The sequence below is a fragment of the Ctenopharyngodon idella genome, chromosome 17, assembly GCF_019924925.1.
Source record: "Ctenopharyngodon idella isolate HZGC_01 chromosome 17, HZGC01, whole genome shotgun sequence".
Lineage (NCBI taxonomy): Eukaryota > Metazoa > Chordata > Actinopteri > Cypriniformes > Xenocyprididae > Ctenopharyngodon > Ctenopharyngodon idella.
The window spans coordinates 29,344,175-29,486,041 of record NC_067236.1 but is presented as its reverse complement, the minus strand read 5'-3'; the positions used below and the strand labels follow the sequence as shown (position 1 = coordinate 29,486,041).

Genomic DNA, 141,867 nt, shown 5'->3' with positions numbered 1-141,867 from the left:
AAAATTGCATGTATCTTGATTATATCTATTTAAATGCATTTATGCTTAGATTTATGTATTATTTTTCCATATATTTGGATTACACAGTTTTAACAACTGATGCATATTTGTCAGTCATACATAAACTGAAAAAAAAATCTTGGCAGTTTATGAACTGGATGGATGGATGGGAAGGATGGATGGATGGATGGGAAGGATGGATGGATGGATGGATAGATGGATGGATGGGAAGGATGGATATGTGGGTGGGAGGATGGGTTGTTGGTTGAATGTGTGGAGATGATGGATGGATGGATGAAGTTGGATAGGTGGGTGGGAGGGATGGATGGGTTGATGGATAGGTGCATGGGAGGATGGGTTGATGGTTGAATGTGTGGAGATGGATGGATAGGTGGGATGGATGGATGGATGGATGGATGTGTGGAGATGGATGGATGGATGGATGGGTAGGTGGATGAAGTTGGGTGGATGGATAGATCTGTGGATGGATGGATGGATGGATGGATAGGTGGGTGGGTAGGTGGGTAAGTGGGTGGGAGGATGGATGGATGGATCGATCAAATGATGGATAGGTGGGAGAGAGGATGGATGGGTAGATTGATGGATAGGTAGGTAGGTGGGTTGGATGGAATGATGGATAGGTGGGAGAGAGAATGGGTGGGTGGATCAATCACTATACAGACTCTGTATGCAACAAATCCAAAATTGGTGTTTGCTCACATTGGTTTACATTTTCATTACATCCAAGTTTGTGCAATTCAAATACATAAATCTCACATTTAAGCCAAAATATTCTTTGAGGATGGATGGATAAATGGCTGGGTAAATGGATGGATGTATGGATATACATTTTCATTGCATCCAAGTCCTGCAGACTCTAACTTTAGTCTGTAAGTTTCTAGAATAAGAGTAGTCGTGAACAGATGCATGCTGTGTGGGTGACTCATCACATTCTGAAGCGTGTAGGTTGTGTGGCAAACTTAATGGCAGATGCCTTTGAATTTTCACAGAGCGTGAGTCACTATGTGGTTGAGTTTACGAGCGCTCCATCTTAACACCCTTCCATGCTGCTGCCGCCACACACACACACACACACACACACACAAACATACAAATGCTCTTTTGCTGAACATAAAGGGAGAAAGGATGAGCTGAATGGAAGCGGGAAGTGTCAGAACGCCTACTATAATTGCATGTCTGGGAGGAAGAACATTGCCTGGCGAGATCCAAAAGTCAGTCATAACTGGTTTTTACCAGTCTGCGGTTATTCTGTGTTTTATCAATGTTAAAGGTCAAAGAGCTGTATTCATACTAGGACACCCCTACACTGTTTGAATGCCAGTATTTAAATTGTGTGCACTTTATGGCCAACAAATGATGTTTTACCAACTAGACAAGAACCAAATCTGTTACAATTGCATATTGAAAAATCTGTGTGACATACAACCATGATATTTTAACAGTATGTAAATGGTGCACTGCACAGTGTGCAGATGTTTACTGCAATCTGTGTGGTATACAGCAAATACTGCCTAATATTTTAGAAGTACAACGTGAAGTGGTAGATACTATGCAGCAATTAAGATTGTGTTCAACATTGTCGCATGACCTCGTTATGTGCATACTTAATTTGTGGATTTGTGGTCTAGTTGTCATCTCAAACAAAAAAAATAAAAAAATTGGTTGTTTTGTATTTGTAATCCAATTTTGTGTCAAAATATCTCAATTTTGGTAGCCTAATTTAATAAGTCAAGAAAAAACTGTCAAATATCACAAATGATATTACTTGCAGTTCAGTCGTCAAACTGGGAATAATGGACTGTCAGGTCGAGCACATTGCATAATGAAAGAAAGTATCCAGTGCAGTGTACACTGTTGTTGTTGTGGCAAATTCGATGTCTCTGTGTCCCTTCAGTTCTGGTTTCAAAGAAAAACTCTGTCTCGAAGTTCCAGGTCCCAGGAGTTTAACTTTATTGACAAGCAACAAAGTGAGATGCCAGCTCCACATCTGAATCTCGCTAGCCAGGGCAGTTTTTATACATTTTTCTTATCTGTTACAGTGTGGGATCCACCCCTACAGTTGTTTTCCATGATCTCATTTACAGGTGCTCTCCTCCCTTTCTCTTCTTGGAGTCTCCCAAGTACTCCCCAACATTTTTACCACAGTCACTTCACCAGTTAAACTGCAGTTGTTGCTTATTTAAGAGATCATTTTCTTAGTAAGGGTGGCCGACTGCCAACTACTGTACATCTTTTGACTTAATCTCTCATGGGCCTTCTGCCAATTGATGGTCAACCCTTTTCCCATGGGCTAAATGAAACATTGTATCAAACCAGTCAATACTCCTCGGAGGCAAGAAGCCTTCACATGACACCCTTAACAATGGGCTTATTAATTTCACAGCCACCTGTTGTCTGGTGGAAAATTACCAACAAAATATGCTTAGTGGCCAAGTTAACTTCTCAAACACATCTGACCCTTATAGTCACATAGGCCAAGAGGCCTCAAAACACTTCTAGCTTTTATAGTAAGCAAACTAATTTTACAATTGTTTTCTATAGGATGGATAAAATACTCCATCATTGTATACTGCATATTTTGGGGAATATAGGCTTACGGTGCAATATGTAAAAATGTTGTCCGCTAGAGGCCTATTCAAAACAAAGGCGTAGCTTGATGACGCCAAGTCTGAGCGCGGAATCTTGGGACATGTGGTCTTCAACTCAACGGCCGGTGGAAAAGAATTGGGATAGGACTCGGGAAGAAATCATGTTCATGGATGTGATTATTAACGTTACTGTAGTATGAAGCAGAGCAGGACCGAATGTTGTGGGAGCTGAACGAGGCCGCTGGAGCGATTGCGTAACACACGCCTCGCGAGCAGCGGAACTTTTATTATGCCACAGTCGCCGGCGCTGCTTCCGCTTTTCCGGTCATGAGTATGAGGTAATGCAGCTCTGTTTATCATCTGATTATGCTATGTTAGCTACGTCACAAAATAGTGTTTTTCTCTAAGGCATGGTAAAGCATGGTACTCGCAAAAAATCAAGAAAATTAGATTTAAACAATAAGACTAAACGTGTTGAGCTATATAACAACAATTAGTTTTCTGTCTATAAATATATCAAAACAGTTGTTGCCTTGTCTATTAAAAAGTGTAATATATTAAAGCGTCTTTGGTGTTTCCATGGTTTCTACAAAATAAAACCGGAAACCGAGGGTAACGCGGGTATGACGCAATTGACAGGCGACTCCTCACACGTCCCGGAGCCTTGGTTAAAACTGCAATTTTCTCACGATTTACAAATAGTTGGAAACATCTGGGATATTGTAAGTACTCAAGTGAACAAAATATATAACACTGGCCTAGTGGTTTTTGGATATTTTACTGCAAAAATATTACATATTGCACCTTTAGTCATCCATGTTAAGAAATGTTAAGCAAGTACTACCCTTAACAGTATAAGTTAGGTACTCTTCTGTTCCAAAATTAGGTATTATTTGATCTGCTTGAATTAAAGTCACCATGAAATCAAAATTGACAACATTTTTATGACATTTTATGGAATATTGAAGTATTTTTTTTTTTATAAATGATTTGTCCGTGCACAAAATTTATTTTTAAACTTCATGAGCCTTCATAATATTTAATCAAAATAACTTCCTCTCCCTCTTGCAGTGATATCTTCTCTCTTTTTTGATGACTTGTTTATTTGCGTGAGGGCGGGGCAACCTGTCACTCACATGAGATCGACCAATAGCAAACCACAACTATCCAACGATCTAATCAATTCCCCGTGGACAAAATCAAGTGCCGCCCTACATTTTTTCTTGTTTTCTTGCATGTAATTATGCATAATTTCTAGTTATTACTACAGTAACTACATGTAACATGACACTGTAAAATAAAGTGTTATTTATTAAACATATAAAATTTATCGTGTGCTGCTTCACAAACATTTTTAAGAAATAATAGATGCTGTACAGCATACACAATGCAGCATGCAATAAGCAATATTCTAGTATTCAAATTTGAACATTGCTGTTGTTTTTATCTGTTTATGTGATGTCATCTTTTGTTCTTTATTTACTGCTAGTAATCATCATGTTTAAGCATGTAGATTGGTTTAACCGTAAGCCCAGGCCAGAGAGACACTGACGACCCGAGTTAAAAGCTATGAGTCATGCAGCACGCGACCATTAGAGTGATGTCATGTCCTGAGTTTAGAGCCTGCAGATACAGTATGACCTACTCTCCCACAACACGCTCTCCAGAGCGCTTCACACCTTAGAATACACTATCAGGTCATATAAAGCTTTTGACTCAAACAAATGATGCCTATTGGATTGTAATGTTTGACGTCGATATTGCCCTTGAAACCTATTGCCTACCTATTGTATAAAATGTCAACATTTAAGACATGTTGATGCAACATAAATCAACCTGACATGAAAACAGCCTAGTTCAGCTACAAACCTACATTATGTTGTTGACCTTAATATATGCCATTGTGGACAGTTTTGAAACCAAAATACAAGATCACTGCCAGGACAAAAACAAGCATTTTATGCATTTTTGACTCAAAACAAAGCATGACTATGAATTATTCACTGTTTCGCACTGTATTATTCAGGAGGGGTGTGTCAGAATGAGCTCATCACAATATGTTCTAATAAAATTCAACTGGCATACCGTAATGTACCTCTTAAGCAAAGTGTGTCCATCAATCATTCTGCCACAAGTATCACAAGCCATTAGACTGATGTGTTACTGATGTAAGAATATTTCCCACTAAGCTGAAGCTGTCCTTTACTGTGTATTTTGTATGAGGAACAATATGTACAAAACTAGTTTGTAAAATGACAACACATTATACCTTAAAAGGAAAAGGCTTAATGTAGTTTATATGCATATATGTGATCAAAAATACAGAAAAATCAGTAGTATTGTGAAATAATATTACAATTTAATATAACTGTTGTCTATTTGAATATTCACAGATCAGGCATAACATTATGACCACTGACAGGTGAAGTGAATAAGACTGATTATCTCTTCATCACGGCACCTGTTAGTGAGTGCAGCAAGTGAACATTTTGTACTCAAAGTTGATGTGTTAGAAGCAGGAAAAATGGGCAAGCGTAAGGATTTGAGCGAGTTTGACAAGGGCCAAATTGTGATGGCTAGACGACTGGGTCAGAGCATCTCCAAAACTGCAGCTCTTGTGGGGTGTTCCCGGTCTGCAGTGGTCAGTATCTATCAAAAGTGGTCCAAGAAAGGAACAGAGGTGAACCGGCGACAGAGTCATGTGCGGCCAAGGATCACTGATGCACATGGGGAGCGAAGGCTGGACCGTGTGGTCCGATCCAACAGATGAGCTACTGTAGCTCAGATTGCTCAAGAAGTTAATGCTGGTTCTGATAGAAAGGTGTCAGAATACACAGTGCATCACAGTTTGTTGCGTATGGAGCTGCATAGCCGAAGACCAGTCAGGGTGCCCATGCTGACCCCTGTCCACCACCGAAAGCGCCAACAACAGTGGGCACGTGAGCATCAGAACTGGACCATGGAGCAATGGAAGAAGGTGGCCTGGTTTGGTGAATCATGTTTTCTTTTACATCACGTGGATGGCCGGGTGCGTGTGCGTCGCTTACTTGGGGAACACTTGGCACCAGGATGCACTATAGGAAGAAGGCAAGCCAGTGGAGGCAGTATGATGCTTTGGTCAATGTTCTGCTGGGGAACCTTGGGTCCTGCCATCCATGTGGATGTTACTTTGACATGTACCACCTACCTAAGCATTGTTGCAGACCATGTACACCCTTTAATGGAAACAGCCTCTTTCAGCAGGATAATGCACCCTGCCACAAAGCAAAAATGGTTCAGGAATGGTTTGAGGAGCACAACAATGAGTTTGAGGTGTTGACTTGGCCTCCAAATTCCCCAGATCTCAATCCAATCGAGCATCTGTGGGATGTGCTGAACAAACAAGTTTAATCCATGGAGGTTCCACCTCGCAACTTACAGGACTTTAAGGATCTGCTGCTAACATCTTGGTGCCAGATACCACAGCACACCTTCAGGGGTCTAGTGGAGTCCATGCCTCGATGGGTCAGGGCTGTTTTGGCAGCGAAAGTGTGACCAACACAACATTAGGAAGGTGGTCATAATGTTATGCCTGATCGGTGTATTTTAAATGTAATTTATTACCGTGCTGTGATTTAAAGCTGAAATCATCACTGCAGTCTTTAGTGTCACATGATCCTTCAGAAATCATTCTAATATGCTGATTTGCTGCTCAAGAAACATTTTATACTTTTACCTATTGAAAGCAGTTTTGTTGCTTTATACTGAAACCATGACAGCATTGAAATAGAAATCTTTTGTAACATTATAAACATCTTTACTGCCACTTTTGATCAAATAATTGTGTCCTTGCTGAATGAAAGTATTAATTTCTTTTTTTTTAAAAAGTATTGTGTGTGTATAGCGTATATGTGTGCAGCCTTAGAACACATTTTCTTTAAAAAAAAAATATATAAAAATCTATTCATGTTTTGCAAAAACAAAATATGGAAATCATCAGTACAGTTTGTGCTTGTATGCATGATTAGCTTCATCATCATCATCATCATCATTGCCTGTCAGGTCAGATGCGAACTGGAAACTGCATCATTCTGACTAGAGAATCCAGCACACCGCTCCTGATTGGCTGGAAATGACATCATAGCAGGGTTACCAGTGATGATCAGGCTTTCCTTGCAGTCGCATTGTTTTCCTTCACTACACCCCCCCCCCACCTTTCTCTTTTCAGTCTGCTCTGCAAAGGATTTCAGTGCACCTTTTGCGAACAACTCCCATTATACACACGCTGTATTTAACCATTATACATTCTGCCAGTCATTTCTCTGTTAATCAGTTTCAGGACCTCGTTTGCTGCATTTTTTGCTCTGTTGCCATGTGAAAACCCTTGCATGCAGGCACAAGACTCTCCACCTATAGCAGACAGCTGGATGACATCATCGCTAGAGTGTGAGCGCTGCCGTCTCCCCTCCCCCTGCATGCGGCCTCCTCCGGTGATCACATCCAGCATACCAAACCCAACGCTCCCCTCCAGTTTGTATGGGTGGGTGATCCTTTCTCGCACAAATTATGTGCTTATGTATCATTTACTTGTGTTATTAACTACGAATATGCAATCTTTTCTTTTGCATTAACCCGAGTTTCTTTGATAAGACATTAAATATTGTTTGAAGGTGTATAACAGGTAATTTCATTTCATTTGTTAGGGTAAGTGCCTGACGTCAGTGTTCTTAGAGAGTTGCAGTACTACTGGGAAATAAAGTAGGTACAGTGTGTTCTGTTCCACCATATCCAACATCCATATCAAAACCGCTGGGAGTATTTCCACCTCACATGAGAGACCTCAGAACTGCAAACAGGTTCAGATAAGCACCTTATATGGATGCTGAAACCATCAAAGTTCATCCTGCACATCCTGTTCCAGGATCATTAAATCCATCTAGAAACCATTCGTTTGTGACATTAGAGATGTGATGTGCGTTAAAAGCAGGTTCGTTCTACAGAATGAACGCAATGTGCTACAAACTATCTTTAAAATTCCAATAATTGATTTGGCACAGGACCAGAGCAACAGATGGACCATTGACAGACTGTTCAAACAGGCCCGCTCTGCCCGCATCCAGACGAACATGTTGGCAAGGTTACACTGTCATAGTCATCAGCAAGACTCCAGCCATGAGTGAGTGAGTGAGAAGATGACACATAAATCCCTGTCCTCCTCCGTTTTTAGAAATGACATTTCGAACAGCTCCCAAAACCAGACAGAACTGGTTTAGCACACGATGCAGTGCACGTAATTCAATTCCAAACTGAAATGAAGTAATGCGTCCTGATATTTGCTCACAAAGCACATTTTTGAAATATAATATGCTCCAATAGCCAATTTTCCATAACAAAAAACAATACTATATTATCAGTTTCCTTATTAAATACTACTAATATTACTCAATAGTGCTTCTTCTGCATAAAGCTGCAGAATAATATGCCCTTCTCTGAAATCATAACCAGTTTTCAACAAAGAGTTAACCACCCCCTATCTGCACTCCCAGCCATTCCAGCCCATCAGGAGCCTGCATCCCTCTCGACCAATCACAGCGCTTGAAGGTGATGTCATGCTTTATCTAGCAGAGGTGGTGCTGATGCTGCCAGGTTGAGCATCCAAACAGCAGCAGACTGTCAGACTGAACACGAGGAAAAGACTCTGACAGAAGACCACAGCACACTGTCGGTGAGTTAAGGTGAAATTGTATATCATAACCGGTTATTTATTGGATTATGCTTTTGCAGGACACTGCTGATCTGTTGGACTAATGCGATTTGAAGTTTTATTAACTAGGGAAAGTTCAGTTTTGTTCTGTATTAAGTAGTCCGGCGTTCCTTAGATTATGTTGCACTGCAGATTTGCATGCTTGCAAGATTTAGATTTGAGATACCTCATGCAGCCAGGCTTATATGGAAATGCATATGTATTTTTTGCAACTGTTTAGAGTCTTATTACCACAATTTAGAAAGCAGTTGTGCTTAAAATCATGTTAATGCAAGGTGCTTTGCATAGTGCAATGTGAAAAATAGGAGAGGAGTGGAAGAAAGTGCATCGCTTATTTTAAAAAGGGCAAAGTGTGCATTGGAGGTCCTGCAGTGAGCGTGCTAGTCTGCGCTGTGGGTGTTACTGAGAGGTGAGATTATATGTTGGTGTGCAAAAGGCCACGGCCCCTTCATAAAGCGGCACAACCTCTGCTTTCAAAACACCAAGCTATTATTTTAATCAGAAAGCAGTGGGAGGTTAAGAAAATGACTTGCATCATGAGCTGCAAACAAATGCATGATGCTTAAAAGACAATGCTCTTGGGTTATGTTCCAAAGCATGTATTATTTATTATATCAGCTGTGTTGCTGCATTAATAAAACAGGAGCTGATTTTTGCTTTGTGCATCCCTCATGAGTGGGAAAAGGATGCACATTCTCAAAAAAGAGTCAACATTTTCGGCCTTTATGCTGGGAATGGACCCATAAAAGAGTTGAGATGCTTTATAGAATAAGCCCATGCATTGAAAATGTCACGAAGTTTCAAAGGTGTTAGCGGGTGCAGCGATCGTGAGCGTGGGAAATGTGGGGGCACAGCGAGGACAGAGGCAGGACGAAGGCGCGTAGGCTGAGAGATGATCATCAACCCTAAACAAACCAGATTCATTCATGCTCTCTTTTGTGAACGATTGCTATCAAGTACTTTGTTTTGTGGATTTGAAGAGATTTATCCATAGTATGCATACTACTACATGCTTAGATGTAGCTGTGTGATACTCTTACACTGCAAACAAGGCGTTTACTTGAGAAGCCAAATTGTGTAAGAGAATACATCTTGATTATTATTATTATTTTCAAAAACTAAAACTTGATGCAAAATGCTTAATCTGATGGAATTTTGCCTTTATTTTTAATTTATTGTTTTATGATTTATTTATTTAGTATAAATTGTTAATTTGGAGTTGATCATAATCTACATTTCCTTGTGATGCTAAACCTTGTGGGGCCTTTAGAGGACAAAGACATCCGCGAGAATGGATTGACTGGTTTCTGATTACATCATCGTTTCTCTCTCCTGTAGGATCAGCTGAGTTTGAAACGCCTCAGAGGACTCAGAAGAAGGAAAGATGACTCTTGCAGGTACGTGTACGTCCAGCTGCTCGTTCACATGTGAACTCGTAAGTGTTAAATCGAACAGAAGGAATGATGTGTGAGCACATGGCATCAGTGGCATTAGCTCAAAATAAGTGTCTTTTTTTCTCTTGCAGCATACAGAGAGAAGATGAAGGAGCTCCCTCTAGTGTCGTTCTTCTGCTCCTGCATCCTACCAGAGCCTCGGGAAAAGCCCACCAAGAAAACACAAGGTACCTTAAAGGCTTCCATAAAAGTCTCAGATCTAAAATCTTTGTTTATGTCTGTTCTCCATCATGATTTTAAGTTTATTTGATCTAATTTTTTCAAAATGAATTATTGTGGATCTTTTGTTTTAGATGTTGTGGACCTCAACCTGTGCATCATTAAAGATATGGAGGTGATCGAGCTAAACAAGCGGTCATCGGGCCAGGCCTTTGAGGTCATCCTCAGACCGCCGTCTTTTGATGGTCAGAGGGAATTTCATCCCACTTTCCCACCTCGCAGGGACCCTTCGCTGGAAGAGATCCAGAAGAAACTGGATGCTGCTGAGGAGAGAAGAAAGGTGAGGAATACATCATGATGGAAGATAATTAACATGTGTGATTATTATAGCTTTCACTTGCATATCTATAACGGAGATATGATTTTGCTTACCATAAATGCATCAATTTTAACTTTACATTCAATAAATGTAAGACAACTTCAGATAGATATTTCAAAGCTGGATATGCTCAGTGTTTTAGTATTATTCATATACTATTATAGTTTTTATTTATCAGCTTTACTTTATATTTTCAGTTTTCATTTTAGTTTTTGTTTAGTTTAAGTAATTTTGATTAACTTAATTTTGTCCTTTTTATTTATTGGTGTGTTTTTTAAATTTTTATAGCTTTAATGAATTTTTTATTTAATTTTAGTACTTCAACTTCAATTTATTTCAGTCTGTTGCCAAGGCCAGTTTGTTATGTAATATTTTATTTGATTTCAGGTTTGTTTCATATACAGAAAATTATTTTAACAACACTAGATATGTTTTTAGTTGAGTCTCATATTGAGTTAGAATCTTATGCGTTATCTCCACAGTGTCAGGAAGCTGAACTTCTGAAGCACTTGGCTGAGAAGAGAGAACATGAACGAGAAGTGGCCCAGAAAGCCATAGAGGAACACAACAACTTCATCAAGATGGCCAAAGAAAAACTGGAGCAAAGAATGGAGATTAACAAAGAGAACAGGGAGGCCCACATCGCTGCCATGCTGGAACGTCTTCAGGAGAAGGTACGGTGACATCCTAACCCAGTTTCATTTTTAAAGGTACACCACTAGTGGCACAAAAAGGAATTGCAATCTGTTTGTTTGAGTGGCTTAAAGGGATTTGAAAATTACCCAATGATTTACTCACCCTCAAGCCATCCTCGGTGTATATGCATATCTTCTTTCAGACAAACACAATCGGAGTTATATTAAAAAATATCCTGGCTCTTCCAAGCTTTATAATGGTAATTTTGAAGCCCAAAAAAATGCATCCATCCATCATAAAAGTAATCCATACGGTTTCAGGGGGTTAATAAAGACCTTCTGAAGCAAAGCAATAGGTTTTCGTAAGAAAAATATCCATATTTAAAACTTTATTAACTATAATAATCAACTTCGGACAAACATCCATACGCAAATCGACTTCTGACCTCTGACGCAACCTCTCGCGGTTCAAACAAATAGGGCTGTGCAACAAACTCAAGCTCCTTTTCTCTTATATCGAAATCCTCCGGCATTTTTATTGAAAAATTCACATTTTAGACTTCTAATTCGTGACTGTGTTTTGTTTATCTTCTGCTCTTCTGTGTTCGTCATTACGTCCTGCGTCGTGTCAGAGGTTATGGTTGTTTACCAGAAGCTGGTTATTATAGTTGTAAATATGGATATTTTTCTTAAAAAAACCAATTGCTTCGCTTTAGAAGGCCTTTATTAACCCTCTGGAGCCGTGTAGATTACTTTTATGATGGATAGATGCACTTTTTTGGGCTTCAAAAATGTGAGTGCCATTCACTACCATTATAAAGCTTGAAAGAGCCAGGATATTTTTTTTTTTTTTTAAATAACTCTGATTGTGTTTGTGTGAGAGAAGATAGTCATATATACCTAGAATGGCTTGAGGGTGAGTAAATCATGGGATAATTTTCATTTTTGGGTGAACTATCTCTTTAATATACAGGTAGTAATATAAGCTCAATCGATGGTGTGAGTTTAAGGCATGACTATCTGAATGTTTTGGAAATAGGCATTATTTTTGCAATTCTGTTTGGTGCCACTAGGAAGATCTTTTTAAAGCTTGGACACTTTAGGGTTGAGATTGAGCTATTATTTAATAGTTTTTCTTCCTTTTGTCTTGTATTTTTCCAGGACAAGCATGCTGAGGAGGTGAGGAAAAACAAGGAACACATGGAACTGGACTGGCAGTAGAATCAAGAGCAATTCTTGTCCAAATTTTTCAAAAGCAAACAATAAAATAAGGCCTAGCAGGTCCTAGTCATGCGAAGAAAGGCTGTGCTTTGGAATTGGCAACGATTTGAAGGCCTATCTTGCGATATTTGCAGCGAAAGATACTATATTCTTGTGTTTGCTGCAGTACAAAACGCAGTGTATTGTGGATGTGGAATTGGGCATCATTTGGAAAATGACAAAAAGTTGTTTTGTTGATTTGTTAGCCGCCAAACTATGTAAAATGCATGCATCATCTGTTTCTTTAGTAATAGCTTAGCATGAACTGATAGGATAAAGATAATGAACAACGAGGCAGATGGAAACTACAGAGTAACCAAGATGTGTATTTGTGTTGTTCTGCTGTGAATTAGCTGTTTGTAACATTATTTGTGTATTCAAAGAGGTGTTGTGTACTTAGTACTGTAGTTCTGCTTTGTATTTATGTGTCTTAGTAGAAGAATCACAAAAAAAAACAGTAGAATATTTGTTAGTTACCTGACAACATATAGTGTATTAAATGTGGCCAAAATCAACGTTTTAATGTGTTTGCATGCTGTGAATCTCTTGATAAAACTTGTGAAAAGCCATTTGGTGTGTGAATGTGTGGTCTTTGTCCTGATATTAATTGCTATATCTCTGAACTTTATGTTCCAGGTGCCTTGAGATCTTCCCACAACACACGCTGATCATATGGGAGAACATTCACCAAAGGACTGACTATCACGCTGAGCTTATTAGCTTGGATCATATGAGATTATGACTCTGAAACCCGATTATGATATCATTATATCATTGTAAGGTACGATGGCCATGTTGTCAGATGAACGGAACTGGCTGGCCAGCAAAGATTGTGAAGGAATCTTTAATACCTTAATCTGAGAAAAACAGAGATGTGTTTGTCTCTGTGACGAGCTTGTATGCCAATAGTGCCAAAAATGAGTGAATGTGAGTGGTAACTTTGTTTGTTTATGAATATTTGAGTGACGTTTGGACGGTTTCATGTACTTTGCCCATGTGGATGCAGTCAGTTTGTCTTCTGTCCTGTCTTTAAGGCTCTATTTTTGGTAAACTGCTCAAGCTTTTGCCGCTGTACATATGTTCACTTGCCTCATGATCAGCTGGTGTCTGATTTGGCTATATAAGTCTGTACAGAAATTGTGATATATTTTAGAGGCAGAGCGAATTAAAGGACTGCTGGTATAGTTTTGTCCTTGTGACTTCCTTGTTTTAGATTTTGAATTTTTTAAAATGCTTCCAAAAAAAGAAAAAGACCATCAGAACAATCGTTGTAATATTTTTTTCTCATTTATTGCAACCTTAAAACACATTTGGATCAATAAATAAATAATTAATACAGATTATTTTAATTAAAAAAAAAAAAAAAAAAAAAAAAACAGTGAAAATAAATAACCTACATTTACAAACACATATTTAATGACATTAATAAATTAGATTATTAGACAGGTGATGATGAATCCGATTCTTCAGAAATGTTTTAATATCAAAATAAAGCAAAAAAAAAATCAAATAAATCTCAAATATATAAATCCAAAAATACAGTTGAAATAAATAAATATCCTACATTTGCGAACACGTACATATGTGATTATATAAATAAATTATAAAGTCTTAAGTCTTAAGCCTTAAGTTTTAGAATAGTAATACTGTCACATCAGTAGATCTGTAACTCCATTAGATTCCTCGTTTTAAACGTGTTCTACATATGGACGAATGCAGGTGCATCCCACTGCGATGGTTTTGTACTCAATTCTAAAGGAATAGTTGTGCTTTTCTCCTCGAATTCTCCTCAAGACCATGATTTGGGTGTAAATAGGTTGGGACAGGTAATCCTCACTGCCATCGATCAAACATCCAGTCAGCGAACACTTCGCCTCTGCGATGCTAGAAGGGTACAGGTTCTCGTCATGCGTAAACCTATGAAACAAAATGAATCATGTGCAATTTTAGGTTAGCGGGTTGAAACAGTCTCATTCTAATTCTAAAAACAACAAAGAAGCTCTTAAAAATAAAGTTTCCAAAAGGGTGAGGGCCATTTTGGGTTCCCCAAAGAAGCTTTCAATGAAGAGCTCTTAGAAGAACCATTTTTTTAGTGTGAAGATCATTTTAATAATCTGAAAAAACTTTTATATATATATATATATATATATATATATAAAGAAGAACATTTTCTGCAATGGAAAGGTTCCATGGTTCTTCATGGAACGAATGATTCCAATTTTTATGGGTATATAGGACAAGGTCTTACGTGTAGGTCCATGGAGAGATGGAGTCGTTGTTTAATGGACGGATCGGTTTGGCCGCCTTAAACTCAGAATCCAAGATCAACCGGTATGATGAAGATGGATCCGATTCATCTGATGACCTGTGGTGGCCGCTTCCTTTCTTCGGAAGATGCTTCGAAGGTGCCCCCTCAGCTCCAAATGATATTAAAACGAGCCCCATCATACAAGCCACCTGTGAAACACAAACACCGTCATTTCATACTCATTTTTGTGACTTCAGCAACAAAAATCGCCAGTATAGATAGCAGGTCATCTTCTAACATTTCAGCAATACTCACCACGAGGACCTGGATGTTTAACGCTGATGACATTGTTGCATTCATTTGTCTCAAGGTTTTGACTTTATCTTTTCAGATGTCTTCTGTCAGTCCTATGCCTAGCTGTTCTACATTTGCAGTGGTAAGTGCAGTTTATATAGAGAGGCCTGTTCGTGCATTCGCAGTGGTGTAGGTGCGTTTCCTGTGATGAATTTTAGCCTTTGATGGTATTTTATGTCGTCATATTCAATGTGTCAGCAAAAATGCTTTTCGGTATTGAGTATATCACAGTATATGCTTTGTGTTTTAAACAATATGATGTACCTATAGACTTCACAATTTTATCCAAAAGCATACAGTGTTCTGTTTCATTCTAAGATGCGATATAAGCATTTTCTTCTGGAAATCACCTTTCTGAGGCTTGTTTTTTTGTTTTTTTCTGGACCCAAAGTGAATTTTAGTAGATGTATGAAGTCATTGATGTCATAGCAGAACTATTGATATGTTCCACTAACGTTTGGACCCCATTGACATTCATTGTATTTAAGAAAAAAATCTTATTCCACAAAAAAAAAAAAAAAGTCATACATGTTTTAAATATGAAAAATGCTGTAAATATAAAAAATGCTGTATTTTCTTTCATTACATAAGATAACAATATATGTACCTCCAAACAAATGCAAATTCAAGAGATTTCCTCAGATCTAACGTCAATCTTCTGAGCCATTTTTCCAATAAATTTTCACCAACTGGTGAATTTTAGTGGATTTATGGAGTCACCGATGTCAGAACTATGGACACGTTCCATCCATATCTAATGCAATGGAATTCATACATATCTGAAGTGTCTAGACGCATTTGTGGCCACATATTGTTTACTGCACCTTAGCAACCAAGTTACTAACATAACCTACTTTCTTTGACAGACGTCTCACATTTATTCAGATCAAAAGGTATATATTAGTATGCTGAATTAAAGTCTTGCTGAATATGATTCTGACCACTGTATTTCAGCCCCCACATTGTCTTTTGTTAATGCTAGTGACCTCGATTGACATAGTTTGCAGAAAGTCATTTAGACATGAAGACTTCCGCCCCATTGTGTGTAAAGGTTTGCATCTCACCGATGCACAATTTCCCACCGGTGCTGGTTTACGACTGCGTCAGATGCGGTACAGTTGTGGTCTGACCCTCTCCTACTCTGAAATTTCTAAGGATTGAAATGGAAAAGGCAGGGCCACATGTGACTCAGAATTGATGCAGATGCAATTGACAGTAATACAATAAACGTAATCCCCCGAAACAGTTTGACAGCGTTAAGTCTATGCATTTCAAAAATGTTCTTCTTGTGAGCATAGATAATAAATATTGTTTGTAGTTTATAATCCTTTATGATTTTAAAGGGTTAGTTCACCCAAAAATGAAAATTCTGTCATTAATTACTCACCCTCATGTCGTTCCATCTTCAGAACACAAATTAAGATATTTTTCATAAAATCTGATGGCTCAGTGAGACCTTCATTGCCAGCAAGATAATTAACACTTTCAATGCCCAGAAAGCTACTAAAGACATATTTAAAACAGTTTGTGTGACTACAGTGGTTCTACCTTAATGTTATGAAGTGATGAGAATAAAAAATAAATAAATTATTCAACAATATCTAGTGATGGGCGATATCAAAACACTGCTTCATGAAGCTTCAAAGCTTTACTAATCTTTTGTTTCAAATCAGTGGTTCAGAGCGTGTATCAAACTGCCAAAGTCACATGATTTCAGTAAGCGAGGCTTCGTTACGTCATAAGTGTTTCGAAATTTCAATGGTTCACCACTGGGGGGCGTTACTTTGGTAGTTTGGTACACGCTCCGAACCACTGATTCGAAACAAAAGATTAGTAAAGCTTCGAAGCTTCATGAAGCAGTGTTTTGAAATCGCCCATCACTAGATATTGTTGAATAAAGTTTTTGTTTTTTGTTTTTTGGAGCACAAAGAGTATTCTCGTCGCTTCATAACATTAAGGTTGAACCACTGTAGACACATGAACTGTTTTAAATATGTCTTTAGTAGCTTTCTGGGCATTGAAAGTGTTAATTATCTTGCTGGCAATGCAGATTTTATCAAAAATATCTTAATTTGTGTTCTGAAGATGAACGAAGGTCTTACGGGTGTAGAACGACATGAGGGTGAGTAATTAATGACAGAATTTTCATTTTTGGGTGAACTAACCCTTTAAAATACTTAACTTAAAGGAAAAATTCAGTCATGATGTTTGAAAACTGTATGAATTTATTTCAAACGGGAACGCAAGAAGATATTTTGAAAAATGTTAAGGTCCAAACAATATTGTTCCACAAAAGAAAAAAGGTCATACTGGTTTGAAACAACATGAAAAAAAATTCATTTTTGGATGAACTATCCCTTTAAAAAATATTTCTGTATGTTCATAAACCATAAAGGACCGTTGGATATGTGACGCAGGCCTCTGACCTACTTCTTGGAGTTTCAAAATGTCTAGGAATCTCTTACTTTCATACTCATGAAAAGGATTTCAGTTACTTAACGTCCATGAATTGGGGTTTTAGTAGTGACCCACAAAAGACCACAAATTTGGAGACTCTTCAAAAGAGCTGAATCACTAACCCCGGTTTCCACGCAACATATTGGTTACTACATTTTCACAGTTTCATCACTTGTGAGATTATTTCAACATTCCTACTCTGATTTTTTTTTTTTTTTTACTATGGAAGGCATTTCTATTTAATTTCTATTAGTATTCATATTATTAATAACCTTTTACATGTTTGAGTCACTATTAGTTATGATGAATATTACACTGCAAAAAAAAAAAAAAGATTTACAAATATCTAAAAGTTCTTAAAGGGTTAGTTCACCCAAAAATTAAAATTTTGTCATTAATTACTCACCCTCATGTCGTTCCACACCCGTAAGACCTTCGTTCATCTTTGGAACACAAATTAAGATATTTTTGATAAAATCTGATGGCTCAGTGAGGCTTGCATTGCCAGCAAGATCATTTCCTTTTCAATGCCCTGAAAGCTACTAAAGACATATTTAAAACAGTTCATGTGAGTACAGTGGTTCAACCTTAATATTATAAAGTGACGAGAATACTTTTTGTGTGGCAAAAAAACTAAATAATGACTTTATTCAACAATATCTAGTGATTTTAAAACACTGCTTCATGAAGCTTCAAAGCTTTACAAATCTTTTGTTTCGAATCAGTAGTTGTACATGTCAACTTATTCTACCAACCCTAACCCTACCCCTACCCATCTACTAATAGCCTAGACTAGTTAGTTGACATGTAGGTGCAACAGAATGTCTAAAGGGGACCATCAAAATAAAGTGTAACCTTTTTCTTTCTTCTGCTAAACAAAGAAGAAGATATTTGACTTCCATAGTAATTTAAGTCAATGACTACCATCAACTGTTTGGTTACCCATATTCTTCTTCAAAATATCTTATTTTGTGTTCAGCAGATGAAAGAAATTTATACAGGTTTGGAACAACTCGAGGGTGAGTAAATGATGACAGAATTTTCATTTTGGCTGAACTATCCCTTTAAATCAAGATTCATTTACTTGAGAAGCAAAATGATTTTGGATATTAAGTCTTGTTTAATGAAAGATTGATCAAAATTAAGTGAGTTTATGTTTAAAACAAGTTAAAGTTTTTAACATACACTCAGATCAAATGATTAATCACAAAAAGTGTGAATTAATTATATATTTTCTTGGTCATTATTACACTTAAATGTAAAAAAATGTATTTCTTTCACTTGAACAGTGATTAAGTTCAACTAAATTGCATAAACAGGCTCTTTTTTTTTTTTTTTTTTCAAGAGCAATTTGTTATATTCTCATTTGTCGTCATGGTGGTTACGCTCATTTATTTTTTCCCCAAAATCAAATGATGATGAAATCAAATAATATATTTTATTGTGGTGAAATTACACAATCCTGGGCCAAGTGATACTGTCATAAAAGATCTTCATTACAGGATGCTATATTTTCCTTTCATCTAAATCAAAATGGCAAAATGAGGTCAGTGATTTGCTGAGTAGCTTCCGTTCGCTGTGCGAATGGTATGTCATCAGTCAGTTTGAAAGTAAGTCAAAAAGAAACCTACACAGAGAGGGTTCCCGCACTGGGAGCCGCCACATCAAAGAAGATGGCATAACTGTGACATAACTCTGGGTTTAGCCACAGGGCACACATGATAAAACGGTCCATTAATGGACAACACATACCAACTAGTTGGAAATTTTGCCAAACGTTGCTTTATCATTAGGGCCCGAGCACCGATGGTGTGAGGACCCTATTGTGAATGTTCGGCCTATTATTCTTTTTCTCCAAAATGAATCGCATTTTTGAGGGCCTAAACATGCTCGAAAACTCATGAAACTTTGCACACGTGCCGAAGTGGTAAAAATTTACATCTGATATGGGTTTCAGAATTAGGTGTGGCAAAATGGCTCGATAGCGCCAATTCAATTAAGCGCCCTTCGTGCTACATTTCACGTACAAGTATGAAATTTGGTAGACGTAACAGCCAAATACCTACAAAAAAGTCCCTGGGAGCAAAATCTGAAAACACAGCAGGAAGTGAGATATTTTGAATTTTCTCTGCAACATTTTTTGCAGTTTTTGCAATTTCCAGACGTTGTACTTTAACGAACTCCTCCTAGAGATTTTATCAGATCAAGGTCATATTTGGTCAGTCTAATCTAAAGGCCTTTGTGACGTTAAATTGCGAAGATCTTGAGTTTTCGCTGAAGGGCGTGTCCGTTGTGGCCAGAAAAATTTCGATGTTTCGCCATGAAAGAGGAAGCTGGAAGAAAGAGGAAGCTGTTGTAACTCAGGCATGCAATGTCCAATCTGTCCGAAACTTCACATTTTACTAGAGTCCTGGCCTGAAGACATCTACATGCAAATATTCAGTTAGTCATAGCGCCACCTGCTGGCAACAGGAAATGGCATGTTTTACACTGTAATTCACTCCCAGAAACACATGTAAATATGCCATGAAGTACCAAACATGCTAGAAACACTTAGCTAAGTGCTAATGTGTGCGATTAACACCACAAAACAGGAAGTTGTTGTAACTAATGCATACAATGTCCAATCTGCTCTAAACTTCACATGTTTGAGGAGAGTTCTGCCCTGAGCACATCTACATGACAGTATTCAGTTATAGTAATAGCACCACCCACTGGCAACAGGAAGTGTTGTGTTTAACACTGTGATGCACTATTAGCAACATACTAAAATATGCAACTGAGCGCTAAACATGCTACAAACATTCTAAAACATGCTAGCAACACTTAGCTGGGTGCTAAAGCATGCTATTATCATCATGAAACAGGAAGTTGCTGTAACTCAAGCATACAATGTCCAATCTGCCTCTTAGAGTCCTGTCCTGAAGACGTCGGCACACAAATATTCAGTTAGTCATAGCGCCACCTGCTGGAAACAGGAAATGGCATGTTTTACATTGTAATTCACTCCCAGAAACACATTTAAATACGCCACGAAGTACCAAACATGCTTGAAACACTTGGCTAAGTGCTAATGTGTGCGATTAACACCACAAAACAGGAAGTTGTTGTAACTAAGGCATACAATGTCCAATCTGCTCTAAACTTCACATGTTTGAGGAGAGTTCTGCCCTGAGCACATCTACATGACAGTATTCAGTTATAGTAATAGCACCACCCACTGGCAACAAGAACTGATGTGTTTAACACTGTGATGCACTACTAGCAACATACTAAAATATGCAACTGAGCGCTAAACATGCTACAAATATTCTAAAACATGCTAGCAACACTTAGCTGAGTGCTAAAGCATGCTATTATCATCATGAAACAGGAAGTTGCTGTAACTCAAACATACAATGTCCAATCTACCTCTTAGAGTCCTGTCCTGAAGACACTGACATGCAAATATTCGGTTAGTCATAGCGCCACCTGCTGGCAACAGGAAATGGCATTTTTTACACTGTAATTCACTCCCAGAAACACATTTAAATACGCCATGAAGTACCAAACATGCTAGAAACACTTGGCTAAGTGCTAATGTGTGCGATTAACACCACAAAACAGGAAGTTGTTGTAACTCAGGCATACAATGTCCAATCTGCTCTAAACTTCACATGTTTGAGGAGAGTCCTGCCCTGAGCACATCTACATGACAGTATTCAGTTATAGTAATAGCACCACCCACTGGCAACAAGAAGTGATGTGTTTAACACTGTGATGCACTATTAGCAACATACTAAAATATGCAACTGAGCGCTAAACATGCTACAAACATTCTAAAACATGCTAGCAACACTTAGCTGAGTGCTAAAGCATGCTATTATCATCATGAAACAGGAAGTTGCTGTAACTCAAGCATACAATGTCCAATCTGCCTCTTAGAGTCCTGTCCTGAAGACGTCGGCACACAAATATTCAGTTAGTCATAGCGCCACCTGCTGGAAACAGGAAATGGCATGTTTTACATTGTAATTCACTCCCAGAAACACATTTAAATACGCCACGAAGTACCAAACATGCTTGAAACACTTGGCTAAGTGCTAATGTGTGCGATTAACACCACAAAACAGGAAGTTGTTGTAACTCAGGCATACAATGTCCAATCTGCTCCAAACTTCACATGTTTGAGGAGAGTTCTGCCCTGAGCACGTCTATATGACAGTATTCAGTTATAGTAATAGCACCACCCACTGGCAACAAGAACTGATGTGTTTAACACTGTGATGCACTACTAGCAACATACTAAAATATGCAACTGAGCGCTAAACATGCTACAAACATTCTAAAACATGCTAGCAACACTTAGCTGAGTGCTAAAGCATGCTATTATCATCATGAAACAGGAAGTTGCTGTAACTCAAACATACAATGTCCAATCTACCTCTTAGAGTCCTGTCCTGAAGACATTGACACGCAAATATTCAGTTAGTCATAGCGCCACCTGCTGGCAACAGGAAATGGCATTTTTTACACTGTAATTCACTCCCAGAAACACATTTAAATACCCCATGAAGAACCAAACATGCTAGAAACACTTGGCTAAGTGCTAATGTGTGCGATTAACACCACAAAACAGGAAGTTGTTGTAACTCAGGCATACAATGTCCAATCTGCTCTAAACTTCACATGTTTGAAGTGAGTCCTGCCCTGAGCTCGTCTATATGACAGTATTCAGTTATAGTAATAGCACCACCCACTGGCAACAAGAAGTGATGTGTTTAACACTGTGATGCACCACTAGCAACATACTAAAATATGCAACTGAGCGCTAAACATGCTACAAACATTCTAAAACATGCTAGCAACACTTAGCTGAGTGCTAAAGCATGCTATTATCATCATGAAACAGGAAGTTGTTGCAACTCAAGCATACAATGTCCAATCTGCCTCAAACTTCACATGTTTTATAAGTGCCCTGGCCTGAAGACATCTACATGCCAAAATTTAGTTATAGAGCCACCAGCCAGTAGCAGGAAGTGTGGCAAATACAAAAGACTGTCGTAGTCCTCCTATATTTATATACTTAAATGCATATTGCCCACAGTGCTCTGTTTTCCTAAAGCCACCAGGTGGCGGTGGTATAGGTGCGAGGGCCCTTTCATCGCTGCTTGCAGCTTTAATTGTTGTTTGTTTTCGATTGGTTGCTTAATTATCGTAAAAAGATTTGTTTTGTTTTTTTGTCTTCTATAAATGTTTTTAAGACATACTTTTCCAAATAAACTTATTATACATAATAAAATGATAGATAATAAAAGAAAAAGAAAGAATAAAGTGAATTCAGAATACTGACCAAAAAAGGAGCTGTGTTTGCAACCAGATGTAAACGGTTATGTGGGTGGTGAAAATAGGGCGTGTAATTTGCACTGTAGATGCTGTTTCTCTCACCACACAGACACTGTATCAGTGAAAGCAATCTATCAAGAACACTTCTCACTTTGATGCTGGGATGATCTCCCGTACATAAGTATACCAGCCACCACAGCATCTATGTAAGAATGAGTGTGATGTAACAATTTGCCTGAACGCTTTCGGTACAACGGAATTTCCCGAAAGACTCTTGAGATGGCTAATGGCTTAATGATGATCCATCACTATAGATAATCAACTTTCGTTATTGATATTTGACATGTAATTGATAAATAGTGCACTGCTTCATTTTTTTCTGCTTATTCATACAATTACAAATGTTTGTTTAAGTTACAAAGAATGTACAGTTAGCCTGGCACATTCATTCATGCATCGGTCTGTACATTGTTCAAACAGGTACTGATCTGAATCAAATGAGAGTAATGTAAAGTGAGTAAAAGTAATTATTTACATGTAACATTAAATTTACAGCCTACAATTATATTGTAGGCCCCCCCCCACCCCCCCCCCCCCCATAAAAGGTTTCATTTTGTAGACAGCAAAAACCAAAATAGACATGTCAGTAAAACTAAGATGTCAACCGATAAGGTCTCTCTAGCACAGTTGGTTCACAAAGGCAGTCTTAGAAGACCACTTTCTGTGGTTAAGCTGTCTTGCATCAATACATTAAAGCAGGAAATGCGTGTTCATTGAAAAAAAATAATCTATATATGGTAACATTTTTGTTACAAATATGAAAGTCTGTCTGGTAAAGGATTATCTGACAGAAACTGGACTTTTCATTCATATATCCATCAAGAATAATTGTCATTCATCCAAAAGAAAGCCTTCATAACAATGATTTTTTCATTAAATTGTACAACACATTATACACTCATGTTTTTTTTAGAACTCTAGAGTTCGTGACTCAATTTTAAAAATGCTTTATGCCAAAAAAGTTCTATATCAGAAGAAATGTCTTAAATGATTGCATGACTATTATTAATTAAAACTAAATCCATAAAATTATCCCATGATGGGAACCCATGAAGGTTCTTATAATAGAACCTTTTAAGGTTCTATTATATAGAATCTTTTGTTTTAGTACCATTTTGAATGAAAAACTTCACAGATAAAAACATTCATTCTACATTCAAGAGTATTGAACTGATAAAAAAGTGGCCATCACACACTGTAAAAAATTATTTTCATGATTTGTTATCACAACATTTTTTCTTTTGTCAAATCAACTTAGATAATGTGGTTCAGGTAACATAATATTTTGAGTTTCTCTTGATTAAACCAATCCCTTTCATTGTATTAACTCCAATTTTTAATTTCAATGAATTCAAAATTTTAAGGCAACCAGGTAACTTATCTTTTTGAGTTAAACCAACAGTTCTTTTTTACAGTGCAAGCAAAACATTTTTCCCATGAACTCTGCAAGGTGTTTAATAAAAATTTCCCAATAATTCGCCATGCGTAAAACGTAGATTAGATACGACCAAATAGGGTTTCCGAAACATGACTAAAAAGAATAGAATCCAAAATCTTGATAACTCACCCCAAAAGCCTGATTTTTATGATTCATCATTTTTTTCCAACCAAAATTCGGTGAAATGGATCTGCAACCTTGCCAACATAAACTGATCTTTAGTCCGTAGGCCAGATTACTGGCAATGAGTGGCAAGATAGGTCTAAACAAAGCACCCCTCACCTATCAATTGATCTGATGAACGAATTCAGGTCAGAGGTAGGCCTTATTATCTATGCAATCACGATCAAGCATTGCATAAATAGATGAGATGAACTAGAAACATTTTCACTGCAGAAGACAATAAGAAGAAGACATTAAAGATGTTTCTGGGCTTCTTCAACGCTAAATACATGGTGAGACGAAACAAGCATAGATATTTAGAGTAACTCTATTAGCTAGCCTAATGCTAACACTATTAGCTTGATTACATTGTTTGCCTCACTAAAGATTCATCTTAAAACTTTTTAGATTAAGTTAAATGTAATATGTTGTGACAAAAAGAGGCCTAAACTCAGAAATGGTTTGAGCCTTTTCCAAATTGTCATGGATGAATTTGAATGAAATGTAATAGATAATGATCTTTCTCTCAGGTTTTACTCTGTGCACTGGCAAGCCTCACGTTTGCCAAACAAAGGGAGAAACATATGTGCGACACTGGTTTGATGATCTCCGATGACTTCTATGGCTCTCATTCAGAGGACATGGAGGGAAATGGCAACATCCACACCCGCTCACTCTCTGCATGGACCTGGATGTGAGTTGCGAAGTGACAGAAACAAATGATACTTTCAAAAAATTCATAAGTAAATCAAAAAGGACAAAGATTTGATGTAACAGAATGATGTACATCTCCATTTACCCTGTTGAGAAAACCGCTAAAACCAGCATAAACTGTTTGACTGGTCGTAGCTGGTTTAAGCTGGATGTAGCTGGGATAAGTTGGTCGAGCTTGTCTCCCAGCCTGGCCTAGCTGGTGTTCAATTGATTTTGTCTGGTTGGTCAACTGGTCTCCCAGCCTGACCATCTAAAGAAGTGGTCAAACCTCTCTAAAACTAGCCTGCTAAATCAGCTATGACCAGGCTAGAAGAAATTAGCTGTTTGTTTGCTTTTCTAGTGGGGTAATGTTTAATGTCAATAAAAATAATTAGCAATTTATAGCATACACAAAGTTTGATAATGCATCAGGAATTTATTTCCATGTTTGGGAGGTTAATGTTTAGCTAGCTCTCATAGCAACTATGCTACATAAAATGAAATCATTTTAAGGTACAGCAGGCCATGTGATGTCAACATGAAACATCGAGTAAAGCAGGTCTTGGTTAGGTCTGTGGGTTTTGTCTCAGTGAAATAACCACCTTGTTTTCTCTGTTTTTAGACCAAAGATTTCACACGACAGAATACCACAGGTCATCTATGAAGCACAGTGCAAATCAGAATATTGCACCCTTCCTACTGGTGTGGATGAGAGACTGAACTCTCTACCCATATATCAGGACATCCTGGTTCTGAAACAGGATTCAAAGGACAAGAAGTGCTTCAGGACAACTTTTGAGAGAGTAATAGTGGGCTGTACATGTGTCTGGGCCAAAACTTCCTAAAATGACTAGCATGTTTCCATGTTAGAATGAACGTATTTATTTGTTCCAATGAAGCCGAGACATTTTAACAGATTTTAATTTATTTTGTATACAATACAGTTCCTGAATTTTTTTTTTAATATATATATATATATATATATATATATATATATATATATATATATGTTTTTTTTTTTTTTTGTTTGTTTTTATTATATATATATATATAAAATTTACATGTATTCATTTAACACTTATGTGACATATTTATGTAGAAATCTTTTTGAGTACTAATACAATATTTAAACACATTGATAGTTGTTGTATGTATTTGACTAATCAGCAATTAAACATATGAATCATAAAATATCAATCTATCACTGATCCTTATTTGTGTACCCTTCGTAACTAAACCGTGTGTAATGTCTGTAGAAAGCAGGCGAGGCGCGGATCTAAACGCAGGGTTTTTAAATAAAGAAACAATACAAAAAAGAAGCAACACAGAGAACAAGGAACAAAAGCACACAAGAAACAAAGATCATCACCTTCAACAACTGACAGAAAACAAGTGAAACACAAGGGCTATATATACACAGGGGCAAACAAGGTAACGCGGTAACGAGATACACCTGGGGAGACTAATCAACATGAAAAACTACAATCATGGCACTAGGACTGGAAATACAACAAAAGTCCATACAAGACATGGGGAATATTTGACACCGATACCTTGAGGTAGATAACAGTTAACTTTTTTCTTAAAAATGTTTGGATCGTATTTAGTTTTGCAGGGGGTGGGAGTCTGAATTAAAGACATTTAAATAAAAACCATGTTGGCTTCTGCAATGTACCTTTAAATATAGTAATCGCATATAGTAATTGCAAATAATACACAGACTGCAATACACCATTACTGTCTCTCAATTCAAGCACTTCAGGGCAACTTTTGAGAGCGTTACAGTGAGCTGTACGTGTACGGGCCGAAACCTTGTATGTTTGACTTGTATGTTTCTATGTTAGAATAAACGTATTTATTTTTTCCAGTAAAGCTGAGACTTGAGCATTTTAATGGAGTACTTCATGAATGTATATTGTAATTTCATGAATTTAGTTTCCAGAATTAACTTTTTATTAAATATTTACATGTATTAAACACTTTAATAAGTATTAATAAAATATTTGAACACTTTTTTGATAGTTTAATTTGATCAATTAACAATAAACTTTTTGAATTAAAAAACACTGATCACTAACCCTTATTTGTAGACGTTCCAAACCAATGTCTTGAGGTAGTTTTGGATAGTATTTAGTTTAAAAATCATAAATTAAAGACATGTACAGCAGGCCTCTACTGTACTCTGCTTTCATCAAATATAGTAATTGCAAATTGTACACAGACTGTAATATAACTGCAGTCAGGAAAAAAAAAAGTGCAAACACTACCTTCAGGGATACAACAGCTTGTCACTGGGGCAATGGCTTTAAAAAACAACTTTGTACCTTTTCTGTCTTAGGAATATGTACCCTTAAAGGGATAGTTCACCCAAAAATGAAAATTTTGTCATCATTTACTCACCCTCACGTTGTTCCAACCAAACCTGTATGAGTTTCTTTCTTCTGTTGAACACAAAAGAAGATATTTTAAAGAATGTTGGTAACCAGACAGTTGACAGTAGCCATTGACTTCCATAGTATTTTCTTTCCTAAGTCAATGGGTGCCGTCATGTTACCAACATTCTTTAAAATATCTTCTTTTGTGTTCAGCAGAAGAAAGAAATTCATACAGGTTTGGAACAACTTGAGGGTGAGTAAATCATGACAAAAATTTAATTTTAGGGTGAACTATCCCTTTTTTAAAGTGGAAATGAAGCAGTCAGTCAAGTTAACATTAGTAAATTGATTTCCACTATATAGGCCTAATCAAAAATTATATAAAACACAATGTTTTGATATAGCTTTCTTTAGCAAAGGCGCGCCATCTTGCAGTCATTTTCTTTTAAATAGTTACATTTACCGTGTTTATTATATTTTGATTAGAGTGGAAATCCATTTACTAAATAATGCTTACTGACTGCTTTATTTCTACTTTAAGGTAGCCTATGCTACTGATTAGAGGTAAATAAGGTAAAGTAAGGTGCTGCCCTAGGGACAAGCTGTTCTATCTGTAAAGGTATTTGAATAATTTATGTAGCTCATTAATTTCTAGTAAGAAGAGAAAAGCTAGTCATTATATAATAAGGAAATTAATTAGCAACATTTGCATCTTTTGCACATAGGTTTAAATGTCAGGACATGGATGTGGTCTCTGGCCCTCTAACACTGCACATCCTTTACAAACATTCACCATGGTTTCCATAATGTCTGGCATAGACAGTTATTGTTTAATCTCGCCACTGTTGACATGCAAAAAGAACAAAAAATGAGAGTGATTCTGAATGCATTTTTTGTTTTGTTTTTTCCCTTGTGAGACCTATTAGATATTTTTATGACTGATTAGCTAACATAAAAATAAAACTAGCATAAAAAGTAGCTAGTCAGACAGTCTGACCAAATGCCATAATAATTATTACAGTAGAATCAATAGGCTACATGTTTGTTATGCGTGCTGCTATTAGATGTGTATAATGGGTGATATTATACATTTAGACATTTAGGTTGTGATATCGAGTTTAGATATCATCATAGTGACTAAAAATGGTTGAGGTCGTTTCACAGCCAAGCCACTAAGTGGCGATATACAGAATATGAAACGGAAGATAAATTGTCTATGACCGCCATCCAGCGGGCGGAGGTGCAATTACACGCTGCAGCTTTAAACTGTCTGTCTCTACATAAACAAACATCAATCTAGGAATGGACAAAGTTCTATGGATAACCATTTGATCACCACCTTAGATTACTATCTAACATTATTTTATTACTTTTTTACACATTTTTAAGCGCTTAATGAAGGTTCTTTAGCTCTAGCCAACGGGATTCTGTAAACTTTTCCTGCTGTACACATTGTCAAACTGTGGATTTACAGATAGCCAGTCGAGCTAGCTGGCTAAAGGCAAGTGTTGCTCTGAAATAATATGCAGTATTAAGCCGAATGTTTTACAACTGTCAACTGCGCTTTTCAGTCGTGTATGTTCAGATTTTCGACAGCTCGTTGTTTATTAGACTTTGCGCTAAAGTGCTGCAAGATTATATTTTGTTTTCTGTGTCATGTGTTTGTTTAGCTCAGATATTACGTAAATGTAATCTGGATTCCATATTTACCATGCTTTTACTATGGTAACCATTAGTAAACAATGAGATTTTATCTGAAATGTTGATGTAGGTTCTTACTAAATAATTAGTGAATGAAAGAGTAATCTAATAATAATATAATACAGTAATACAAACTTTGGCGTTGGTTTTCAAAGGTTTAAAGTGTGTTTAGGCTGGTATTTTACATAACACATTCTGTTGTATTTTATTGAAACCATAATTGTATTGATCTAACCATGGTAATAGTTAAATTATGCTTACTATGTAAAACCGTACTTCATAAAGAATATACACTACCAGTCAAAAGTTTGGAAACTTTACTATTTTTAATGTTTTTGAATGAAGACTCTTATGCTCATTAAGGCTGCATTTATTTCATAATAAATACAGAAAAAAACAATAATATTGTGAAATATTATTACAATTTAAAATTATGGTTTTCTATTTTAATATACTTTAAAATATAATTTATTTCTGTGATGCAAAGCTGAATTTTCAGCATCATTACTCCAGTCTTCAGTGTCACATGATCCTTCAGAAATCATTCTAATATGTTGATTTGATACTCAGTTATTATCAATGTTGAAAACAGTTGTGTTGCTTAATATTTTTTTGGAACCTGCGATACTTTTTTCAGGATTCATTGATGAATAAAAGGTTAAAAAGAACAGCATTTATTCAAAATATAAATCTTTTCTAACAATATAAATATTTACTATCACTTTTTATCAATTTAACACATCCGTGCTGAATAAAAGTATTAATTTCTTTCAAAAAAAAAGAAAGAAAAAAAAAATGACTGACCCCAAACTTTTGAACAGTAGTGTATATTGTTACAAAAGATTCCTATTTTAAATAAATGCTGATATTTTTTAACTTTTTATTCATCAAAGAATCCTGAAAAAGTATCACAGGTTATAAAATAATATTAAGCAGCACAACTGTTTCCAACATTGATAATAAATCAGCATATTACAATGATTTCTGAAGGATCATGTGACACTGAAGACTGGAGTAATGATGCTGAAAATTCAGCTTTGCATCACAGAAATAAATTATTTTTTAAAGTATATTAAAATAGAAAACCATAATTTTAAATTGTAATAATATTTCACAATATTATTGTTTTTTTCTGTATCTATTATAAAATAAATGCAGCCTTAATGAGCATAAGAGACTTCGTTCAAAAACATTAAAAATAGTAATGTTTCCAACTTTTGACTGGTAGTGTAACATACAAATGCTTTTATTGCTATATTTTAGTCTTCCAGTGGATTTCCTGAAAAATAAATTCCACAGCATCTGCAACATCCAGATCCTGTAAATGGGGAACAGTGCACTCAAAGCTCATTTGGAAACATCTCAGAAGACGGGAGTCTTTCAGCTGACCGGAAAGGGTTTGACAGAGGTACTAATAGGCTTGTCGTAATCATATTCCCCGCTCAGATGCACTTAGCAGCAGTGACGTCCTCATGGATTATTGACAGCTCATGTGTCTTTGTTTATATAGTTCCCAGAAGATCTGCAGAAACTCACCGCAAACCTGCGGACAGTTGATCTGTCCAACAACAAAATCGAGGTGCTTCCAGCATTCATAGGAGGCTTCCAGCAACTCAAGAGTCTTACCATAAGCAGCAATAAACTGAGTAAGTGTTGACAAATAGCTAAATATGGCCATCATGAAGATAAACTCAACATTCTGTTCTTTGAAAACAGTTTTATATAAGTCATTTTTACTCTTTTGACTGTTAGAATTAACTTCTTCTGTATATAAATTACATCTGTTGTCATTGGCTAATGTGAAATGAGTATTCACCTGTCAAACTGATGAATATTTAATAGGCTTGATAGTGGTATGGTACAGTGACAATTTCTAAATAGACCATTTTTGGGTAGTTGATACCTAACATGTCTGTAAACATTTTTCTTAATAAATTAAATTACATTTTATTGCAAATTCTTGATATGCATGTACAGTAGTGGCAAAAAGAAATATCTGACCTAGTAAAATCAACATCACACTTTATTTAAATATTATTCATAGTGTTATTAGTGTTATTCATTAGTGTTATTCATAGTACTGACTTCGATACCAAGTTGGTGAAGAAATTTTAAAAATGTGACGCTTTGAGTAAACACCTCTGATTGGCCATTGTGTTCACACGCTCAACATAAGATGTGTGATTGGCTACAATGATCAACGCTTCAAATCATGTTGTAAATACATCTTCACAGAGCGCTTACACAGATACACATAGGAGCGTTTGAATGCAGGCGTCTATCAACGGACCGGTCCCCTGATAGATGCCTGCTTTCAAACGCTCACGCTTTCAAATTGAAACACTTCCGTGTGCTTTCAGATGCTCCCATGCGTTGATCATTGTAGCCAATCACAGACATCTGATGAGTGTGTGAACACAATGGCCAATCAGAGGTGTTTATGAATCCGCTCAACAGCGCTCAAAGCGTCACATTTTCAAAATTTCAGTATCGACTTGGTATCAAAGTCGGTACTTTTGACAACACTTTCAAAATGTATTCAAAATTTGTTAATGATTTTGTAAGCATTTTGCATAGTTGTGCTTGGAATCAATTGTTTTATTTGTGATATTGCAATGAAACATGCCAAATTTTGTGGACATAATTTACTTTGATTAACATTAATGACAGACAGCAGCGGGTTTATTAGGCTGCTGTCACTTTAAGACCTGCCGCACATGACATGGATCTGACGCGCATCATATTTTCCCACAACTCTTTACATTGACTTAAACCTTTTTTTTAACTAATTTAAGACATGAAAGAGAGCTCAATTCAGTATTCGAAAGCTTTCTGGGCACTCGATTCGGACGTTTGCGCACCGAAACGAATTGAGTTCCCTTTCGCATCTTCTTGCACTTGAATATTTAAATTGGCTAGGCTTAAACTTTAGTGAACATCAACTCTCCTGAGTGTCATTCACGTTTGTTCACGTTCTCCCTACATTGCATTGTTAGCGTTCATAAAAATGTTACCGGCCAACTGGTGATTGACACCATTTCATAAACACGTCTACGCCGATTTTTACTCGCATTTGGTGCTTGGCAAGTGTTAATTTTAGATCCTGTATCTAGATAAAACTTAGATTAAACTCATATTATTGCAAAAGAGCCTATTTTCTATCATATAAACCCTTAAGCACTTCATTAATGTGTGAACTGTATCGTATACAGCCAGTCTACCAAATGATATCGGGAAACTCAAGAAGCTGGAGACTCTTATTTTAAATGGGAACCAGCTAAAACAACTTCCTGTGTCAGTGGGACAGCTGAAGTCCTTGCGTACCTTGAGCCTGTCTGGGAATCACTTCAAGGAGTTTCCCACTGGACTCAGCAGCCTTCGCCAGCTCGATGTTCTGGACCTGTCTAAGAATCAGATCCATGTGGTTCCTGCAGAGGTGGCCGAACTGCAAGCCATTGAAATCAACCTCAATCAGAACCAGGTGAGTTTTTAGTTCATTGCGTTCAGGAAATGTCATGATATAGAGGTGTCGGGGTGACTTTCTGTGCTATGTTTGTTCTGTTTCAGATTTCAACCCTGGCTCCAGAGGTGTCTCGTGCTCCCAGACTGAAGGTCTTACGGCTGGAGGAGAACTGTCTGGAGCTCACCTCTATCCCGATCTCCATCCTCACAGAGTCCCAGGTGTCCCTGCTGTCTGTGGAGGGCAACCTGTTTGAAGTGAAAAAAATGCGTGACCTAGAAGGATATGATAAAGTAAGTTTGTGTCAGTTTAGGCTACTCTTATACACTCTTAAAAATAAATGTTCTTTAATGGCATCTCTGGTTTCATGAAGAATCTTTAGCATCCATGGACACTTTCCATTCCACAAAAGGTTCTTTATAGTGGAAAGAGTTTCTTTAGATTATTAAAATATTTTACACTGAGAAAAATTGAAAGTACTGTTCACTGAAAGGTTCTCTGGGGAACCAAGAAGGGTTCTTCTATGGCATTCCTACGTAAACCCCATTTTGGAACTTTTATTTTTTATAGCTTTAAACCGTATTTCTTTTATAAGAAGGCACAATGGAAAAAAATATTTTTGTTATATTCCAGGTCCAATGTTTACTGTCAGCTTAGTTTTGTGCGTCTCATCCTCTATAATAGTTTTAGACCAGTTTTGTTTTACATTCAAACAAACTGTGGTATTTTCCATCTTGGAAAATACCACAGTTTAAGTTTAAATGTAAAACAAAACTGGTATAAAACTAAGTATTTATTTTTGAAACAGTCAAATCCCACACAATCTAACCCATCATTTCAGCAAGGAGTAATAGGAAAGCCCAAGAAGAATTCTTGCTCTGAATTGAACCATTCAGTGCATTTAAATTCACACTTGACATAATACAACTTGCCTCTAAGACACCTGGGATTAAAAAAAGAAAGAAAAACCCTCAAATATAATTTTCTACAAAAATAATTTAGTATTAAACTAAGAGCAATTTAATGAAGAATTGTAAGTAATTTTCAAGACAAATTAGTGTTTACACTACAGATGTGATGTGGTTATGTTTGAGTGATTAAATCTCAAAGCATTTTGGACCCAGTTTAAACCTCTAGTTAGTTCTAGTCCACTTGTGATTGGTTCACCCAAAACAGATCTTACTTCCAGGCTAAACGGGGCCAAGTGGCTATAAAAAAAATTAACACTTTACAATCAGTTCTCAACACTCTCAAGAAGTTCTTAAGCATTTATTAATCTTTGTTAACGAATTGTTCATGTTAGTTCACAAGTGTATTAACAAATGTTCACAAATACAACTTAAAAATGTATTAGTAAATGTTGGAATTGACTAAGATTAATAAATGCTGTAGAAGTGTTGTTCATTGTTAGTTCATGTTAACTAATATAGTTAACTAAAGTTAAACCTTATTGTAAAGCATTACCAAAAAATCTAACTTAGTTTGATCAGTTATTTGCTTCACTTCACATCTTATAACCAGCTAAATCTGTTTATATCTACTGTTCAAATCTATTTATTTTCATTGGCACAGCATTGAGAGATTGAAGTTTGATTTTGATTTCGACATTAAAGTGTTTATTACAATCATGTTATAAGTAGTGGTTTAATTTGCAAAAACAACGTCCTATAACTATAGTCTTAAAGGTGCAGTAAGTGATTTCTGAGAAACAGTAGCTTCGTTTACATGGACACCTTTTGTTTCAGTTGGAATTAATTAATTCCGATTGATGAATCGGAACGTAATGTTTACATGAACGCTAAATAAAGTGATCGGGTTGATGTGCGCGTTTTTTGTGTCACAAGCTTCAAATTGGAATTGATTTTTGATATAGAGTTTCCCGCTGTTTTTGCATACTATTCTCTTACATTGCTTCTTTTCTTTGTTTTAAAAAGCAGACATAATATGTATCTATGTATGCATATGTATGCACATCTATAATATGCACATGAATTGTTGTGCTTATATTTATCAAGCAGTAAAAACTCTGCGAATTCTCGTAAAAAATAAAGTGAAGATGATGAATGAATGAATGACAAAGAAGAACAAAATATGAACATACAGTGCACAAGAGTTTATACAAGCAAAAGTTTTGTTAGTCGCCAGCAGCCACCAGCTCCAGACAATCAATCACACTCAAAACTGTCCTGTTACTATAGCTAACATTACAACAACATCTTTGTTCTGTGAAACTTGGCAAAATCAATGTTACTCATGTATGGAGCAGAAACAACAAAGTCTACGTCCATTTTCAGGGTCTTAATTTTCTTGCGTAATCATAACCCTTTTTTTCTCAGTAACATTCCTCTGACCTTTTCACATTTATAATGTCTCTCAGCCAGGGACATCACTAGGCCCATTTTAAGAGGGCTTTAGCCCCCCTAAATTTTCACCCAGCCCCCCTAAAAATTGGCTATTAACTCTGTAATATGTACACTAATTCATGATTGCCTCAGTCCCATTTAAAACTCATATGAAACCGGCGGCAGGCTTCGGATACTCCCTCTAGTCTGCGTTATTCAGCGTGTTCTTCAATCTGTAGCAGCACAGCGCCAACAGCAGACAATGTTTATGCATTTATTGATAGATTATGACATGGATTCCCAAAGTGTGGTACGCGCACCCCCAGGGGTACGCGAGAGGAAAAATATAATGGCGGTCTGTTTTTTTAAGTGGGATTTTTCCATACAATTAAAAAAAACATGAACAGTAAACATTTCCTTTGTAATCGCTTTTATTTTAAATAAAAAATTATAATTTATTAGTTTTTGATAGAAACGTAGAAGAAGACAGCTGCTGTCTTCTTCTACGCACTGCTCTTCTTTTATGCACTGCAGGCTAGGCTATATGCGTGCCAACTCGTTTCATTCATTCCATATATATATTATAAATATGCTTAACTGGCTGAAATCAGGGAAACTGTCAAGTGGGACGTCTTATCTATTTCGGAGCTTATTCTCTTTAATGTTGTGGATCGTTTGTAACTTCATTGCAATTTAATTAAATGTACTGTCATTCTAATTTCCATAACCGTTGTGTTATGATGATGATGATGATGCTAGCTCCACGGTCATTTAATATGTTTCTTTTACGCGGCTGAAAATAACCGTGCTTTCTGTTACTGAGCCTGTGTCTGTCACTCGTCCTCTTAAAAGTGAAAGCTTGTGCGTAGCTTTGTTGCATTATATTGAAACTTTGTTGATGTTGTTATTGTCATGCGTGTTCTGATTATTTGCGCATGATTAAACATGAGTCTTTATATGGCGATAAAACAAAGCTTTGTTGCGTTTTTTTTTAAGTGGGGATTGGGGGTGCGCCTACCCGGTTGGGACATAGAAGGGGGTGCGCAGGAAAAAAAGTTTGGGAACCGCTGGATTATGATATCTGCATCTGTGTAGTTCTGTCATAAATGCATTTTACATAATATGATGCGGGAGCAGTTCAAGACAGTTTCCCATCCACTGTAAAATCTGGGCTTATTTATTTATTTTATGAAATTCCTTACATCTAAATGGCATGAGACTTTGTGACTTTTCTTACTCTTGCTATGCTTCATACTTCAGTGCAATAAAATTGCTAAAATTAGTTATAATATTGATTTTATAATAAATCCAAAAGCAAAACATGTGAAAAGAACTATAAAAGGGAGTGGAAATGGCAAATGCGCTAATGAGTGGTCCTCTGCAGCCATCTACTGGTTATATTGGTAATTTCATGTCATTTTCATGTTGAAAGTGTTTGTTTTCCACCATGTGACAGAAATCCTCCACTAAAGCATGGCACATTTTCCATGTGATCGCCATAAATGAAAATGAAAAAATGTAGATCTTCTTTAAAGTTAGAGTAAAAAAAAATAAAATAATAGTGTTTAAAACATTACATGTGTTGGGAAAAAATGTTTTCCCAACATTACATGTGTTGGGAAAAAATATTGCCAATCTTGACAATTACAGTAATATAAAGTCTAAATTCTTAATGAATATTCGCTGGTTATTTAAAATGATTAGAAATTAATTCAGTATTCTTGGATTGACTTGGTAGGTAGTGTAGAACCTACTGTATTGTTCATGCCTACCCTAGTATACAAACAATATATTAAATTATTATTTTTTTAATCATACCCTCATTGGGGGCTGGAAATCCTAGAATCACCCCTGCTCTCAGCTGTCTCTCTTTCTACAGTCTTTCTCTTTAAAACTCCCTCTTGCTGACTCTCTCTCCACCACCGTCATGAGTGGACACGCCCCCTACTGCTGATTGGCTACAAGTGTGTTGTGATGCTCGGTCTGATCCTCTTTCAACAGCCTTTCTCATAAATCACTTACTGCACCTTTAAGACAACAATATGAAGCATGTTCTTAATAACGATCTAGATTAAGAAAGCCATTTGAAATGTTTTTTTTTTCTTACATGGTCATATAATGACTTTTATCTTTGCTTTGCTCAGTACATGGAACGTTTCACTGCAACCAAGAAGAAATTTGCGTGATCAATCAGAGGCTTCCTGCACGTGTCCTCTGCGCTGGGCTTAGCATGGAGAGGTTTCAGCTTTGACCGCACATATAAATGGCAAGACGGCAATGGAAGAAAGGTCAGGACTTCTTCACAGAGACGGCCTGCTGCTCATCACCGTTACAGTACAGAGAGCACATGTATGAATTACTCTATGAACCGTGCATCACTCTTTCTTTTGCAAAGATTTTATAAACGGAAACATAATGCTGACTGCTTTATGAGGACATTTACAGTGGAGAATGATTAATTGTAAATTTTGAGGGCACTAATGCCACGTTTGTTTTAACTAACATATTGTACATCCTGTACCCTTTTGCAATGTATGCTATTGCCCAGCATTTATTGATCCATTTATTCTAATGCTTTACAGTTAGAAAGTATTTCTAACAATTAAATAGACTTTTCTATCTCTTATAGGATTTAGTTTCCATCTCATATTTTTGTCATTATTTGATTAAACACATTTATTTGAGCTTTATTATATAATCTGTTGTGTAACAGTATTTCGGTTGAACTGTGATCTCAAAACTTCCGTTAAAGAATATTTACTGTGATATTTATGAAGTAGCCATTTTTTCTGACATCAAAGGCTGCAGATGAGTCTTAATGTTGATCAAAGAAATTAATGCCAGTGGATATTTATATTTATGTTAAGACAACACAATGTTCAGTTTGTATTTACTTTTACACATTTATACATTCTGCATGTTTTCTTTTCCGAAAAGTGCATAACCCGGAAAGCATTTTAGTGAAGGATTATGCATTTCCATGCCGTTTTTGAGATGGCAAATCTAATTCTATTTGTGTCTACGTGTTTATCTATAACTTACACACTTGAATGTCAACTGTAGTCCTCTGTTTAACTTTAAGTGTTTCTGAATATATGCACATTAATGGAAATGTGTTAATTACAAACATCTAAAGATGTAATTTCGCAATCGGAATTATAACAAAAAGCCAAAAGCAGTCATGAGTGGCTTTTACTTTCATTTCTTCTCAATGTACTGTCACCTAAATTATTTTTACTCTACAGCATTTAGCCACAAAACAAAGCTCACATTGTATTAAAATGACAATGTCATGCAATTGTCAAGCAATTTACACCTGAATGTCCCCTCAGGATGAATAAAATACATCTATCTACCTGTACAGTATTTATACTTGTGATTACTGACACACCAAGACTGTACCAACTTGCAGTTTTGTGTTTATAGTGCTCAAAAACAGCTCAGGACATATTATTGATTCAAATGATTTGCTTTGAGACTAATAATGTTACTCCATTGGTCCATTTATAAAGTAGACAGCTGTCGAAGGGAATAAAGGGCTTCTTTCAAATAATTCTTACATTTTAAACTAATGCTTGTACAGTAGTGGCCAAAAGTGGTGTCTGGCCTAGGAAAATTGACACGGGGTTTCTGCAGGTTTTAAGAAGGTAAGTTTAAGACCAAGTAAAGAAAATGTAAAGAATAAATTGAAGGGAGCCCAAAATGTCAGTATGTTCTCTAAATGTAAATGTCTAGGGAGAAATGCAATGAGTTGTTTTAGCAACACTTAAAAATACAGTTGAAAATACAGTAAGAAGTTTAATTCGCTCTGCTTCCAAACACTAGAATATGGAAATAAATTTTATTGTAAAAGTGATGTTCTTCCTCAGCATTTTTGTCCTGTTTTCCAGGGGAATTATCATTAACACTTTACAATAAGGTTCATTAGTTAAACATTAGTTAATGTATTAACTAACATGAACTAACCATGAGCAATACATTTGTTACAGTATTTTTTAGTAATCTTTGTTAACACTAGTTAATGAAAATACAGTTGTTCATTGTTTGTTCATGTTAATTCACAGTGCATTAACTAATAATTAACAAAACTAATTAACAAATACAACTCTTGATTTTAATAATGTATTAGTAAATGTTGAAATTAAACATTAACAAAGATTAATAAATGCTTCAGAAGTGCAGTTCTTTATTAGTTAATGTTAACTAATTTGTTAATGTAGTTAACCTTATTGTAAAGTGTTACTGAATTATCTAACAATTTTTAAATCAAAATATTTACTTGAGATGCAAAATGACACAAAATATGAAAAAAACAAAAAACAAATATCTGCCAATGGGCTGAGAAAAATCAACTTAATTCAAAGGGTTCATAACCCATTGACAGATATTTGTTCTTGTTTTAAGCATAAACTTAAAGGGTTAGTTCACCCAAAAATGAAAATTCTGTCATTAATTACTCACCCTCATGCCGTTTCACACCTGTAAGACCTTCGTTCATCTTCGGAACACAAATTAAGATATTTTTGTTGAAATCCGATGGCTCAGTGAGGCCTGCATAGCCAGCAATGACATTTCCTCTCTCAAGATCCATTAATGTACTAAAAACATATTTAAATCAGTTCATGTGAGTACAGTGGTTGAATATTAATATTATAAAGCGATGAGAAAAAAATAATGACTTATATAGCGATGGCCGATTTCAAAACACTGCGTCAGGAAGCTTGGAGCGTTATGAATCAGCGTTTCGGAGCGCCAAAGTCACGTGATTTCAGCAGTTTGGCGGTTTGACACGCGATCCGAATCATGATTCGGATTTCAACAAAAATATCTTAATTTGTGTTCTGAAGATGAACGAAGGTCTTACGGGTGTGGAACGGCATGAGGGTGAGTAATTAATGACATTATTTTCATTATTGGGTGAACTAACCCTTTAATTTTGTTCCATATTTCAAGACTTGCATTATGTATGGTTTTATGAAATTAAGACTTTCTGCACTGATTTAAGACCTTTTTTATGACCCACAGAATTTTCACCCTTTATTCAAATATTATAAAAAATATATATTAAAATTTTGTAAGCATGTTGCGTAGTTGTGCTTGGAGGCAATTGTTTTATTTTTGATAACACGGTGAAACATGACAAATTGTCCAGACATAATTTGCAAAATCAAGAGAGAACCAACGAAATATCAATCACTAATTGTGTTTTATTTAATGTATGCTTTTTCCTGTGAGCTTTTTGTTTTTCTATGCATTTTTTGTTGCATATAGTAAAATAAAACCTGTAGCTGTAGTTTGCCTTTTTTTTGCCAAATAATTTTGTCAGATAAATAGCATAACCAAGTTTAGTGTTTTGTTATTACTACATATTTAAAATATATATTTTCCTCATATTTTTAAGGTTTAATCAAACTTGTAGGGTCAATAAAAACCAATATCCCCTCCGGACATCACTTTTGGCCACTACAGTATATGAAGTAAAATATGATTGAAGTTTTCGTTTTCTCTTCTTCATGTGGTGTTGAAGTAATGCTCTGGCAAACAAGTAAAAATAGTAAATAGTATGACTCCAGTTACTAAATCAGTACTGCAAAGATTATACAACTTTCCATTGCAGAATTACTCCCTCTTTTTTAACCCGATATTTCTTGTAATTTTGTCTTTCATTAAGGACAACAAATCTCTGTGATATTGAAATGTTGTATTTGAAAGTTTGTTCAATGTAAATTCTTAAGAAACTGAAAAAATACATTCAGAATTTTCAAAAATATGGGTAAAACAAGAAATAAAAACAACAGACACAGTACAAGAACAAAACCAAAGGGTGGTGATATAACCCCACATGAAAGAAACACTGAACCAATGACCAGAACTGAAATGCACATTACAATGAATTATGTAATGTATTCACAGAGTATTCATGGCTTGTTAGACTGTAAATAGAGCAGCATCAGATCACATCTTCTTAGAACCCAATGAACAGTAAACAGCTGTTTAAAGGCCTGAGACTCTGAGAAGCTGTGATTACGTCTTGTTTATTCACTCCTAAAAATACTTTGTAATATCTGTATTTCATGTGAGATGTCACACATGCAAGAGCGTTTCATTACACTGAAAAGCCACCAAGGATGGCAAATACAAATTGTGGAATGTCATTTGTATCTGAACACAGTGATGAGGCAGAAATGTAAAAAAGTAGGAGGCCATTTGGTTGCTAGACACGGCATTACAAATTACTACACACAGGAACTGGGTTCAAACGCCATTAATTGAGCAGAATTTAAGTGGAAAAATGAGCCCAGTCGTCAAAGGTAGTAACTTCGACTGTAATTAAATTACATTGTTGACCATGTCCAGCATAATAATCTTACAAATGGCATTGCATTGAATATACAATAAAATAACATCAGCTTTCCCCACATTTCAAATGACATACAATACACCAATGTATCTGTTTTTAAACATCAAAAAGGGTATTTAAATCACGATATACTGTACATAAAATGGCACTATTAAACATTTCAGACTGCCACACTGACATCTGATCAAATCTCAGGTAGATCAGGCATGTTTTATGGTGTATTTGCCTTTCTGAAGCTGTGAGATGTAGAGTTTTGACTTGCTCCCATCGACTCGTTTAAACCAGACTTCATCATGATTGATTGTAGTTATTATAGCACTGTTTGAAAGAGAAAAATAACTGACAAAAGTGCTGCAGAATAATCAATATGAGCTTGGCAATTCAGTGTGTCTGGGTAAGGAACCCTCACCTCGTAGGATACTCGTCTTTCTTGTCAATACATATGGCTTGCCCACGGCTGTACCATTCCCCGTCGTAAAACAAGCGTCCATCCTCCGAGCGGGCATTGTGCTGGTGTTTGTCACTCTTTGAAGAGACTAGAACAAATTATGCAAAGTTCTACTGTTACTAATATAACACAAATCAACTTAAAAAGATGACAATAGGCACCTGTAGTACAAACCAAAACAACTGCACTAACCATACTGTGTCTATATTTAAATGCCATTGGTTAACAAGTTACCATTTAATGAAATTATTATGCACCACTCCAGGAAGTTGCCCAGAGCAAACAAGACTAAGTACATTGTTCAAGGTCACTATAGTAAAAGGAAAATTCTAGAATAGTTTCCCCTGATTTAGATTAAATCTGTAACATTTCTGCCAAACCCATTACAGAAGGTAGTCTAGGAGTTAAAGATATGAAACATTGAAGGTTATAATCACTCAAGATGTGATACATAATTACATACACTACACTTCAAAACTTTGAGGTTAGTGAGATTTTTTTTTTTTTTGAAAGAAATTAATACTTTTATTCAGCAAGGACACATTAAATTGACCAATCAAAGAATTCTGGATCCTGTTTCCACAAAAATATCAAGCACCAACATTGATAATAATAAGAAATGTTTCTTGAGCAGCAAATCAGCATGTTAGAATGATTTCTGAAGGATCATGTGACACTGAAGACTGGAGTAATGATGCTGAAAATTCAGCTTTGCATCACAGGAATAAATTACATCTTAAAGTATATTCAAATAGAAAACAGTTCTTTTAAATTGTAATAATATTTCACAGTAATACTGTATTTTTGATTAAAAAAAAATCTTGCTAACCCCAAAACTTTTGAACAGTATATTTTTTATTTATTTATTTTTCACTATAATTATGAATATTAAATATATTAATAATAAATATGATCTTACCATCAGTCTTTACTCTGTGAGGTCCTAATGTTGCCATGGCCTAAAAGATAGTAACATGATACACTACCGGTCAAAAGTTTGGAAACATTACTATTTTTAATGTTTTGAACGAAGTCTCTTATGCTCATTAAGGCTGCATTTATTTCATAATAAATACAGAAAAAACAATAATATTGTGAAATATTATTAGTTTACAATTATGGTTTTCTATGTTATTATACTTTAAAATATAATTTATTTCTGTGATGCAAAGCTGAATTTTCAGCATCATTACTCCAGTCTTCAGTGTCACATGATCCTTCAGAAATCATTCTAATATGTTGATTTGATACTCAGTTATTATCAATGTTGAAAACAGTTGTGTTGCTTAATATTTTTTTGGAACCTGTGATACTTTTTTCAGGATTCATTGATGAATAAAAGGTTAAAAAGAACAGCATTTATTTAAAATATAAATCTTTTCTAACAATATAAATCTTTACTATCACTTTTTATCAATTTAACATCCCTGTTGAATAAAAGTATTAATTTCTTTCAAAAAAAAAAGAAAGAAAAAAATTACTGACCCCAAACTTTTGAATAGTAGTGTATATTGTTACAAAAGATTTCCATTTTAAATAAATGCTGATATTTTTTAACTTTTTATTCATCAATGAATCCTGAAAAAGTATCACAGGTTATAAAATAATATTAAGCAGCACAACTGTTTCCAACATTGATAATAAATCAGCATATTACAATGATTTCTGAAGGACACTGAAGACTGGATTAATGATGCTGACAATTCAGCTTTGCATCACAGAAATAAATTATATTTTAAAGTATATTAAAATAGAAAACCATAATTTTAAATTGTAATAATATTTCACAATATTATTGTTTTTTCTGTATTTATTATGAAATAAATGCAGCCTTAATGAGCATAAGAGACTTCGTTCAAAAACATTAAAAATAGTAATGTTTCCAAACTTTTTTTATTGTATCACTTACAATATAATAAAAATCTCTTCACATAAAGAGAGTAGTTTTTGACAGTCTAACCTTTCTAATAGCAGTCCAGTCCTCCAGTATATCCAGGTCTTGCAGCATGTAAACTATATATGGGCGTGAACATGTTAAGAAACTCACAAATCATACTGTTATTCAAGCAAATTCTAGATAGATAGATTGTAGTTATATACAGCAGGATGAAGTAAAGGATATCTGACACAACAACAGGCTTTTTCTTTTTGTCTGGACTGAAGGGATCTTTCTTTTTGTTTTTTCTTGATTGTAACTCGTCATTCCAGAGCTCTGTAGGGGATATATGACAAAGATAGCATAAATAACAACAAAAGCACAAAAATTATTTGTGACCATACTAATAATTCCAGTACCTGAGGTAATATCTATACTATGGCGGTCTTCCTCCAAACGTCTGATCTTCTCCTCCAGTTCACTCTGAACCGTATCAAATAATAAGAGTTTCTCACTCTAGAAGAAATAAAATGAACCAAATTAGTTAGATTTAAAGTCACAATGAAACACAATCTGACCATTTTTTTTTTTTGGAATATCGCTGTATTTATTACAAATGATTTATCCATGCACATCATTATTTTTTGAAAATGTATGTGCCCTCATAATCATTAATCAAAACAACTTTCCCTCTCTCGCAGTGACATCTCTTCTCTGATGATGTGTTTATTGGCGAGCGGGCGGGGCAACCTGTCACTCACATGAGATCGACCAATAGCAAACCACAATCATCCAACCAATTTCCCCATGGACAAAATCAAGTCCCACCCTAATTTTTTTTTCTTATTCGAGAAGCCGTTTCACTTGGATATACGTCACAATAGGGAAGAAAACACTATCGCAACTTCTGTTTCATGCTGACTTTAATTCTGAAAGTTTAAATAGATGCATGCTTCAAATGTGGCAACTGGCTTTTAGAGATATTACAACAGCTTCAAGATATATAAACACTTCAGCATGGCTCTGTTATGGCTCGGCAAGACATTTCAAACATGCACCACTGTTTAGGTAATAGTGGATTAAATCTATAAATCTCACCTCCCAGTGCTGGAGCGCTGCTTGGGTTTCACAGTCGTATTTATTCTTCACTGACTCCAAGCACAACTCTCTGTAGATACCTATGCATAAATGTATTATTTAAATCAATGAGATAATGCACTTTGTTACCTAATAAAAATCACTCAAATGCACTATTTCAAAGAACAATAAACCCATGTTCGGTTTGGACATCAGACTGACCTGCAACTTTAGTTCTAACTTGCATATTCTCTTGAAGAGTTGCAAGAGGTTCCAGGTACTCAGGGGCCTTTCCAGACATCACTTCCTGGAGTTTGGCATCAACTTGACTTAGTCTCTCTTTATATAACCTAATAAAAGCATACAAACTTCGTGACCAGTGTGGAAAAGTGGAAAATGCACATGTAAATTGAACTTGCACAGATTAAATTCAAACAAGAAGATTGTACATACTGGTCTTTGAGGTCAGTGAATTGTTTTTCTAGATTGGTCATTTCGTCAATGCATTCCATCCTTCTCCTTTCACAGTCCTCATCGTCCATTTCTGAAATTGAACAGATTGTTTCTTTCTTTATTTATTTATTTAAAGAAAATTAGAAGTAACTGAATCAGGTGCAGTACGTGAAGTGTCAACTGACTTGCAGGCACTGTCAAACAGGGACCAGAAACTCTTGAATACAAGAATACATAGGCTATATAAAATATTGTTTAGATAGATAGATAGAGAAAACGTGTGATGCGCACCTGAACTTTCTCCATCCTCAGAGACAGAAGAGCTCTCTGTATCCTCATCTTCTGAACTGCTCCCCTCTTGCTCACCGAAATCCACCTCCATCTCTTCATGGTTGCTCTCCTTCTTTTCTCTCGAGTGCACTGGCATCCTGTCTCTTATTAAACTAAGATTACCGAAAAATCTGTGAACCACTTCTCACCTTTCAGCCAATCCTTTTTGTGAGCAGATGTGTTTGTTAGCTTGATGTTATTGCTAAAAACAAAACAGATACATAAACATCTAGATGTATCATGCTAACAGTTTACGTTTAAATCCTGCAAATGACTAGTAGCTGTCTTTAAGTCTGGATTTGATAAAACCAAAACGAGGAACTTTTGCTTATTAAGTCGCTTTAGCTGTTTTAATATTTTTGTAAACCACAAAAAAAATCTCTGTTTTTCTTCATTAAGCCATGCAACCCTGTGAAAAGCTGGGACGGTGGCGCGGAATGTGCGCTGTTGTGGCGCTCTGGGGTTTGTAGTTTTTATGGTGACACGAGTCCCTCCGGGTTTTGTTGTTCTGAGCGGACTGAAGAACTACAGTTCCCCGCCGTCACTCGTGCTGTGGAGAGCATGTTTACGAATATAAAAACAGGCTGTATAAATCAATGGACGACTGGATGAAATGATTGTGTTATTTTCAGTGGTTTAGGAAGTAAACGTCTAAATACTAATTTATTATTTTTTGATTTATTTTGAAGTAGAGTTAATATTCATCCAGTTTCATCTTCAATCAAAAAATAATACTCAAACCAAGCATTAAAATATTAAAAATTGATTAAAATATTTCAGAGACCTCTTTCTTACATTTTTCCCATTTTTTTTTCTTTTTATTTATTTATTCTTAAAGGAATATGGCACAAAAATAAAGGATATAATATAAGAAGAAAACATACATTATTTTAGAAATACAATTTAAAAAATAAATAAATAAATAAACAAAACTAGTTTTGTTATACTAAACAATGAAGTCTGAAGTTTTATTATGTTTATTTTTTGTGTTACTAGTAGGCCTACAGAACAAACAGAACAAGGGGAAACAACATACAACAAATATTTACTACTGTACTACCTTACATTTATTTACTTATTGAAGTGGATGATTGAAAAAATATTTCAAAACTCATAAATCTGGAACTTAGGAGTGAAGTGTAGACTTCTGCTTATGAATCAACACAAACAAAAAGATGTTGAATTCATTACCTATTTCATAAAATATTGTCTTTCGTTGTAAATTATCATTTATATTCACAATGATAAATACTACTGTCCAAAAACTTTAACAACATTATAATAATAATAATAAAAAAAAGTTGTTTTGAATGTTTTTTTTTTGTTGTTGTTGTTGTTTCAGTCAACCTATTTGTCACGTTTTTCCTGAGGATAAACCAGTTGTTTTTGTTTGTTTGTTTGTTTGTTTGTTTGTTTTCAGTTTTGAATTGTACAAATTGATATAATTTAATTTTAGCAAGTAGAAATTGACCCTTCATTGACTCACAAAGGCAAGACATATAATGAAACATAGATGAAACTAAAATAGCGTAAAAATATAAACACATAAAACCTTTCATTAAAGAAAACAAGAATACAAATATATATAAACAGACCTCGTTAATAACAGTTTAGAAATGTCTTACACTTTTTATCATCAAATATTAAGTGCAATTATCTATTTTTATATAAATTATCCCAAAACATTGTTTATGAATGTAAAATATTTCGCTTGTCCGGTGGATTCTGGATATGTGATTGTGCCTCGGATGACGTCTGAGCGTTGAATGACTCTGGCATCGATGAAGGTGTTTTTCATGTCGCGTCCTCCGCCATGTTTTCAGATCTTCAGAGAGGTGTGTAGTTCACAAGACACACACACAGAGGAGGGCTGGCTGCTCTTTTCTTTTGTCTGACCTCCTCTGCAAAAATGCACGCCTTACCACTAATTCCTCACGTTTCCTTACAACCTATAACTGCTTTCGAGCCATAAATTTGGCAACCCCTTCTATGTATGAGGGAATTAACGGAAGATTATCATTAGCTCTTCAAAACATCTCGGAATGTTCTCTAAAAAACCTCATGGGGATGTCAGGAAATCGACACAGAAAGTCTTGGACCCCAAGAAAGACGTGCTGACAAGATTGAAACATCTTCGAATCGTTATTGGTGAGAAATAAAATTATTTGTATTCATTTTATGAACCTAATGTTGCCTTGCAGGGAGCTAACATGCTATGTAGAGAGGGGAATGAAGGCATCATCAGCAATCATATGGCGTTTGTTTACCTGTATTTTTGTGCTTTGAAACCTTTGACAGTAACTGACAAGCTTGCATTTAGAAGTTTGGTCTGATATACAATGATTTTATAGGGTCTTGTGTCTTTCTCTTTTATGGTTGAGTGTTTTTGTGGGTTTTGTTTTGATATGACACTTGCATTGGTTCCACTGGAACCTCTTTAGATGTCAGTGAATCTGAGGATGAATAAATGTTGTGTTTGCACATTTAGACTGTTAGATTAAGTTCAATTGGTTATTCTGTCTGCAAGTGATTAAATGATCAACATTAGGTTTATTAACCTGTGTATTTATGTGTGTATATTCTTTTACCTTTTTTACATATACATATAATTGAATTGATCACATGGCTCACACAATGAAAGAATGTTTAGAAGAGCATGAAAATTTTAGTGAGAACCATCATACTCATATACTCCATTATTCTCTTTTGAACTCGTGCCAAACATGTGCAATTTGCTTAAATGAAGTAAGAAATATTCAGAGATCTGAACTTGTTTTTTTGAGAGAGAGAGAAAAAAATCGCACTGTCAAATTCATGGCCTTTCATATATAATGCAATAAAAGGAAAAAGATTCCTCTTGGGCAGTTCATGTTTTGGGTGGGGGACAGCAAAGATTTGCTTCTTTAGTACTGGGTGGGACATCACCGAATAACAGAAATAAACCAGCACTTCCTTTGGGATTAGTCAAGGAAGTCAGAGAAGGAATCCATCTCAGGCCAGTTCCCTCAGATTCCTGAGTTGTTTAGTTGTACTGACTTCCTGAATGTTGGACATGTGGATCGTTTGTGTAACATCACAGATTTTTGAGTAATGTAGTGTCTGTGGTTAAAGCGTCCTGTTAGAGATGTTGACCTGCCTTGGAGTAGTTGCTGTCCAATCACGACCCTGTTCCTGAATTGCTCTAGGTGGAGTTATCTGGCTTCCTGGTGCCATTGTGTTATGCTGATGATTGTTTTTGAAACTGTGAACGTGATTTTGCTATGAATGGCGAGGAAACTGCCTCCATTACAGCAAAAAAGGATTGTTAAAATGTCATTGTGACGGTGACTGTTTCATATAACTCCATATTCTATGTTTTAAAGGGGTCCTTGATTATGATTTCACTTTTTTTAACTTTAGTTAGTGTGTAATGTTGCTGTTTGAGCATAAACAACATCTGCAAAGTTACGATGCTCAAGGTTCAATGCAAAGAGAGATATTTTCTTTTACAGAAATTGCTTTTTAAAGGGATAGTTCACCCAAAAATGAAAATTTGATGTTTATCTGCTTACCCCCAGGGCATCCAAAATGTAAGTGACTTTGTTTCTTCAGTAGAACTCAAATGATGGTTTTTAACTCCAACCGTCGTGGTCTGTCAGTCAAATAATGCGTGTAAATGGGAACTCCATCTATAAGAGTCAAATAAACACGACAGACAAATCCAAATTAAACCCTGCGGCTCGTGATGACACATTGATGTCCTAAGACACGAAACGATCGGTTTGTGCGAGAAACCGAACAGTATTTATGTAATTTTTTACCTCTAAAACACCACTATGTCCAACTCCGTTCAGCATCCGGTTAGTGAGGTAAAAAAAAAGCGCTCTGATGACGGAACTGATGTCTCGCGCTGTGCTTCAATGAGTGCGAGACATCACTTCCGTTGTCAGAGCGCGTTCAGACCTCACCAACCGGATGCTGAAAGCAGTTGGATATAGTGGTGACCGCAACGGTTGGAGTTAAAAATCATCATTTGTGTTCTACTGAAGAAACAAAGTCACCTACATCTTGGATGCCCTGGGGGTAAGCAGATAAACATCAAATTTTCATTTTTGGGTGAACTATCCCTTTAAGGACTACAACAAATGGCTGGTAGGGACTACAACGAGCTTCTTCTCGGGTTAGTGACATCACTAACCCTAAAATTTACATAAACCCTGCCCTCGAGAACATGCAACAAAGGGGGCGAGGCCATGTTGAGCTGCTTTAAAGAAGAGGAAGAGTTGTACTAGAGTGTTGTTGCCATGCCGTCATTTTACGCCGAACTGCTTCACAAATGAACGCTGGATTTGCACAAAAGATAAACATGACGGCACATGCTAGTCAATGAGTTGAATCAACTCCACAGCAACTACATAAATCTATCCACTAACCATTTCATTCTATAAGTTGTAACTTCTTCTTGAGTTTCTCCATCAGTGTCTGACTCCGGTTTGAACAATGTAAGGCTGAACACCATTACTGACAATCCTCATTTTGGCTGCGTGAGATTCTCCAGCTTTGTTGTCGTTGAGCAATCGAAGCACGAGCTGTTAAAGCTCCGCCCGCTTTTGGAAAGCAGGCTGGGAGCAGAAGCTCATTTGCATTTAAAGGGACACACACAAAAACGGTGTGTTTTTGCTCACGCCCAAATAGCGTCAAATTTGACAAGCTATAATAAATGATCTGTGGGGTATTTTGAGCTGAAACTTCACAGACACATTCTGGGGACACCAGAGACTTATATTACATCTTGTGAAAAGGGGCATAATAGGTGCCCTTTAATGTTATTCTAAATTTTTGAATGGTAGTGTACCTGCACAAAGCAGTGAAGTGAATCAGTAAAAAGATTGCATACAAAAGTAGGCTATATCACAGTTTTGAATGCACTTAACATAAAGAATTGCAAAATATCATGGTTTCATGACCAAATTATTGATTTAATGTTGTATCACCAGGTCAATGCATATTATACAGCAATGAAGTGAAGTTTCCCTAAGTGATAAGCTCAACATTCACATATTAAACATTATTCACATGTCCACTTATTATGGCCTAGATCAGACCTTGTGCACAACAGCTTTTGTGCATTTGTGGACCTGAGGAAGTAAAGTAGCCTAAATAAACGGATGGGTGTGTTTGCAGAGAAACTGCTCTGATAGGAAGCACACAGTACTGTTTGAGATTTTGTTTGGTTTTTGTTACTTGTTATTCGAATGCATCTGCGACTGTTTGAAATAAACTTCTGATGTGAATATAAGAAATATTTATTTCAAAACTGTAGTCTGCTTAAGTCCTGTCTTTCCGTGCGCTAGATCAATTGCCATCTTTAGCATGCTGAGCTTGAGTATTGCTGATGTGATCAACAGTCATATTTTATATGAAGTCAATGGGCTCTTAACAGATTGCAGCACACTCTTGTAACTGCCTGAGATCTTAAGGTTGATTGATTGTCAATATTGAAATGACTACACCACTACTACTATTGCACATATTAGGTATTTGTACAAATTAAACCTTTAATACCAAAGTATCAAACTTTGACATGTAAGTTGTCCTCCACTATTTGTACTATGAATGGTATTTCATTGAGAAGAGGTACTTTTCTAAGTGATTGAAATTATGATTTTGCAAAAAAAAAAAAAAAATCCCATAGACTTACATTCTTTTGACTTTGGCCAGAAAGTGGCCATCTATCAACTACTCAGAATACCTTAGCAAACACATCCTGACAACCACCCACAACATCCTAGCATCAAAAGCATCAAAATCTTAGTTTGTTCTGGTTTTTAAGATGCATTATACATTGTGCATTCTTTGAGAATGACCGTTTGGGAGCGTCTGTGTTGTCATTCTTTCCATGGAGTTCAGTAGAGCTGCAAGAGTAATCATTAAAAGATCACAATCTCGATTCAAACACTCACGCAATCTTCCTAAATGGCAACGATTCAGCCTATCAAGTCTATTTGTTCAATATTATTAAAACTTTGAAAAGTGGTCACAGTGTACGATCAACATTAAGATATATATATATGAAACAGTCTTTTCAGCCACACAGTATCATTATTTCTATCACAGAAGTACTGGGATAAGTTTATAGTTCACATATAAACACTGGCGTCTATGGTTGCAATCAAAATAGAGGAAATCACCTTTTGAAAGTAACTTTGTATCAATTACATCGTTACGCCAGTAGGTGGCGACAAGTGACTGTTAAAAAAATGTATTTATTGAATCATTCATTCAAGAGATCAGTTCGAAACTGCTGGTTAATCCAGTAGTAAAAACAAAAATTGCCTTTATGAGTAGGGATGCATTGAAATGAAAACTTTGGGCCGAAACCGAAAATTCTGGATGCACTTGGCCAAAAACCGAAACTGAAAATTACTTTAAAAAAATATATATATATATTAATTTCTTATTTTAAATTCGGTTTTTTGTATAATTGTATTATTATTAGACTTGTTAACTAAATTCAATAATTTTACTGAATCTGAATTCAAAAAATACAAATAACCACACTTTACTAAAGTTAATACTAATACTAAAGTAACAAAAATTGGACGGAAAATAGGCCTGTATTAAAATGTTACATATCAATATATTAATATCAATATATTATTCTTCATTCAGTTCTATGCATTAGAATCAGATTTAACAGATTTATTTTTGACCAATTATCAAAATAAAATATAATCCTACAAAGCTATTATTATCAGAGCATGTGAGCAGATAGCACGCAGTGGATCAGTGAATGAGAGGGTAGCGTCATTTTACCAGTGTTGCCCAGTGCTGCTCTACCACACCATGTTACAGTACAGTTTGCAAACAGAATCAAACAAGTCCAGAGAAATTTCATGTCTGCATGTTATTTGAGCAGACTTTGCTTTTCCGGTGAGGGTGAGTGGTACATGAGTGGAGCGTTTGGGCCATGCGCACGTATATGGAGCGGAGCCGAGAGCGCAGCACACGCACAGAGCGGAACATTGAGCAGTCGTTTTTAAAACTGTGGCAGCAATTAAACATATTGTTAGAACCCTTTAGTAAATATCATGTTAATTTGTTTAGTTGTCTATTCAGAATCGTGGGAGAATAGTGATATCTATTTTAAACAAAAAAATCATGATTCTCAATTCGTGCAGCTCTAGTGTTCCGTTTATCTTTAAAGATGAGGGGCATTATCTTTGAGTGATTCTAAAACACCGTCAGGCACTTGGGGTCTCGGCTGTGTTCTATTTTAGATCACAAATATTTCCAACAGCCAGTGTAGCACCATCCGTTGGTCTGTTCTCTCTCATGTACTGTAGTTTCAGCCAAAATTCCCCTCTGTCTGTCTGTTCTCAAAGCTTTTTGATATACACCACAGTCTGTAAAAGTTGGACTCTGGCTCACTGCTGCACTGCTAGACTTTGTCAGTTTGAATTTGGGATGGGCATTTTGAGGAATTTTGTACCCTAACACTAAGGTTGTCAGACTTTCAGTAGCTAATTTCACTGTTTCCACAAAAGATAAGCAGCACCCTTGTCAATAACAACAATAATAATAATGCCAAATCAGCTTATTAAAATGATATCTAAATGATCATGTGACACTGAAGACTGGAATAATGATGCTGAAAATTTAGCTTTACTGTCACAGGAATTAATTACATTTTAAAATATATTAGAATTTAAAACGGTTATTTTAAATTTTAGTCATATTTCACAATATTACTGTTTTACTGTAGTTTTGATTAAGTAAAGGCAGCCTTGGTGAGCATACAAGAATTCTTAACTACCCCAAACTTTTGAGCAGTAGTGTATGTGAAATTTATAATTTGTTTTATTCATATGTTTATATTTTTATGTTTCTCAATTTTTTTGTGTGCTTGATTTGTTTTTTTTATTCCCTTTATAAAAAAACAATCCACATCTGAATGCATGCAAGGGTGCAGTTTGCAAAGTCTGAATAGTATTTTTACTAGTCGATTATGTGCACATTTCTAGTATGCCCAAAGACACTCGCTACCACAGGTCTCTGTGTTGGCTCTGGTGTTCATGCTGGCTCACAGCTCTTTAAACAGAATGAAGCAGGCACTTGACTGAGGTCTCTGGATGCTGCGGGAACGTGTGACCAGAGCTGGCCGCTGCATTAGGATAATGAGTGGAGCTGGACTGTGTGGAGGAGCTTTAAAGTACAAATATTGACTTGTGTTGCTGGGCTGCAGGTTGCAATAGACTTCAGCATCAGTAAAGAGACCCGCTCATATCCTGTGCTGAAAGAGGCAAATTATAAGCTTGACAGATTGTGTGCGTGAAAGAGAGACCAAGCATAAATGGGCATTTTACACAGTACACAATGAAGTAATGTTTGGTTGTCATGATCCTAAAGATCTTTTGATCTAAAGGTTTATACATAAATACCTAGTTTTGAAGTCTAAAAAAAATATGCTTTTATTATGCATGTATTTCTTCATGAAACTAACACATTAAGTCACACTTAAAGGCTGGAATATACTACATGACTTTTACTCAGATTTTTGCCCCAATTTGCAGATTTATGAGTCAACAATTGTTGCCGAAAGTCTGTGCCAATCTGCAGATTTTGGGCAGTTTTTCTTTAGCTTCAGATCATGATTCCATCCAGTCAGAGGATATAAAAACATGTTTGATATTTAGGGCCCAAGCCCTGAAAGGGCGAAAGCCCTATTGTTTTCCTTAGGTAATTTTTTCCCTCCGATCTTTCAGGCACTTTTGGGTCCCTTAACGTGCTCAAACTCTTGAAACTTTGCAAACACGTAGGAATCGTCGGCCATCATTGTTGTTGGGGGAGCTCTCTGTGGCACCCCTTTTCACCTACAGTAACCAAACGTCATATAGTTATAGATCTTATCAGGCCGAACAAATTTAACACTCTAAGTCATAAGCCAGTCCAACAGGAATTTGCCTATTTAGGGTTGTTTGAAAAATGAATGCTCTGGAATTTGTTATACTCCTCCTAGAGAATTCATCCGATCACCACCAAACTCGGTCAGCATGAAGCCAAGACATTGAGGATGCTAAATTGTCAGCAGATTTTTTGCTTTCTCGAAAGGTTTGGCTGTGGCGTTGAAACAGTTTTATGGTGTGAAAAGGTAAACAAGAAATGTTATAACTTCTGCATACATTAACTGATTTCGATGAAACTTCAGCTTTGTTCATTGTATGAGGCTGATCACATGGTGAGTCATTATGAGTCAAAGTCATAGCGCCACCAACTGGCAGCAGGAAGTGTGTCACTTTCAAAATGCTTTGAAATCGACCTCTAATTTTAACCCGATTTGCTTCAGGCTTCGTCAGAATAATGTCAAGACTTGGCAGATGTAGACCTGTGAAAGGATTCTTGATATCTTGAATACTGTTGTCATGGCAATGCATTAAACTTTAACAATATTCTTGGGTGTTTTTGAGGCTCTTAGCATGCTTCAAATTGCATGAAACTCGACACAAACTTCAGAGTTGTCAGCCAGAAGACATGAGCAAAGCCTTAGAAATGAGCGTGGAGGAGGGGCTTTATAGCGCCACCTTTTGTCTAAAGTTGGGGGTTAGTTTTACCTACAATCACCAAACTCTGTACATTGTTCTCATCGAGCCAGACAACTTTCTAATTTACAATCATTAGCTCCGACCAACAGGAAGTCAGCTATTTTTGTTTGAATGTGGATTTTTTTTAACCAAGCTCTCAATTTTTAACTACTGCTCCAAAGACCATCATACAATTCACACCAAACTTTTTCAACATAAAGTCAAGACATTAAGGATTCTAAATTGCAGACAGATATTGAATATATCAAACGGTTTGGCCGTGGCGAGGCAACGTATTTATGGCAAAAAAAGGGGAAAAAGGAAGTGTGTTATAACTTCTGCAAACATTGACTGATTTTGAGGAAACTTCAGATGCGTGTTCATTGTAGGAGGATGATCACATGGATGTGACTATTGTGAGTCAAAGCCATAGCACCACCAACTGGCAACAGGAAGTGTGTTACTTTCAAAATGTTTTGAAATCGACCTCTTATTTTTACCCAGTTCGCTTCAAACTTCATCAAAATAATGTCAAGACATGGCAGATGCAGACCTGTGAAAGGATTCTTGATATCTTAAATAATGTTGCCACGGCAACACGTCAAACTTTTATAATATTCTTGGGTGTTTTTGAGGATCTTAGCATGCTTCAAATTGCATGAAACTCGACACAAGTCAAAGTTGTCAGCCAGTAGACATGGGCAAAGCCTTAGAAATGGGTGGGGAGGGAGGGGCTCTATAGCGCCACATTTTGACAAAAGTTGGGGGGTTAGTCTTACATACAGTCACCAAACTCTGTACATATATTGTTCTCATTAAGCCGGACAGCTTTCTAATTTAGTCATTAGCTCCAACCAACAGGAAGTCAGATAATTTGGTTTGAATGTGGATTTTTTTTTAATAATCAGGCTCTTGAGTTTTTAAGTACTGCTCGTAGGGGCTTCATGCAGTCACTACCAAACTCGGCCAACATGAAACAAAGACACTGAAGATGCTAAATTGTAAATGATTATAGGATATCTTTAACAGTGTTGCCATGGCGAGTGATTAAAGTAATGACAAAAATAGGGAAACGGAGTGTCTCATATCATGTAAAATCATTGTTTTACATTAAGATTGTATGTTGCCCGCCATGCACAGGTTTCCTTAAGCCACCGGGGTAGGGGTGCACCAGGGCTTGGGCCCGTCATCGCTGCTTGCAGCTATATTTTGAACTGATTTTAGAATACATATCGTAGTGTATGTCGCGTTGCTACTGAAACTGAAGCTATCCGCTATCTACCACTGTTGCAAATACAATAACAATACAAAAGTAAGTTAACAGAACTCATGTAACAAAATAGCTTTAATATTTGACTCCTCAGCAAAGAAAACAACTGACTGCACCACCCACCTCTAACTCCCATTGTAATCTGTAGAGTCCATACTGACCATGTCTACCTACCCAAATCTCTACAACAACTACTGGGGTCACCTCCTGCACATCCATGTTCGTTTCATCTGTCATGTGTCTCCTAGCAGCGAGGCGCATGTTTCTGTGTGAGTTTGCTGTGTTCGGGATTATTTGAAATTTATTTGTCGTTTAGTGTATGATGCCCAGTTTTTCTCTGTTCAATCATGAAATCAGATCGTGAAGGAAAAGCAGCAACAAGTGTGCATTTGTGTATGTTGTGCAGAGATTCTTCCCTTTTTATGTCCATATTTATACATCAAACAATATGTAGTCAACAAAATAATACTAAATATCGTCCAGATAATAATATTTTAATAATTTACTTTTGCACATTGACAGTATATACTTTATAATATCACACTTAATATTTTTCTCACACAGTATAAATGGGTCATTTAGCATGAAATTATGTAGCTGCCTTTTGATTTATAGAAAGGGGTCTATTGCAATAGGATTACTGGGATTATTAGCACAATAAAATGCTCTCCCAGAAGTTATTTGAGACATGCATTTTGCTTTTGAAGCACCTCCAAGAAAATTATTACATTTTAAACATTGTACAACTGTTGTACAAAACTGATTTTGGGGGGAAAAAAATAAAATAAATCTGCTAAATGTCCAGCTGATTCATTGTTTTTTGTTTTGTTTTTTTGTAGAAAATGCGGAGCCTGCTGAACTCAAACACCTCTTTGAGCAGAATTACTCCCACATCTACTATGTGTTCTTTGAAAACTTTGTCACCATTGAGGTTAACCTGAAACAGAAAGGTAAGACCTACAATGCTTTATTTTCTCTCTCACCCACTGTTTTTGTTTCGTCTTATGAGAATTGTTTTCTGTACTGCTGTTTGATAGTTTAATGTTTTTCAAGGTTCGATTGCATTGTTTTTCAGCTGGCCTACTCATTGTGTGCTCTCTGCAAACAAGTCAGAAGTCACAGTGTTAATGAGCAAGTTTCCATGAAATGGCTTATGATGAAAATTAGCCAGCCCTCAGTTAGCCATGTCTGGTCACACAGGCTCATTATATTGCACAGAGAGCACAGCCAGTGTCTCGGATCACTGAAGTTGCTCATTGAGTATTCAGAGAGCTGCTCACTGCCTTTGACCTCTCATTTAATGTCTTACCATTTTCTCTTGTTGTACTGCATCTACTGGTTCAGATTGTTATCCTTGCTTGGTAAAAGCAATTGTTCTAGTCCCCCCCCCCCCCCCTCCCCCCACATACTTTCTTTACAATTTAATTTTTTAGGTAGTTTGCCTTTATTTAGTTGGACACTCAATTGTGGATAGGAGAAAGAAAGGGTGAGAGAGGTGGAATGAAATCATGATCAGCTTTGACTTTTCCCACTTAACATGCATTCTTCTCTTACTGTGGTGCTAACAAACGTCAGTACTCTGTTACCAAAAAATGCTTGTTTCAATAAAGACAGATATGTTATTATTCAGGTATTTGTATATAAACATCGACAGTTTAAGTTACTTTAACTAACTTGTTCAGCAGAACTTTTACAGACTGTTGTACCACCATGTTGACCTAAAAGAGGAAAACGAACATAGGAGTTTACGTCAGTGCGCCCCCCTTTACGTTGCTTGCAAAACCGGATTTCACCAAGTGTAACATGTTCCTGGATCAATATCTCTGTTGATCCTGGAACAACATTCCAACAACATTCCAATCAACCAATCAGATTTGAGGGTCAAGTTTACATTTTATGTCAAGTTTAGGCTTACAACCAAAGTGCTTCTACATCAGTGTTATTCACCTATCATTTCCCTCTGATTTTAGGTATAACTTAATGGGTAGGGTTAGGTTGAGGGGTAGGGATATAGTTATGTTAAATTTGTCAACCGGTAGAGATTTTGGACTATAGTCTCTATCACGGTGACGTTGCTGTGCTGCGCGGTCATGAAAGCTTATCATTTGCATGCGTTTTTAAGCACTGCGGTTTAAAAAAAAGTGGTTTTAAACCATTGAAGTGCAATTAACAGGGAAGGACAACTCCCTTCAGTATATGCATAGAGTAGGTTCTTAAAGTCAAGGGAAATGGATTATTGAAAAAGAAAAAAATGTACTTTGAGCGATTTGGTTTTGACTGAATGTACAAATGTTTGTAAAAAGAAAAAAAAAAGGTTGGGGTCTAAAGGGGCTATATGTAGAATTCAGAAACCCTTGTTATTAGCGACACAGGTGGCCATTAAGTGAACTGCAGCCAGCAACATATTGCTCGTGTTTGCGCACTTGCACGTATCGAGACTGAACGTGATTCAAGGTGATTCAGTGGTGAAAAAACAGCAGTTAAGAAAGCATCTTATCATGGCGATGTGGATATGTTTGCACAAGCTCTGCAATTCACTGGCATCATGGCAACAGATGAATGAAAATCACACTGTTATGATTGATTATAAAGTATATTTGAGACTGTAGCCTACATAGATCTATAGTTTGAATTAGTCTCCTTTCTTTTCATGACGCATTGATATTACAGTACAGAATGGCTCTTTTGGCATTATCCTGAACATTGTATAAGCATTTCGTGTTTCATTGACCGGAAGAGAGGTTTTTGGCAGCAAGTGTAAATGTTGCATCCTTTTGATTTTCCTGGCAATAACGTCCTGAGTCCTTCACATAAAGATCAGTCTACAGACTTTCATAGACAACCAAGGAAGTCCAGGAAGGTCTCTTTTTCATTACAAGCGGTTATCACATTGGGAATAAAAAGCAATTAATACATAAATTCTTACATATAGCCCTTTAAGTGTACAAAATGATTGGAGAAGTCCGGTATACATTACCAGAGAAAAGTTTGTCTTTTTAACCGGAAGATTGAGTTATTACATTTTGAGTAAAAATTACAAGGTCAGCAAAACATTTTGAAAATGAAACCTATGCATGGATGAATCATTCACAATAAGTTCTAGAAGTAAGCAATAAGGTACGAAAGGCTGTGCTGTATCGTGAATAAGTCACGGCTGAAGGGCGTTGTTAGGCACGACGCGAAGTGGAATGTCTGCAACTCCTTCAGCTGTGACTTATTCACGATACAGCACTAGACTCGAGTACCTTATTCCTTTTATAAAACGGGTTACCACACAATACAAATATTAATGCCAGAAATATGTATCAATGCAACTTTCATGAAGTAAACTTTTTCTAAAAGCCTTCCTTCCACCAGAAAAAAATAGTCCCTGACCATGAACAGCAACAGAAGTTACATTTTCACGCCATTAGATGGCGGCAAAGGCTGTCTTTATGAGTGTGTCAGTCAGTAACGAAGACTTTTATATTGAAAAGGCTGAATTGTTTTGAAAACGGAACAATTGCTTTGAAATGAAATGCTTTGACTAGCGCTGTCAGAACCCCTTAAATGTTAAAAGGACAAGATAATACATCGGACATTTAAACAGATTTTTTTATTATGAACATAGGACTGACCTGAAGGAAAATGCTAAATCTGAAGGCAGGTAATAAACTCGCTCACTCGATCTCTTTCTCACAATACTCTTCTACATAATACAGTAAGCTTCAATGAACAATATCAATTGAGAACAAACAGTTTACGTTGCTAAGAGTGGTTGCTAAGGGTGTTGTGTAGTGATACACAGAACCGTTGGGTGAAGCGGTCATAGCCGTGTTTTATCGTGAATAAATCACAGCTATTGACCAATCAGAATCAAGGACAGGAACTAAACATTTTATAACATGCATTAAAAAATAGAATTTTCATTTAATGTGACTTCAAATAATAATATTTTGACACATTGTTTGGTCGCTCTCTATCTAGCTTTACTTTTTTTAATGCTTGTACATCTTTCATTAAAATTGATTAAAAAGATTGCTTTGATGCCACATGTTGAGGTCCCCATGTTTCCAGCGCAGATATGTAATCCTTGTTTGTTGAGCTATTAATATGAGCCCTGAGGGTTTTGTGATCCCTTAATGACGTTCAACGTGTTTTGTGTTTTCTCTTTCCTGAAGGTCACAAATCACAACGAGAGGAGCTTGATTCTATTCTCTTTATATTTGAGGTAAGAAATGTAAATAATCACTTGATGGCTATTTAAACACATTAGCTCAACCTCATTAGGTTTAGTTTCATTGTGTCAACTCTCATTCAGATACTCCTATCTGATGTTCACATTGTTATATGTATGATCCATGTATGAGTATTTGCTGAGACAGTGATAAATGAGATCCTTGATAAGAGAGTGGTTGACGTGCACCTGACAGATAACTGATTCGTCTCTCAAACAGAAAACAGGTGTTCTTTGCCGCACCCAAAAATGCTTCTTATGAGTCACGCTTTAGCTTTTGCTCACCTGTATGCCCCTATGGCCTGTGTGTAGTAGAGCTATTTCAACATTCCAGTTTTAATGTCGCAAGGAAGCCCAGTAATGCGTGTTTACACAAATCTGCTCATCTGTTTGGACATGTAAATATGTGCTGCAATCTCTCGTTATATAGACCGAGATATTTAAATACATGCACTAACATACATAGGCATGTCTGCAGTCAAATCCATGTGCTTATCTTGCAGAAAATCCTACAGCTGTTACCAGAGCGAATACAAGGAAGATGGCAGTTCCACAGCATAGGTGACCATTTCTACTCATTCTAATATGCTGATTTGGTGCTCAAGAAACGTTTCTTCTCATTATCATTGTTGAAAACAGATACTTAATATTTTACAATTACACAATTTTGTGCAGCTTTTTTTCCTTTGAATAGAAAGTCTAAAAGATTAGCATTTATTTGAAATAGAAATCTTTTGTAACATAAATGTCTTTACTGTCACTTTTGATCAATTTAATGCATCCTTTATCATTAGTATTTTAATTAATTTTTTTTTTTTTAAGTCTTATTTGACATTACCATTAGGTGAGGAAATAGTGAGGAATTTTTCACACCAGTAAATAAATTTGTGACAACACCAGTATCACCGATAAGACGGAGTGGGAGATATTTTATATAATTTGAGGGCATCAGAGAGCCGCTATCAATATGCAGAGTAATGAAATTGAATGTTCGAATTCACGAAGACGCATACTCTGTGTATAGGGAGAGGCGGTACTGACCCCACATTTTACAAGATAAGATATTTGTCAATGTTGCTCAGGATGTGCACCAAATCCTCTGCCATCGTCCTGTCAGTCATCTCTCCTTACTCTCGTCACATGATAAGTTAAATCCGACACTTGCTACACTGTGCTGGGACTCTGCAACACAGTGCAGACAATGTCATGGTGGGTAAGTAATGTACGAACGAACACACCGGTAACACCGACTATCGCAGCAAGCCTAATTACCATGGAAGAGATGTGATGTATCTTGTGATGCTTTGCACCTGGTTTTAGTGACTTAACATCTTGTATTAGCCGGTGGTCTCTCCTTTTCCTCTGCTTTGAAGTCTTTTAGCAGAAGGATACACAGACCACCAAGATAAACACAGAGAATGCCAAGGACCTGGGGCCCAGAAACACCCAGATCTGACCGAGAACTCTGACATTACTGTCCTTCATCACTTACTTAAAGAGATAAACAATACTTAGCCTCCCTTTAACATGAAGGATAAATAATTTTCAGTTTTATTTTGTTTTGCTCTTTTCTCAATAAACCCAAATTGCATACAAACAAACATCACTGACAGCTTTTTAAGCAGAGACCAGAGCAAACGAGTTTCCCAGAATTATCTAGTTAGCTCAGTAAGCCAGCTCATTTGGAAGTTATGAATTTGTTCCTCAAACTAAACAACTGTGTTGCTTCATAGGTCTTGTTCTCAAGAAACTGCTACACACTGGAAACTCCCTAAAGGTAGTAAATGTCAATAAATAGTTCAAAATATTTAAAAAGTATCTCAATAATCATTGCATGAGTGTTTATTGTTCATTTTTAAAGAATCTTAAAGAAGAAATTGTTTTCAATCCTTACTTTTTATTATGACTTGTATAAAATATATCCTCTGAAGCGACTTCTTTTTTCTGCTGACATAACCAAGGCTGTAAGGTTAGCCAAAAATTTTAATCAATAGTGTGGTTGTATTATGGTGCATAGATCCGGAGGGAAGGAGTGCGTCTGTTCCTTCTGTGGATGCAGGCTCTGCAGCACAATGCTCTGAGAGAGCAGCTCTGGATCTTCGCCTGTCTGATCCCAGGATTCCCTGCACCACAGTCTGAGCTGGGCCCTCGAACCCTGGATAACCTGATCAGCCCTCCCCTTAACCTTCAGGAGAGTGAGTGTTTGTATGCTGTCTCTCACACCTTATGTCTCAATATAAAAATGAGCTTTTTTTTACACTTTTGTAGTATTTTTATTTCGTCTGTTAAGGACATGTGTAATGTTAGTCAATATTTCTCTCACCAAAATAGCTTTTGAGCTTTTGAGCAAATGAGCTTTTATTTATTTATTTATTTTAATTTTAGTTTAAATTTAAAAAGTTTGTGCTTTTATCTTCATTATACATCTATTTAGCTTTAATTTGTTTACTTAATTTTTAGTAATTTTAGTACTTCAACTTGTTTTATTTCATTTATTTGCCAAGGCAACTCTTCAAATTTTTGTTAGGTTTTTTCTAAGTACAAGTACTAATCTAATATTATATTTTATTTTATTTTATTTATAAATAACACTGGCTCATAATTAGGATGTCATAGGGTGCTTTCACACTGGAAGTTTAGCTCAAAATAGGGCACAGTTCACATGAAAAGTTGGTAATGTGAAAGCTGTCATACAGACCCGGGAGCGCACTGGGCTACCAAACCCGAGACTACCTGTAGGAGGTGGTTCTGAGTTTGGTTGCACTCGAACTGTGGTGCGATTTGCATGAATGTGAAAGCAACTCGCACTTGGGTTCACACTTGTTTAGTTAGTAAAGTAACCTGCACATGCGTTTTAGCCAAGGACGACATCACTAATTCAACAAAGCACATACTAGGAGATAACAGTGGTGATGATTTACCTTGGATACGAGCGAGAGTGAGAGTGCAGTGTCATTGTGCAGAGTGCAGTCAGAGCAGCAAATGAATGACTCGCAATCCCCTGTCTCCTCAGAAGAGTCTATTTGCAAGCAGCAGAAAGACGCCTTCATGTGACGCACCTGCAGTAAACCAAAGTGTCCTTCACTCTGCTGAGCATAATAGCACCAAATTAATAAAATGTGCCATGTGCGTTTGCGATAAGATGACCACAAATGCATCAGGGTTTGATAGATTCGAGTGAGTGTGAAGCCAGACCAATGCTGCCAATCGCACTTGGACCGCAGTAAACGTCGCCAGTGTGAAAGCCCCTATAAAACCACAACTTTTCTGAGTGACCTGTTCTGTAGCTTAGTTTCAATAAATGTTTTTTGTGCACTGTGCAGGGAGCTTTTTGAGTATATCTGCATAGTAAATTAAATCCCCTTTAAAACACATCTTTTTGTCCATTACTGCAGCTCAAGTGACTCCAGAGGAGATCAGCCCCCTGGTGCCACCTCAGTCAGGTGATAAATCCCAGGAGGATCTCACTGGCTACTTCCTGGAGGCTCTACTAAAATACATGGTAAACCAGGTACTCCCCTCTTCCTACTAACACTGCTGATGCTAACACGGCTAGCACAGACCCAATGCTAAAGCTGCGGAAACCAAACTTACATGCCACTGACCCCAGATCTGCATGCAGTTGATGCCAGATACCCCTTGCTGCAGCGGTATGTTTCCTTGGCACTGCAACGGCTGCTTTGCTTCACACCCTCCCCAACATAAACAACTGCACCACTCTCTGCCTGCCTCCACCAACCCCACTGTTCTCCACAAAACACAAACAGTTCTGTCCCAGCTGCTGTTTATTTGCTCAGCTTGCCATGTATGTTCTGTGCCCCTACAGGCCAAAAGTCTGGAGTGGAAGTGCAAGGAGAACCACGAGAAGGGGTTCGCCTTCCTGTTCGCTAATTTCAAAAAGTATTACCTGCCCCATATCTTCCCCAACTTCTCCAAGGAGACCAGTTTGTACAATCCTATTCTGGGTAAGAGTTTATGATATACCTTCATGTCAGAGTAAACACAATTTTTATATCTTTATTTATAAGCCAGCTATAATTGCTCAGGATGATGAGATGTCTAATTTGGATTTGTGTCCTGTTTTATAACAGAGGTTCCGCCCATGAGACCAAAGCCTTACTACATAGTTGTTAAAAGAGACCCAGAGACCAATGAAGCCCTGTACTGCACTAAAGAGAACTTCCTCAATGCCAGAGTCATATTTATCCGCTGGCTGGTCTCCTTCTGGCTGGAGCCACGGTCAAACACAGGAACAAACATCCCTGGCATGGAAGGAGAAAACGTGCCAAAGAATATCCAGGTAGCAACTCAGATCTTCACATGTATGATGCAGTAATTGTTGTATAGCACTATTAAGGTTTTTAAAGGAACATTTCACTCAAAAATGAAGATTCTCTCATCATTTACTCACCCTTGTGTCATTTCAAACCCATGAGACATGGTTAATCTTCGAAACACAAACATATTTTTAATGAAACCTCAGAGGTTTCTGCCCCTCCGTTGAAAGTCCAAGTAACCAAAACTTTGAAGATCATAAAGAGGTCATAAAGGCATCGTCAAATGAATCCATATTACGAATTGAGAGGTTAACTCCAAGTCTTGTGAAAAGATATGATTGCTTTATATGATGAACAGATTCAATGTAGGTTTTTATTTACATCTTACCAGTGATTGACATACACATAGAGCACATCACATATACTAAACATGAATTTCGAACATGAAAACCAACGTGGTTCGTTCTAGTATGTGATGCATGAGCTTCCATGTTTAACGAATGCGATGCTTGCTTGTTTAAATGTGAATAAAAGCCTAAATTATGAAGAAGGCCGTGTTGCCGAAATGCGTAGATCTACTTTTAACTTAATGGTTTAAGCCCAGTGCATTAAAGGCTTTTTACCTTAACCACATGAGTGCCTTGGAAGTATTCCGTCTACATAAAGCCTAAATTATATTTGTTCATCATATAAAGCGAATTGTGTCTTTTCACAAGACTTGGATTAAGCTGTTTGATTCATGTGGATTAATTTTACAACACCTTATCGGATCTCCAAAGTTTTGGTTACCTGGACTTTCAGTGGAGTTCTCATTTTTGGGTGAACTAACCCTTTAAGGTTTGGGATAGTAACCAAAAATGTCGTAGGCTAAAGTCTTATTAGGCTGCACATTTAACCCCAGGTTGGTCCTGAGGTTGTCCAGGACCATTGAACAAGCTGTGATCGTGCATTTTTGCAATGTTGCTGCTGTTTCAGAGAGCGGCGGCGGGCCTGGCTGCCCGAGGGGATGATGGCGGCCCAAGACCAGATAGTCTGGATGGGGGTGTGACTGGCGAGCCGGAGCAGTCACACTCCAACACCAGCACCCTGACAGAGAGAGAGCCCAGCTCCTCCAGCCTCTGCAGCATGGACGAAGAGCACCTCACTGACATTGAGGTGGTGCGCCGGGTCCTGTGCTCCTCTAGAACCAATGTCAACTTTATCACTGAGATCTTTCGACAGGTAATTCTCCTGTGTAGAACAGAAGGGCTTCCCTTAATCTAAATATCAATGAAAGAGGAAGAAGTCTGGGTCATTTTGAAGAAGTGCTTATGAGAGAGGTTGATTGTTCTTTTTGGGAACTTCTGTGTCCTAGTGATAGAAAAGATGATTAGATTTCACAAAGAGGAACATGAAAATGGATTGTTACAGCCCATATTTTTGAAGAACTCAAAGACCCTGTTCAAAATGGTGCACTTAAAGTGGTCTTTGGGATTGGAGATGACTGTCAAGTTTGCACCAATTAAGATAAAAGATGGCCAGCTAATGAATCTCATCTTTTGTCACTGATTTCTCTATGTATATACACTGATTCTGTCTGTGATTATAAGTGAGTGTATTATATTCTGCAGGCGTTTCTGTTGCCCATGTGCGAGGCTGCAGCCATGCGTAAGGTGGTGCGGGTGTATCAAGAGTGGATCTCTCAGCAGGATAAGCCTGTGTTTATGAGAGAGCCAGAGGAAGACCGATTCGCAGGCCAGCTGGACGCTGCCCACGAGCAGAGAACTGATAAAGAGGAGGTGGTAGGTGTCTCTGAAGTTGACAACAGAGGAATGCTAAAGCGGTTATTACACTCTGAGTCAGCCTGCACAACAGCTTGTTCCCTAGATTCTTTGTTCCAGATATATCTGTGGTGATATTGCCTAATATCCACTTATTAAATTATTGGCATTAGTCTGGCTAAGTATTAAATAGTCACCCACTTTATATATTATATTATATTATATTATATTATTCAGGCCTGGAAATGGAGGGTAACGTGGGGAGACGGAGTCCAGGGAGTAAATTTCGAGGGGGACAGTGTTCCAGTTGGTTAGATTTTTTTTTAGGTAAATAAAGGGATTTCTACTTTTTATTCTATCAATAACCTATGAAAACAATACAAATTCAGCACAAAAACAAAGCGCAATAAAATAGCATGATTAATCATTAAAAGATCACAATCTCAATTCAAACATCTACACCACCTTACTTCTAAATGACGGCTCTGTCTATTAAACCTTTGACACGATCACAGTGAACATTCAGATCTGAGTTGGCACTGCTGCTGACTCAGAGAGAGCAGTTGTCTTGTATGAAAATAACTTGATGTTTCAAATAAGGATTGTATCAATTACACTGTTACACCACCAGGTGGCGACAGGTGACTGTTAAAAATGTATTTGTCATTGATCATTCAAGAAATTTGTTCAAAAACGCAGATTCATCCAGTAATGAAACAACTAAAGTTTCCCTGGTGAATCTCAGCCATTTCCAGCCCATATTATATTATTTTATATTATATTATATTACCATTCATGTTTTAGTATAAGTTATTTATTTATCATAAAAATATATATCTGTTAAATATTATATTTATATTTTTATATTTGTTAAATATATAAACAGGCAAAACCGCATACATTTTTAATATTGAACATCCTAATGGTTGTCAAGCATAACAAAAATATATAGCAATAGCACTGTACTGTTATTGTTCACCAATCAATGTGTATTTTGCTTGTGCAGGATATTGGGCTTACAGTGTCTGTTCACAATCGAAACCCTAATTGGTGCAGGAGTTCTGGGAATAAATACTCTGATTCCGAGGTTTTGGAGTACAATGTCCACGCTGGTGTCCAGGCCACATTACAGGTGAGTCCAGGTGTACAGGTAACTAAGGGTTCAAGATCTAGACTGGTAACTGAAATGAAATGCTCTTTGTGAGGTTCAAACCAGTAGAGTTCAGTCTGTGGAATAATTAAAAAAAATCAAACTAATCTCATTTCTCACTTGCAGGTTTTCATCACCAACTCCTCTAACGTCTTCCTTCTAGAGGCAGCCAATGAGCTGAAGTCACTTCTGGAAGAGCATGTTGACATGTGCAAGCGTGTGCTCAACATATACCGCAGTCTGGTTATGCATGAAACCATGAACCAGAAGACCTGGTATGCATACACATTACATTTCATTACTCTGGTTTCAGGTGTCTACTTGGAATATCAAGTTCTTGTCCAGCTCATCCTGAGTGTGTTTGTGTCCGTCACAGGGAACAGATCTTGTTGGTGTTGCTAAGGGTAACTGAGTGTGTGATGAAGAGGCCTCCATCCATTATGCCTCATGGGAAGAAGAGTAACACTTTATCAGGCCGTTTGGCTGGGGCCATTTTTCAGGTACCACCCACCAACATACTATGACAGTCAGCTTCTTTTTTTTTTTGCACAGTATTTCACTTTCAGTGGGACAGAAAAATTACCTGCTGTTGGAAACTTGGTTAGGACACACAGCCAGTAGAAATCAGTTCTTTGCTAGTCCGTGTTAAGGCCTGTTTACAACAAGAACTATAACAATAAAGATATATTTCTAAAAATCGATCTAAATATAAAAGAATTGGGAAGTCCACACCACAACTACAAAGATAACTGCACAGAAGAACAATCTAAATTTTAGATGAATGACTGAAATAGAATAAGTTTAAGTAGAAGTCTTACAATTACTAAAACTAAATCTGAAATAAAAATAAATTAAAGCTGAATATTAAAAAGATAATAAAAAATGACAAAAGCACATAACATTTTCTAAAACTAAAATTAAAATAAAAGCTAATTCAAAATATTAATTTAATATAATGTATAAATAATACAAAAATAATTATTTCTAGTTTATCTGTCAAAGGGTCTAATGTAGTCCATACTGTGTGGTCTGTCTTCCTGTTCAGACTCTGATTGTGGCCTGGATCAAAGGGAATCTGAACGTGTACATCTCTCGGGAGCTGTGGGACGACCTGCTGTCTGTACTCTCCTCTCTCACATGCTGGGAGGAGCTGGTCACTGAGTGGTCCCTCACCATGGAGACACTTACCAAGGTACTAGCACGCAACCTTTACAGCCTGGACTTGAACGAGCTGCCCCTGGACAAACTCAGTGAGCAGAAGCAGAAGAAACACAAAGGCAAAGGTGAGTTTATATAAAAATACAAAATCACATGAATACTTTCACATCTTGCACATAGACTAAGGTAGTTGCGTAACACACTCAAGCCTTTAAAGGGGTCATGAATTGAGAAATCAGCTTTTCCTTGAGCTTTTGATATATCAGAGGTCATCGGACTATAAGAATATCCTGTAAGTTTCAGAACTAAAAACTTCCTTGTTAGTCCAATAAAAGCTTTTATTGACACCAGGCCCAGTGAACGACTGTCCCGGAGCATGCCTATCTATAGATAGGTGCGATGCCACCTCTGCTGAAGAAATCAACGCCTACTTCATCATTGCAAAGTTAGCCCCGCCCACTGGCATGTTAGTGAGATGACGAGGAGAGAAGAGCGAAACAGGACTAAGAGTAGCATTACCTTGCAAAGGATCATAATGCTAGGAATATGGTTATTTATTTTCAACAATGTGAATGTCTCAGTTGAGCATTATTTATTTGTATTCGCTACATTTCACTGTCGATTATTTGGTAAATCAATTGCATTTTGACGCAGGCTTTGCAAACAGACTTTTACGATATAGACTCGACAGTAATGCAACAACATGTTAATAACCGTGTTGATTCTAATGGCTGATCTGATATTAATGATTCATGCGCAGTCAGATGTTCTTTGTCTATGTCCCAGTAAATCAAACCATTTACTAAACGGTCAACTTCATGTTGTTTCTTTTAGTAGGATGAAAATAATCTGTTATTTAAACAGTGATTAAATTATATATAGAAAGCGATCAAAGAACGCTCTCTTTACAATAGCTGGAGCTGTCAATCAAACTGTGCGAGTTTATCTGTGACTGAGTTCTGCACTCACGCCAAGACTTTCGTTTTATTCAACAAATCTCTGTTACTTTGCGTTTGCACTGATAGTTATGATGAAAGCATTTGTTAGTTTGCAGAAATTGAGTTGCAATGACGAGATCACTGCTTTCATGCGCACAACAACATGTCTGTGATTGGCTACATGCTCTTTACTGCAACCTTTCATACCACAGACTACATATAATGCTATAATCAACACTTTTCACAATTAGTTAACCTTGAGAGCTGTAATAGTAAAAACATGCTAAAGTTTTCGAGACAGTAATACTTAAATAATCACAGCAGTGGGCGTGGTTACACTAAAGTCTTGTAGCAGTCACTTCCCTTCAAGCAGTGTGTTCAAATAAAAGGGCTAAAATCAGGGTAGGAAAAATGTCTTTTATTTCTATATAGACCATTTTTTGATGTAAAAAGCATACTAACATTATAAGTGCACCCCAGGAAACATTATAAAACAGTAAAACAAAACAGTTCATGACCCCTTTAATTTAAAATACCAGTTTCACTATCATTCATCTGTGTATAATATACATACATATTTGTCCCCACTACCTCTAGGTGGCATCCATGAAGGCCAGAAAATCACTGTGGATCGGTCTTTCTCCAGAGGCTGGAGTCGAGACCCACCAGGCCAAGCTGCTGCTATGAGACAGCGCAGCGCTACCACTGCTGGCTCACCAGGCATCGAGAAGGCCAGAAGCATCGTCAGACAGAAGACTGTGGGTGAGTGTGTTTCCAACCCTTCCTGTCAATTTAAATCTATTTTAGGTCCTTTTAAATCGTATAACCTTTGCTTATGCTTTTATCTGCATTACTCTGTTACCATAGTTCAGAAAGGCAAAGATGAAGATGAGAACAAGATTGTGTTAAATTATGTCCTTTATTAAGGTGTAGTCACATTAGTGAAATTTCAGTGAAATTTTGCAGGCAGAAAGGTCTGTTGTAAATAATGGAAAGATGTATGAAACACAGCTCACACTGATATCACTTTCTAATAGACAAGCTTTCTGTTGGTCAAACGTGGCAAATTTGCGTGACCGACTTGAACTGTTACAAAATTTGCATGGGGAAATCTTTCACCCTCACGGGAAATTCCTAATCACGTGGATTCCTGTTGAAATGACTGGATTTCAGCTGCAGGAATTCGCGAAACAGTGGTAAATTTTACTGCACCATTAGTCTGCATCACAATTTGCATACTTAGTATGTACTTTTTTGTCAGTAGTACATTTTTAATATACATAGTAAAGTAATATACTCGTCTATCTCATAAGCGTTAGCTTCTAGTTAAATTCATTAATGCAAAATTCATTATTACTACTGCTAACATGTTCATACTTAACATTGTGTGGTCAGCATTCCTCGTTGCTTTTCTACAATTGAAGTTAAATAGAATGCACAAACTCCTTTTCTATAATGCTAGGGATTATTACCCCAAAGCACATGCACTGATGTACACTTAAACTTGGGGTTGGTACGATTTTTTTGTGTTTTTTAAAGAAGTCTCGTATTCACACCAAGGCTGCATTAATCAATAGTAATATTGTGAAATATTATTATAATTTAAAATAACTGTTTTCTATCTGAATATATGTTTAAATGTAATTTATTCCTCTGATGGAAAGCTGAATTTTTAGCAGTCATTAAATAAGCCTCAGGCTTAAGGAAATGCAAATTCACACCTGTACAGTAGAGGGTGCAACTCGAACAAGAAAGTTCTGCACTCTTCAACAATAAAAACAAAAAATGAAACACGCATGATGTTTATCTAAAGTAACTTTTGCTTATTAGTATGATTGAATTGGATCATGGAAGGTCAGCAGCAAAGACATTGGTTAATAAAGTGAGATTAAATACATAAAGTATATTTGTGTTATTTAACATAAGTGCAGGTTCGCGTAATATACTGAGTTAGCATTTCACTGTTTTTATTAATTTTGTGGAATACTGAATCTGTTTTTGTGCATGCGAGATTTGTTAATGCTCACATTTAGTCTAGAACTACAATAACCATCATGTTTACACACAACACCTCGGCACTTACTCATGATTTCTCTTAACAGGAGAGCTGTCAGCTGTCAGTCAATTAATGGGAAATCAAAGTAACTTGCATTACTTATTTGAAAAAGTAACTAATATTTAGTTGTAAATTTAAAAATAATGTGTTACTTTACTAGTTACTTGGAAAAAGTAATCTGATTACGTAACCTGTATGACTTGTAATGCATTACTCCCAACACTGATTCTATGACCATGTAAATTTATATCACCTAATTTTAATACCTCATATATGACAATAATAACACCTAATCTAGTGTGCATAGCATGTAAATAGGAGCGCAGCCTTAGGCTAAAAAAAAAAAACAGCCATGTGACTAAACCAGAACATAATGGAACATCTTTAACATGCCATTTTTCTCTTATAAAGTTAACAGTCTAGACATGATGTTCATGTGTTCACCAGTCAGTGCTGATTTAAGATGCAATGATAGGGTCATTTCTTTACCTCTTCTTTGTGATGCTCACTGCTTTCTGCCATCACTTTCTCTTTTTCTCTCTCTCCATCATGTCTTTCTCTTCCCTAACGCCTCCTGTGTGTTCCTCCATCACTCCTTATCTCTCTCTGCCCCATTTCCCTTCTCTGTCCGTGTTGTTGTCATTCTTCTCTTTTTCTCTCTGGGTGTGTGTGTGCGTGGTCTGTAGCTCTGCGTAGTTGCTCTACGGGGGACAGTCTGCTGTCCTCAGCCTTTATCCGCAGCGCTAAAAGCGCACCTGTCCTGATCCACCCCGTACACCCTCTCCTGCCTGATTCTGTCCTCACTCCCCTAGCTGACGAGCTGTCAGGTAGAGCCCTCTACGCCCATATCGGCACTCTCGCCTCTGACTGCGTCCTGGCCTATGGATGTGTGTGTATACGTATGTGTGCACACTTCCTGTAGTTAGAAGCACCATCCTGTCACTTTTATTGTTGCATGTGTATAGTGGTTTTCATTTAATAAACCTGAATGTTTTTTTCATGCGTTTAACGTGGAAGATTCCCTTCTCATTCATCATTGGTTTAAAGCCTCATGCACTTATGCAGTTGCTTTCTGATAAGATGAATCAAATGTTAAGAAAGGTTTTGGTCACATTTATCCCCAAATTAACAAGAATAAAAAGTATGTTATATTTTGCTTAAAGAAAAATAAAAAAAGAGAAGAAACCTATCTTATCTATTTTTGCAACCTGGAAATTTAAGGAATTCCAAAAGTGTAATTTTTCAAGCTTGGAAAAGTCATAAAATCCTAAATATCATTGAATAAAATCTTCAGTCAATATTCCCCCCTTCAGTCAATATTCAGTCAATATTTTTTTTTTTTTAGTTTTGCTCAGTTCTAAAGTTTTTTTTTTTTTGTATATAAATACTCTCTAAAATTATTGGTAACACTTTACAATAAGATTAAATCTGTTAACATTTAGTTAATTCAGTACTTGTCATGAACTAACAATGAACAGTATTTTTTGCAGCATTTATTAATCTAAGTTAATGTTAACAAATAAATATAACATGCTTAGTTTATTTGTTTGTTCATAGTACATTAATTTAAATGTATTAGTTAAATTTATCAAGTTAATTTGTGTGTATATATATATATGTACACCCACACACACATTTTTTTCTTTCATTTGATTTGGGGTGAAATTTGACCCAAACATATTTCCTTTTCTTTGTATGCACTTCAGCCAACAGTCCTGCATGTGTTTCTTTAATTTTTTTCCTTGTCTTTGTGAATATACAGTATTATCTTTCTTGCATCACATTAGTCAATATAATCCCTCTTCCACACTTTTGAGAAAAAATGCCCTCTACATGGTTTACCTTTGTCTGCATTTCATCATCATCATGTTTATCTGAATTATTTAGGAAAATGTCCAGATGTAATCACGATTAGCTTTTTTTGCTTGTGATCTGATATATTTAGTTTAACCTTTGAGATTCAGTTGTAAATTTCATTTTGATTTTATTGTTTTACTTATACATGCATGTTTTTTTGCATGAATAATGTGGCCACAGTGGATAAGTTAATGTGATAATACTTTCTAGGTCCTTCCATCACCTCTTAGGTATCTGAAATTTTAAGACTTGTTCCTTAACTTGTGTCATTAAGATATTACTGACCATATTAATGCATAAACACACTTGCATCCTTAAAAATGCTAATTATTGCATATCTATTCGTGTTCAGACCTGGAGGAACCTCCCATGGTTCAGCGTGGGCCGCGGATCCGCCACTGCTCTCAGAGCGAGGAGACCCCATCGTCCGAGGTGTTTTCCGCCTCCGGTGAGCTGGAGCAGCCCCCTCTTCCCCGCAGCAGCAGCGCCTCTGACATCATGGAGCCCTTCATCGCAGAACGGGTCAAAGGTGCACTTCCTGTCTCTGACAGTCCCTCTCACTCCTCCCACTTTACCACCACCACTTCTGAGTCCCCCCACAGTTCCCCGACCCCATACCAGCTTACTGACCCACACCAACCCCTCGACAGCCAGGCATCCCTGGAGGTGGGCGAAAGCATCTATGACCATCTCTGCCAGATGCCAGGGCAGCAGCCCCCCTTTATCCCCGATTGGTCCTGTCCGGCTGCGGCCTTGACCAATCAAACCGAGGGCGAAGGGGAGGAAGACGTCTTCAGTGCTTTTAGGGAGTTTTGTAGCAAGGAGGATGTGAAAATGGAAGCAGGTGCAAATAACAAGCAGGTGCAGTTTGAGGGAAGTGGGGATTGGGCGCTAGAATGGGATAAAGAGATGGAGCAAAGTGAGAAGAGTTTTTACGAGTGCTTAGAGCAGTGCAACTGGGATTTGAGTGATAGTACGCAGCCAGCAGAGTGCAGCAAAGTCACGCAGCTACAACGACAGAACGCCACAGACAGGGTTAGCGAGAGCGAGCTTAGTCCACAGGCTTCCCAGTTTGCACCGAGGCCCAAGCTGTCCCATCTTGACCCCAAAAAACGCCACAGCGGTGGGGTCCATGTCAGCTTCCGCCCATCCACAGAGTCCGTGCAGTTTCACAACCCTCTGGACCCCAAAGAGGCACACTGGAAGACCCGACTTCGGCGTCTTGGCCACTTCAGCAGCCACTCGGTTGGGGCGAGCGGGGCAGCAGCAAAGGGCGTGGGGGAGGGGGTCGCCTGTTGCGAAGCGGTTGAGCCTGATAGAGGCTCCATCAGCGGGGCTAGACGTGGCCGACTCGGCCGTCCGACTCTCCGCCCGCGGGGATCCCGCTCTAGGTCTCAGGAGTCAGGTTGCAGTCCCTCACGGCAGCAGCAGGTGGCGCTGTTGGGTGTGTATAAGTCTATGGTCCACGCTCTCTCCAAACCCAAGGCCCAGGCGGCGTCGCCCCAGCGTCAAGGCAAAGCGCCCGCCACTGAGGCCCACCTGAAGGACCTGTACACTCACGTAATGGGCTATTTTGGAAGAAAAACATCAGGTGAGGACTTGATCGGCTCGATGTCATCATGGAAGACATGAAACCAAAGCGCCTGTGCGTTTTCCTTTTTTTTTCTCTCTTTTCTTGTGACTGTTTGATTTTTGCTGAATGTGGATTGAATTGAAGCCTCTTTTTGTATTTTCTTTCAAAGTAGCTCAATTCCAAAAAAAAAAAAAAAAGACTCCCAAAAGACCAACGGCCACCCACCTGTGGGACGGCTTCCCCTCCTCCTCAAGCTTCTGGGACCTAATCTCTGCTGCCCCTCTTCCCTGGATGCTGCATGCGACCTCATGCCTACCTCCCCGCCCTCTGTCAATCTCTCACACATGTACATGCACACACATATGCTCACTGACACATTCATAAAAACACAATGATCTTTCATATAACCTAATGTTATGTATTTTAATCTATATAATTGTTAATAATGTCATTTTATTTTATTTATATTTTAAGGAGTAGAGCTCCCAAAATGATAATTCTGCCTTCTTTTATATACTCATGTTGTTTTCTGTGCATTCTTTTCCATAATGGGAACTGGGGCTTCAAAAATGACAAAAAAGCACCTTAAAAGCAGTAGTCTTTCTTAGCCAGACAATAGGACTGTGCGATAGTGACAGAAAATGATATCTTGATTATTTCAAGATATTGAATTTTGATGATAACAATGTGTTTTTGTGCTGGTACCTTGGCTGGTTTAGGCCTGTCATGCTTTCATATTCTGTGCCATGGTTAGTTCGCAGCAGTGAATTTGAATAATAACGCTCTATAGAGCTGTTGTCAATCAAATATGAATATTGCAATATGAAAAAATGTAAAAAGCTAAATGACACTTTAAATTAAACTAAGAGGATGCATGATTTTAATATATTTTTACTAGTGGGTGCAGGACACTATAGTTCATTTACGTAAGTGAGGATAAGTAAACTGACAAATTATACCCATACAGTGGACTACCAGTAAAATTGATGAAAATTTGGAACCAAAAATTATTCAGACACTTTGACCTGACTGTTTTGCTTAAGTGTTATGACATAATTAAGATTATTTTTTTCTGACACAGTTTAACTCTGAGATCTTTTTTTTTTTTTACTATAGTGAATAAACTGTATTAATGAATTAAATGTTCAAGGTGTCTGAATAAATTTTGATTTGACTGTATATATATTTGTTTTTTTTTTGACATACTCGATTATTTTATCTTGCACATCGTCAAAACAACAATTATGACATTATCGTAGACAGTATATATTGCACACCCCTACTTATGTGGGTTTTTTTTCTTCATATTTGAACCTCAACTCTTTCCCATTATGGAAAAAAACACTCTGAACTCTCTGCAGTATATAATCCTTTGAGTTATACAGGGTTTGGAACAACTTAAGTATGTGTATATGATGACAGAATTTTCATTTAACAGTGATCAAACCCTAACCGTAAGCAGTTGTAGTGTTTTGTATGGCCAGTAGAGGGCAGAACTATCCCTCTCAAAGTGGACTGTTTTCCAAACTAAAGTCTGTAGCTTGTGTTATTTTGTGTTAAAAGCTTGCCGGCTTGTCTATAATGTAGTAGCAGGCATCACCTCTTAGAGCGCCTTCTGTGTACAGTTTAGTTGCACAAGGTATAAGTTAATCAGGGCCTTCATGACTTAAACACAGCTTGTAGTCTAAACTAACAAGACTTCTAGGATTATCCCAAAATCACCAAAGTCACCAACCTACCAAGAGAGCTGTCGTGATCGTATGATTTGTTTTTAACCATTGGCTCCCTAACCCTTTGCTTTGGGACGAAGGCTGCCTCGCCTTGCTGTGGGTGGCTCCTCTAACATACTCACTGCTATCTCACTTTAACCTCAGCCGCCACAAAGGCTCACTAACTCCTAGGTTTGAAATTCCAGGGTTTGCTCTGTCTCTCTCTCTGTCTGTCTCTGTTTGGGGACTGCATGAACTGTGAGTAACTGCATTGCTTCACTGGATGGAATCAGTGTTGTGGTTGGCTTCCATTAAAGATTTTGTTTTCTATTTCTGTGTTCTTGTTTAGCATTTTATGAGTTTAATGTCAAAGGATTTTGGTTGTGTTTTAAAGGGCAATAGTGTTGAGTTTCATTCGCTCAGTTTATCAACACAAACAATCGTATGTTCTTGTTGATGCTTAATGCAGGTTCAAGCATCCTGTTACTATGTTGGTGAAACAAGATTAAGTTTTTAGCGTAATATGACAAAAATACACTTCCATTCAAAAGTTTGGGGTCAGTAAGATTTGTTTTTAAAGAAATTAACACTTTTATCCGGCAAGGACACATTGATCAAAAGTGACAGAAAAGCATTTATAATTTATGTAAATGCTGTTCTTTTGAACTTTCATTTAAATTGTAATAATTCACAATGTTATTTTTAATGTATTGTTTTTTTTTTTTGTTATGAGACTTCGATAACACTTTACAATAAGGTTCATTTGTTGACATTAGATAATGTATTAACTAACATGAACTAACTATGAGCAATACATTTGTTACAGTATTTATTAATCTTTGTTAATGGTTGTTAATAAAAAATACTGTCGTTAATTGTTCATGTTAGTTCACAGTGCATTAACTAATGATAACAAATACAACTCTTGATTTTAATAATGTATTAGTAAATGTTGAAATTAACATTAACAAGATTGATAAATGCTGTGGAAGTGCAGTTCATTATTAGTTCATGTTAACTAATGTAGTTAACTAATGAACCTTATTGTAGAGTGTTACTGAGAATTCATAAAAAAAAAAAAAAAAGTAAATCTTTCCAACCTCAAATCTTTGACTGGTAGTGTAACTGCAACATGCTTTCCTCCCAAAGTGTTATCTTATCTTATAAGATATATTTTATTTATTGAATGTGAACAGGTTGCCTTTATGTATTAAAAAAAAAAAAAAGATATCAAAGATGCTGTCAAAGCATGAGCAAAAAAAACAAAAAATTAATGGCACTGTTGTCCTTTAAGAAAATTATGTATTTACTCACTGTCCCCAAACTCAAATAAACTAATTCATAATTAGTTTCAAGACATGTACTTGTAGACAGAGACAGACACCACCACAAAGAGGAAGTCAGCCAGTTCATGCCACTCTACTAGGTCGTTTGTGTTTGCACTCACTATTTTTGTGAGGTCTCTGTAAAATGACTGATGTGACGTTCTGTACCTGTTGTCTTAGCCAATAAAGATGAGCTGACACCGAAGATGAGGCCCATGTCCAACGATGCTGGCAGCAGCAACCCTAATGTCAGTGACCTCATGGACGAGTTCATCCAGGAGAGACTGAGGGCCCGAGACACTTCTGTATATCCACATTCAGTATGCATAGTGTCTAAAACATCTAAAGTCTAGTTAAGCAGTAGTTGATGCATGTGCTTCAAACTTGAACTGCTCAGATGGTAGGAAAATTACAAAATTTGCATGTTACAGGGCATTATTAATTAATTTAGTTGCATTATTTTTTATATAATTAATCACACTAAATGATTGCATTAAATGGACAGCACTGATAATTATAAACTAATGAAAATATACTGTTTATAATAGTTTTTGGAACTACAAACTTTATGGAATATCAGCTGAATACTGCATAATTTCAACTACTGTGTAAATCCAATTTTTCATTCTGTTCTTGAAGATGTAGTTTGAAACACACATAGATTCTGCTAATTATTTATACAAGAATTTAAATATATGTAAACAAATATAATATAATAAATTATAATTTCATTTATATACAATATTATTAATATATATTTGATATGATTTTCTTATGTTCTTTTTAGGGCATGACAAGGCGTGGCAGTAGCCCGGGAAGTCTGGAGATCCCCAAAGATCTACCAGAGCTCCTGAACCGCCAGAACGCCACACGCCCTGCGGACGACCCCGGTGTGCCCTCTGAGTGGACCTCCCCAGCCAGCGCAAGTGGAAGTGATCTCATAAGCTCTGACAGCCAATCAGATTCCTTCAATGCTTTTCAGTATGACAGCAAGTTTGAAAGTAAGTGGATCAGAGTAGTTGAGCTTGAGTTGAAAGAGGCAAGCTTGGAGAGAGGTTGGATTTATATGTATGTATTTGTGTGCAGATTTCAGCTTCCCCCCTGAGACGTGCGCTCTGGCCTCTGTGGATCAGGATAGTTTGGGAGGAGCAGGGCAGACCGCAGAGGAACAGGAGCTTTCCAGTCTCACAACACTCCACATCGACTCTGAGACCAGCAGCCTCAGTCAGCACGGCCTGTCTGCTGACACGGTCACCATTACTGGTACGCTCTCTCACACTCATGTACAAAAGGGTGCCGTGGGCTTGTAACTGAAAGGTTGTAGGTTTGAACTCCTGGCATCACTATAAGTAACTTTCTAATGGTATAAAAAAAAAAAAAAAAAAAAGTCTTATCATTTTAAGCGTTACAGCCTAATTTGATTATTAAACTTCAAAAGGCTATAATTTAATGAAATAAATGTGAGTACTGGATATTACTGGTGTTTTGATATTATGCAATAAACTGTATGTGGAATTTAATTCAACGTAAACTCTTGTGCCCTCTCCCTGGGCCGTCCCGGCACAGAAAGGAAAGACTAATAACATTATTTAACACATTCAGTATATAGATTTTACTTGTATTTTTACTGCGTTTCATTAAACTAGGGCTTTTTTCAGTTTAACTCGTTAAAAATATTTAACAATTAATGCAGAATCCATTTTTCCCATCATAATTTAGCTAGCATTACATTATATGATCACACTCTTATTCACGCAAATGCTTTTTAACCATTCAAGCGCCACAAGACAAACGCGAACGTGCTGTCTGTGAATGTCGTGTTTGTGTGTCACACGACTCGTGTGCACAGAAAGACACGCTGAGGTGTGTATATATATATATATATATCAATTAATAACACAGAATTATGCCAAAATGCCCATTTGTCGAGTATCATCATAAGACCAGTCTTAAATGTGTTAAATAGCATCTTAAATAAACTTAAAGAATTGTGAGAAAATGAGATGCGCGTCAGATCTGCGTCATATTTGGCAGCGGTAGGTCTTAAAGTCACAAGCAGCCTAATAAACCAGTTGCTGAGATGGTTATATTGCAAGTAACACAGAATTTGAACTGCTCACCAAACGCAATTTCAGTGAAGACAAGCAGCAATGAGAAATGCATTATACCAGGGATCTTCAAATCTGGCCCACGAGATCCACTTTCCTGCAGAATTTAGCTCTAACTCTAATCAAACACACCTGAGCATGCTAATCAATGTCTTCAGGATCATTAGAAAATCACAGGTAGGTGAGTTTGATCAGGATTGGAGCTTAACTCTGCAGCGCATTGGCCCTCCAGGGCAAGATTTGAGGAACCCTGCATTATACTCTAATAGGCAAATAATTAATCAATAGTGGTTCCCTTGGGCAATTAACCCAGATTGCTTTTATTTTGATTGCATACCATACTTCACATCACATGAACAGCATCTCTGAGCCTTATTTTCAAGAACACTAGGGTGTTATTTGGTAAATCCCAAATTATCCAAACGAAAATTCCCTATAAGTATTCTGAAAGTTTCTTTGGAAAAAAGCATCTGCTATATGATTCCTTGCTACAAAACCCAGTCAAAAACAAACTCTAATATCAGTCACACTTTTTCCATATGCTGTTTTACTGTTAAGGTGATGATACATGGAGCAACTTTTTGAGCAATGTTGCCGAGCGATGTTGCTTGGTCACTTTCCCATTGAGAACGGGCAACAAATGAATACTTTAGATCGAAATTAGTTGCTCATTCTCAATGGGAAAGTGTCTAAGCAACATCGCTTGGCAACATTGCTCAAAAAGTTGCCCCATGTATCATCACCTTCAGTGAGGCATTACAACATATTGCCATGTCATGTTTAGAAATCTGAGAGCTGATGCACTTGATATTGCCTCAGGTTCTGAGAGCGCATCTCCAATGCACTCTCTGGGAGGTTCCCGATCACAGACGCCGTCCCCCGCCACGCTGACCGCTGAACATGTCCAGCATAAAGACCTGCAGCTGGATGAGAAAATGCACCACTCTGTGCTGCAGACCCCTGACGACCTCGGTAATGTACATAGATAAGAGATCTTCCCTTCATCAGACATACTTGGCTAAGTTGTGCAAGCTAGTACACTATCTGTCAAATCTTTGACATCTTTGTAATGATCCTGCTTAATTGCACTGTTAAGAAACCAGCGAGTTTCCGACCGAGGACTGTAGTGTGATGGCTGGCGGCACTCTGACTGGCTGGCACGCTGATGTCGCCACAGTGATGTGGAGGAGAATGCTAGGCATTCTGGGAGATGTCAACTCCATCAAAGACCCTGAGATCCACGCACAGGTCTTTGACTACCTCTGCGAACTCTGGCAGAACCTGGCCAAGGTGAACACACACACGAACAAACACACTCTCATGCAGAGTCCTTCAGGGTGCTCTGAAAGGATGATTTACAGTGCAGTTACTAATCAAATTCAAGTTGAAACAAACGTCCTTGTGTCTCTGTATTTTCTATATCTATAGATCAGAGACAATCTCGGGATCTCCCTTGATAACCAGTCGTCTCCACCCCCACCGGATCTTATTCCACCTCTGCGGATTCTGACTCCCTGGCTTTTCAAAGTGAGTTTATCAATATGCTATCTTTTTAAGCAAATCCACTTCACTGTTTATCTAAATGACAAAGATACCATTGACAATTTAAATTTTAACTACCTATCCATCTAGCTATCGTTCTTTCTATCATTCGTTCTATCGTTGGTTCATCCATCCATCCATCGTTCTATCTATGGATTATTCTATTCATCACTCCATCTATCGTTCGTTCTATTGTTGGTCCATCTATCCGTCTATTTAACTACTTTGCAACTTCACTTAGGGGATTAATAAAATACACCCATTTATCTGTTGATCTGGTGCTTCATTGCTGTGTCACAACATTTCATTAGAAGTAGTTCTCTGTGGTCCAGGATCCGATCCTAAAGGTTTATTTGCTGTCTGTGTGCAGGCCACTATGTTGGGTGAAAGATATAAGCAGGGAAAACTCCACGCCTACAAGCTCATCTGTAAGATCATGAAGAGGAGACAGGATGTTTCACCCAACTCTGACTTTCTCACGCACTTCTACAACATCATGCACTGTGGCCTGCTTCACCAAGACCAGGTGTGTTTGCGTGTACCTGGTGACCATGTGGGTTGACAAATTTGTACAAAACTTTTTTGTTGACCTCTTTCTCTTTGTCTCACAGGACATTGTGAACACTATCATTAAGCACTGCTCTCCACGCTTCTTCTCTATTGGACTTCCGGGAGCCACTATGCTAATTCTGGACTTCATTGTGGCAGCGAGCCGTGTAACCGCCTGCTCGTCCCTTAATGTGAGAAACCACTAAACTGCTTCCAGACATCACTGCCCCTACACAAGCTGTGCTCACAAATGTCACATTCACTGTTTTTAACTTTGTAGCTTTTGTGAATTGCTTTTGTCTTTCTCTCCTCTCCATCTTTTTCCCAGGCTCCACGGGTAGAGGCTCAGATCTTGTTGGGTTCCTTGGTGTGCCTCCCAAACTTGTACAATGAGCTTCCTGCACTGCACCCTACAACAGCTGACATCATCATGACGAAATTCACAGATGTCAAGGTATGTTTGTATAAATACAGAAAATTAAATAAAAAATAAAAAAAAATAATTCTTGGGTCAGGTCACATGGATGCATTTGTGAGGTCAGCTGTTTGTCTACTCTTTTTTTTCTTTTCTATAATTTTATAATATTTAAAGAAAATATGTATTCGGGATGCTAATGATTAATCGACGATCATATGTACAAATTGCACTTTTAATTTGATCCAAACTTTAAAAGTGCATTAAAATAGAAACAATACAAAGTCCTTGAACATGGAAAGCAATAGAAATTTAGTAACTAAGTCAAGTTTAATTCTATTTCCCCACAAAGATAATTATTTCATCATATACCAGGCTGTGCGCTTTAATAGTGCTGTGGGACACGAGCAGGGCAGAGCCCATCTCTTGTCTCATATCTTCATGTTTTCTCCCAATATTGCAAAGCAACTGAGACCATTTGAAAAGCAAATTATATCTTCTGCACAAGCACGGCATGATGTTGCTCTGTCAGGGAAAGCAAAACTGAATACTGGCATGTGTGAAATACTCCTACTATGGGGTGATATGCTAAATAAATGGATAAAAAAAAAATTATATATATATATATATATATATATAATATATATATATATATATATATATATAATTAAATAGAGATGCACCAATGTATCGGCCAACAATTGGTATCGGCTGATGAAAGCTATTATCACTATCGGCCATCGGCTGATTGTTTAAAAACAGCCGATGATCAGGGCCAATTATATCATGTCCATCAAAAGGGTGCGGAAAAAAATGTTCAGACTGCGACTGTGTGTGTGAAGAAAATCAGTTTTATGCTTTACTTCTGATAAGAAACAGAGTTTCAGTTTTCAAATTTTGTCCGTTTTATCATGAAATTCAAACATTAAATGATGTTTTGACGCTCAGTTCAAGCGGCAGCGCAGAGCGTGAGTCTTTTCTCGAAGTTATATCTCGAAAAACATGCATGAACATCAAAAGGTATGTTGAAAGATATAGTACAACTTACTAGAATGTCATGTCTCATGTAATCACTTAATCTGTGTTTCAACCATGGAAAGACGTCAATAAAACAACTTGTGAACAAAATGTCACATAATGTCACATATACCTTTAGTAATGTTTTCCAGTGTTCACAGTTCATTAGTTAGCTATAAAAAACACTAGAGAGAAGCTTATTTACTGTTAATTATATGTTTGAATAAATTTAAAAAAAAAAAAAAATGCGCATGAAAAGTACCTTGTGTGCAAATGAGTTGTATACAAACATTTTCTGTTTTTATTTGAGTGTAATTATTATATCTGAAAATAAACAGCAGCTAAATATAATACCTCTGTTGTTTATTGTAACCTCTAATATTATAGTGTAAATGAGAGGGCATTTGCAGCATTATTTGGGAGAGATTTTTTTTCCTTAAAAATCAAACTATCGGTATTGGCATCAGCCGATATCATTTTGAATAATCGAGTATCGGCAGAGAAATTTAGTATCGGTGCATCTCTAATATTAATAATTCGTTCAATGACATATTAATTCGTGGCCACAGTCCACATTTTATTAATGTGTCCCCTCGTCAAATTAAAACTAAGTTATTACAACGTGGCCATGATTTAACTAAAATGAGGGGACAAAGTAATAAGTTGTGGGAATTAATTCTTAATTTGTGGCCATGATAGCTTTCAATTTTTCATGTCCAGGGTACTGTACTATACAAATAAACTTGATATGCCTTATACACGCTGACCGGCACAGCCCTACACACCATAGTTACGTTTGGGATCATTTTACGTTAAGTGGCGATAATGATAAATTGCAAACATTGTGACTGTGTTTTAAAATACAATACAACAATGTTGCACAATACAGCAACATGATAGGCTACCATTTGAAAAAAACACATTCAGCGGTCTCAGTGACAGGATATGAAGCTATATAGCCAACAATAACCTCTATTTAAAGTAAAATGATCCCAAATGTAACAACGGCACGTTCACTTTTTTTTAGTAAATGCTCATAATCACAATAATTTCACAATCCTACTACTAGCCTTTTATTTATACTAAAAAACCTTTTCATTCTGGTAAGGAAGCTGGCATTTTGAGTGGCATTTGCACATTCTGTCATGCCGGTGACTATATATGCCACTTCAGTAGACGTATCTTGCAGTATTAAGGTTTATGATTAATCAGTTCATTGATCCTTAATTTAAATGACAATCGATAATGGGACAGATCATAAATTGACATTTAACAAGGTTACACACTTTAATACTGACTTGTTGTTCAGACAACACATCAAATAATCAGTCTGGGAAAAAATACGCAGTTTTGTGTATCTTTCCTACTAATATCTTTCCTCTGACATTTCATGCAGCTACATTGGACCACCAACCTTCAATCAGGGCTTCCCTAATGTGCTCGTACCTGTAGTCTGCGCTTAACCTCCGATCCACTGCCTGCCCTTATGCAGATCCAAGTGGCTGAATGTATGCCACTCCAACGGTTGTTTAGAGTGCAGGGAAATCTGCTGTAATTGTTCCTGCTGGCACTAATGTGCTAATGGGCGATCAGCAATGCAGGCTGCATTGAGCCGAGCTCCACAGGGCTGTTGTTATTGTGTTGCCGTGTTGTTCTGTGCGACAGTAAGGATCTAATACCATGCAGGGAAGCGTCCGTCACTCGCATGCAGAAATTCACATGATGGCATCTGATAACCAGGAGCAGGCCATGAATGACAAGACCGTGGTTAACGTGATCTTTTTGTGTGTGTGTGCGTGTGTGCGCGCGTTCACAGATGCTTCTTTTCCAGATGGTTGGATATGTCGTGTTCCGAGTTGCCAGATTGCTGGTTTTATGTCAGATTTTGTGTCTGTTGTGAGCGGTTCTGATCATTATCTGTTTGTCTGTCTGCATTATCTCACTCTGTGCATCTGTGTCTCTGGTGGGAGTGTGTGTGGTATTGTGTATGTTTCTGCGTGCAAATGTGAAAGTCTATGTGGCTAAGAAATGGGTGCCGTATAATCTGACTCTCCCTAGATGGAATGAAATAGATCGATATCAGGATGTCACCAAGTCCTTGAACAGGATTTTATTTATCCTGTATTTTCATTGAGGCCCATTCAGAATTGTTTATGTGTTCTGGCAAAGTCATTTTTTTTTTTTTTTTTTTTAAGAAATTAATACTTTTATTCAGCAATGTATCACAGTTTTTATAAAAATATTGAGCAGCACAACTGTTTTTAACATTGAAGATACTAATAAATGTTTCTTGAGCAGCAAATCAGCATATTAGATTTCTGAAGGATCATGTGACACTGAAGACTGGAGTAATGATGCTGAAAATTTAGCTTTGCCATCACAGGAATAAATTATAAAATATATAAAATTAGAAAACTATTTTAAATTGTAATAGTATTTCACATTGTAATAGTTTTATTGTGTTTTGATCAAATAAATACAACTTTGGTGAGACTTCTTTCAAAAAATGAAAAAATCTTGCAAAACTTGAAATGTGGTAGTGTATTGCTTATATTTACTTATCATACGTATTACTAACAGTTGATTTAAAAAAAAAAAAATATATATATATATATATATATATATATATATATATATATATTTAATTATTTTAATTATTTTTACAGTTTTATATATTTTTCCTCTGAAGTTTAAAGTGCATTTTAAACCATTAATAGCTTAAAGGTTTAAAATGCACTTTAAACTTCAGAGGAAAAATATATAAATTAAAAATAAATAAATAAAATATGTATGATGTGACAGCTTTAATAGTAATTTTTTTGTTTTTGTGTTTTAGGAGCATATAATCAAGCACATCCTGACCTCTGCCAGAGATGAGCCTTCTGCACCAGCAAGGTACAAACCCTGAACACCAACACCTTGACCTAGTCATAGCTGTGCCTTTGCAGTTACCACATTTCCTCTCACGTAGACTGCTGTGGTGCTTATGTAAACGACAGAAGTTTGAATTTGGCTCGCAATGTTTCCTATTCCCATTTGCCCCTCACTTTCCACATTTCCTCTCCTAAAAATATGTTGTCTAAGCTAGGTGCACTAAGTAAATTTCTTTACCGAATTATGCATGAAGCAACTAAATTACAGTTGAACATAATTAAATATACGATCCTGTACTAGGATTTTTGACGAATTAAATTTCAATCAGAGGACCAAAAAAAGATTAATATAAATTAGCTCACAAGCTAATTTAGCACACTTAGCTCACAAGACAATACACGATATTGGGTTCACGAGAACGAGACAATATTTTAAGAAATCTTCAATGACAAACTATATGACTGGAAAAATTGTATTTACAAAGTTACAAAATGAAAAAATGAAATGAAAAATGAAAAAATCTGTCATTAATTACTCACGCTCATCTAGTGCTTCCAGGTTCTATGTCAGAATGCAGACTCATTATCGGCCGGCTCCTGCGTCAGCATCACACGCATGCGTCGTGCTGCTCAAGTGATCAGCTTTGGCCAAAACTGAGCTGGCATTCGGACGTAAACAGGGAAGCCTTCACTGTGCTTACTGTGTCAACTGTGCAAGGATAATGACAGGGAAGAGAAGATATTGTTGAATAAAGTCGTTATTTTTGTTTTGTTATTGCGCACAAAAAGTATCGCTTCATAAAATTAAGGTTTAACCACTGCAGTCACGTCGACTGTTTTTACGATGTCTTCAGTACCTTTCTGGACCTTGAAAGTGTCGGTTGAAGGAGTCATATACCTCTCGGATTTCATCAAAAATATCTTAATTTGTGTTCCGAAGATGAGCGAGGGTCTTACAGGTGTGGAATGACATGAGGGTGTGTAATTAATGACAGAGTTTTAATTTTGGTGTGAACTAACCCTTTAAGTACATATATAATAACAATGAAGAAATAATAATGGGTTCAAATAAAGTATCAAAACAAGTAGTCATTTGGATTTATTGAACAACACTGTTAAAATACACAATGTAATATACATAATAAAAATTTAATCGACTACATTATGTATTATAACAAATGCCGGCAGAGGGCTGCCTGGTGATTGTTGTTGTTACACTTAACGGCATGAGACTGATTTTGTGTGGAGCAACATTTACTGTGAACGGAGCTGCTGCATGGAAATAATTAAAGTGTCACGTTTCACCTGCAGCACATATATTTATTTAATTAAATCCCAGCATTTGTGATTTCGCAATAGCACTATGCTATATTATGTTTTTAATTGGTTTTAATATGCTGATATCACAAGACTTCTTTTAACCTCGACGAGAAATATTGTCACATTTTAATGTCGCGAGATCTCATGGCACCAGATCTCATCACACCCCTACTGTAAATGTCAACATGACTAATTGACTAAACATGATTATACAGAGAATACTCTTTATACCGAACAGACAGTAAACATATTATGTCATTGTACATTAAAATACATTATATTAATGTCATAAATATAAATCTTATTTTAAAAGGTGATTGTATCATTAATTCATTAATCATCCCATGTTGTAGCTGGTATAGTAGCCTTACTCGTATTACGATTGCCCTGCTTCATGTTTTTATATTAGAATGTTTCCAGGTCAGTGCATACTCCTTGTTATATTTGGTTTTGAAAAAGAAGCAAGCAAGCAAGCCCCATGCCAGACAGATTAATAGCTCTGTACATTACGGTCGGTGTTAAACTGGTGTGGGGCAACATGTCTGGTCATATCTAGACAGATTAGGAGCAGTGTCATTTAAAGTAATCCAGTACTCAGTAGGATTAGACTGGATCCTTATGGGGCTCAAGTCATTAGAAGCCCCCATAACTCCCTGTGGAAAAAGTTTGGGTGTTTTTCTGGAGAAAAGTTGAGGAAAGCCTTAGATCATAGAAGGAGCAGACAGGAGGCAGGATTAAATATCTATGGCCTAGAGGTTAGGACACGACCCCCAAAACATTGAGCTGGGTACCTCAATTTGACCTTCTCGACAAACCTTCTCTATCTAACTATCTATCTATTGAAGGGGTGTGTGTGTATATATATATATATATATATATATATATATATAATATATATATATATATATATATATATATATATATTAGGGCTGGCAACAGCTGTCAAGCACACGTGAGTCTGTTTTGTTGATGCGCAAACAAATCATGTATTTGTCGACGCGCTGATTGCACATTGATTAATCGCAATTAAAAAAACATTTATCTATTGACAGCCCTAAAATATATATATATATATATATATATATATATATAATCGTTGCTCTCAGGCGGAAACCTCGTACCTCCAAAACACTACTTTTCAGGGAAAAAAACACTGTTTAACCGTTAAACACACTTGCATGTGTCATTATATTATTAACATTTTACCAAAATCAAACTCAAATTTGACTGACAGTTTGAGGATGCAATGGAGTTATGAAGTTTAGTCACATGCTCTTTTTAATACTTTTCATTGGTAAGATATTTGCAAAATCCACTGACAGATGTAAAGGGTGGAAAAAAAAAAAAAAAGTGATGAGAAATGGAGGTGTGAGGTTTCCGCCCAACAGCCACGTTATATTTGAGCTGCACGATTCTGGATAAATTGAGAATCACAAGTTTTTTTGTTTGTTTGTTTGTTTAAAATATTCTCAACTAAACAACAACAAAAAAACTGTAATTTACTAGAGGTTCTGACAAAATATTAATTACTGCAAAAATTAATTCATTTTTTAGAATGAATGAGCACGTTTACATGCACACCAGTATGCTGATAACTCACAAAAATCAGCTTATTGAAATAACCTGTTGTTCAGGTTTACGTGCAAACCAATAACCCGTCAACGCAAGTAAACCGCGTTTACAAGACTTTATTAATAAATCAGGTTATTTCTCGGTAGTGACGTCAAAACGTAATAATTTGTGTATATGACTCTGAGTATTCCATTTGTTATGTAGGTTGTGATGTTAAATAAATCATTAAAAACCGATGAAGAGTATTGCAACATGTCAGCGGGAAATTTACGGACTCATATATATAATCCCCTCATGCAGTTACAGATGCAGAATTTTGACTGTACCACGTATACTTCTGCTGCACGGCATGAACACATTTTTATAATTTTTGGGTCAAGAAAGAGTCTGAGTTAGCAATATATTTCCTCCTCCCAGAGCTTGCTTAATCCGCAGTAAGGATGCTTTCCTGTTGCATATCACACATGCGCACTTAAATAAACCAACAGAAAGCAGGTTAATGCGTTTACATGCCAGGCGAAATCAGGGTAAGGGGCAAAAATCTAGCTGTGACAATCGGTTTATGCTTAAGCTGTTTATGACCTTACTTCGATCAAGGAAAACGGGTTAATGCGTTTACATGACCACGTGCATTGTCGGCTTATTAAGCATAATCGGGTTAAGAACGTATGTAATGTATGTGCATGTAAATGCGCCTACTGATTCACTCATAATAAGACTTCACTTGTTTCATTCCTGGATGAATCAGCGTTTTTGAATGATTCACTGACAAAAACATTTTTTTTAACAGTCATTTGTTGCCACCTACTTGATACAGTTTTTATTTGAAGTGTCAAGTTTTTTAACTAAAAACTTTTATCCCAGTACTTCTGTGATATACACTATAAGACACTTTATATATACACATATATATACTACAGTTGTGGTCGGTAAGATCTTTTTTTGCTAAGAAATTATTATTTATATTCAGCAAGGACACATTAAATTGATTAAAAGTGACAGTAAAGACATTTATAATGCTACATAAATTCAGTGTGCGTATATACACTGTATATATGTAACTAACTTTATATATAAATAACTTTTTTATTACATTTATTTTTATGTATATTTATGCATGTCAAACTTGTAAACATTTCCATTTCCTGATCTAAAACACAAGTATTTTCAAAGGGATTGTGCATTTTCTGTTTTGTCTCATTTCATGTTTATTTATCCATTTATTTTACATCAGATCAAAAAGTTATCTCTGTTTCTTTTTTTCAGGTGTGTGGCACTCTGTAGTCTGGGTATTTGGCTCTGTGAAGAGCTGGTCCATGGCACTCAGCATCCGCAGATCAAAGAAGCGCTTAATGTCATCTGTGTTACTCTCAAGGTAACAAATGCTTGGTTATACAACAAAATATACATGTATTCTGCTGTTAAAGATTGATTATAAACGGAACAGAAGCATCTGTGTTGTAAAAGAACCTTCACTGGCACTGTAAAATGAGCACAGCACAGAAATGATGGCATTGCCCTTGGCCTGAGTCTTCTGAAGCCGTTCCTGATGCCTGGGCTCACTGCACTGGCACAAGTGTGTTCTGTTCATCCAGAAGAAGATTATTCCATACTCCCTGCACCCACCCCTACCAGCCTTCCTAAATCTGGACCGTCAACATGTTTGGCTTCTCTGCTTCTCACAGACAGAAGGCTAATCCACTGAAGAATGTACGCTTCAGAGAGTTCGAGGAATTATTACATTTCTGTCTGAAATGAAGGCTAGGGCCAACAGACACACACATACTCAAACTCTGTTCCAATCAGAAAAGCCTGTTTGTGATCGGGTCGATTTTATTGGCTTTTCTGAGAATCTGTTGTCAGTGGAGGGTTAGACGTGAGGGTCTCTCTCTTTTGGGTGCGTTCCATGAAGTAGAATTAGGCAAAGACTCATCCCGTCTTAATCAGCTCAAATGAGGCCTACAATTTTGTTGTTTTGCACCACACATGTCTGAGCACATTAAAGTTGCTGATTGCTTCTATTTTAACCATTAATACCTTTCTTGCAGTTCTCAAATAAAACCGTTGCCCTGGTGGCCTCGGACATTTTGCACCTGCTCATAAACTACGTTGACGAACTGCAGAAATTCCCGCCTAACACTCCAAAGAAAATAGTGGAGGTAAAGTCAGTCACACTGCAAGTGAGCTGTATTTTAAGTTGAGCCTGATGTGATTTGTTAGAAAGTAACATTAATTTCCTGCTTTTTTAGGTCCTTATTGCAACCATCACTTACCTTCTTCCAGTCACAGAGTCCTCCCCTCATGAGCTGGACAAGAGGGTATGTCTCATTAACATGTGCACCCCAAAACAATGAAAGAACACACTCATATAAATGTGAAATGAATGCTTGTTTTGTTCGGCCAACAGTTTATGATGATTTTTATTAAAGAGAAAGTATACCTAAAAAGGAAAATTCTGCTCACCTTCGTATCTTTTCAATTCTAAATATTATTTTTTTTCTTCTATTGAATACACAAAAAGCGTTATTTTACAGAATGTCTAGGCTGCTCTTTTCAATACAAAGGAAGTTGTTTGTATTCTACTTGTCTGGTCTTATACCCCCTCACTCTCTACATCATTTCCTCTCCTGTGTGCTTTCCTCTAAATAAAAAGTAGAGGGGGTTAACACTTTGTCCTAGCTTGATGCAACATATCAAGTCATTTTCATGTTCTTACTAAAAAAGAAATGCTGTGCAATGACTTGCACCCTATGTTCTTAGTCTAAGCAGATTGATAGCTGTTTCTGTGAGGAATAGGCTGAAATTGCCATTCTGGTTTTGGGTGACATGAGGGTGATGCTGAATTGGGTGTACTTTCGTTTACTGTCTTGGTCACCAGATTTGACTTTTCACAATTATACACCAGAATGTAATTCCTATATACACACACATTTTTTAGTAATACCTTGTTTCAGCAAGGATGCAATAAATTGATCAGAAGTCACAGTAAAGACTTTATCATTGTTACAAATATATATATATATATATATATATATATATATATATATATATATATTTCCAATAAATGCTGTTTATTTAAAAAATCTATCCCTGTTTCAACAAATGTTTTAACAGAAATATTAAGCAGCTCAACTGCTTTCAACATTGATAATAAGAAATTTTTCATGATCACCATATTAAAATGATTTCTTAAAGTGATTAAAATGATCATGTGACACTGAAGACTGTAATGATGCTGAAAGTTCTGCTTTTGCCATCACAGGAATAAATTACATTTTAAAATATATTGAAATCCGAAGCATTTATTTTACATTTTAATAATTTCACAGTTTTTCTTATATACACACACACAGTCAAACCAAAATTTATTCAGACACCTTGAACATTTCATTCATTAATACAGTTTTTAATACAGTTTATTCACTATAATTAAAAAAAAAAAAATGTTAATAAAATATGACAAGATCTCAGAGTTAAACTGTGTCAGGAAAAAAAAAAATATTCTTATGTCACTTAAGCAACTTAAGCAAAACATGGTCAGGTCAAAGTGTCTGAATAATTTTTGGTTCCAAATTTTTATCAATTTTACTGGTAGTCCACTGTATGAAAATATTTTGGGTATAATATGTCACAGTTTACTTTATTTTGCTATCCTCACTTACATAAATGAACTATAGTGTCCTATATATATATAAAACTCTCTTTCCAGCTGGTTGTGTCTCTGCTGCTATGTTTGCTGGACTGGGTGATGGCTCTACCTCCAAAAACTCTCCTCCAGCCAGTCCAAGGTGCCTCAGACAAGGAGAAGACTGACAAGTCTGTCCTAAGCTGCATCTATAAAGTATGAGACCAATCCTCACATCATCTATTTAATATCATTTTTATCTGTAAATTAAGACCCTGTGAAACAGCTAAAGATGTGTGTGCATTATGCTTTATTTCTTTGTATTTCTAACCCCTTTGTCCATTTTACAGGTCCTCCATGGCTGTGTGTATGGGGCACAGAGCTTCAATAACCCCAATTACTTCCCCATTCACCTGTCAGACTTATGCAGCCCAGACTATGACCCTTTTCTACTACTGGAGAACCTGAAGGAGCCAGAGCCACTCCATTCACCTGACTCTGAACGCTCCTCCAAATTGCAGCCCGTCACTGAAGGTGAGTTCATGTCTTGTACTTGTTTAGACCTTCTTTTCATCTCATCCATTTCATCGTTGTGTTTATGTATCTGATATTTCAGTCAGGTTCTGCTCTTTTGTCTTTCTCCTTTTCTTACACCATGTCCTAACCAGGTGTGACATGACAAGTCATTCTGTTCTCACAGAAAGCAAAATCACAAGGCAGCCAATCAGAACGATTAACTGTTTAATATGCAGCTACGAAAAGCACCATTTTCCATTTTTGCACTAGGGCTAGGACAATAAATCGATTAGTCTCGATTTGTGGATCAATTCTGAGATTTTCTGAATGCATCGCGATACTCTCTTGAATTAATTCTGAGCTTAGTTTTTAACAGCAGATGGCACTCTAGGCTAGTTTTTAACCGCGCGCTCAAATGCTCATGAAGAAGAGCGCTGAAGAGCACTCGTGTGTTCGGCTGAGTCTGAGAATGTACTTGCACCTTAGAATGCTTTTATGACACAAGATTAATGTAAACAGTTCACTGCAAACACCCTTGTAATTCGCTTCAACCTTTTTGAACTTTATGAATGATTATTTTATAGAAGGTTCAAGTGGTGTGTGTAAAGGAATTGGAAGCAAGCATAGGACAGCTGTTTCTTCTAAAGCACGCAGTGCCGTCTGCTGTTAAAAACTAAGCTCAGAAACGATTATAGAGAGAATCGAGATGCAATCGGAAAATCTCAGAATCGCTCAAATCATTTATTGATTTATTGCAAAAATGTATTGCCCCAATGAGATGTCACTGTGGGCGGAGCTACCCAAGATGACTAACGAAATTCTTTTCTAACTTTTCATTACATAGCAGCTTTTTACTCAGATTAACATAGAACTGAATTGATCATTTCTCACTGTTGCTACAGGTTAAGACAAAAACATGGATTGACATAGAAGAATTGGACTTGACGCAGTGTTAACCACCACTCACCCATGTTTCTCCCATCTTTATCACTTTCTGTAAAACCTGTCTTAAAACAAGTAGAACAGTAGTAGAACAAATCAGAAGCAGGAATGTCTTCATTCTAAATGTCTTCATCAATGAATCGGTTTGGTCCCTCATACCAGTTTCAGTGTGTATCAGGGAGAGGATGGGCTTGAGATTGACAGCAGGGTGCTGGTTTCCTGTGCTGCCGGTGCTGTGTTTCTCTCCATCAGACGAAAATGTCTAATCATTACAACCCTGAGTGAGACATGTGTCCACCACTTTCCTACCTCCATTACTCTTGAAATTACTCTTACTCCTAGCGCTGAATTCTTGCTGTATCAGAGGGCACTCTGCAGCTGAGGTGGTCTGAACAGAAGACTGCTTCATCAGGATAAAATCCCTCCCCCTGAGAGCTCCAGTCTAAGAATGTTTTGGCTCATTAAGGCTATGGAGGGTGTCGCTGAATGTGATTGGTGTGGTGTGTTGATTGGGGGTAGTGGGCCTCTGGCACGTCGAGTGTACTGGTATTGGGCTGCTCTCTGCATGGTTTCTTTGTAAGTTCTGGCAGTGTGTAAAGGGAGCGTCTCCGGTGGGAGCTTCTTACCAGCATCAAGGCATCTGCACCTCTCGCCAGGCATCCTGCATTCTTTATCACACCCTAATGTCCCCGTATTCACACGAGCTGTCTGCACCTTCACTCATCCCCGCTCTGCAGGAGTTTAACACTGATAGATCTGAAAATCGCTACATCCCTGATGAAACAATTGCTTAAACTTTTTTCCTTTACTTGTTTCTGACACCTTGTCATCACTGCAGTCTGTCTATATATATATATATCTCACTGTTGCTACAGGTTAGCTACAGGTGAGATTATATATATATAATCTCACTTTTATCCACCATATTTTTTAACGCAGAAATAAGGTGTTTTCTTTGAATGTGTGAGATTTCCGATTTATTAGCCACTATAAGGAAATAACGAGAAGAATATCAAAGTGCAGTAAACTGTTAAACTGTTTGCGCTACAAACCAGCATGTTTATAATTAAGGCAATACATTAAAATAATATGGTAATAAATACCAGTTTGCAATATCAAGCAGCATAACGAGCTGTTTTGTACAGCTAAAAATAACTGGAATAACTGACATAATACTGATTTGTCAACACAATGTTAATTAAGATGATGAAATTCTGTAGTTTCCAAATGAATTTAAACTAAGAGTGCTTAAGATGATTAAACTTAAGCTGAGAGAACTTCCCTGTTCATAGTCACTGAAAGCATGTTTAAATTAGCCCAAATATTTCATAAATTAACACTTAAGGAGTGGGAGATGTGAATAATGGGCACTCTAATTGTCTTTGGAAATCTATGAAAATTTCATGTTACAAATACGTCTTTCTATTTCTGTCTGTTTGTAGTGAGGAGCCGTATTCAGCAAGGCCTGATTTCAATTGCGGCACGCACGGTGATATCTCACCTGGTCAACCACCTGGGTCACTGTCCAATGAGTGGTGGTCCGGCCACTTTGACCAGCCAGGTGTGCGAGAACCAGGATAACCCGTACAGCGAGAGCGCAGACCTGACCCAAGAACTCTTTGATGCACCCAACTTGCAGTTCTTCGTGCTTAATGGTACCACCCTGCTGTCCTACCTACAAATCCGGGCAGAGGACGGCCTGCCTGGTGGCGGGATGTCAGCTGGCCTTACGACCACCAGTGCCTGCGTTCGGGTGATCGTGAGAGACATTTCCGGCAAACACTCCTGGGACTCGGCTGTACTGTATGGTCCACCTCATTGCATCATGCCTAGTCAAACTTTGCACCTCTACACATCCTCCAATCAAGGAGGGGGTGGTAGAGAGCGTGGCAGAGATGAGGACAGTCTAGAGAAAGGCAGTCAAGAAGAACCAGAGGATGAAGCTTTTCAGGAGAATGAGGAGGACCTAGATGAGCACGAGGACGAGATGAAAGAAGACAGGGAGGAGGAAGAACTTGAGGAAGAGGACGAGGAGGAAGAGGCGGGTCTGGAACTAATGGCCCCACAGGCCAAACGGCGGTGCAGAGAGGTGATCCCGAGCTGGGACTCCCTGCAGGATGGGGAGGATGCTCTGGACGAGATGCTGCAGTACCTGGGATACTCCAGCCCAGAGTGCCTACAATGTACTGGTGCACCACTGAACATTCCAGCCCCGCAACCCACCTGCGTGTCCGAGAAGCAGGAGAACGACGTCATCAATGCCATCCTGAAGCAGTGTGCCGAGGAGCGGGACTTCACGCTGCATCGTGGGAATGAGCTGAACATGAGGGCCGTAGTGCAGCAAGAGCCAAGCCCGCAGAGACCCCAGTCAGCCTTCTACTACTGCAAACTGCTCCTCAACATACTGGGCATGAACTCCTGGGAGAAGAGGTAAGACTCATTACCGTGAAAACACACATTGTAGTTGCAAACGCCTGGAAATCCATTAGGGTATCCACGGGTACAAATCCTATTTGTAACAAATGTTCTTTGGGGTGGTGTACCCTAGTGTTTACCAACCTTGTCACTGGAGGCATCCCAACAATACACATTTTGGATGTCTCCCTTATCTGACCCTTCCATTTCACTACTTGGACTATTTTAATGATTTGATTCTAGTGTGTTTGATTAGCAAGAGTATTGGGGTGCCTCCAGGAACAGGATTGGGAAACACTGGTATACCCTACTGGTTACAGGTTTGGGATGGTAGCTAAAAATTTGTGATGTCGAACATCTATAGGAGCGATCCTTCAGAAAATGTCCACTTGCAAACACCAGGCCTTATGGTGGGCAAGTGTGGTTTCCCTACGCTAGAGTTGCTAACTGAGAACTTAGAAGTTTTTTAGAAGTCCGAAGACCAGATTCATGAAAAACTTGAGAAAAAATTTCAAGTTCTCAACTATTTTTTTTTTTTTAAGGACATCTTATTTTTTTTCTTAAGAAGAAAATGACAGGCTTTGTTGTTATATGATTTTTGCAGAAAACCCAAAAATTTACTCATTGAAAAACACTGTTTTGCACTACCTGCAGATTACCATAATTAGTGGGAGTTCAGCACTTGGAGTGCCACGTATTTTAAAGATGTATTTAAAAAAAAAAAAGCCTGTCTCAAGTAATACTATCGAGCATTGCAGTTCTTCACAAACTGAACCCCAAGTCATTACTTTCATGTCTACCTAAAAATGAACAGAGAACTGTTTTATTATTTGTTGTTTGAGCGTGTGAGCCTTCAATCAATGCAATCAAGATTTGTTGAAATAGATGGTACATTGATTTAATAAAATACAAAATATTACCAAAAATAGTCCCCTTTTTGGTTAACATTGAGTTTTTGGACAGTTTATTACAAATCACAGAGGCGAATTCCACAAACCATGATTCTGTCAATTCTATTATGTCTTTATCGTAGCTTAACTAGTTTAACCGCCATATAAAAAAGTTTAATCTTTTGGAGTTAAAATTATGTGAATTAAGCGTTCAGCAATACTTCATCAAACCACCCTGCCATTTTCCCCCCCTAAGAGAATCACTACATTGTTTTGCTGGAGTTTGTTAGCACAATCTGGGTGACGTTGTTGAAGGCAGATAATACATGTAAACATCCTGTTTGCTCGCACCTCTCCCTGATTGTGCAGAGCCGTGTTAATCTGCTTTAAACAGTCAACATCTTTTTGATTAGCTTATCCACCAATAGATGCTACAGTGCTGCTCACTTACTGCTCAGTCTCAGTGTCCATCCCCCTCCCTAATTCATAATGGTTCCCCACATTGCATTTCACTGTAAAGGTTCAATCCCATTCCATTTTGTGGTATTACAGAGAATGGTTAAATATTTCCGGATGACAAATAATTGGAAAATTGGGGTTATTTTTCTCCTTGAATGTAATGGCATTAATTTTCATGATATACATGCTCTGTGTTATGAGATTAATGCAGGAAAATTGTTTTTTCACCATTCCCTCATAGAGTTGTCGGGGCGGGGGCGGGAGGGGGGCTTTTCTTCAACAGCTCCGGGTACGGGGTGTGTGTGCACGTACGCAGCTTTTATGGGGGGATTAATTCTTGAGGGGTCTGTTATCTGCCGAGCAGCCGCGGTACTTTTCATTCTTGCCTGATACGCCGGGTGAAAATAAAAAGGCTGCTACCTTTCGAATGTGGCTGGAGGGTTATTATGAGTTGGAGAGCTGGGAGAAAATGCATAGGGGCTGTTTAATGAGGAATTGTCCTGCTGCCGCTCTCCAGGCATTCATGTATCATTTATCCGTGGTCAGAGACTAAGGCATTGCAATCCGCCGGCTCATTGTGTGTGTGAGCGCGCACCTAATGTCAGCCTTTTATGCCGTTCACGCGTTCGCCTCCTGAAATGGCTCACTTTCAATGGAGAAAATGAAGACCATTACATTGCAACAAGCTAATAAAGAGACCCCTGCTCAAAGAAAAGGAGAACAAAACAAAAAGTCCTTTTAGAGAGCATCGTGTGGCTTTTCCACATGACTCATGCGGCCACTTGGAGGGAGGAAATGATAAAGCGGGGGAAAGGGAGAAAGTAACTGAACTATAAAAGCTGCAGACAGAAAAAAAGTTGCTTTATCATTTTATATATATATATATATATATATATATATATATATATATATATATATTTATTTTTATTTATTTATTTTTTGTTTGTTTCTTTTTATGGCATCATGTGAAGGTTTTTCATTTTATGGTTCATCTAAGATGTTTTTCCACATAGGCTCTTCTATTGTTTTTGTTTTTATTTGCGTTTCATTTGCGAGGTCAGACTTTCCCAGGAGTCTGTGAGAAAAACAAGGAAGACTATAATTAAGCAGGCAGGCACATAATGAAAGATATCTAACGCACAGTCTAGAGCAGCGCTTCTCTAAATGAAGTCCGTGGACCATACCAAGGGCATCAAAACAGTCTATCATAAATCTATCATCTCTCTATTGTTCTATCGTTTTATATACCTATATGCCTCTATTTTTTTATCTTTATGTTGTTCTATCCGTCTGTCTGTTTTTTTGTCTATTGTTCTTTATTTATTTATCTATGTATCTATCTGTTTATTTTATCTACCTTCTTTCTTTTTCAATATATAGATGTTGTTGATCACTAATTAACCTGAAGTGATCAAAAATGAGTAATTTTGTAGAATATTTCTCTCCATTAGCTCTTATGTTAAAATGTCCCATCTCTAGGAACAGTTTCCACCTGCTGAAGAAGAATGAAAAACTACTGAGAGAGCTGAAGAATCTGGATTCAAGGCAGTGGTATGTTATGCTACTTTTTATCCAGTGTTGTTTCTTTAAAGCCATTAGGAATGTTGTTGTAAGGGCAGAGGTGAAAAATGATATCGTTTACTGTAGCTGTTATTTTCTATAGTCTGAGAGACCACCTTCATGAAAGTGTACTCCTGTTTGGCTCCTAAATTTGCTTTCTTCTCTATTTACTTTCTGCAGTCGTGAAACACACAAGATTGCTGTGTTTTATGTGGCAGAGGGGCAGGAAGACAAGCACTCAATTCTGTCCAACACAGCTGGGAGTCAGGCGTATGAAGACTTTGTGTCAGGCCTGGGCTGGGAGGTAAGATCTTGACAATTAATTATGTGATATTGTCTTGTATATTTAAGCATTAATTGTAGTGTTTTATAGGATATTTATACATGGGCCCCGACAAACTCTTTTCCTTTGTGTTCAGGTGAACCTAACGAGCCATTGTGGTTTCATGGGCGGCCTGCAGCGGAACAAGAGCACGGGTTTGACCATGCCCTACTTTGCCACCTCTACAGTTGAAGTGATGTTCCATGTTTCCACACGCATGCCTCCGGACTCCGACGACTCGCTCACTAAAAAGGTGAACTTGTAAAAGATGCCATTTCAAAGTAAATTCATGATTTTATTTGGGTTACATGACCAATTTTTGTTTAGATACTATTATAGTATTTATTAATATTTTGAATTAGCTTTTTATACTTTAAGGTTTAATTTTAGTTTTATTAATTTTGTTATGTGCTTTTGTTTTTATTAGTTTTTTTTTTTTATATTTCCTTATAGATTTTATTTTTATTTCCCCCTTCAACTTCATTTCTGTTAGTTGCCAATGCAACATTTCTCTTTTTTTTTTTTTTTCATTTAATATTTGTATTTTATATTTATTTTTAGTTTGCAATTAACAAACCATTTTAATAGTTTTATTCAGCAGTTACAACACTGATTTCTACCACATCTCTGATCCTTAGAATTAAAAAAAAAAAAAAAAAAAAAAAAGCTGTTGCTACTGTACCTTTAGGACTTTATTGTAAATAGCCTCTGCGTTCTGTATGATTTTAATTTCTGCAAAACACATATTTTGAAGAACATTTCAATCCATACAATGAAAGTCAGGGGGATACAAAACATCTAAATGACTAATTTTTGCAGCTTCACCAACTGGGATGGGAGCTTTGCGTCATAAACATATCTACATAGTACACTAATCTCAAAGGAAAAGAAAAAATCCTGTTTTCCATCACTCAAAAACTGTTGATTCTCTAAAGAGTTAAACTTTCCCCCTGCCTGTTCACCTGTGGAAGGCCTTTTAGACTGTAGTCTGTGTGATTTCTTTTCTTTCATTCTTCTGTCTTGAGTTTTCTCCAGCAGTGCAGCTCTTCTCTTCCTGTGCTGTGGGTGAAGTGGGATACTGAACCTCACTGACCTGTGCGTTCACACCTTGTCATTAAACCTAGCCCAGGCTAATCTGAGGGGTGGGACACTTATACCTGCCGAGAGCGGCACTTTTGTGTTTCTGGGTTCCCTGTAGAGAGAAAAGGTCCTCTCTACTATCAGAACAGAGAAAAAGAGAGAGTAATGACTCCTAACAGCCGTACTTTATTCTCTCGTTCTGCCTCACCCACTGGCTTTTATCTCTGTCTCTCTTTTATTTAAAGAGGGGTGTCGCACCCTTTCTTTTTCTCACTGTTCCTCGCAGTCGATGTGACCTCACGGAGAAACATTGCTACATTTTTCTTTTTCTACTCTGCTGTTTCTTCAACTATGGCCACTTTTTTGGCCTGTGGGCTTTTATAAATTAAATGCTCTTAAAACACACTTTTTACGTTCTGACTAGTTTATTTTTTTGTTTACTAATAAAATCCAGCAGTGAATCACATCGCAAATTATGTAGTTTAATAGGATTCAGTGGAAATGATGACTCAAAAAAACATTTTTGAAAAAAAAGAAAGTACAGACTTGCTAAGGCTAATTGATATTTTCTTGCTTAAATTGACAAAATTAGAAGTTGATTGTAAATTATGTTATTAAAATATTCTGTTCAAGTTATATTTACCTTTTTTACTTCACATCAAGTTTTATATTTCATCTCAAGCACACTTTGTCCACTGACTTTTGTCTGCTTGGTGAACAAGTGCGTTAGCTTTTATTGTTATTATTATTAGTATTGGCAAAATTGTTGTTTGTGATGGTAATGACACCACCACTAACAAACAGTTAATGTCTGTACACAGTCCATGTCTGTACATTTGATCAAAAATGTGATCATTTTGTCACATAATAAAGTTTTAAATGTGTTATGATTATTTTTTAAAGATGATCATAGTTTAAAAAATAATATTTTTAAGATTGATTTTCACATTTTAAGAAGAAATTCTGGGTCTGGGAAAAAGGTAAACAATACAATCTAGTAGCAAAATCAAAACAATTGAGGCATTGTAAAAAGTTACCAAGTCCGTTTTAATGTGACCTTCATATAACAAAAAGTACAATGTTGAAAGCTATTAGTTTTAATAAAAAACAACCCATGGGGCATTAAAGTGTCAGTAGTTGAAGAAACACCCGCAAATTTCTGTCTGCATGGGTATTTTTTTCTGTTCACATGGGCAGCACAAATCTAATAATGTGCAGCATTATCCTTAATGAGCTTGGCTGGAAGGCTGTGATATGGGGTTGTTTGTGGAGCAGCCAGCCCCATGCCGAATGACCAATCGCTTGTCATTAGAGCTGTCCCCTCACTTCCTCACTCATACGTCTTCTGGGGCAGAGACGAGGCGATAAGGTGCTAATGCGCCCCAAAGACTTATTAATGAACACTGATAGAAATGTGATATTCCGGCGAGTGACACAGTGGAGAGGGAGGGAGGGCTACAGTGGACCATGAGAGGGACGTTTCATGGGGCGTTAGTTAGGGTGGGAAAGGGGGGCTATAATTAGATTACCACGTTTAATCTAAATGGTCTCGCCTACAGCTTTTTGTGTCTTCTCTGTTTTTATGAGCTGAGCAGGTATGCTGAAAGGGGGTTATGGGATATTGTCGGGAAGATGCTGGGCTGTAATTGGCTTTGCAGAAGGGTGACAAGATGTAAGGTCCATTTTCAGGGCCCACTGTTTAAAAAAAAAAAAAAAAAAAAGATGTTTGATGCTTGCACGGATGAAAGATGAAGTGGATTTTTTTTTTTTTTTTTTAACATCAAGGCAAACTGAAATGTGTTTGCAACTATTTATCTAATATCTTATCTAATATCTTAAAAGTGAAATAGGATATTCAAGTGCTGGACTTTTTGTTTACAAGTATTTGATTGTGGATCGATTGAATCATGTAAAGTAGGTGATTTAAGAAATGAAACCAGGTCAAAATGTATACATCAATGGCTATTAAATGCTTATTTTTGCTCATTTCACATGTTAAGTCATAAGAGGACATTTTCATGTAGAAGTCTTCAAGAGTTTTTTCACCCTTAAATTAATTTTTTTTCACCCTGATGTTGTTCAAATAGGCCACAAAAGAATAAAAAAAAAAAAATCCCACTCTTAATAAAAATTAAGATTAAAATAAAGATAAAAATTACGTAAAAAGTGACATGAAATACAATGCACTTTCTTCTCTGAGGTGAAAATATTTGTTGTGTTCGACACAACAAAAAGTTATCGCATTTACGTCTGTCAGCTGTGATTCTGACAGTCATCAGAGAGAGTTCCGATCCGAAGATATTCAAAGTAACTCCCTTTAACACTGTAAAACCCTGGATTTATGCTCTAGTTACGCCGATCACTTTTTTTTTTTAATAATTCAGACATTTCTTTCCTGCTACATTTTGTGTCATAGAGGTGACAGAGCACATCATGCAATAATAAATCTAATGCAGATCTATATCATCTTATCACATTGAGGACAGGCCGTTTGAATTTCTCTTGCAACGTTGCCACGATCTGCACCACGGGCCACCAAGCGAATGTGGCATTTCTCAGAATGATATTACATGATTAAACAAAGATGGCCCAGATGAAAGAAAATCTCTCAGTCCAGACCACCTTATCGTCCAATAAAACTCCAATCATTTTGTCACACGGACACACACCCTGGAACGAAATGGCAGCCGCCGGTCTGCGGCAGTGCAGCTGAAGGCTGGATGTAATTCATGGCTGTAATTTGAGCACAAGGCGTGGGGTGAAGTGATGTGCGGGGTTGCTGGGCCCGGTGGAAGGGTTTTGGACTGCCGTCCCTGCCCTGCAGGGGAGCTGAGGGGACCTCCACGCCACACACGGCTTTATTCCGCCCAAATTAGATTGGGTCCGTCCCTGTGCTGCATCGCCTATCATGACTCCTCAGAGGCAAATTGGATTTGCAAGGGCTGCTGGAGAGGCTATCCAGAGCACGATCTTCCGATAGCAACTCTAAACCATGTTAACTAGACACTAAAGCGTGTCAGCGCGACCGCCGGTGCCACACGCACACACATTTATTTTTCTGCTTTTTTTCCCTTCCTTTACAGCTGTGGTTTTATGCACTTTTTATTGCCTAACACTAACATGCACTCTAAAGGATCCAATATTAACTTTTTGCCACACTTGCCAATTGCAAGTGAATTGAAAAAAATAATCGGCCATAAATGTTTATAGTCCATAAAAAAAAAAAAATATATATATATATATATATAACAAATTTATTAGACCACCACCCACTGTAAGGTTTGTGACACAGCTGCCTTAAACTAACTATCAATCAATTAATCAATCGATCACACAAAATTTTCATCAAAAGCAAGTCTTTTGGAACAACTAGAAACTATTTGAAAGTAAATAACAACAGAGACTGTGGAAAAGTACATACAAACAATGCCAGCAAAAATGGCCAAAGGAGGCAATACAAAATAAAAATAAAATATATAATTTTTTTGTGTTATGTGTGAATAAAGACTATTTAGTTATTTCATTTTTTTATGTGCCTAATAAATGAAAATAAAAGTTTTAGTTTTAAACAAGTTTTTGACAGTTTCCTAAAATATTTGTGCTTTCTATTTATTCTGACAGGTGGTCTAATAAATTTAAGCACTGTATATGTGTTTTTTTTATGTTTACATTATAAATTGATTGCCCTTATACTAATTAATTATTTTACAAGCTAGTCTTCCTATGACCCGTACTGTTTTAAATAACTTCAGGCGTTGCTGCAGAGCAGAACACTGCAGTTAAAAAATGACTGAGTCCAAAGGACAGAGTTTGTCATTAGTTGCATAAAGGTTGCGGCCGTCGCTCGGGACAGTTGACGGGTCACTGCGCCCATGGCCATGGCAGTGATTGAGCGGGTCCCAGAAAGATGGAGTGATCGTGGGAAGATAGATGAGAAGGGAAGAGGGAGACAGGGTGGCCGTTCTCTCAACTGTCACAGCGCAAGGTTAATAAATGCTGTACTAGATAGCGCTGCACCACGGCTCAGACAACGCACAGTTTAGATTCAATTCAGACCAGTTAGTTTTGTTTTAGAGAACGTGATGGTCATAAAGTATGACTGGCACACAAGCTTAAGGCTTCTTGCACTTTTGCAGTGTAAACAATACATACAGTTGTATTATGGATGTGAACTTCACAAACAATGTGAGGTATCACCATTCCGCCTGAGGTTACTGTAGAGGAACCGTATGTTTGGACAAAAGTATAATCTAAATTGCATCTCCTATGTATCCACTCTCTCCATACAGTTAAGACACCTGGGTAACGATGAAGTGCACATTGTGTGGTCCGAGCATTCGCGAGACTACCGGAGAGGCATCATTCCTACTGAGTTTGGAGACGTGCTCATCATCATATACCCAATGAAGAACCACATGTACAGCATCCAGATCATCAAAAAACCTGAGGTGAGCTCAACACTGAAAAAGGAATGCTGATGTAACGGTTCAGACGAACAAAACCATCATTTAATTACTTTTGATTCCTGTCTGTAACTAGACATGTCATAAACAAAGAGTTTTTTATTTTATTTAGTTCAAATAGATTTGTAAAACATATTTAAATCACTTGATTCCATTAGAAAACTTTGAGGAAAAACTGAGGGATGGCATGATATGTTGAATTATACTCTACTGTTATAAGTTCGGAGTCATTTTTTAAATGTTTTCAATTTTAACTGTGATAATAATAATAAATGTTTCCTATGTGCCAAAACAACATATTAGAATGATTTCTGAAGAATCATGTGACACTGAAGACTGGATTAAAGATGCTGAAAATTCAGCTTTGCAAACACAGGAATAAATGACATTTTAAAATAAATTAAAATAGAAAGTTATTTTAAATGGTAATATTATTTCACAGTACAAATGTTTTTACTGTATTTTTGTTTAAACAAAAGACTTCTCTTAAAGACATTTTTAAAAATCTTACCAACTTTTGAACGGTAGTGTATAAACCTTAAAAACCTAATAAGAAAATTTGACACCTTTGACTCTTTTTAGCACGTTTTTTGAACCGGTTATTTGAAGCAAACTGTCTGACGGGCCTATTGGCTAAATGCATCCAAAGTCCCCAAAACCCTCGGCGCACACTTTGAGGGGAAAAAAAAACGATTTTAACGAATGTCAAAGAAAGAGATCGATATACAGTAAAATAGAGATGTTTGTTTGTGCATCACGCCCATTTGTTTTTCTGTAAATGAGCTCAATGCTTCGTACAGGAGACAGTGGAAGCATATCTGTCTTTGGGCACTACCAGCCATTGCTTCCTGCTCAGTTATGTCAGGGCTAATTGAATGAATGGGATTCTCAGAATCGAATTCCGCTGTGGAGATGGATCTGAGACGAGAGGCACAGTCTTTCATGTAGTCTGAGGAAATGTAGAAAGATGGAGAGATAAAGAAAGACGAGGCCTGGCTTTTATGAAAGTCCATTTAGACCCCATTTCAGTGCATGAGGGCTATTCACTGTGTCTTTTCTGCTTAATGTCAGGGGTTTTTATGTAACCGGCTGAAATACGTCGAAGGTTTTGACATTTCCATGCCTCCTTTTATTTGAAGGATAAAACTACTAGCTTATATGCTGTGTAAAGGCTTGTTCATAGAAATTCTAATACGACTATGTATTTGCAAACAATTTTTATACCAAAACTATTCACTCTGACTGAAAAAAAAATAATTTTAGATACTTGAATATACTAAATAAAATATTTGGTATGTGAGAACAAATAAAATACACTTGTTCAAACGTTTGGGGTCAGTAAGATTTTTTATTTTATTTTTGTAATTAATACTTTTATTCAGCAAGGACACATAAATGACATTTAAGACATTTATAATGTTACAAAAGATTTCGGTTTCAAATAAATGCTGTTCTTTTGAACTCTCAATTCATCAAAAAATTCTGGGAAAAAAGCTATCACAGTTACCATAAAAATATTAAGCTGCACAACATTGTTTTCAACATTGATAATAGTAAGAAATGTTCCTTGTGAAGAACATCAATATTTTAGAATGATTTCTGAAGAATCATGTGACACTGAACTAGTGTATAAAATCAAATGGATCAAAATATAAAAAACAGACCATCACAATATGATATTTTAGACTCAGTGTGTGAAGGAGTTAATAGAGATTCATTGTTTTGTTTTACAATTTTGTCATGCACATTTTTCATGCTGAAAATGTGGACTTGTGGGTGTGTGAATAGCCCTTTATAATGATCGAAATGTGTATTTTATTCCTGTCTCACATTTTGCTCTTCACAGTCCAATAAGTGTTCATATATCATGTCATCTCACTTTCCACAGGTGCCATTCTTCGGTCCTTTGTTTGATGGAGCCATAGTGGATGGAAATATCTTACCCACAGTGGTGCGAGCCACAGCCATCAACGCCAGCAGAGCTCTAAAATCCCTCATTCCTCTTTACCAAAATTTGTATCCTTTTCCCAGACTAATGAGTGCACATTTTGTCATGAAGCCTATTATCATTTGTTGGTACGTTTTCTGCTCTCTCTCCTCCTGCCGTACAGACCTGGCTCACATATATACGGATTGACTTGCAAGCGGTCAGGTTGGTCTCCCTCTCAGAGCGGGAGCAGGTAGAGCCGCTCGATAATTATTGACATCTTATTTCTCAGCTCTGCACATGTAGAGCACCGCTCTCTGCTCACCCAGTCAGGCGGGTGATGGAATCATTCTGATCACCCCTCAGTGCCTGCTAACCATGATGCACTGCCATTTGCTTTTGAAATCCTTCTCTGGCAATTTGCTGTTTTTCCTCCGTCACACAATCTGAATCTCTGCTGTGGTTCTTAATCTTAATGTTTGGGTCTTTTCAACCCCTTTTTTAGTGATATTTATATATGCACAACATACATTGTATCTTAAAAAAAGCTTATATAAGTACTAGCGTTTGCTTGTTTACCTTTACATAATTATCAGGGCTGTCAAAGTAGTGAAAAGCTTTAATAGAAGTTGTTTTTTTATAAATCAAACCCATATGGAACGTTTAACAAAAGTAGCTTCATGTGCACTACCATTCAAAACTTTGGGTTTTTTTTTGAAAGAAGTCTTTTATGCTTACTAAGGCTGCATTTATTTAAGTAATATTGCTGTGAAACATTATTACAATTTAAAATAACTGTTTACTATTTTGATTTTTTTTTTTTAAAGTGTAATTTATCCCTATGATGTCAAAGCTGAGTTTTCGGCAGCCACAGTGTCACATGATCCAGTACTTTTTGGCAAAACCATGATGCATTTTTCCAGGATTCTTTGAGAAATAGAAAAGAAGATTTTGTTTGAAATCTTTTGTAACATTATAAATGTCTTTACTGTCACTTTTGATCAATTTAATGCATTCAGATTAATTACAATTTGTTTATGAAAATTGATTTACAGCCCTAATAATTAGTGGTGCTTGCAAAGGGTAATTCTATTGCTCATGTTTTAAGGAAAGGGATTTGGACCTGTACATGTCCTGCATATCTCAAATCATGTGACTAATGGTTGTGGAATGGTGTGCTGTTGCTTTTCTAAGTGGCGAACGAGAAAAATTCCATAGATTTATATGTAGGACGAACCTGAGCCATATCAGACAAGAAAATCATTGACAGTCAGCTCTTTTGACCCTCATCATCATCACCATCATCATTATCATTTTAATAAGAAAAGAGCACTTTTAAAGGGGACTTATCATGCCTCTTTTCACAAGGTGTAATATAAGTCTCTGATATCCCCAGAATGTGTCTGTGAAGTTTCAGCTCAAAATACCCCACAGATCATTTATTATAGCTTGTCAAATTTGCCCCTATTTGGGTGTGAGCAAAAACACGCCGTTTTTGTGTGTGTCCCTTTAAATACAAATTAGCTGCTGCTCCCAGTCCCCTTTCCAGAAGAGGGCGGAGCTTTAACAGCTCATGCTTCAGTTGCTCAACAGCAACAAAGCTGGAGAATCTCATGCAGAGAAAATGACGATTATCAGTAACAGTGTCTGGCCTTACATTGTTCAAACCGGAGTCGGACGCTGATGGAGAGACTCAGGAAGAAGTTACAACTTTTAGAATGCAACTTGACGTTTCTGAATGGATAGTGGATAAATTTATGTAGTTGCTGTGGAGTTGATGCAACTCATCGACTAGCATGTGCCGTCATGTTAATCTTTTGTGCAAATCCAGCGTTGAATTGACCCTCATTTGTGACGCAGTCCGGTGTAAAGTGAACGCATGGCAACAACACTCTACTACAACAACTCTTCCTCTTCTCTAAAGCAGCCCAACATGGCCTCACCCCCTTTGTTGCGTGTTCTCGGGGGCAGGGTTTATGTAAATTTTGGGCTTTGTGATGTCACCAACCCGGGAAGAAGCTTGTTGTAGTCCCTACCCTATCTCCCTTTGCATTGAACTTTGAGCGTCGTAACTTTGCAGATGTTGTTTATGCTCAAATTTACACACTAACTAAAGTTAAAAAAGTGTAATCATCATCAAACACCCCTTTTAAAGAAAGGTTGAAGGCCTTCAGTCTGAATGAGCCACACAAGCTGGATCTGAACTTGTAAGCAACCACCCACTCATCATACCGGTTTTGCATGGACAAGTGCCACTATAAAAATGTCATTTGTTTTACAATGACAGTTTGTTTTTTGTTTTCGAACTGTTTACAACCACAATTTCATTCACTGTATGCTTTAGATAAGGTTCAATATCTAAACATTTCCAAGTCCAAATCCAGTCTCTCTGGCTTTTTGTTACCGAAGACCTTTAACCTTTCTTTAAGAGCGCTCTTTTCTTATCATAGAGATGCTACTTCCAGAAAACAAAGCAAAGATGGAGAGGAGGGGAGAAAATGAGAGACAGAAAAGGGGGGGAAAGCGATTCTCATCTGCCATGTCCTCCAAGCCAGAGAGATTGTTTGGCTCAGCTTGAGTCTTTCGCTCGCAGCAATCTCGCCCATCTGTGTGCCTGCGCGGAGCTCGATAGTGGACTGAGCTATTGATTGGCGTGAGCCGCACAGGTCGATGCTCCTGACAGCCTGAATTACAGTAATCTGTCATTATCGACGGATGTCTCTCCAAACCTTTTCTCTCTCTCCGTCTGTTTTTCTTTCAGTCTGATTCTCTTTATTTTGAAACTATCCCTCCCCTCTTTTTTTCCTCTTTCTTTGAGCGCCCTCGCACCTTATTTTCTTTCTGTCCTGTGCGAATAATTGATGACTGTGAGGGATGGATGGCAGGGTAGCAGTGATTAGAAGATCTATGTGCCAGAACGGCTGCTCTCCTATGTGGAAAGTGGCCCGTGAGACTGAGAGGACCCCAGGGATGCGAGGAAGGAAGTCACAGTATCTCCTGCTTACCTGTTGATGGTGCCGCCACATGAAGTCATTGCAGAGAGAGAGAAAGTGATGTAACCTAATTGTCCCCTTAACATCCTTGTATCTCTAAATCAATCTGTAACGGGTGGGATGGGTTTAGTTGTTAAAGTGCAGAGCTGGTAAAGTTGCTGGTTCAGTCCTCATAAGGAGCTAGCCATGAGCCATCATAAGTGTAATTAATTCATGACATCGTTCTGGGGCAACGTCATGGTTTTGATGTGAAAATCTAGATTTTATTTGATTCCGATCCAGAAGCTTTCAGTTTGTTTGTTCATGATTTGGGCTACATTGGTCATGCTATTTGTTTTTGATTCACTAAAGGAACCAGCTCATAAGAGTAATTTGTTTTGGGTTTCTAGCTTAGCTGATTGTGCTGTATGTTTTTGATTCACTAAAAGAACACTGTTCAAAAGAGTCATTTGTTCTTAAATTTGGCTACATCAGTCACTCTGTGTTTTTGATTCAGTAAAAGAACTGGCTCATTAGAGTCATTTTTGGGGGGTTAAGGCTGCACTGTTTGTGCTGTACATTTTGATTCCCTAAAAGAAAAGCTCTCATAAGAGTCATTTGTTTTGGGATACAAGCTAAGCTGACTGTGCTGTATGTTTTTGATTCACTAAAAGAACCATCTCATAAGAGTCATTTGTTCATGGATTGGACTACATTGGTCACACTATGTGTTTTTGATTCATTAAAAGAACCGGTTCATGATAGTCATTCGTTTCAGGATTTAGGCTTCAATGATCGTGCTGTGTTTTTAGTTCACAAAAATAACTGACTTATAAGGATTATTTGTTCATAAATTCTAGTTAATTGAATGCATCATATGCTTTGATTCACTAAAAGAACTGACTTATAAAAGTCATTCATTAAAATTCATTAAAATCAGGTTAATTGGGCTAAATTGGGTTGCATTGTTGGTCAATCACAGTGTTTGGGCTGATTTGTGTAATTGGAAAGAAGTGGAAGTAGTTAAAGTAACTTTCAAGGCTTTCATGGCTTCCGTTGCGTCTTTTTTTTTTCATCTGTATAATCAAGCTCATTTTCTTCCACCTGAACTGCATCATACGCTGAGCCTCAATTCATTTCCTTTAGTTTCACACAAAAACAGAGACAATTAGATTTTCTCTGGATACACATGTCAGGTGCTGTTCTTGCTGTAGAGCTCCTCATTTAGAAATGTTTAAATGGTGCACCAGCCGCTTTCGTAGCTATCAACTGACACATGATCATCATAATCCCCTTTTAGCTCAGCAGAGACATGTGTTGTGAAGTAAATGATTTAGATTTAAGACCTACAGACCAGCATTTTCCTTTTGTAAAGAGTCCGCAGTCAAGCCACGTCAAAACAGCCTTTCTTTTCTCTAATTTTTGCACTTAAACTCAATAAACTCAGACTTTTTCATCCGCTGTTCTCACTTTTTTCCTTCATCTCTTCCCTTTTCTCGTTCTGTAAGCCAACACGCCTCAACCTCTCTTGTGCCTGACACTAAGTTCCAGTTCTTTCTCTTGGCCCCGGGCTGCGTCCATCTGCCTCCCCGCGCACTGATCCCTCATTCGGCATGACTGTGAAATTAGGGCCTGGAATGGAGAGAAAGGGGCCTCTTTGGTCTTAATGTCTGTTGGAGGGAAAGAAAAAAAACAGCAGATAGCAGGTAGCTGGCTTGGGTCAGTGTTATGAATGCTGGGCAGACAAAATAACAGGGTTAAACCGCAGATAGCACAGGAGTAATCCAAAGGGCCATGTGTGAAAAAAGAGCCCGAGCTCGGGGCCTTACAGCCAGCCTCAGTCTCTGAGGGCACCATGTTGGGCCTGAGTGATAAAATGTTCTGCTACAGTCTGGGCTGCCATATGTGGAAGTGTGTGTGTGTTTTAAACACCCCATTTCGATTAGAGCTAGTTGACCTGTCTCGCCCCCAGGCTACCGGATCGTTACAGCTGCTCGGTTCCTTGTAACACATCCTGGAATGAAGTGGATCTAGATCTGGTCCTTCAACCCCCGATTGTGCTGCGAGAAACCCACATTATCTGATCCGTCTGGCTCGCGGCTCCGAGTTGGCCAGAGGGAGATTGGGTGTTGTTGGCTTGGACTCGATAAAAAAAAAAACACGTAAGTCTAAGAGTCACGGCCATCTTCCATCTGTCAGTGGTCGATTGGGACGCAGGGGGAGAGGAGGGGACGTGCTAAGCGGCTTCCCTATTGGCCGTGCCAGTCCAGTGGTGTGTGTGGGACTGCGCCAGCTCCGGCGTGACAGTGGGGGCAGGCCCGCTGGCTGCTGATTGGCAGCGATAAGTGCCGGGCTGCTGGGGTCAGCATATGGCAGGGCGTGATAGCGGAGAGAGTGGAAGAGCTTTGGGTCATAGCCTCCTTCCTTCTGACTCTGGCTTTTCCAAAGGCAACCGAGCTGATGGAAGCAGCAGGCCAGCGCTTCCCCTTTTGTCCCCATGCTTGAGCGGCCTGCACGCACACACACACTCAACGTAGCCACAGCCAAACGCCTAACGGGCAGTGCTGCCACACACTGCCAGATCTTACAATGGGCCCCATTGTGTCCCAGTAACAGCGTGGTTTGTTGGTGTGTGTGTGTGTGTGTGTGTGTGTGTGTGTGTGAAGGGGGATGGAAGGTTGCGCTATTCACTAATTGTCCCGTCAGTGCTGAAAAGGGGTTGGAACTGATTAAGGGGGGGAGGTGGGTTGGGTATTGGTGGAGTCAGTCCTTAATTGCTTTTGCCATTTTCTTTCTTTTTATTTTGTGCATTAGTAATTATTGTAACTGCACAAGCGACCCCCGTCGCTGTCCGTGTCAGTGTTGTTGTTTTTTTCCAGCAGAGTTCACCCGCCGATGGCATTAATATGTCGATCAATCACTGAGCCACTCCTCCTAACTTCTCTCCTGTTTTGACCTGTTAGCACCGACAGCTTCATCCTCGGACTTTCCAGTCAGTCAAGCACAGGCCGTGTGTGAATGAGTGAGGTGCAGGGTGTGTTAACAAAAAAAAATGTTGTTGTGTGGCCCCCTCCGGTTCGGAATAGATTGGTAAACAACAAGCTCCCTGGGGGTGCGTGGCGATGGGGAATGTGGGTCTGACTCTTACGAGGTGTTTAGGATGCGCTGCAGGCTTCTGACATGGAGTTTCGTGTGGTTAGTGTAGCAGATATCTATCTGTCTGTCTCTATCTGTCGGTCTGTCTATCTATCGGTCTGTCTGTCTGTATGTATGTCTGTCTTTCTATCTGCCTGTCTATCTATTTGTCTGTCTATATATGTTTATCTATATTTCTGTCTTTGTCTTGTATGTCTGTCTTCTTGTTTTGTTGTTTTCTTGTTGTTTCTCTGTCTGTCATTGTCTGTCTGTCTTTATCTATCTATCTATCTATCTATCTATCTATCTATCTATCTATCTATCTCTCATTCTGTCTCTCGTTCTGTCATCCTGTCTCTCGTTCTGTCTGTCATCCTGTCTCTATCTGTCTCATTCTATCTGTCTGTCTTCTATTGTTTTGTCTCAGTCTATCTATCTATCTATCTATCTATCTATCTATCTATCTATCGTTTTATCGTTCTATCTATCGTTCTGTCATTCTGTCTGTCATCCTGTCTGTCATCCTGTCTCTATCTCTGTCTGTCATTCTGTCTGTCTGTCTTCTATTGTTTTGTCTCGTTCTATCTGTCTGTCTCTATCTGTCTGTATGTCTCTCTGTCTCTCTGTCTGTCTGTCTGTCTGTCTGTATCTGTCTATTTGTCTGTCTGTCTATAACTGTTTATCTATATTTCTGTCATTCTGTCTTTGTCTTGTCTGTCTTCTATGATTTATCTCTCGTTCTATCTGTCTGTCATTGTCTGTCTTATCTATCCATCGTTCTGTCTATTGTTCTATCATTCTGTCTCTCGCCCTGTCTCTCATTCTATCTATCGTTCTGTCATCCTGTCTCCGTCTCTGTCTGTCATTCTGTCTCTTCTATTGTTTTGTCTCGTTCTATCTATCTGTCTGTCTGTCGTTCTATATGTGTAATTTCAAGTATTTTTAAAATTTTGCAAAATTTTGGCTTGTTTGAAAGTTTGTTTTGAAAAACTTGCTTTTGTAGTTACCAATTTCCAAATGGCTACCTCAGTTCAAATACAGGAATTTTTGAGAAGACATTCTCAATTCAGTTATCAATAACTCGTGGCCCTGGTATGCTGGACCCAATACAGAGTAAAGGATGAAAATACAACAAAATTTTACTTTTTTAAATGACTTGTAAGGGATGAATTAAGAGTGAAATACCCTTAAAAATTGTTTGCAGCCTCAGTAAGCATGAAAAGAAATCACACAATCTCTTAATTCTGGTGGATTCTAGGGTCTAAAATTGCCTATGGATGAATAGAGGCCATCTTTGTTAAAACTAGATATCCTGAATGCTAGATGATAAGAGAAAATTATCTTCACATTTGATATTGTTTTGACTGGTGGAGGTGTGAAGATAATCCATAGAACTGGGTAATTTATTTTTTTAAATGTTGCAGGTTTGTCCATCTGCGCATCAAAACCTGCTGAAACATGTTAGAGGATAAACACTCCTTGTGCAAATTCAGACCTCAACCATTTCTGCAAAGCTAAATGCGATTTAAAGAATTAATAGCCATGGCATTTGAAAGCCGTGGTGAAAAATCCCCACTCCCCGTAGAACCACAAAATCAGGTTACTGTTTAAAAAAGAGGCAGATGGCGAGGCCACCTTCACTCATTCATACTAATCAGGACCTCCACGTACGTGTAGCTCAGCGTACGCACACCCCTCTCTGATAGCATTAGCGCTGACTTGTGCGTCGTGAATGTTAAATAAATGTTGCATTTGCAACGGCAGCACGCACATCACTTTCCCCCTGGGGCGCGGGGACAGGACGCAGGGCGATAAATCGGGCCGGACGCTCTTGGGGCTGTATTTCACGAGCCCTCCAATTTGGTTTCAGCGGAGATTAATAGGAGAGGCTGTGATGCTGGAGCCCGGGCCCAGATCAGTGTCTCGGAGCCCCAGGCAACGGTGCATTAGCTTGGGCTATCTCTCCTCTCATCTGCTTGTGCCACACGGAGACATTGGCCGTAATGACGAGGCTATGGCAGCCAGCCGCAGCACCGTGCCTCGCTAATAAAATCACTGTTAGGGCCACGATATCAGCAGGCATCAGATGGAAAAATAAACCGATTAGCCTGCACTTCAGGGCACACATAGATTTCTGTAATTATACTCTGTAAAACTCCTCAAATTTGATTATTTGTGTGATGTTTTTCTCTGTCACTTTTCTGATCTCGTTCTATCTCTCTCTCTCTCTCGCTCTCGCTCTCTCTTTCTCCAGCGTCAATGCAGATGTATTTATATTGGTGGATTTGGGCTTCCTAAATCTTGGTAACTGTGTTGTTTTTAAGGTTTATCTTGACACAGACTTTTGATTCATATTTTTTCAGTATGCACAATTGGGTAGATCTATCGTTCTATCATTCTATCTCCCTTTTTTTTGTGCAAAATTTTGAATCTTGGCTTGAAAAAGCCTTGTTTGAAAGTTTGTTTTGAAAAACTTGCTTTTGTAGTTATGAATTTTCAAATTACAGTTTTATGAATTTCCATTCATATTAATTTTGGCTCCTTACATTCCAATTAGTGTTGCAATTCTGCGTTCTGTTTGCTACCTCAATTCAAATTTATGGATTTTTGAGATCTTAAAGTCATCATGAAATGGAAATTGCAATCATTTTTTCTTCCCTATTGTGACATTTATCCAAGTGAATCAGCTTCTCAAATGATATAAAAATGTAGGGTGGGACTTGATTTTGTCCGTCAGGAATTGATTAGATGGTTGAGGTTTGCTATTGATCGAGCTCATGTGAGTGACAGGTTGTCCCGCCTTTGCACCAGTAAACGTCATCAGAGAAGAGATGTCGCTGTAAGAGGGAGTGGAAATCCTTTTGATTAAAAATTATGAGGGCATGATTATTAAAAAATAATGAAGTGCATGGATAAATCATTTAAAATAAACTGCAATATTCCATAAAACAAGAATTATCCATTTTGATTTCATGGTGACTTTAATAGCAAGATTTGGTTTGAAGTGCAGACGCTCCATTAAAGTGGTGCGACTGAGAACTGTATATCGGCTAAGTGATTTCTCACAGGGTTTGACAGACATGTCCTGACAAAAGCACCTGTGGAGACCTTGTGGTTTGAGTGAGCGGAATCCTCCGTGCATATCCCACCGGGTTGTGTGTGAGGATACGAGAGCCGTTCGGCAGCCGGGCAGTGGCTCTCTCTGTGGGGCTGCGGATCCTTCTCTGGGTTTCTTTTGAAAGGTGCCAATGATGTCCTACGGAGGAATTCTCAGCACAGATAATAACAACCACACCATGTGGAGAAAATGACTGATCATGTGTGTAATTAAAATGAGCTGTGTGTGTGTGCGATTTGGGACCGTGCTCTCTTCAGCACCGTGCTCTCTTCAGCACCGTGCTCTCTTCAGCTACTGTGCTGTGTTAATTTGCAAGGCGAGAGCAGGGAATAGCTATGCTCTCTGAGAGTGGAGATATTGGCCATGTGTCCTCCTTGTGCTGTCACACATCCGATTGTCCCAGAACTCTTGGCTGCACTGATGTTTCCAAGCACAAATGTCCTTTGAGATACCCCGTTTTTGTTGTGTTCTCACTGTATTTTCTGATTAATTCAGACATCAGTTCACTATAATGAATATGTTCTGATGCTCTAGTCAGAACTGAATTGAGACTGCCTTAAATTCCAGTTCAGTTCCTTAATTTGAATTAAATTTGAGATAGCAAACAGGATGCAGAATTGAACTGATTGTCATTTGAGGATGGATGGATGGATGGATAGATAGATAGATAGATAGATAGATAGATAGATAGATAGATAGATAGATAGATAGATAGATAGATAGATAGATAGATAGATGGAATGCAGCCTATATAAATATATTTAGCTTATACACTGCTGTTCTAAAGTTTAGGGTCAGTAAAATTTATTTTGTTTTTGAAGTCTCTTAAAGCCACCAATGCTGCATTTATTTGATCAAAAAAAAAAAAACAGTAAAAACTGTAATCTTGTGAAATATTATTACTATGCTACTATTATTTTATAATATAAAATAACTATTTTTCTGTTTAGATATAAATTTTAAAATGTTTTTCCTGTGATGACAAAGCTGAATTTTCAGCATCATTACTCCATTCTTCAGTCACACGATCCTTCAGAAATCATTCTAATATGCTGAAGAAACATTTATTATTATCAATGCTGAACAGCAGTTGTGCTATTGTGGAAATCATAATACATTTCCTTGATGAGTAGAAAGAACAGCATTTATTTGAAATAGAAATCTTTTGTAGCATTATAAATGTCTTTACTGTAATTTTTGATCAATTTAATGCCTCCTTGTTGAAAAAAAAAATCCTACTGACCCCAAACTTTTGAACAGTTATGTAAATTTCATCATACTGAGTAAATTAAAATATTGTGGAAGAGAACTTCATGTTCTAGGAATGCATTACCTATGTGGAATTTTTTTTTTTTTTTAATTACATTCTGTAAATTCCCCTTCCTGTCATTTCAGTTCAGGTTTAAATTCCAACTTCCTGTGGGGTGTGGCCAATTCAATTCAACTTAACACTCAAGAATTGAAAGACAGCCAGTTCTTCAAATTTTCACCATGGTGATTGTGTTCTTATGCCAGTTATGATCTCTCTCAGAGGTCATTGACATCTACCTAGAAGTGTTCACCAAATACCATGTCATCAGAGAGTTGTCAGAGTCAAGGTGGCTGACATGACTTTGACATTATAAAAAGCTTCTCCTTTCTAGAGGCGCTCTTGTGTTCTCCACCACTGCCGCCAGCTTCGAGAGGGGGAGGGAACGAAATCGGGGGTAGCAGGAGTGATCAATTTGGAGGCTATCAGCACCAGCATGTTCGGAGTGCTGAATTAACACACCACCAGGGACTGTTCCTGGAGCCCACCACGAGCCCTTCACTCCTAATGTGCTAACAAGCTCACTTTTGCTGTCTCTTCAGTGGCAATTTCTCTCTTTCCTTCCAGAGCCCAGGAGTTCAGCGCGGTGACAATGAAAAGCTCCGTAGGAGGGGGGGAAGAGGCCAGGAGTATTTTTTTTTTCCCCCTTCTGCCTTTCATCCACAGGGAAAATGAGTTTCTGGTAATGCACAAAAGGCTCTTTTTTATCCTCCTCTTCTCTACTAGCATGTGATACTAGAGAGGGCGCAAGAACCCAGCACGCACTCTCTTAAAAGGACTTTCTCCTTTTTAACAAGCCGTCATAAAAAAACACCACCCATCAAAAATTCAATTACAGTGGATGCAAGGCCCGGGTTATTTGGGTGAATACATGGTGAAAAAAAAAAAGCACCATGTATGAGAAGGAAAAAGAAGAACTGTTTTTCCCTTTACCTCTCTCTTTGTGACACACAAAGAGCATCTGAAGTCAACAGCGGAGAGGATTTGTTGTCTTGGTGACAGGGTGGCATTAGAGGCTCATCTCAGGTTCAGGATGGCGGCCACATGTTGGGCGGCTCTGAGAGGGCTATTAAGACGCACAGCGGTGCTGCTCATGCTTTGCTCTCGCTGTTTGGAGTGGTTGCCCCCTTGTAGCCAGACTATCGGCATAAAATATGGTCCACTTTGCAGTTTATTCTGGCCATGAACCATCTATATAGTCGTAGTAACAGACCAATATCAAATCCCCAAGATCCAGATCCTGACTAATACCAGATAATTAAAGACCAAGACTAGACCCTTCAAGACCTTGGACCTTTCAGTCCAATAACCAGGTTTTCCATTTTAGCGACCTGAAATGGAGAAAAAGCCTGATTTCATTGCAGCTTCAAACACTTTTTGGTCTGTTCATTTTTATTTTTTTATTTTTTTTTACTTTTGACAAAATTATATTTCAAATTTTGTAAATATTCAGTAATGTCATTCAATTTGAGAAATTCTACACTGAATAAAATGGCTTCTAATTTCAATCTTCTGTTTTTTTTTTTTGTTTGTTTGTTTTTTGCACTTCCGTTCAAAAATTTGAGGTCTACCATTTTTTTTAATGTCTCACCAAGGCTGCATTTACTTGATCAAAAACATAGTAAAAACAGTAAAATTGTGAAATATTATGACAATTTTAAATAACTGTTTTCTATTTTAATATATTTTAAAATGTAATTTATTCTTGTGATGGCAAAGCTGAAAACAGCCGTTAACAGAACTTGGTGCTTAAGAAACATTTCTTATCAGGGCTTAACGCTAAGGATTTTTTTGGCTCAAATTTTTGCTTGCCCTGGAAAATTTTCACGGGCCCCACCAAAAAAAAAAAAAAAAAAGTTATTTTATGCTATTTTATTGTATTTAAATAAAATGTCATAAAATAAAGAGGCATAGGTACTTTCGCGTTTTTATTTTTTAAACATAAAACGTTGAATATTGATAATTGAAATTATTTAAAAAATGAAAACATACTTCAAATGTGAAACGTCAGTTAATGAGTGAGTCATTGAGATTCAACCGATTCATTCAGGAACTAAGCATTTGACTGCCTTAATGAGTGAGTCATTGAATCATTCTTTCAACCGATTCGTTGTTTGAAATCATTTTCGTTGGCGAAATAGAACAAAAACAGGCAATATGGTGTCTAAAATTATTATTGATTTATTATTGATTTAACTTTTTACTTATTATTGATTTAACTGTTGAATAAAATCAATATCACATTTGTAATCATACTCATATTTGGAGGAAAAAAAACAGCACTCTTCATGTGATATTGGTTAACTATATTAAATTATATAAATATAAAAGACATACTGTGGCATTTTTGCCTCTTATCTTGAATTTTAGGGGTATTCTAAATACATTTTAATAGACTAGGTAGTTCAGATTATAGACAGTAGTTCTATATTATATTTATGTTGTGTATATTTCAGATTAATCTCACCTGAATAGGGTCCTGGATATGTATTTTAGCTGGTAATTTGTGTGTGCATTATGCACTTGACAGTGAATTATCTGTTAGTGGTTCATGAGGTAGTTCTGCTCTTATTCTCAATAATATGGAAGTGCAAAACAGGGGGGCCACAGTCCAAGTCTACAATCAGAAGCTTTGAATTCATTTATATCAGCCGTGACTGAATGTTTCAGTCATTAAGACTGTATGAGTGCTATTCTGAGCTGTTAACACGAATGTCAAGACCATCACCGGCTCTGTAATGTTTTGCCTATAGATGTAGTACTGCACTTGTCTAATTACGTCGCACCCACTGACACTTTCGCTAGCTGCTTTCTCTTCTCCTCTGTGGGAACCTCTCACTCATTCACTCCAGGGTTTGATCTCAAACAGCAGGACCGGTCGGCAGGAAGCGGGTCTGCTGGAGGTAGGAAAAGGCAAACGACAGATCTGCGTGAGTGTTGCGTTTCCTAGTGGAGATGCTCTGTGTGCCTCTTCACCCGCAGAAACACCCAAACAACATGAGCCAAGAATATCCTCCCCCTGCCTTGTCCCAGCAGGGCCTCCGTTTCACTCTTGTCTTTTTGTCTCTCGCACGCTCCATTTCTCACCGCTGCTTCATCAAGTTTATCCAGTGACGCAACATCCGTCGTTATCCGAACCGTGTGTTCTTGGTTTACGAAGTTATGAATGCAGCAAAGACCATATGCCACTGGACTATTTAATCAAATCGTTCCCATTAACAGAATCCCTCCGTTTTTAAACCCATACACAGCGGTATAATCCAATCCCTTCCATTTACTCAATACCATCATTTTTCTTAACCGAATAACACAGACAGTAAGATGTCCATTGATACCCAGTGTCACCATACGTAAAGCAATGACAGCTTTGTAATACAGTTTACAGTATGATGGGAGAATTATTAACCCATGGCATCCTGGTTAACTGTTTGACCCCTATTGATGTGTGTGTTTGTGTTGCTTTTGAAATCAATGCACCAACCTTGTTTGACCTTAATTCATACATCTATCAGCTACGAAGAGAGAGCAAGATATCTGGAGACGATAGTCCAGCACCACTTGGAACCGACAACGTTCGAGGACTACGCGGCCCGTGTTTTCTGCCCTGCACCTTTCCACCATCTCCCATCTGAAGCAGGTGGGCGTCATTGACTTAATGAATGGATTCTTAATTCATCTGTCATTTTACACCTTGACAGTTCCATCCAGTTCTAGACTCTCTGACCTTGTTGCATGTGTCATTGCCCCATCAGTTCAGACTGTATAATCACACTTGATTATTTTTACATTAACATTTTTATGCATTTGACATACTCTTTTATCCAAAGTGATTTGCATTGCATTCAATATATATATATTTGCACTACCATTCAAAACTTGGGGTCGGTAAGATGTTTTGTTTCTTTTTCAAAGTCTCTTTTGCTCACCAAGGCTGCATTTATTACTGTTATATTTTTCAATGATTCATTACAAAGTGAAACATTTCATTGCAAGTTTTTCAATTTAAAAAAATGGGGGGCACCAGATTTTTTAAAGGTTTAAAGGAGGGGGCGTGAATTTTGAGAACCACTGATTTATTGGATCAGTCAAAACAGTAATATTGTGAAATATTATTACAATTTAAACACCAACTTGAGTTATCAATGTTGAAAAATGTTGTGCTGCTTAATGTTTTTGTGGAAGCCATGATACATTTTTTGATTAATGGAAAGAACAGCATTTATTTGAAATAGAAATCTTTATGTAAGCTTTGTAAATTTCTTTACTGTCACTTTTGATCAATGTAATGCATCTTTGCTGAATAAAAGTGTTCATTTCTTTCAAAACAAAAACCTTACTGACCTCAAACTTTTGAACGGTAGAGCAACTATTTGCGTTCTCTGGGAATCAGACCCATGGCCTTGCTATAGTGCCATGCTCTACTATTTGAGCTACAGGAATGCTAACCTTACAATGAACATGGCAGCTGAACTTGAACCAAAGGCAGTCCAGAAATAGCATTAAGCCACTTTTGGGGGAGAAGTTTCTGGGAAAATAATTAAGGATAAATTGATTTCAAGAGAGTTCATTGATATTTTCCCCCAATCACACAGATAGAGATGAGTCATTAAGCCTTTCATTTGTGGATACATGCATGCCTGTGCACAAAATCTTGTACTTTTTTTTTGTTTGTTTTTTTTGTCATTTTTCAGTCATTGCAAAACAATTTGCTTTTGGGGCTGAAAAATAATCTTTTGATTTATGCAAATGAAGTTGTTTTTCAAACCCAAAGCTTTTATTCTGCCGTTTGTGTTGGGCTCCTGGTACCTGTCTAAACACAAATGATCATTTTTCTTTTCTTTTTCTTTATTTTCTCTTTCATTCCCATTTTATTTTTATTTTTATTTTGTTTATCTTATGTTTCCCCTTCAGATCATAATCTATCACTTGTGTATATCTAAAGGTAAGATTTTTAAAGATGCCGTACACTGAGACTGCCTGATTGTCTTATGCGTTTGTTTGGCTTGTAACGACGTTATGAGCTCTTTCTCTTTTTGCCTTATCTTGTTTGTTTGATTCCATTCTAGACTGAAATATGTTCCCTTCTTTTTCCATGTTCTCTATATTTTCAGTGGGAAGTCTGCAACATTCATTGCATGGCATGTTCACACCAGATCCCTAACACTGACCAACATTTACACACTTTACCACTCTCAGATGTCACTCCACTAGGTTCCTCTAAGGGTGTGTTCTCTTGGTTCTTTTGGTCTGGACCAAATACGAAACTGATATATTAAGTCCTGGTTCTCTTAGCGTTCACTAAGCCATGATGGTAACTCTCCAAAAACCCACATTAACAGAAACTCTTCTAAATTAGCATAACAAAACAGTAATCACTACTAAATCTCCCACTTAACATTAATCTTGCAATATATATATATATTATTTTATTTTATTTTATTTTAATTTTAGCATTTACTCTCCCTTTCGAGTGCCACAGGCTTGGAAATAGAAATCCCAGCCTAGTTTATTAAACTTAAGTTTGTCTAAATTAAAAGAAATAAGTTCATAAAACTCAAAACAATGAAACAGTTGAATTTACTTAAAATATATCAGTTCTGTGAACTTTAAAGAAAAACAAAGTGCTAAATACTCATGAAAGTTAATTTGACTGAACTAATTTGTCTAATTTAAGTTTGTCCTATTTAAACCCATTAATTATTTTGAGCGTTAAGGTTCTTATAAAATATAAGTATGCAGCTTATGAAATATGTAAAGGAGTCAAAACAGCACAAGGAATTCCTATCTTACACACAAATGAAGATCTGCGAGGAGACGCAGTTCCGATATCTGTACTGAACTGTAATGGGCAACATCGCTCTAAATAACAAGAAAAAAATGCTATTCTTGAGCATCCTGTCCTTTTTAGAGTCATATCTTGTGAAATCACATCCTTATTTTGTTTCGTTTAGATGTCTTTGGTCCATCTTGCATTCATATTTCAGTCAAACAGCACCAGAGTTCATTTGGAAGTGACCTACTGCTTGTTTGGTGCGCACCGGGGTTCGGATGGCAGCCTTCCCACTTGAACTGCATTACCTGAGCAATCGCACCAGATTTTGTTTTAATAGAACCAAACCTGCCAAGTGTGAACACACCCAAAGTCATGTCTGTGTCTGGCATGATCTTACAGCTTTACTCACCTCATCTTCTTTTCTTTATATCACACATCTTTCTGTCTGTTTGTGTAAATGTTGAATGTAAGCACCAGAATGGTACCATATAACAGCTCTCATATAGATAATAGAGCTTAACGGTGGTTGGCAGCTTTTTTCAGCAGTATTTCCATAAGTATTTCAGAAGATTCTTATTAAAGAATCTTTAAATCAACTCTTGACTGATCCACAACATTACAACAATTCTAATGTCTTTTCTGTATGGAATGAACCACTCGCCCCTAAATCACTGCACATAATTAAATCTGAGATTTTTTTAAACATTTTTACAAACTTTTCTCATCAGTGAACACTACTACCACTGTGCTGTAATGCTAACATCCTATTTTAATTAATGTTATGTAGCTGGCTAGCTAAAGTTTCCTAGCAAGCTTCTGTTAGCCTGCTAAAAAACTCACCAGTGTGGAGATTGCCTGTCTCATTTACAATAATATTCATTTGATTGTCAGTATGATTTTTTTATTTTTTTTTTAAAGGAAATTAATACTTTTTTATTCAGAAACAATGCATTAATTTGATCAAAAATCACAGAAAAGACATTATTGTTACAAGACATTTCATTTCTAATTCAAATAAATGATGTTCTTGTGAATTTTCTATTCATCACAGAATCCTGAAAAAAAAAAAAAAAAAAAAAGTATCACATTTTCCATAAACATATTAACCGTTTTAAACATAGCAAATACGTAGCAAATCAGCATATTAGAATGATTTCTGAAGGATCATGTGACACTGAAGATTGGAGTAATGATGCTGAAAATTCAGCTTTGACATCACGTCTATCAGCAATAAATTATGTATTCTAATAAAAACAATTTCAAATTGTAATATTTCACATTAATACTGGTTTTCACTGTATTTTTGATAAGCATAAGAGGGAAAAAAACTAAGCTTTTGAACGGTAGTGTATCAAAAACCTCAGAGCTCGTGTGTAGATCTGTTTTAAAATATTTTTATGAATAACGTTGCATTATATGATTATGTGAATGGCATTTTACCTCCGGAACTCTATTGCTGAGTGCGATTGATTTACAGAAGTAATTCAGGTACAGTTTTACGGATGATATTCTTGTTATTCAAAACAAGTAAAGAGTATTAAATGTGGTTTTGCAACATCTTTTCGGTGAGATTGGTGTCACAGCATTCGTTTTTAGAATTTAGTTACTAGTGGGTGGTAATTCTGACATCTTTTTTTTAGTTCAGTTTAAGTGTGTGTGATTGAATAATAAACATTTGTGAGCTTATGGAGAGATCAACTTTTGCATTTATTGTCTTGTATTTTATGTGCACCTGCTACTGTTTTCCCTCCCAACCTGCTCATATCTTTATCTTATATCTCTTCTTCTCTTTTTCTTCCTCCTGTCTTTTTATATTCTTTCTCTGCTTCCTCTTACATTCCACATCTATGCCCATCACTTTGTATCTTTCCTGCCCCTCTCTCCTGTCCTTTTCCCATCCTCATCCGCACCTCTCTCATCCTCCTGTCATTTCTGTCCATTCTCGCACCCCAAGAGAGAAATGCTGTGATTTTTCTGCTCCTTCCCAAACCTCCACTAGAAAACATTGGGCTCATCAAGGTAAAGGGAAAAGGCTTGAAACGGAAGGTCTTTCACGCTAGCTGTGAATGGTATGCTGGACCTGAAAACAGCAAAGTACCCTCTTTGTGTTTTTTCCTCCCCATTCCTCTTTTTTACAATGTAGTTTGTGTTGCGATATCATAACTGCACCCCCGTTGGTCTCATCCGAGGGACGAGGTGTCAGATTTCAGCGTTGATTAGTCCCAGCATCCCTTGTGATTCGCTCTGTGAAATTCACCCACAATGCACTGGTGCATTAACCTCTCACGCCCCTCAGGAAGGGATTTTTCACACTTCTTTTGCTCTCAATTGGTTACATTTATTGTAGCACGACATATCATATGCAAATTTGCCAAAATGACTTCAACCGAAGTATCAGAGAGGTTTTTCCCTTTCCAATCTGAGTGAAATTCACAATGAGACTGATTTGACATTACAAAAAAAAAGTCAATTTTGTTTAGTATAGACATTATAGACCCAATTTCCATTTCATATTCTAATTCACAAACCCAAGTCAAATTTAGTAATGAGATGCCACATTTGAGTAGATGTTTGAGAACAGTGTGCGAACGATCTGGCTGTCGTGACGTTCTGATCTGTCTTTTTTTTTTCTTCTTCCTCCTCCCTTCCCTCCCCAACAGGCTCATGCCTCGAGAGTCAGCTGGCCGAAAGTCCAGCAATGCAGGTAGACGGCAGCGACTTAGCCTCGCCAATGTCACCTCGTGCTAGCAAGAGCCGGATGTCCATGAAGCTTCGCCGTTCCTCGGGTTCCGCCAACAAGACTTGACCTAAGTGAGCAAACACACACGACAACTTCCTACGGGACACTCCACGCCGTTCGCGCTCACTCCAGAACGCCGCCCACTGCACTGTCAGAGACAAACCACACCCTCTTGCCTGCGACAGCTGTCGGACTCCTCCCATCCAGAGCCAGAAAGATCAAAGAACAACTGAAATGTTTATTTTTTTGTCGATCGCTGATGGATATCGCATTGCATTTTACTTAAATAACTTCCACTGCTGTTGCCGTAGCTGGTGTCACTGAAGCTGCCCTCTACTCAGAGTGCGAGCGATCGTTGAAAAAAAAAAAATCATAGTCACAAAAATGTCTTTTTGATTGACCATCGTATCAACCACAACTTTTTTTATATTTGTACAGAAGACGCGCTGAGGTTTTCGACAATTTGCCGGCTGGAGACGTGCTCGAAACATGTTTGTGGAGCAGATTTACGTTTAAACTGAAGCACTTCTTGGTGTTAAATTTATTTCAGTTTATTTTCACTCCTAATGTGTTTTTATATAACTTTGACACTCACATTTGTTGTTGTTTTTTTTTTTGCTGGTTTTCTTTATGGATTACGGTTTATTGCAATTTGTAAATTTAGTTTTCTCTTCATTAGAATGTTACTGATTTTTTTTTAATGTTATACTGAACCGCCCCTTTGTCATTTGTAACTGTTATTTGTGTGTATATATCTATAAATATAAAATATATACATATTTAATGTATGTGTATAGTGTATGAACAGTATCTGATCTGTGTACATATTTGACAGTATTTAAATCAACCAAAAAAAAAAATCAAAAGGCCACTTAGAACAAGTCTTCAGCTTGCAAGTCTGTCTGTATGGCTAGGTTTTTGCTGGACTCTGTCATTTTGTTTTGTTGCACAGCAGCCTTAGAGACGAGCCCACGCAGGTTTATCAGCTCATTTACAGCATAAATCATTTGACTGCAGCGCTCTTTTTGATTCATCTCATCTTGGATGGGATTTTTAAGGAAAGTGTGAATGAGTTGCCACATTAACAGGTCTTGCAGGGAGACGGCGACGTTGCCAAATTGAACCGAACTACCCGCTTCAGGACGTTTTGAGCTAGTTCAAAAGCCTTTAATGTAATCTTGTTCTGTTCTTTTGGTTTTTTTCTAAACGTGCGCGAAAAACATCTTTGACACTAGCATTTCTTCACGTTTAAGGGATTAAAGGGTAACTGACCCTAGACTACGGATGCAAGTTATAACTGTTGCCATGTTTAAGATATGTCAAGTTTGTATATTTTCTTGAAAGCTATGCGAGACTTAATGAGGGTCAGATTTTTATTATTTTTCTTTTTAATTTGAAATCATTTAGAAATTTATCGCAAAAAAAATATATATGTGTGGAGTTGAAATCATGCAGCACACTTCTGGATTGAAATTATACCGTGTATATTAAAGGCCTGCACACGAGCAACTGAAAACCTGCGCGTAATTTCAAGAGGTTAAAAAAAAAAAGTCCTCATGGGTAGATTTTGTGTGTTACTACTGACCAAATGCTGCATGATTCCAGTACTAACTGCATGTGTTGATATAACAGCTGCACAACACGCAAGCACACGCACAGATGTTGTCATACGGTAGTATATCTATACATTTGTATCGGATGTCGAAGGAGAGTGGATGTGCAACTACACTTAAGAATAAAAGTATTCTTACAACATAGCAAATCCTGTGCAGTTACTGGGTGAATCAAATGTTTTTTGATATTTTTAAGTGTACTGATTTCTTATTTTCTGTTTTAATAGCAGCTTCTCCAGTTGATTTGTGCAAATAAGCTACATTTGTAAGGGTATTCGAAGACAATTTGATTTATTGACCTCTTCATAACAGCTGAAAATGACTACATATGAAAATATGACACTTATGGTTTATTATTACATGTAGGCCTCTAATAGTCTTGATGTATGCTATGGCATTTCTTGGCAGTTATTTGTGATATAAATACATTTTCTTTTTTGCAGCTACTGCTGTCATTTAAAATAATGAAACGTACAGTACTTTAATTCATGATCTAGAAATCAAAGCACCTTCTAATACGATTGAGACTAAACAAGCTGTCCATGGGAGCTACTTTTACAATGAGACACAAAATATATTAATTCACTTTTTATGATGTATGTTAATGAAAAACCTGCGGTGAGCTTTGAGTCTCAAGCCTGATAGATTTGATGTCTTTACCGCTATAAACAGTTTCATAAATTAAATTGGCAACATAAGTACCTTTAAGTGCCCATAAGTACCTTTTATGGATAACACTTCATAACTTTATCAAAATGATATTATCAGTAATGAATTTGAAATAGAGGTGAATTAAACATTGAATTAAGTGAACATGATATTCATATTTGAATGTGTATGAACTGATATGAAAAGAATTATATACAGAGTTCACGGAGTTGTGGAAATCTGGAAATATTCAGAAAATTGAGATGTACAGGCTTGGAAAAGTTACAGAAATTAATAAAATCCTTGACATTTGGAAAAAAATAAAAAAAATAATCAAAGCAATATTTATATTTCATATCTAATATATATAAAATAATTTATATATTAGGGGTTTAACAATATATCACAATACAAAAATACAACAATATGTATCGTGGATAGTTCACCCAAAATGAAAATTACTGTGAGAGTCAGTACTACGTTAAACTACTAATGTTGAATATAATGTATAATAATGAAATTGGGGAATATATGTGGGTCCTGATAATGCCAAATGTCTTGTGTTACCAGTAAAAAGTGGCCTACATTATTTTAAATATATCTAGTCGGTGACAAAGTGCAAGCATATTTATCTAAAATACCCATTGTCCAAGCCTATTCATTTCCACCCCCAATGTAATACCAAATTTAGAATTTTAATCAACAGTACATTTTTTGTTAACCTTTTACCATATGTCTTGAAGTATCGCATTAATATCGTATCGTGATATGTATCGTATCGTGACATGACGGTGTCGTTACACCATTAACCCTATCCACCTTATTTTTCAACGCGGAAGTAAAATGTTTTCTATGAATGTGCGAGATTTCCGATTTATTAGCCGCTATAGGATAATAACGAGAAGAATATCAAAGTGCAGTAAACTGTAAATCATTGTGTTTATAATTAAGACAATACATTAAAACAACATGGTAAGAAATACCAGTTTGCAATATCAAGCAGCATAACGAGCTGTTTTGTACGACTAAAAATAACTGGTAGTGAATGACACCGGAAGTCAGACACATTTAAAGGTGCGTTCCATTCGACCGTAAGTGGACTGCGAAGTGGACTTCACGGGGTATTTCGCCATCTTAAGTGAGATTCCAATCTGAAGGGAGCAAACATGTTCGGTTCGAAGGGCACTGCGAACGGCATAGGGAATAAGGGAACATCGATTCATCACTTCACAGGAAGTAGAGAGGTAAAATCACCCAACTGTCACTGCGCACCGCGTCACCAGTCAGAACTACGATGGAGCAGAGCCGTTGAAAGAGTTTTTAAACGGTTCTGCGATGTAGGAATTTACGTATGCGTTTTGAGTATTCATAAATTTTGTTATTCTTATACGAACGAAAGTATGAATGGTTATGGCGATAAGTGTTACATTTGCATATTTTATTGTATGAATAGGCATGACAAAGTAAAAGTGCTGAAAAGCTGAAAGCTTTTTTTATTTTACTTTATTTACCTCAGGAGTGTTTACTATGCGGCTGCGCGTGGAAAAGAAAGAGCACGAGATGAGATCCAGACCATGGATTAAGAATACATTTATACAGTTAACCATGAGAATTTATTTTCATATGGCATGACAGGTACAGCTTCAAATCTGTTAAGAGTCAATTTTAAATTCGAAAGTAAATTATAATATTTATGTTATATCATAATCTGCGCAACACCGTCGTTGACTTTCTTTGTTGACGTTTGCAGGGCGTTCCAAATGAGCGTCCACTTCAACTGATATACCGTGCTCAGGGAGTAGGGAGCAGTGAACACTGCGTAGGGACCCTGTCGAATGGAACGCAGCTTAAATTTACAAATGGCCGCGCTCGTTCTTACCTGAAAAATAAGGTGGTGGATAATGTCGGTTAATAAAAGTTATATAGTGTTACCCAAGATTATCAAAGATACATAAACTATCTCTGTTGTCAAAAAAGAAAACCTCCAAGTTCGATATCCCCACATAAAGACACTGGATGTAGCCTATTGAGTGATAATATTAACAACAAGCCGTTAGACATAATCGTAAATGTTTCTGAAGTGAGATCAGCATCCCGGCCTGACGGCCATCTGTAAGAGCATCACCTGTCTGTTCTCTGTGGGATGAGTCTTGTTGATGTGTCTGGTCAAACCCGGAGAACTGAAGAACGTGGAGGGACAGTGTTTGCATGAGAATATCTGCTGTTCTCCGGGGCTCAGATCGGGTCTGAGCAGTAAGTCATCTCTGACCGCGTGCCAGAGTCTGTGTTTGTCCCTGATCTCCGCGGAGGGGAAGTGCGCTCCGCACAGGTGACACGGGAACGTGATCTGTCCGCTCTCGATGTGACTGTACGAGGATGCTTTGATTGTCTCGTGCGCGGCCAGGTGTTTCCTCAGGTAGGCTTGCCTGCGAAACTTCTTGCTGCAGTAGTGGCATTCATACACTTCTTCTGGGCCGGGAGAGGGCAAATAGGGGGTGGTGGACCTGTCAGGCTCGTCGGGGCAGTGATCGAACAACCTGGAGCTGTCCGGGGAGCTAATGCGCATCTCAAAGCATTTCTCGGAGGATGGGTACCTTTGGTCCAGAGGAGGGTCTTGGGATACCCTGTGCATCATGTTGCTGTCCGGTGCTGATCTGTGATGCTGGGAGCTGTCCGGACTCAGCTGGTGCTGATTGTTCCCACTCATCTTGCTGGCGTTCTCCTTCCCTTCCACTGAGGTCTTCTCGTGGTTACGCGCCTCCAGCTGAGACTTCTTCGCGTCTCCGGTGCTCAGGCCGCGAGGTTTGTGCCATCTGCGATGAGACGCGAGGTTAGCAGGGCAGCTGAAAACTTTGTCGCACTCCGGGCAGCGGTATTCAACCCGCACGATTCTAGAGCACTTGTGCTGGGCCAGAGAAAACGGATCAGGATATTCTTCCTTACAAAGCTGGCAGATGAACTCACCCAGCGGCTTTTTTCTGCCACTTTGCGGTGCCAGCTTTGATTCAGGACTTTCTTTTTTGATTTTAAGCCCGAGGACTGGTGAGGTGGTGACTTCGTCTTCAAAATTGAGTTTTCTGATGACTTTAGGCTTTTTTGGTGCTTTGCTCTTGCGCTCTGAGTCCATGAACGCGCGTTTTACGCATTGATGAAACGCGGGGTAGGTGGGCACCGAAGAGGGCACCGGTGTGCCAAACTTCATGTCAGAGTGGTTCATTAGCAGACGCTCGATTGAAGTCACCGGAGTGACCAAGGGAAAGGACTCTGCCATGGCTGGGGAGCTCAGACACCTGTCCAAAAGCTCCGTGCTGATGGGTTTAATCGGGCTGTAGGAGTCGGTGCTGTTGCGCGGAGATGACGCGCTCTGTTCCGGGTGGCTAAAGTAACTCTGTGCGTAATCGACGTTCTCTCCAACAACGCCAGGGTCCCCCAGAAGACGCGTCTGCTCATTTTTAGAGCTTATACCACTTGCCCATGATTCTTTAATAGGTTCCAGCACGTCCGGGACACTTGCATTTGGAGTTTGGCTGGGCAGGTCCTCTTTGCGCGGCTCTTTTTCTTCTTGCGCACGCACCTTGTAGGATGCTGATGAGGCACGTTTACTCCTTTTCACTAAAAATCCGCGTGGCATCTTCTCGTCGGATTCACACAAAGTCCAGATGAAAGTACTGAGGAGAGGATGCGGGCTGGACACTGTCACCGCGATGCGTCCCGCTCGCGTTTTATCCTTTGGGTCGCCTTCAGGTTCTGTGTGAGGTCACTGTCAATGCCGCGGTTGTGCCCAATCAGCGCTGGCATTCAAACGAAGGGGCGGGACGAGCATTAATGAGCTGATCCGGTTACAGATTCATTTCTAATGGGAAGCAGATTATCTCAAATGTCTCAAGGGATCGATGGGCTCTTTAACCTTCCCATGTTTTCCAGTTTCCTGTTCAGTAATCTGAGATCAGTCCATCTACGGCAATTGATTTTAAGTAAAACATTTAAAATTAATTTATTCATTTGTAATTATTTTATTACATTTCATTTTTAAAGATATTAGTAAAAATATATTGTCCCGTTTAATTTAGCATGTCCCGTTTTAATGTTTATCGTAACGTTTTTTTATATAATTAAAGTTAAACTAACATTTTGTCTCGGAGGACAGGGAAGCATATTTCAAATTGACTTTTAAATAAAATGTCCATATAGGCCTACAGAAATAGCCATCTTTTGACTGCTTTAACAGATTGTTTTATTATTATTATTATTATTATTATTATTTTACGTAGCGTACAAGAACGAACAGTACAATGCAAGAATACATTACGTTGTAATTGGTGGCTGAGCTCATGTGTCAGTGATGAACACATCTGTGCCGTGAACGATGGGAACATGTTCCTCTGTTTTTCCCATGTGAGGGTGTTTGGAGTCAGACAGGCTGCTGATAACCTGCAGACGCTGATAAGAGACGCATCTCTTTATCCTGTGGAGGGGGTGGAGATGCTGAAGCCACAAACCTGTTAGGATCCCATTGTGTTTAGCTGGGATTCTCCTCCCAGGACACTCATCTGGACGGAAAATGAGCGTGAGAAACCACTAATGGAGACGCTTGGCCAATTTGTTGAGGTGATGATCATTTACACAGTGGTTAAAGATTTTATTTAAGAAGATTGTGGTACATGTAATCAATTACTATATTTATATATTTCATAAAAGATCTGCTGGAGGTGTGGAATGATGAAGCATCACTTGATGTTTTCACACAGGTTGGCTCTTGATTTCGCTCTGCAGGAGGTGGACAGCTTCAGCATCAGACTCTGGCAGCTTTACTCAGACAGACTGTTGAATAATTCATGTTTAATCATCTCTAATTAGGGCCCGTGTTGTATTTATCACTAACACAGTTTTGGTCTATTAGCTAAAAATTATCACGGACGTCAATTAAACTGAAACATTATTATTAAATGATAAAATTGCCACTATCAAATTCAAATTGAAAATTCCTGATAAAAAGGTGCAAATGCTTTAAACATAATTTTATATATATATATATATATATATATATATATAACATGTAATTATATATATAAACTGTGTCAGAAAAAAATTTATCTCAATTATGTCAGATAACACTTAAGCAAAACATGGTCAGGTCAAAGTGTCTGAAGAATTTTTGGCTTCAAATTTTTATCAATTTTACTGGTAGTTCACTGTATGAATAATTTTTGGGTATAATATGTCACAGTTTACTTTATTTTGCTATCCTCACTGACATAAATGAACTATAGTGTCCTGCACCCACTAGTAAAAATATATCAAAAATATCTGAATAATTTGTGGTTTGACTATATATATATATAGTACACATGGGGAGTAACGGAATACATGTAACGGCGTTACGTAATCAGGATACAAAAATCCAGTAACTGTACTTCGTTACAGTTACGTCAAAAAACATAGTAATCAGATTACAGTTACATTTTGAAAAAAAAAGGGGGGGGGGGGACACTATCAGGATTACAATCGTTTCATTTAAAACTAAATAAATCATTATTTTGCCATATTAACACATTTTAAGCGCTGCTTGATTATACAGTATTTCCTGGTTCTGTTGACAGTGATGACTCACGTGAGCCACCCGCTGGTGCATGCGCAAATAACACCCATCTACAATCTCATCAGACGCAGATTGAATCACTGCTACTAGTTGAAACGATGCTGCCCGCGGGGAAAAACGCTTTCAATTCATGAAAATTTCGCTGGTAATCAGTTGTGAAAGTGAAAAGTAATCAGATTACATTACTTTCATATTGTGGTATTTGGATTACGTTACTGAATACTTTTTTCATGAAGTAATATGTAGCTGTAACGGAATACATTTTTAAAGTAACCCTCCCAAGCCTATATATATATATATATATATATATATATTATTTTTGTTATTATAAATCTCCATTTATACATATACAGAACATACATATATATCAATTGATTTTACATAAAACATTTAAAATTAAAATCAATTTTTAAATCATTTTATTACATTTCATGTTTAAAAATATTAGTATATTAGTAATTTTTATGTTTTAAAATTAGTTAAGCTTAATAAGTTTAAATAAGCATTTGCACCTTTTATCTATTTTTAATTTGAATTTGATAATGGCAGTTTTAGGATATTTAATAATGCAGTGCTGTCCATTTGATGCGAAAACTCTTAATTTAAAATCTACGGCTCACTTTCTTTAAAATAATAAGTTGACAGTTGACAATATGTTAATCACTTTAACAAAAACAAAACATCTAGCCTACTGATGATTTTATTTTATGCCTTTAGTAGGCTACCATAAATCTGAAACTTTTGGACTAAAATTTAACGTTAGATTTTACTAAAACATATTTAATTTGAGAGGTTATTGAAGATTATATCACTAAATGCAAAGGGGATGACTATAAAGCTGCATTAGAGGCTGCGTATCACTGAGACATTTATCTCTAGCGGAAACTGTGTGAGTGCCCTGAATCTACTGTTTATCTACTGTCGCCATCTGCTGGAATATTCGAGTAATTGCGCTTTCTAAAACAAAGAATGTTGCAAAACAGCCCAGTTTTATATAAACAGCTATTTTAAAATGTTTCACATACGTATTGTGTAAAAGATATATTTGATAAATAATAATAATAATAATAATAATAATAATAAAAATCAATCTAGACCTAAGTATTTAGAGAACTTGGAACGTTCAACAGCAAAAAACAAAATTATGCTGACCTGTTCCTAGTAATATAAAATTTTATTAAGGTTGTATGATAATTTAGTCAAAAAAAAAGTGTGTATCGTTTTCGAGAAGCATAAAAAAAATCTCGGTCATATGATTTGTAATATATGTATCCATTAGAGGGCGCTAGGGCGCAGAAACGTCTGCGCTAGTGTGTGTAAAACGTGTAAAATCCTTCATAGACTTTATTAAGAGCAGCGCAATGACAGGTATGAAACAAGCGAGGCAGAGAGGGATAAACTTCCCGTGTTTTCAGTGCCATCCGCTGTAAAAATCTGTATAAAGCTCCTAAATCACTTATAATTTTCCACAGCTCATGTTGTCTGGAGTTTTTGTCTCCTTACATTTCTTGGAAACTCCGCTAAACATCAAAGATGGCGTCTATACTAGGTTACGTTTGGGACTGTTACACTGCACCAATAGGCTAGTTTATGCAATTAAATGTGTTTCGTAATATTTCTAAAGTATTAATATTTATTTATTTAATCTGTTTTACAAAAAAAAAAAAAACCCTTTCTATTGTGCCTATAAATCATTATGTTATAAAGATAGATAGAGAGCTAGAACTGAATTGTCTAGTTAGTCAAAGAAGCATATGCAAAAATAGCATATGCATATAGTGTAGACACCACCTACACTATATTATTCTTTGTCTGGGCAACTTTTGCGTGAGAGGGAAACCTGTGAGGGAAATATGCAGGGAATGCACTGTCCCTTTAAAGTCAATACAGTCCATACTCTCCTGCTTAAAGGTTAAACTACTCATAACTATTACATAACCTGCAGGACTACCGCACCCTCATTTGAGACTGGTTTGGAGTAACATTCCATTCATACTGATTTACCTGTGTGATTCATGGACTGAGCTTCAGGATTCCCCACTGCATGGAATGTCCATTGCTTTTCACTGGGAAAACTGTGATGACTTGTTTAAAAGTCCTGTGCAGTGACACACACTTCAGAATCCCCGCTGACACCTCTGGGACTTTAAACAGTGTGTCTGTTTAGGGAAAGATGGGAGAAGCTTAAAGAGAAGGTAAATAGGTTAGTGATTTACCCTGCTTTCAGTTTTGAAAAGTCATAGCAGCCTATACCTCCAAAGTTTATAGCCTAAGACATGTCAGTGACACTAGAGGAGTCTGGAAGAAAATGGAAATTCCAGTGGTGTGTGGAGAGGGTGGGTCACACATGCCACGCTGTATCTAAACATTCAGTGTCATTCACTGTGAGTCAGCAGATGGTGTGTCACAACATGCCGTTTCATGTGAGCAAGTTTCATATAAAATTACATTATGCTTACTTATGAGTGAAATATGGCATTTCTATAGCCTGACAAGCTATTGGGAAAGTCACTGTCATTGAACACCTGGTGCCTTGTTTAACCAGTTTCAGAGAACAGTCAGTTTCAAACGACTGATATGAATTTATACTATTGTTTAAAAGTGTGGGGTTGGCTGCATTTATTTGAACCAAAATACAGTAAAAAGAGTAACACTGTGAAACATTATACTGTGTCACATGATCCTTCAAAAATCATTCTAATATGCTGCTCAAGAAACATTTCTTATTATTATCAATGTTGAAAACAGTTAATATTTCTCTTAAAACCGTGATCAATATTTTCGGATTCTTTGACGAGCAGATAGTTAAAAAAGAACAGCATATATTTATATAGAATTTTTTTAGTAACATTATAAATATTTTCACTGTCACTTTTGATCAATTTAAAGGGATAGTTCACCCAAAAATGAAAATTCTGTCCTCATTTACTAACCCTCGAGTTGTTTCAAACCTGTATAAATTTCTTTCTTCTACTGAACACAAAAGAAGAAATACTGTTAAGAATGTCGGTAACCAAACATTTGATGGGACCCAATGACTTCCATAGTATTACCATAGATACTATGGAAGTCAATGGGACCCATCAACTGTTTGGTTACCATTCTTCTAATATCTTCTTTTGTGTTTAGCAGAAGAAATTCATACAGGATTGGAACAACTTGAGGGTGGGTAAATGATGACAGAATTTAAATTTTGGGGTGAACTATTCCTTAAATGGTTCCTTGCTAATTAAATGCCCGGCCAAAAAAAAAAAAAAAAGTCGCTGTTTGGATTTTAATAGGCAAATACTTAAGAGTCTATGGATGGATCATTACTGCAGTGATTATTATGTTTCTAGTATGTTTTATGTTTGGCAACCTAACAGATGGAGTGTGTAGCTTTTAAACAACCATATAGGAAGAAACACCATGGCCATATTCCAGGATGACAATGTCAAAATTCATCAGGCTCAAACTGTGAAAGAATGTTTGGGAGGGAGCGTGAAGAATCATTTTCACACATGAATTGGCACCAGTCCAGACCTTAATTTCATTGAAAGTCTTTGGGATGTGCTGGACGAGACTTTACAGAGTGCTCACCTCTTGCATTGTCAATACAAGATTCTGACCAAAAATTGATGCACCTCTTGATGGAAATAAATGTTGTGATGTTACTTTTTCCATCAAGAGGTGCATCAGTTTTTGGTCAAGATCTTGTATTGACAATGCAAGAGGTGAGCACTCTGTAAAGTCTCCTCCAGCACATCCCAAAGACTTACACTGATGTTGATGTCAGGACTCAGAGGTGCCAATGCATGTGTGAAAATGATTATTCATGCTCTCTGAACCATTCTTTCACAATTTTAACCCTGATGTCATCCTGGAATATGGCCATGATACGTCTTCCAACATGTTTTTTTAAGAAATGAAAAGCTACACACTCCATCTATAAGGGTTAAAAGAAGGCTGTGAGGGATAGAATCAGAATGATAGGGATATCAGTTGGATACTCACAACCAATGCTATAGGTAATAACTGATTACATGTCATTTGGGTTACGCAATCAGATTCCAAAAATGAAGTACTTGTACTTGTAGTTAAAATACTTGTAGTTTTTATTGGTTACATGATTACATATTATTCACACAATGGCAGTAAATCATTCATAATTTATTGATTGTGCCTAATTTTTCATCTTTTTCATTTTCTTTTCTAAAAAGCCTATCGCTTATACACATTCAGAAAGTTTTATGGACAATCAGTATGTTGTTGTTACCAGTGGTGGGTAGGTTACTTACAAACTGTAGTCTGTTACTGATTCCAAATTACATGAGAACGATTGTAGTTAGTAACATACTGTATTGATTTGATTATTCAGCAAGATTTATGAAATCTTCCCGGTTTACTGACATTTTATATGACATCCGCTTCAAACATTACAATGCTCATGATAACTTTCGTTAACTCTACACTAAGTAAATCCACTTCACCAGCTAATTACTCTTCGACAACGATGCCATAGAAATGTACAGAACTACCGCAAAGTTAAAACACCAAATTCTAAAGATGGCTGAATGCTTGTTTATCTGGCACATACGGTCTATAATTACATGGAAAACTGAGAGGCCACACAGCATTTAAACACTGGATTTACAGAAATCATTTCACTTTTAATGAGTGTTTTTTCAGCTTCGCAACATTGCATATCACATCAATATGTTACTAACTACAATTTTACGCATGTAATTTGGAATCAGTAACAGACTACAATTTGTAAGTAATCTACCCAGCACTGGTAACAACATACTGATTTTCCATACAGGCTGACAAGAAAAAAAAAGTAGACAAAAACTCCATAAAATGGTTTTGAAAGTTGTGAGTTATGAAAATGATGTGATCTAGGCCCTTTATTCATTGCGCACCACTGTAAAGACTGTAAGCAAAGACTATTAATAGAATAACACAAGACGTGTCACTCGTATTGTTTTGAATGGGAGAATGTGCAACGCGCAATATGGCGGAATAAGTCCCGCCTTCTAAATAAGAGCCAATCGCCGATTGGTAAAGTCATCGCGTCACTGCAGCGGCCGTTAGAAGCTCCGGTTTCTATAGAAACAGTCAGACGCGCGCTTCCTATAGAGACGCGCAGTTAGGACTGCGGATGCGCATTAGCTTGATCTAGCCTGAAAAAATGCCTTTTTTTTTGTCATGATTCAAGCGTTCAGAAACAAAATTTATGAGACAGTTGTTGTCAGATTTCATTGGTGATTTCAAATATTACATTTTATTCAAAAGCTTGGCAAACAGCTTTAGAGAATTTGATGTTTACCCATTCAAAGTGAGAAGAGCTACACTTGTATGCCCGAGAGGCATTTCAAAGATGGCCGCCGAAAGAAATGACTTGTCTTAAAGGACTTTGCTGTAAGTCTATCCCTCACAGCTTTGTTTTTCACATGTGTTAAATTCAATATGGCGTCTGACCAGACTAAGGTCTATTCCTTTAGCATCACATCCATATATGAACTTATTGTTTTATTTTCTTTTTTAACAATGCTACATATGAAGTATATGGCATAAAGGTAGATGACGAGATAATAATTACATTTAAATGTGATGGATGGCCTTGTCATGTTTGGCCAGTGAACTCACTTGAGGAAGTGTCTGTTTATGCTGGTGGAAGAACTGCCTCAGCAAAACAGGTTTAGTAATGGTCAGCCCACTGTTCTCCCACCAAAGATTCCCGCTCATTAACATGCTGATGAGAACTCTCGTCATCTATGTAAGAGCTATGTGTTGGGAGCTGGACAGGACGTCCTATCCACACTGATCACATGATACCGGAAAGGAACATTTTCAGAGTTTCCAGTATTTGATCAGATTAAATGAGTTAGACTTCCTGATATAGCACTGTAAAGCAAATGCATTGTTGTGATTTGTAGGTTACTTTGTACTTATTCCGACATCATCCACACGTCATCTTATCCTTACTTGAATTAATTAGATTGTATCAGATACAAAACACTTCAGCAAGTTACTGAATCTGTTTATAGGTCAGTGATATAAGTTTACAATAGTAAAAGCCTTTCCTCATGGGAGTTAGCCTTCTGTTGTGCATGTGCACAATGTGAATTGCAAATCCAGTTGTATTTTAGTGGAACACCCTCTGCCCTCGGGGTTTACCATCCATAGTTACTGTTACTATGGTAGTTGTGTTTGAGAACAGGTTGTCTTGGAGTTTACACATGCGTCTTGAGCAAAAACTACACATTTTCTGGTTCCTTTGAGTAAATGCCTTTGTGGGCAAATTCTCACAGCAGAACTAAGAACAGAGGAGTTTCCCATTCTTCAAATTATGAGGAAGTGCTAAGATGTTGGCACCATACAATCTACTTCCTTGACTTTACAGTGATGTATATGAACAACTTCTACTATATATAATTTTTTCCTGATTTATATATATATATATATATGTGTGTGTGTGTGTGTATGTATATATATATATATATATATATATATATATAAACATTATATACACACACACACACACACATATATATATATATATACGTGTGTGTATATATATATATATATATATATATATATATATATTAACTTATAGATTTTTCCTGATATATAGATATATATATATATATATATATATATATATATATATCCATGCAGGGTAATTCATTTAGATTTTTTCAATTTGATATTTTACTAAAGTTGTTAATTTATAGTCAAAACAATTAAAAAAAATTACAAAAATGTATATTTTATATACAATATTATACATATTAAAATTTTTACATTTTTTTATATTATACATTATATGTACCATTTTTGTTTATGTTGCAATGTCTAAATTATTTAAACCGTATAAAATCTATATGCATAATTCAATATCTTTCAGCAAAATTTTTAAACAATTTTTAAAAATTATATATAAAATTATAATATAATGTAATGTAAAGTATTAAAATTAATTAAAACTTTATTAAAAATATTAAATATATTTTCATAGTTTTTTTTTTATATCATAGGCCTACATTATGTGTCATCATATTCTATGTATTCTGTTTTGTTCACATTTTGCAATATCAGAATTATAGGACTCATCTAAAATATATGCATTATTCAA

At 37.2% G+C, this 141,867-nt stretch overlaps 7 protein-coding genes across 21 annotated transcripts; 4 read left to right on the top strand and 3 right to left on the bottom strand.

The window, feature by feature from the left end:
* The first annotated feature begins 8,210 nt into the window (after nucleotides 1-8,210).
* On the top strand, nucleotides 8,211-13,421 carry stmn4l (stathmin-like 4, like). Of its 3 annotated transcripts, XM_051868657.1 has the most exons (7): nucleotides 8,211-8,313; nucleotides 9,691-9,749; nucleotides 9,878-9,973; nucleotides 10,100-10,305; nucleotides 10,827-11,018; nucleotides 12,141-12,158; nucleotides 12,876-13,421. In XM_051868657.1, exons 2-7 carry the CDS (start codon nucleotides 9,737-9,739, stop codon nucleotides 12,882-12,884), a joined length of 534 nt encoding a protein of 177 aa, XP_051724617.1. In that variant the 5' UTR covers nucleotides 8,211-8,313; nucleotides 9,691-9,736; the 3' UTR covers nucleotides 12,885-13,421. The 3 variants fall into 3 exon arrangements, with proteins under 3 accessions (XP_051724617.1, XP_051724614.1, XP_051724615.1); XM_051868654.1 differs by lacking the exon at nucleotides 12,876-13,421 and having other exon boundaries at nucleotides 12,141-12,808; XM_051868655.1 differs by lacking the exons at nucleotides 8,211-8,313; nucleotides 12,876-13,421 and adding an exon at nucleotides 9,279-9,429 and having other exon boundaries at nucleotides 12,141-12,808.
* Nucleotides 13,422-13,701: 280 nt separating this feature from the next.
* il17a/f1 (interleukin 17a/f1) lies at nucleotides 13,702-15,595 on the bottom strand. Its single transcript, XM_051868658.1, has 3 exons — nucleotides 14,803-15,595; nucleotides 14,488-14,696; nucleotides 13,702-14,156 (listed from the first exon to the last, which is right to left on the bottom strand). Exons 1-3 carry the CDS (start codon nucleotides 14,845-14,847, stop codon nucleotides 13,928-13,930), a joined length of 483 nt encoding a protein of 160 aa, XP_051724618.1. The 5' UTR covers nucleotides 14,848-15,595; the 3' UTR covers nucleotides 13,702-13,927.
* Nucleotides 15,596-24,280: 8,685 nt separating this feature from the next.
* On the top strand, nucleotides 24,281-25,908 carry il17a/f2 (interleukin 17a/f2). The gene is made up of 3 exons (XM_051868653.1): nucleotides 24,281-24,576; nucleotides 24,814-24,977; nucleotides 25,599-25,908. The coding sequence occupies exons 1-3, from the start codon at nucleotides 24,544-24,546 to the stop codon at nucleotides 25,819-25,821; spliced, it is 420 nt and encodes a 139-aa protein (XP_051724613.1). The 5' UTR covers nucleotides 24,281-24,543; the 3' UTR covers nucleotides 25,822-25,908.
* Nucleotides 25,909-28,587: 2,679 nt separating this feature from the next.
* On the top strand, nucleotides 28,588-38,215 carry lrrc57 (leucine rich repeat containing 57). The gene is made up of 6 exons (XM_051868652.1): nucleotides 28,588-28,852; nucleotides 30,316-30,460; nucleotides 30,563-30,698; nucleotides 32,265-32,533; nucleotides 32,620-32,805; nucleotides 36,999-38,215. Exons 2-6 carry the CDS (start codon nucleotides 30,377-30,379, stop codon nucleotides 37,038-37,040), a joined length of 717 nt encoding a protein of 238 aa, XP_051724612.1. The 5' UTR covers nucleotides 28,588-28,852; nucleotides 30,316-30,376; the 3' UTR covers nucleotides 37,041-38,215.
* A 2,323-nt stretch (nucleotides 38,216-40,538) lies between these two features.
* Nucleotides 40,539-45,847, bottom strand: brms1la (BRMS1 like transcriptional repressor a). The gene is made up of 10 exons (XM_051868906.1): nucleotides 45,361-45,847; nucleotides 45,070-45,160; nucleotides 44,839-44,966; nucleotides 44,638-44,717; nucleotides 43,959-44,055; nucleotides 43,786-43,875; nucleotides 43,624-43,688; nucleotides 42,583-42,622; nucleotides 41,625-41,751; nucleotides 40,539-41,533 (listed from the first exon to the last, which is right to left on the bottom strand). The coding sequence occupies exons 1-10, from the start codon at nucleotides 45,494-45,496 to the stop codon at nucleotides 41,416-41,418; spliced, it is 972 nt and encodes a 323-aa protein (XP_051724866.1). The 5' UTR covers nucleotides 45,497-45,847; the 3' UTR covers nucleotides 40,539-41,415.
* Nucleotides 45,848-47,198: 1,351 nt separating this feature from the next.
* On the top strand, nucleotides 47,199-128,652 carry ralgapa1 (Ral GTPase activating protein catalytic subunit alpha 1). Of its 12 annotated transcripts, none has more exons than XM_051868068.1 (42): nucleotides 47,199-47,547; nucleotides 57,069-57,179; nucleotides 60,390-60,439; nucleotides 60,949-61,006; nucleotides 62,179-62,222; nucleotides 62,463-62,640; nucleotides 63,841-63,956; nucleotides 64,272-64,410; nucleotides 64,537-64,745; nucleotides 65,698-65,943; nucleotides 66,333-66,503; nucleotides 67,489-67,614; nucleotides 67,759-67,907; nucleotides 68,009-68,132; nucleotides 68,678-68,915; nucleotides 70,326-70,490; nucleotides 72,471-72,611; nucleotides 73,994-75,232; nucleotides 78,429-78,568; nucleotides 79,036-79,249; nucleotides 79,335-79,511; nucleotides 81,176-81,328; nucleotides 81,453-81,646; nucleotides 81,785-81,883; nucleotides 82,269-82,424; nucleotides 82,510-82,638; nucleotides 82,776-82,901; nucleotides 86,716-86,774; nucleotides 90,911-91,019; nucleotides 91,693-91,803; nucleotides 91,894-91,962; nucleotides 93,354-93,485; nucleotides 93,620-93,803; nucleotides 96,170-97,157; nucleotides 99,971-100,042; nucleotides 100,232-100,355; nucleotides 100,471-100,626; nucleotides 105,743-105,901; nucleotides 107,805-107,932; nucleotides 121,890-122,014; nucleotides 123,289-123,319; nucleotides 126,811-128,652. In XM_051868068.1, the coding sequence occupies exons 1-41, from the start codon at nucleotides 47,442-47,444 to the stop codon at nucleotides 123,315-123,317; spliced, it is 7,443 nt and encodes a 2,480-aa protein (XP_051724028.1). In that variant the 5' UTR covers nucleotides 47,199-47,441; the 3' UTR covers nucleotides 123,318-123,319; nucleotides 126,811-128,652. The 12 variants fall into 12 exon arrangements, with proteins under 12 accessions (XP_051724028.1, XP_051724029.1, XP_051724027.1 ...); XM_051868069.1 differs by having other exon boundaries at nucleotides 123,489-128,652; XM_051868067.1 differs by lacking the exon at nucleotides 123,289-123,319 and having other exon boundaries at nucleotides 78,429-78,553.
* On the bottom strand, nucleotides 127,491-141,196 carry LOC127498575 (insulinoma-associated protein 2). Of its 2 annotated transcripts, none has more exons than XM_051868088.1 (3): nucleotides 140,379-141,196; nucleotides 136,755-136,933; nucleotides 127,491-133,701 (listed from the first exon to the last, which is right to left on the bottom strand). In XM_051868088.1, exon 3 carries the CDS (start codon nucleotides 132,780-132,782, stop codon nucleotides 131,238-131,240), a length of 1,545 nt encoding a protein of 514 aa, XP_051724048.1. In that variant the 5' UTR covers nucleotides 132,783-133,701; nucleotides 136,755-136,933; nucleotides 140,379-141,196; the 3' UTR covers nucleotides 127,491-131,237. The 2 variants fall into 2 exon arrangements, with proteins under 2 accessions (XP_051724048.1, XP_051724047.1); XM_051868087.1 differs by having other exon boundaries at nucleotides 136,755-136,909.
* Nucleotides 141,197-141,867: the final 671 nt, after the last annotated feature.

What these genes read in the sequence shown, in the direction of transcription:
- stmn4l (XM_051868654.1), top strand. An exon ending in CTGCTGAGGAGAGAAGAAAG is followed by an intron (nt 10,306 to 10,826) that starts GTGAGGAATACA and finishes TTATCTCCACAG; the next exon opens with TGTCAGGAAGCTGAACTTCT. An exon ending in TGGAACGTCTTCAGGAGAAG is followed by an intron (nt 11,019 to 12,140) that starts GTACGGTGACAT and finishes GTATTTTTCCAG; the next exon opens with GACAAGCATGCTGAGGAGGT.
- il17a/f1 (XM_051868658.1), bottom strand. Translation starts at nt 14,847, where the DNA reads ATGAATGCAACAATGTCATCAGCGTTAAACATCCAGGTCCTCGTG. An exon ending in TAAACATCCAGGTCCTCGTG is followed by an intron (nt 14,697 to 14,802) that starts GTGAGTATTGCT and finishes TGTGTTTCACAG; the next exon opens with GTGGCTTGTATGATGGGGCT. An exon ending in ATCTCTCCATGGACCTACAC is followed by an intron (nt 14,157 to 14,487) that starts GTAAGACCTTGT and finishes TTTGTTTCATAG; the next exon opens with GTTTACGCATGACGAGAACC.
- il17a/f2 (XM_051868653.1), top strand. Translation starts at nt 24,544, where the DNA reads ATGTTTCTGGGCTTCTTCAACGCTAAATACATG. An exon ending in TCTTCAACGCTAAATACATG is followed by an intron (nt 24,577 to 24,813) that starts GTGAGACGAAAC and finishes TCTTTCTCTCAG; the next exon opens with GTTTTACTCTGTGCACTGGC. An exon ending in CTCTCTGCATGGACCTGGAT is followed by an intron (nt 24,978 to 25,598) that starts GTGAGTTGCGAA and finishes CTCTGTTTTTAG; the next exon opens with ACCAAAGATTTCACACGACA.
- lrrc57 (XM_051868652.1), top strand. Translation starts at nt 30,377, where the DNA reads ATGGGGAACAGTGCACTCAAAGCTCATTTGGAAACATCTCAGAAGACG. An exon ending in CCGGAAAGGGTTTGACAGAG is followed by an intron (nt 30,461 to 30,562) that starts GTACTAATAGGC and finishes TTGTTTATATAG; the next exon opens with TTCCCAGAAGATCTGCAGAA. An exon ending in ACCTAGAAGGATATGATAAA is followed by an intron (nt 32,806 to 36,998) that starts GTAAGTTTGTGT and finishes TGCTTTGCTCAG; the next exon opens with TACATGGAACGTTTCACTGC.
- brms1la (XM_051868906.1), bottom strand. Translation starts at nt 45,496, where the DNA reads ATGCCAGTGCACTCGAGAGAAAAGAAGGAGAGCAACCATGAAGAGATG. An exon ending in AGTTAGAACTAAAGTTGCAG is followed by an intron (nt 44,718 to 44,838) that starts GTCAGTCTGATG and finishes ATTTATGCATAG; the next exon opens with GTATCTACAGAGAGTTGTGC. An exon ending in AAAGCCTGTTGTTGTGTCAG is followed by an intron (nt 43,689 to 43,785) that starts ATATCCTTTACT and finishes TAACATGTTCAC; the next exon opens with GCCCATATATAGTTTACATG.
- ralgapa1 (XM_051868064.1), top strand. Translation starts at nt 47,442, where the DNA reads ATGTTCTCTAAAAAACCTCATGGGGATGTCAGGAAATCGACACAGAAA. An exon ending in TCCCCTTAACCTTCAGGAGA is followed by an intron (nt 62,641 to 63,840) that starts GTGAGTGTTTGT and finishes CCATTACTGCAG; the next exon opens with CTCAAGTGACTCCAGAGGAG. An exon ending in TGACACGGTCACCATTACTG is followed by an intron (nt 79,512 to 81,175) that starts GTACGCTCTCTC and finishes ATATTGCCTCAG; the next exon opens with GTTCTGAGAGCGCATCTCCA.
- LOC127498575 (XM_051868088.1), bottom strand. Translation starts at nt 132,782, where the DNA reads ATGCCACGCGGATTTTTAGTGAAAAGGAGTAAACGTGCCTCATCAGCA.